The sequence below is a fragment of the Lepidochelys kempii genome, chromosome 21 (genome assembly GCF_965140285.1).
Source record: "Lepidochelys kempii isolate rLepKem1 chromosome 21, rLepKem1.hap1, whole genome shotgun sequence".
Classification (NCBI taxonomy): Eukaryota; Metazoa; Chordata; order Testudines; family Cheloniidae; genus Lepidochelys; species Lepidochelys kempii.
Genome location: NC_136400.1, coordinates 6448158 through 6558947, shown reverse-complemented (window position 1 = coordinate 6558947; position 110790 = coordinate 6448158). Strand labels below are relative to the sequence as shown.

Genomic DNA, 110790 nt, shown 5'->3' with positions numbered 1-110790 from the left:
GCCAGGAGACCTGGGCCAGATTCCAGTCCATGCCACTGAGGGCTGGAAAGGCAATGGAGAGGCTTCTGGGAGAATTCTCCTTCTGCAGAGCTAAGGACGGCCATATTGGGTCAGACCAAAGGTCCAACCAGCCCAGTGTCCTGTCCAGGGCTGGCTTGAGGCACCAGCAAAGCAAGCACGTGCTTGGGGCTGCACAATTCCAGGGGCGGCTTTCCGGACATCCTTTCCCCCCCCCCCCCACTTGGGCGGCATTCCGGCCACCCAAGCAAAAACCTAGAGCCAGTGCTGTCTTCTGACAGTGGCCAATGCCAGGTGCCCCAGAGGGAATGAACAACAGGGAATCATCAAATGATCCATCTCCTGTCGCCCATTCCCAGCTTCTGACAAACAGAGGCTGGGGACACCATCCCTGCCCATCCTGACTAATAGCCATTGATGGACCTATCCTCCATGAACTGATCTAGTCCTTTTTTGAACCTTGTTATAGGCAAAACTCTAACCCACTAGCATACGGGACACCTCTCTTTTGCAGTTCCAGCGTACAGGCATGCTGGCAGCAGGTGGCATGACTGCAGTGCTCTGACTCCACCTATTCCATGGGGATAACCTGCTGGCAGGAGTGAGGAAGTTGCCTTAAGCCTTAGAATCCAGGAGGGGCAAAGCCCATCTCATTCCTGGGCTGCACTTTTCTGTGCTGGGCCACCTTAAAGGTGCAGCATAGAATCTGGCCCCTGGGTTCTATTGCAGACTTGCTACTGACCTGCAGTATGATCTTGGGCAAATTACCTCAATCTTCTGTGCCTCTCTGTAAAGTGAGAAAATCAGGTCCTCTCTCCAAACCTTACCTAAGATGTTAGGTGGCTCCGTTATTTATAATGCCCTTGGAGATTCTCTGGAAGGAAAGGTTTCAGAGGGGTAGCCGTGTTAGTCTGTATCAGCAAAAACAACGAGGAGTCCTTGTGGCACCTTAGAGACTAACATTTATTTGGGCATAAGCTTTCATGAGCTAAAACCCACTTCATCAGATGTATGGAGTGGAAAATTCAGTAAGCAGATATAAATACACAGCACATGAAAAGATGGGAGTTGCCTTACCAAGTGGGGGGTCAGTGCTAACGAGACCAATTCAAACAGGGTGGATGTAGCCTATTCCCAACAGTTGACACAAAGGGGTGAATAAGCTTATGCCCAAATAAATTTGTTAGTCTCTAAGGTGCCACAAGGACTCCCCGTTGTTGTTTCTGGAGGGAAAGTGTGCAGACTGCAAAGTGACATCATATTTATTTAGTGCTCACTGAAGTTTCCTCTGGAATTAAGTTCCGAATTTTTGCTGGACACTTGTGAGTTTAGGAAGCTTTCTCCTGCCTTTCCCTGTGTGCTCCCTGGATTCCCAAGACTCTCATGCCAGCTTGAAGTGATCCTCGTGGGAGATGGATTGTGTATAATTGAGTCTAATGCATCTAAAAGGGAAAAAAGGGCATCAGCTCTAACAAAGGGAGCCGAGGGGTATGCTAGCTGTTTGCACAGAGGGTGGCCAGAGCAGACAGCTGCACTTTAGGGCTTATCTTCTCATTCTCCCTAAACAGGAAAAGTATTTTTCTCTCATTCATTTTTCTCTTAGGAGAAGAAACAAGGGCCCAGGATTTTCAGAGCTGGGGGTCTAAAGCAAGGCTGCTCATGCCATACTTAGGCATCTAGATCAGATGACAGATTTCCAGATTAGTATCTGCCATTTAAGATAATAAAAAGATGTTGGGTGCTCAGCATCTTTGAAAATCAAACTACTGATTTCAGTGCCTAGATATGGACTTCAGAGGCTATTACTTGTATTCCAATGGACACCCGAGAGCAGGGTCTCATTGTGGTGGGTGCTGCATCTGCACACACAATGAGAGACAGTCCCCAGTCCAAGGAGTTTGCAGTCTAAGCAGACAACCCAAAGGGTGCAGGGGAAAGGTGAAGTGACTTGCACCGCAGGTCAGGGGCAGAAGACAACCCATGTCTCCTCATTCCCAGTCCACATCATGTTCATTCTCCAGCATGAGATGAGAGGCAGCTGGCTCCAGAGGATTTTCTCGGTGCTTTTGGAAGAAAGTTGCCAGCAAAGCTGAAGAGGAGCCTTTGGAACAGTTGGGTTTTGTTCTGAGTGTTCTTCAAGACCAACTGTTTCCGTCCTCAGGGAGAGGAGGGGAAAGAAGACTGGAGCTGCCACTGCTGCTGCTGACCGCCCTAACCTAGAGGCAGGGGTGAGCCTGTCTGAGGAAATAATCCTTGTGTCCTGCCTCAGTGGAAGGTGCAGGAGCCAGACAGGGCTCTGATCTAATGAGCTTTCCTCCCCCTCCGCTCCATCCGGAGAAGGTTTCAGCACCGTCCCACCCAGAGAGGGCTCGGAATAGAATTTGTGCACACAATAGTCGTGTGTGCGTGCGCACGCCTTGTGAGGCATTTCACAAGCATGAGAAGAAAGAGATGAACAGGTTATGGAAAGAAGTCCAGGGCAGCCTTTAGCCCGGGAGGAATGCTGGGGAGAGTTCACCTCAGCCCTCTTCAGAGGGCAGGAGACCGAGGGTGAGATTTTTCAAAAGTGCTCAAGTTACTCAGGCCCCCAGGCTAGCCAAGGAACCCTCAGAACAATGTCACTCGCTGCTCTAGGAAACGGAGGGGGTTTTATTGGAAGATCAGTTCCAGCTTTCATGCTTTTTTAGACCCTGCAAGAGTGGTGAACAGGCAGAACTGGGGTGAAGGGGGAGACTCCAAGGAGCTACAGAAATGACACCCGGTGTTTGCTGCCAGTGAGAGGTGTGAGGCCAGGCTTCCCAGGGAGGGACATTAACTGCAGCTGGATTGTTGCCAGGCTACACAACAACTGGGCCTGAAGGTTTGAAAAAAAAAAAAAAAAAAAAGTTATGATTTCCTTTTCTCGTGTGTCCCAGCAAATTATAGTGGCCGCACACCACAGGCTTGTTCCTGTGCCCTGGGTAATGGAGCAGCTTCCTCTCTGGGTTATCTCCTCAGTTCCACGGGGAGAGAGTAGCAACACTTGGCCGATTTTATAGAGCTGCCATCTCTTGTGATTTCACCAGGAGTCCTGTGAGAGTTGGGTCTTTGGGGCCAGTTCCAGGAGGCATGTGATCAGGGGAGACTCTCCGTTTTCATTAAAAAAAAAATAAAAGCCGGTTTCTAGTCCTCTTGGTTGCAGAGCTTGAAAAGGTGACCTGAATGCAGCCTAACTCCTAACCAGAAGGCAAATGAAAAGAACCCAACATTTATTATTGGGAATCTCATGATTTTTGGGGTCCATACACGATTTCTGAAGACTTTCCCCCGCGACAGACTCTAAGGCAGAAGGGACCTTTGTGATAATCTAGTCTGGCCTCCTGTATAACACAGGCCATGGAACTTCCTGTGACAGGGTTCGACTCACTGTTCGACTCACAGCACCTCCTGCTGGCTGTCCTGGGAATTAGCTGAGTTTGCCAGTGCGCCCTCGTCTGGTGGCGTCTCGCCACAGTCACGTCTGCTCCAGGAAGCTTGTCCCAAAGAACACGGTGTCCTCTTCAGGACACAGCCTCCAGCTGTGTCATACTCTGTTCTCCCCTCTTACGGGGGAACCATAGTCCACTGTCCAGCCACCTCCTCAGTGGCAAGTGGGGGTAGGGGGAGACCCGGGCTCACCCACTACTCCAGGTCCCGGCCCAGGGACCCTGGAGATGGCAGCCACGTGCTGTGTCGCCTCCAAACCCACAGTCTACATCCCTGGGACACTTCCCCACAGCCCCCTCTCCATCCTTGTCTCAGGGCCCAAGCATGCCAGCAGTCACCTGGGAGCTCGCTCTCGCTCCCCGATCCTACCCAACATTGTTCTGTCCAAGGTACTAAGTGCCCTCTGCCTGCAAGGCAGGCAGTCCTCCTCTTCTTATATGGGCCTGCCCAGCCCTGATTGGCTGCTCCTCATAGCCCTCTCCAATTGGCTGTCTCCTTCATAGCCTCCCTAGGATCTTCTCCAATTGGCTGCCTGTTGAGCAGCTTGCCTAAGGTACTATTAACCCTTTATGGGCTAGTATGGGGCAGATGCCCCATCTCACTGCTCCAAAATAATTCCTTTTCTTTGTTAAGCCAAATGGATTGAGTTCCTTGAGTGTCTCACTCTAAGGCACATTTTCTAGTCCTTTAATCATTCTGGTGGCTCTTCTCTGAAACTTCTCCAATACATCAATATCCTTCCTGGGCAGCCAAACTGGACACAATATTCCAGCAGCAGTTGCACCGGCATCAAGCAGACGGGTAAAATAACCTCTCTGTTCCTACTCAAGAGTCTCCTGTTCATGTATCCCAGTACAAAGAGTGCTAGCTCTTTTGACCACAGGTCACACTGAGAGCTCATATTCAGCTGATTATCCCCCACGACCCCCAAATCTTTTTCAGTCATGGCTTCCCACAGCCTGGAGGTATGGCCTACATTCTTTGTTCCTTACTAATTTTCTACAGTTCCTGACTTCTGATTTACTATCAAGTTCCCCTTTCTTCCATTTGTTATATATTATTTAGGGTTGGCAATGTTGGAGTTGGGTGGAAGCATTTCTGTGCTGTGTCAGATGATAGAGGGCTCAAGCCACAGCATGGGATTTCTTGCTGTTATTCACTCACGCAGAGCTAAAGATGTGCACAATGCTTTACACACAGATACACTCTCATACACAGTTCTTTCTGCTCCAGTGAGCTTAGAATCCCAGGCCCAGATCCTATTCTGCATGTGATCTTACACCATGCTCACCAGTGTAGTATCTGTGCAATGGGGTGGAGCCCCACTGAAAGTGAGTAAATTTAGTTCAATGGAGCTCAGCTCACATGGGGTCTCACGGCAGGACCAGAGCCTAAATCAACATGGGGCACTTAGAGTGTCCACATAAGAGGCTTCCACCAATGTAGATAATTGGTGCAAACCTTGTGCCTAGGCAAGGCTTAATGGGTGAGAGGATTGTTAATGAGGAGGGGGAGTGTGAAGAGATGGGATCTGAAGTAGGCAAGGAAGACTCCTGATGAAGTGGGTTTAGGCACAGGAGATTACATTGAACAGAGGTGAAGTCACAGGAAGAGCTAGGCAAGGATAACATCAGATAGGGCCTGCCTGACGAGCCTAGAGGGAGCCATGGAGGGAGACCTGCTATGGCAAGAGGCAAGGATGCGTATTGTATTTTGGGCAGAGACTGGGGATTTTTCAAAGGGCTCAGCAGTTAGCCCCACACCTGAGCACAGTGAGTTGGGAAGTGGAGCTTGGTTCCTTGGGAAATGTCAACTATTCATTAAAAAAGCAAAACATTTCAGCTGTTAGGTGGGACGGGAGGAGATTGGCAAAAAGTTGGAATTTTCTGCCAAAATCACACACTTCCTGTGAAAAACTGTGTTTAACTGAAAACCAGATGTTTTGGCACACACAAAAAACAAAAACAAAAACAAAAAACAGTTGTGATAGAAAATTTTGAACCAGGCCCAGGGCTGAGCTCTTTTGAAAATTCTCCACCAGCCTCTCAGAGGGAGCTGTCCGCTTTTGAAAAACCTGGCCCTGCCTGGTTGTGGGCACTGACCACTTGGAAATAGGGCCCTTAGCGGTGACAGCCGAGGCTGGAGTGGCTGATTATCCCTCTGCATTCTCACTGCTTGCAACCCCGGTTTCCTGCTCCTCAAGGTCTTCCCTGAGTCCTTTTGAAACCCCAGGGCTCTGCCAGCCAAGCAAATAAACTCACTCCCATGGTTAAGTTCCTTATAGATACTGGAAAGGTTCCCAGAGTTGGCAGCCCAGCGTCGCTGTGGCTGCAGCAGGGGATGCAAAAAGCTTCCCATTAAACTTGTTTTATTTTTGCTAAGCCATGTTTGAAATTCAGATGTATCTACCCTATTTGCCCAATGTAAGACAAATACTTTAGCATTCACTCAGCTGCTCTTCAGACTGCATTCTTAACCTCTGTTTCCTTCCACCCATAGAGTTATCACATGTCTTGTAGGCAGCATGTTCAGCCTCCTGCCCTCCCTGGCAGGGGTGCAGCTAGAAGTTTGAACAGTGTCTACCGTACCCCAGCTGGTCTGTCCTTTGTCCCTTGCCCTGCCCACTGGCTGCAACAAACCAGGAATCCCTGCCAGAAGGCATGTCATTGCTACAGACGCATGAGCTGTTTTGAAGGAGATAGCCTGCCCGAGCAGCTGTGTAAAATGCAAACCAAACCTTTCAAAGGAAAGCAATGACCTCCCTACTAACTTTTTCTTCCTGTAACTTTGCATCATTGTTGGGTGCCTCTAGTTTCCAGACAAGCCCGAGTCTCCTCTTAGTTACACCAGTGTCAGTGAGAAGTAACCCCACTGAAGGCAACGGATTGACACCAGTGTAAGACAGGTGTACGTTAGAGAGGCCCCACCGTGTATGACTGAGGCAGGGAGCACCAGGCCCCTCCTGGTGTTTTGCAGCCTCTGCAGACCCAGGTGGTGCAGGTTAAACGTCTCTGAGTTTCTGGTTGCTTCTCTGAACCTTAACACAGGCCCTTTGGCAGTTGGCCTGTCACTACTCATTACACACACTCTGACTGATAGCTAACACCTGGCTTCCTGGAGCTCGCCCACTGGTTAACCCTTCGCTCCCCAAGGACAACCAGATTTGAGCTAAGGAGACTGCAGTGAGGACAGGGATTATCTTGGTCACCTTGCCCCACCCTAACCCCCAAGCCAAGGGCATGCCCACTTCCCTCCCTTTCCCCTCTTTAAAATAGGTCACATCACTCCATTACCACTTCCCAGCCCCTGATGAAGACCCCCACACACATGGGGCAGGGAGCCTCACATTCCTCTCCCAGAATACTGGGCCATTCTGGGTGCATGCTTGGCCCAAGAGAGCCTTGGCAGCACTTCCACCAGGCCTCTCCCGTGTGGGAAATGGAGTCCTGCTGTAGCAGGGCCAGGACTGAGCTGTAACCAGACTCACGGTGACATGCCCCGACCCTGCTGGACAGACAGCAAGCGTGTTAGGCCACAGATGCAGAAGCCGAGGCAGAGCCTGTCCATCGGGGACACGGCTGCTTTGCCTGAGCTCCTTCTGATGGCGTTTCTGACCCTGCCCTACAGTCTTCCTTCCTCCTCCCCCTCCATGTTCACGCAGTTTCCATTCCGCTGTGACATGGCTGCGCTGCCCTGGCTACCTAGGACCCGAGTGATGTGCCCCGCTGCAGGGTTCCTAAGCAGCTGGAGGCCAAAGGAAGCGCGCTCCGTCCCACGCTGCTGCATCATGTTGGGATTTCTCTTGAGACCAGCTCCGGGCTGGGGCTGCATTGGTCCCCCCTTCCTCTTCCACGAGGTTATTTTACTTCTGCACTGTCTGGGTGCCAGACAGACAATCAAGCCTCTCTGTCACCCGGTGGAGCAGCCAGAGCTGTTGGGGCAGGATTTCCAGCTCACTGGGGTGCAGTTGGTAGCGCTTTGCTTTGTGATTTAATAGTCCAGTTTGACTGCAGTGTGGTTAGACATAAAAAGAGAGACAGGAAAATAGCACTGTTCTCACCTGTGTATTTGCTCCCTGCAAGTCACAGCTGCTCACTTTTCCTCCACTTAGCCCTGAAGGCAGGGAACTGCTTTCTCTTCTGCCTCATACACCAAGCAAGTTGTCAGCTCCCAGCGCCTGTCTCCAGCCAATCCCTGAAGCATATTTGCTCCACTTGCAGCTGATGTATTCCGTGAGCCATTCAGTCAATATCCTGGGATGGCTTTAATGAAGAGTACTGCCCCAAAAGGGTTTCGGGGTGCTGGATAGGCAGGTGATGGATGCGGAGGTCCTGGTATGAAAGAGGTTGAGGCCTCCTGATTGCCCAATTGCTTCAAAATACTTAGTTCTTGGTGCCTATAGATCTCACAGTAACTATCATTATCCCCTACTTTACACATGGGGAAACTGAGGCACAGAGCGGGGAAGTGGCTTATCCAAGGTCACACAAAGAGTCAGTGGCAGAGGTGGGAATAGAACATGGATCCCTCATTGCCAGCCTTACAGTGAATCTAGTCTACCATAGCTACCTACACAGCTTCAGCCTGGAGCAGCTGCATGACTCACAGCCCTTCACTGCCAGGCGAGAGGCAGATAGGGGCATCTCCCGCAAGTTTACTGATGCCCTTTAAGCACTTACATTAAAGGCTTAGGGCTTGTCAGCATGGGAAGTTATTCTGGAATAGCTATTCCTGATTCACTGCCCGTGTGGAGACTCTTTGCTGGAATAAGAGTGTCTTATTGTAAATTACTTGAATCCACTTCTCAGAGGGGAAGGGCAACACACCATGAGTATTAAAGCACTGTAGTACATTTTCAGAACCTCTTATTATTTGTATGATTGATGCTCCTGCCAACCCCAGTCATCGCCCAGGACTCCATAGGTGCAAGGCGCTGTACAAACACAGAACAAAAAGGCAGTCTCTGTTCCAAAGAGCTTGCAGTCCAAGTATCAGATGAAAGACAACGGGTGGATATAAAATACAGACAGGGAGAGTGCAAGCTAAAGTGCCCAGCCCTTTGCTTCCTTGTCCCTGGAGGTGGCATGTGAGGCATAGTTTGTGACAGAGTCTCACTTTCCAAACTTGTCCTTTTATTTGAAGTTCAGCCTTGTGCACACATTCCCCACCCTCGGAGCCTGGGAGGTGGTTTTTCCTCACCGCCCCAAGAGCCTTCCAGGATGTGCATGTGCCATGTTTTATTTATAGCTGTATTTTAATCAAACACAGTTTGGAAACTGAATTCAAAGTGGCGGGTGTGGGGGGAAGGGAGAGGCGCAAAAGGACAGGACTAGGATATGCTGCTGCAGCAATTAACTTCAGGGAGACTTAATTAAACAAAAGCCAAGATAGATCACGTGGCCAAGATTTTGGTAAGGAAGACTCGGGAACATAGATCAATCCAGCTTAAGAACATACCACTTAGTCTCTTGGTCAACGACCCTGTGACAACCCACGGCAGACTAAAATATTTTTTTACTAAACAGGCTGACAGCCAGCCTGCCTGGTGAAGAAAAAGCAACCCTATCTCCAGCCATCTCAAGTGCCTTGGATTCCCCCGCTCTGCTTCCATGGATAAGAGAAACCGCATCACTCTCTAACTACCCTTTGGCTTAGAGGAGTGTGCACTGGGCTGGGAACGCAAGCATTCTAAGCCAACCTCTTCCACCGACAGCAGCTTATTTTTGTGTGCACTTTAAGACCTTTACCCTTGAACATGGCTTCATACACCTTTACCCTAAAAAGGGAGGCAGGTATCACCCCCCCTACTCTCACCCTCTTTTCACAATAAATCAGATGGCACAGGATCACTCTGGCAGAAGCGGGAAGAGAACCCAGACCTCTAACCTGACAGGACCAAGTTGCAGACCTGCTGCCTTTCAGAACTTATGGCCTAAAGCTACGTACTTGGCAAGGCTGTCTGTGAGCGGCCGTCCACACTGCTCTCCCAGGGGCAGAAACGAATCCAGGAATCCTGATTCTCCCAGAACTCGACTGCTGTTTTGCAAACCCCTCCCCCCGCAGCGGCTTCCCTTCCCAATCCATCCCCTGCAGTATGACAGGGTAGGAAAGCAGGTATCTTGTTGCTGAGGATGCTTGCTGCCCCGTTTCCCTGGAGGAGGAACAGGCGGCCCTGTGGGACTGCAGAGGCTGGGTCGGAGAGACCTCTGGCTGCTTTGCCCGAGTCTGGGCCTCAGGCCTCTCCCACATTACAGTTTGTATTGGACAGCCCTTCCTCCTGAGCAGACAATGTTCTCCCACAGCAGCTGTGCACAGCAGGAGCCGTGACAGGGAATAGCATGGCTACGGAGCTGGATGCCTGCAGAGCCGTGGCGTCATCTGCAGCCCGCAGCTTATTCACTGCTCTTCGCGGTGGCAGTGGAAGGAGACCAAGCACAGCAGTCAGAGCCCCCACAAACAGGGGTTGCAGGGAAGAGAGTGACATTTGCTTTGGATGACAAGCACCCCAAAGGCCTCCCCCCATCCTACAGTGGAACCCACGCTCGCGCCACTCGTCCGAGAAACCAGGCTGGAGCCCTGCTATAGTCACAGCTGAACTGACACCAGAGCAAGGACGTCTGCAACAAGGCTCCCGCGTTGCAGGAGGTTCAAGCGTGGTTTTCGCTTGGTGCTGTTTTAGTTACTTTAACAACGCAAAGCCTTTTCCGGGTTGGATAAAAGGCCTCTCTTTTTCCTTTGTACATGTCAGTCCCATCCCCTGCTAACAACAGCTGCCTAGAAACATGCGTGTGAGAAGGCAGCTTATACCATGTACGCCTGAACATGCAGAGTATCCCTAAACACAGGCATATACAGACTGATGTATGTTCATGAGTATGCAGACATCCATACACCTGCACCTATCTACAGACACACGTACTTGATACATAAATACTGTTATGGTGGGAGTCCCCAGGGGCCACAGTTACACGTGGTCTTAGCACCTGTCTACACAGCGTGGTAATGTGCAACAGTGGGTTGTGAATTCGAATGTGCATCAACTCGCTCGTGTAGACCCTGCTGGTGTGCTCTAGAAACTCCCTAGTGTGCATTAACCGAGTACGGGTGTGCCACCCCAGGAACACATTACTGCACCACACAGAGAAGCCTTTCTACGTTCTGTTTCTTAGCACATGAGCACTGTTCAATCTTTGGAGACATGCTGCGTTGCTGTTAGCTTTGTGACCATTTTGTATGGAAAAGCTGTTGCAAAAAGCAAGGGAGTTTGCTCTCTGCCTTAATCTTTCCAATGGGAAACTGGCCTGCAAGACCCCAACATCCGCTACGATGGCAGCAATACACAGATATCCACACACACACCACATCCATATACACAGACTTGTGCACCCTCGAGACGTGCACAACTCAGTTTGCAAACCTGAACAATGCCCAATCCCGCAATCTGAATGGGAATGATTTACTTTATTGCCTCTATTAAGATCAAAACAGGTAAACACAACCTATGGGCCTGTGGGATAAAGTGCTGTGTTGTGTATAAACAATCTGACATGGAGATTGTCGGAGTGAGGAGTGCAAGGAGAATTTCCATGGGGACTCGCTCCAGCAACCCAGCTGCAGGGGTGGCAGGAGCAGCAAAGACGACAACAACCCAGCCAAAAGTCAATGATTACTAGATGAAGCAGGAAACCTGGAACATTGACTCAACAAGGAAATATTTGCAGAAACCACCTCGGTCATTTTTCTGCAGGAGAAATTTGTAGTCAAACCAGCTGATCTGGAATCTTTTTTCTTTTTTTTAAAATTTCCTCCCCTGTCCCACCTCTACTATTATAAAAGCATTTGATGACCTGATAAAAAGGTATTTGGTTCAGGTAAACACCGTGGACACTGTTTATAGAACACTGTGCAAATATTTCCCGGTGTTTATTCTGAAAGATTTGCTCCATGGAAGCAGGAAGTGGTCGCGGAAGGAAGGTGTCCTGGCTACGTTCATTCACAAAGTGCTGGCTGAAGGCAGCTGTTACAGATGCTAAATCCTTGCCCGATGACATGGATGGCTTTTTGGGGCCCTCAGGCTCACAGCAAAGATGGCGAAAACTATCCCCCTCCCCCACACACAGAGCATGATACAATCCTTAGAGAAGGTTTACTGAACTGATACTACAGGAGTGTCAGACTAAGGATGCTGCTCTGTAAATGAAGGAAAGAGGAATATGGCAAATATAGGGAGAAGGCCAAGAATCACAGGGAAGACAGGTGGATTGGCACAGGATGATCATGTACCTACAATAGATCTTATTTACTTAATTCCATCCTCCTGTCCTCTTTTTTCCCCTCTCTCTTTCTGTCTCTCCCCCCTGTCCTTTCCACCCCTTTTTATTTCCCCAGCCATCCTTCCAGGGAGGGGTGAGTTCTGCACAGTTCTAGGAGCCAGGAACTCTGGTGTTCTAATCCCAGCTGATGCCTGTCTAACAATCCTGATGTGCCCCACAGGGCAGCTATGATGATTATCTATATAATGAAGAAATATTCACCTCTTGCTCAGCTCCATCGACTCACACCCAAGAGATGAATGGACCAATATTTAAAAAAAACTGTTTGATAAATCTTACTAAATATTATTACTGATCTTTCAGTTTCAGCCCCAGTAGACCAGGAAACCTAGCCCAGGGTCACTGATGTTCAGCAAAGCACGTGTGTACCCAGGGAAGAAAGGGGCCAGAGCCTCGGGATGAAGCACACATCATCACTGGAAACCCACAAGCAGCTAGCCGAGACGTCGTTTCCCTGATAGAATGAGCGCTCAGTTGAGGTAACAGGCATTATCAGAATAGGATCAGAGTAGTTTCCACAACAGCACTAGACAAAATATATAGTTCTCAATATTCCCATTTATAAGGAGCAGAAATCTCATCTGGAAATGGACTCAGCTGTCCCAATTTGGATTATTAGAGGGATATCTATCAATTGTCAATGCACAGAGGTCAGTGCTGGAAAAAGGCAATGAGGTCTGCGACTGCAGTTAATGGGGAGTTGTTCCCTATCACAGTCTCTAATGGTTTGTCCAGTATTTTTAACAGGTTGCGAAAGTGAAGCATGGGGAGGGTAAGTAACTAGCCCCGACAAGGGAGGAAAGTCTGCAGCAGGGCAGGGAATAAAACTTAAAGCACCTCTTGCTTCTTTAGCTTTTAATCAAAGAAAATATTTGAGCTCAGGTGAATCCTAAGGCCCCATCAACTACTCAAGTTTACACACAAATTCAGAATTCACAAAAATCAGGTCTGCAACCGAATTACAAGGATAGATTCAGCGAGGGCTGTTAAGCTGTATTAACATAAGAGGTTGATATTGATTTTATGGACATTTAGAATGGTCTACCAGCATGGATTATTAACCCATTACTCATGTCAGGCCAGGCCTCAGAGACATTTGGGGGGAAAAAAGCAAAATGCCGTATAGCGTTCAGAGTGGAGCCAAGATCCTGGACTATGCCTGGCTGGGCCACTTAAATCGCTGTGTAACTTGGGCCAAGTAACTTCAACTTTTGTCATCTGTAAACTGCAGCTGATAAACAAAAAAAACCCCTTAACTTTGCAGGGATGAGAAAAAGTTTAAATGATCTTGTTATAAAACATTTTGAGACCTTTGGCTGAAAGTCAGCAGAAAGTATTACAATCAGTATTAATTCTGTCCCCTTTACTGAGATGGGTAGTTCTCATGACCCTAAATTCTCCCATTCATCAAAAATGTTTGAAAAGGAAAATGTTTGCAGCGTACAAAGTTAACAAAACCCAGTGCCGAGAACTGCATATGGGACAGAGATAGCGTGACAACAGGAAATTCACTGCTGTTGGGAACAGCATCGTATCTATCAAAACATAAATGATGTTATTCAACCTAAAAAGACAAAAGGATTATTAAAATAAAATACCAGCCTCTTTTGTGTGAGACACTTGGACATTAATTTAAGTCAAATTGGGAGTTAAAGCACAATTTATAACTATGGAATGTAAATGAAATGCCAACAAACCTTTCCAAAATTTGTATAGAATTGCATCTTTATTTTATTCCAGGACATCCTTCCTTGTTCATCAAAAATCCTGTGCAGACAGAAGACCAAAGTGAAGTTAGTTGCAATTGCAGGAGTTTAAGCCAAGTGCAGAACTTGACCTAGAATTTACTCACTGGTGAGTTTAAAAAGAGGTATAGTTTATTGATGTCTTTAGGTCTAAGGTTAGCTACTGGCATTCATAGTGGAGACAGGTCCAATGCCTAATCCCCAAGGGGCATAACAGAATTGGAATAGTGACCTGTGTCTATAGAAAGAAAACCAAATCTAGCATTTCCTGATCTACATAAACTCCAGAGTGGGAAACGTTTATTAGCCCACAATGTTATTACCAAGCTAATGAGAAACTCTCAGATCATATCTCAGGTTTTATATATTTAGTGCTCTTATTTAATGCATGAGGTGTACAGGAGACAAACCCTTTTCAGAAGCATATCTCCTCTTTATTCCATAGTCCCATGGGCAGTCTTTCCCCACATTACAGGCGGCTATAGGTATCTCTACTAGCATCTTTCTATGCTTGATGCACCTTGACTGTTTGCCACATGGCCCCCAGGCTTCAGTGAAATAGGATTAAGTGTGGCTTGCCATGTGTCACATGAAAACCATACCGAAGAAATTAGACATCAAGAGATGCTGGTTTGCTCAGACATCTCACTTTCTGCAGCACTCCTGGCTCTCCAATTCAAAGGATAAAAGGCAGTCTCAGCCCAGCTAGAGAAAACAGTAAGAACAGAAAGATGGGGTGTGAAATTATTCTCTCCATTGTGCCCTGTATCAAAAAAGCATATGGCTGTTGCGTGGCCTTTGCTAACAAGCAATCACTACTGTCTTACTAAGGAAGTCTATATTCTTCACTGGGATGGAGGGGGCCTCTAGCTCACTAAATTTTTACAAGCCTGTTACCGTATACTAGGAAAGGTTTGAACTGGGGTGCTCCTGAGGCAGACTCTCATTACAGGATATGCACTTAACACTGGACAATCCTGTTGTCACATTTGGTGCTGATTTCATAGTAACAGCCGTGTTAGTCTGTATTCGCAAAAAGAAAAGGAGGACTTGTGGCACCTTAGAGACTAACCAATTTATTTGAGCATAAGCTTTCGTGAGCTACAGCTCACTTCATCGGATGCATACTGTGGAAACTACAGAAGACATTATATACACAGAGACCATGAAACAATACCTCCTCCCACCCCACTCTCCTGCTGGTAATAGATTATCTAAAGCGATCACTCTCCTTACAATGTGTATGATAATCAAGTTGGGCCATTTCCAGCACAAATCCAGGTTTTCTCACCCTCCGCCCCAAACTCACTCTCCTGCTGGTGCCGAGGATCTGATCGTCCAGAGACAGAGACACTGTAGCCTAGTGTTTGGTGCTATAGCTACGACAACTCCTGAAAGAGAACTTATTTGACTTGAATATTGCTCCCGTTACTTCCCACCACACATGTCCTTCAGTAATGGTACTTAATCCTTCTGTAAATAGTATCCCACCCCCACAGCCACTATTTGTGCTGGAAATGGCCCAACCCGATGATCACTTTAGATAAGCTATTACCAGCAGGACAGTGGGGTGGGAGGAGGTATTGTTTCATATTCTCTGTGTGTATATAAAGTCTGCTGCAGTTTCCACGGTATGCAACCGATGAAGTGAGCTGTAGCTCACGAAAGCTCATGCTCAAATAAATTGGTTAGTCTCTAAGGTGCCCCAAGTACTCCTTTTCTTTTTGCGAATACAGACTAACACGGCTGTTACTCTGAAACCTATCTTTGAACACAGCTTCTCCAAAAACATAACAGCAGGAATGAAGATGCTCAGCCTGTGTTACATCAGAAGATTCAGAGGAGAGGAAGACAGCTAAAAGCCTTAACACACAGGTCCCGAACCCCTATTAGATGTGATGCTTTGTACACAAATAAGGAGTTTGTTGCAGTTATTTACATTGGGCTTAAGTAAAAAAAAAAAAAAAAATGTCCTGTCCTTTCAACTGGATGCAACACTCCTGATTTATCTTCCACACCGCTGTATGTACACATTGCAGGGCTCAAACAATTGAAAAACGAACAAAACACCAAACAAAAAAAAACAAACCCCGATGAGAGCAGAATGCTGCAAGAGATCCCAACAACCCTATGTTAGAAAGGGCATCACCAGAGGGAAATCCTGCACCTAAAGCATTGCTTGAAAATAATCTGGTTCGCCAGCCCCCACTTCACAGATTTATACTTTGCGCCACTGAAGACAGTATTTGCTTGCCAGGCCAAAAAATGCTGTAGCACATGCTACTGGCCTCCCATCCTCTAACTGAAGCAGTTTAATAACGTTTAAGGACTATATTACTACAGCCACAGCTGCACTCAAAAAGGGACCAATTTCAAGAGCTACACTATGCAACAAGTTAAATCAGCAATGAGTTAGTATACCTGCCAGGGGCAGGAAATTGGGGAGCATTTAGAGGGGAAAGAGAGCTGATCAGATTTCAGTTGGAAACTTATTGACCACACTTCAGTATTATCTGTATAGCTGTGTATTTGGCTTCCAATGTGCTTATATATCGTACTGTCCAGTAGAGAGGGTAATTCAGAACACTTAGAGGAACTTAACAGCCAGATCCTGTTTTACCATCATCAATGGGAATTAAAGTTCCATTAACACCGAGACACAACAATGCACAAGCCACAGTAGCGTTTGAAAGCAGATATATACAGGAAATGGCACAAATCAGTCCACACTGCAATTTGGAACATAACTTCCATACCACTGATTTGGTTAGTCTAGTCCAGTCTGACCATAGCTAGTACCAGGTATTTCAGGGGAGGTGTAAGACCCCCATATATAGGTCCCCATTCAGCAAAACACTGAAGGATGTACACAAGTGCTTTGCTGAATAACGATGCATGCACACACTTAGCCGTCCATTGTGGCCCTGATACCATTTTCCAAGATACTTACGGGGGGGGAAGCTGGTCCAAGCCCAGAGAGGGAGCACGTGGCTTCCGTCCTGAATCACGAGGATGGACACTCCTGATCAGAACGGCAAGATGCTGCAAGATTTAACAAACTGACGATCAAAAGTTGATACTTCCCGTTTTCACTTGTTTGAAATAGGCCTTGTAAAAAGTACCAGAGCAACTGCCAGCTCATCGCAAATGGGAACACAAAGTTTATTGCAGTACAATACATTGTGAAACACAACTCACAAGCTATTTGTACTAGGAAGGAGGGAAAAAATTGTGATAAGAGGTTAAGCTACGCCCTCTGCTGCATGAAAGAAATATTTGCACTGCAAGTGTTGCACGATCACCTTGCCTCTTCTTTGCAACTTTTTAGAATTTGACAGTGATTACAGTCCCAAGAATGTCTAGAAAGTGGTAGACTAAGCTTAAAATGCTCAAAACAAGACTGGCCAACTTCTTTTCAGCTTTAACGTTCTATTAGCTGGAGAGGAAATAATTTCTTACAGGACACTGGAGGGAATTTATCTTTAGCCTGTGTGTACTGTCTATACTTAGACATCCTGTAAGGTAGGTGGCAACACACTTAGAACTACTGAACATATTTTGTCACATTCTTACCTTAATTTGAACCATCACATTTTAAGGACACAATGTGCACACACTGCCTAAATTCTGCTGGGTTCTCTCATCTCAACCACAGATGAAGAATTAATGTATTCTAGTATGTAGTGTTACTGGTAGGAAATATCAGGACAGCCAGGAAAGGCTAGCGATTGCTGCAGGAAGCCCAAAGACGTGTAATATGCAAAGTTAAATAGTGTTCTCTCCTCTTCATTGATTTCCGTTAAGTTTTCAACACATTTCGAATCCTTAAAGCATGACCCACCACCTCATCTCAAAGGAACAGCTGTATGGGAGCATGGTGTGTGTGCTCTGTTCACAGGCAGGAAGGGAATTAGATTCTTTCAATCACTGCCCAGACTGGCAGGTAGTGAAACCAGCAAAACTGCTCTGGCCAAAAGGACCAACTAGCCTCTGCAGATGAAAAGTAAGGCAGAAATCTTGCAAAGGAGAGGAATTAAATAGGTTTACAGTGTTTCAGACATCACTACTGGTCACAAAACAAATCAAATGCGTAACAGCTACTATACACTGGAAAACAATTAATAGCTACTGTCTTACAAAAGCAGAAAAATTACACAAGGCATATTTATGGGTTATAAAAGCCCTTTTATAAAGCCATTTTTAAACAAAACCAAAAAGTTTACAAAAGAAAATAAAAGATACAGAAGAATAAGTTGCTTAATATATTCCAAAAAGAGAAAAATAAGAGGGGACACAATTCCAACATGCTGAACGATAAAGGGTTTTTTCTTTCTCTCTCTCTTTTTTTTTTTTTTAATACAAAATACAAGCGAAGGATACACATACTTAAAACAGAGCTCGGGAGCAGGTACGCAGTCCTGGGAACCCCTCAATAAAAGCAAAGCAGGGTTGTGTTACTTTTTTCTTCTTTGCAGGTACATACAGAGACTGGAATATGTAAAATTAAGTAGCACAAAAGACCATCACACAATTCTACCAATGCAGTTGCATCTATAATTCACGAACATGGTCAACGAAGTCATGTTCACTTCAACCCCTTCAAAAAATTTTTAAATAAAGCATTAACGTTACATTCAAACTTAACTCCTAGTGCTATGCTGCAGATCTCATATTGTCAAGGTATTGCAAGAACTGCCAACCCTTATGGGGGTTTTATGCCCTGTGATGACAGAGCCATGTTTAGCAACACTCTCTCAGGTCATGGACCAGTAGAAAGAGACCTGTATTTGCAGTCCCACTCCTTTTTCTGGCCACTAATGGGGGAAGAGGTGCAGAACTTGATGGTGGCTTATTTTAACAAAAGCCCAACAGGGTTGTGAATACTCAAGACAAATATTCATCACATACCACTGAGTGATGCCTTGCTGATGTTAAGGGCCCAATGGCCCACCTGGAGTCTCTTCCTCCTTTGTTTCAGGGTAGTTATTTAGGGTTTGCTGTGACATGTTCATGGTAAAACAAATTATGTAGCTCTTATTTACAATTTTTGTAACAATTGCTTCTGCAGGAAAAAGTAAAATTCACAAATTTCCAGAACACAGGAGGGATAAAGTTATCAGACACTCCCATGCGCACACGCACACACACACACACTTCCAGGGCTTTTACACACACTGGTGTGGCTTAAGTTGACTGAGTATTTCTCCATCCCACCCTACCCTTCCCAATATATAAATATATATGTAACCCTTGCCCCTAACATACAAAGCATATGCACCATGGTGTCTTGCAGTCACACTGAGCATGCTTAGACTGACTGAACCATTCAGTTCCCTGCAGTTGTATGGGGCAGGCAGCTTACAGAGATCTTTCCAATAGTGGTTGATACATAGAGTCAGCACATAGGGAGAACTTGACTAGACTTAGAAAGAGAAACATTTATGTTTTCATAAAGATTTTAATGAAAAAGGACATTCAAATGCCAGTCATCGACTGAGGTGGGAAATCTAAAAGAACGACACGGTAGATTCTGGAAGGTGCTTTCCAAGGACAGTATCAGTGTCATTATTGTTCTGAAGTCTGTAATAGCTGAAGTCTGGGATTAATTTGTGTTCTTTAAAAAAAAACATGTTTACCAGTATGATTTGTTATAAAAATAAACCTTACACAGAGAAATTACATAAAGCAAAACACCGATTTCTACAGCTCAAAAGCTTCTAGCATCTTAGTTTCTCCCCAACCCAGGCTCCTCAGCTGAACTGTCCAGTATACATTTGGACTAATAGCCATTGAAAAGTCAAATATATCTTCAGCTCTCCCCACCCCCACAAACAGTTCTTCGCTTCCTGATGCGGCCACATGGTGTTGCAGAAACTGAGCATGCTTAGAACAATTACCTACCCACCCTTCCATTCACTCCAGGACAGCCGTACAGATGCTCAAGGAAGTACACCATTTCCTCTCCCCCACACATTTCTCTGCTTTGACATGATAGTTTGATCGAAAATTGGAATTATTAAAAGCTTCCCAAACTGCTCCTACATCTAAATCCTGCTCTCACCCCCACTCCACTCCAAACCCGAACCCCATTTAATTTTAACTTGAAAAAAGAAAACTCCTCTGTAAGGGAATTTTGACACTCTTGTGTTGAATTTGTGTCTTATGGATTTAAACAGAAATTCAGTACAGCCATATTTGTTTGATATTAATAGGATTTAGTATGCAATTTCCAAGCATCAGTGAAATCTTGCTTGTAAACCTTTGTTGGCCACACTGAATGGCCTGTTAAAGACATTACTGTTTGTATACAAATGCAAACTCAAATGTTGTTGTGAAGCAGAAAGCTCTGACAGAAGTTAATGGATAAGCTGCCATTTTAGGATGGAAACCAGGACAGATGCTAAATTAGTGCAACTTTGGAAGCAACCCATTCTCTTTAATGGAGGTGCTCCAAAGGTACACCTGGGTAATAGACCAGAATCCATCCCAGGTACTCAACTCTTTACTGATCTGGGGAGATGGGGGTGGGGGGAGGGGAGAGAGCAGAAGCCGCAATCTATTTTGTTCATTGTTTTTAAAGCCTTCTCACAGCAAAGAGCAGAAATAGTTGCCGTCAAGAAGGAACCCAGTCCTATCCTCCCCCTAAAAGGAGGCGCCCTATTACTTTCCTTCATAGAATTAAAAGGCTGGAAAACAAAAATTCTAAAAGGACGTGTTTAAAAAGTTAGTCTACTGCTAATCAGAATGCTCAATCGGTCTTAAAAATACCAAAAACTTTGTCTTCACAATTTTCTTCAACTTGCAGGAAAAAGGAGCTTCTCTATTTTCAAACTGAGAGGGTTACCTGGAGACAAGTGGATCTAGACCGCGAGGATTTAGTGTTTGCATGTACTACCAAAACACTAGCCTACAGAGAAATAGTTACAAAAATCCAAACAAAAGTGTAGCATTTACAGAGTGTTCAGATTGTGACAGATTCAAAATTAAGGATCCTACCATCCTGTCATGTCAACCATTAGTCATGAATACACAAGCAGAACAACAATTTTACGACAATTCAGGGCCATAATTCACCCTTCAGGGCAGATATGAGAGAATCCATAGTCCAAAGACTTGAGTTCATAACAGAGGTCAAGTCTGAAAATTAAATTTCCAGGTTTCAGGTACATATCACAGCCTGGACATTAGTTTAACTTGTTAAAAAGGAAAAAAATGCTTCAATGGAAACTACAAAACGTACACCCTTCAGAACAAACCTGGTCTAGGGGCGAAGTGTATTTAGACAATTAAAAATACATTTAGCGGATTGACCAGATCTACTACTGGAGGCATTCATTCTATTCTTAGGTAAATCTAGTACACTTAAAAAAAAAAAAAACACAAGTGCAAACTAACAACCCAATTGACAAGAAAGGCTTAAGTGTGTATACTTGTAGTTTGTATTGAGAGGGACGATCTATGTGGACCAGAAAGACAGGCATGGAAGAGCACGTTACCAAAAAAGTTAATTTACATGAACAGTTCCTCCACATAGCTGACCATTAGGAAGTTGGCCATTTAATTTTTTTTCTACATCACTAAAGAATTACAGGACTATGATCTGAAAAGTTTCACTTAAGGATTGCAAGAGACTTTTTGCTCTCCTAATATTTGGATGGGAAGTTACACATTCACTTCTTGCTCAAGACAGTCACATCATAGCCCAGCCTGAAGCTGTACCGCAAGTTAAACCCCTAAAAATAGAGATTTACAATGGAAACACTGATAGCATTTATTATAGTGGCAATGTTAGTCTCCTAGTTGAGAGTTAGAGAACTTAAGATGTATACGCCAAGGTAAAGCACAGCCTCCCAATGAAGTTCACAGCCATGAACCAGATAAGACAACGACTTGGATGCTACTAACATTTCATTCTGTGTCTTTAGACTCCATGGGATACTCTGCCAGGTCTCCTCCCAGATCATAGTAGTGCATCTCACCTGAAAGCTTTCAGAAATCCAACAGCCTTAAAAATCCAACAACACAAGACCAGAAATCCAACTCTCTAGCGGTCTTGTTACCTTGAAGAGGCTGGTTTAAGAACATATATAATTGAGTGAAAAGATTAGGACTGTCAAGCTTGCCAGCTATGAGAGATCGTGCAAGATATATAGAAAACATAAAAGGTTAAAAAGATGTCAAGTCCAGTTTTTATATTTCCACCAACAAATACTGCAGTCCCTGTATCAAGGTTTCAAGGAAAAATCCTGTGTACTTTTATTCCTAAAGGTTAAAGGAGATATGGCTGCTTGGATAAAAGCACATTAAAATGCCACTGCACAGACATCAAGTGTCTTGAATTTGGTGGACAGCCTGCTTTTGTTATGCACCACAGTCCTGCTACACTGCCATCAACACTGTTCCCTCCCAGTTTTATCCTATTCCTGCTTCAATTCCTACTCAGACAGTGTTTTGGCTTCGGTAGCAGAATGCTGACTCATTAGGTGCAGATATAGGGGTGGGGGGATCAGCATGAAGAGCACTCCCACACTGCAGGAAGGAGAGAGAAGAAATAGAAGTGATGGTGGGGTAAAGTTATGATCTATACTGGTGGGAGTATGCCATCCGAACACTACACCTGGAGAGGGTTGAGAGGTTATGACTACACAGTCTTTCTGAGGACAGACGGAAAGAGAGGAGAGAAACACTTAAGCATGACTCATGGGATCTGAGACTGTGGCATTACAGGAATCCATTGCTTCACATTTATAAAAAGGCCACCCCCTCATCCCCATAACTAGAGTTTAGTTTGAGATTAAGTTAATTTTTTTGCTTAAAATGACGAAGAAAAAACTCCCATACCACCAGAAGAAAACCAGGCTTTAAAATTTTGTTTTAAAACTCTCTCCCATGCTCTGTCTAACTATATCCAGCCATGAAAAGAGTAACAGGAGTAATGGGTATGAGCAGTTGGTGAGTTGCAGGTTTGAAGCCTAATGAATGCGCTTTTCCAAGAACAGAATGCAATTCTACCCAGCCAGAGACAAAGGGTATCACGTCCTTATTGGATAAGTCCTTTCTAAAGGATGAAACACTAAGGTGGACTATTATAATGTCTCCTGAATATTGCCTATTAAAAATAGTTGCATGAACCCAACAAGCTCAAATAGGGGTAATAAAGTTCCTGTTTAGGATTCATTAACCTCCTTTTTTCTGAGGGAAATGAATTTTTGTCAACTGAAACCACATGATGGAAAATGAATTTATTATGTGTTCCAAGAAGGAACAGTCGTTTTAAACGCCCTTTTCAGCTTTGGGAAATCTATGCTACTTGATGATTTGTAAGTATAATTTTAAAGTATCAGCCTCATATGCTATTGCTTCACAACTGCAACATCCCTTCAAAAATATATATTTTTAGTAAGTGATCCATTTAGTTTTAAATGGCTTTCAGATTTGGTGGGAGACAAGAACGGAATGGCCAACAGAGAACAGTGACTTCAAAAAACATTACTGTATAAGGGTTTTTTCTTAAAAAAAGATACCGTGTTAAACAGTTGAAAGCAAAGACAGCATTCAAAGCCCATGAGTCAAGCCACAGCCAAAACCGTGTTCTACCCCTAAGTATGTTTTCTTTTCCTCGTATTTAAAAAAACAAAAAACAAAAACAAAAACAATCTCCCCAAACTGCCATTTAATCTTCACCAGAGGCTGCTTCATCTTCAGACCCTTCATCCCCTGATTTATCTGGTGGAGGGCTGGCTGATTTTTTTTTCTTCTCTGGGGGACTCTCAGGCTCTTCATCTTCTTCTTTGGGAGATGGGGTCTTCTCTTTTGATGCCTTTGAAGCTGTGGGGCGGCCTGCCTTCCCTTTGCCTTTCACAGGACTGGGTGTCACTAAAGAAAGCAAAGCACCAGTTTCATGAGATCAGCTACAATTACATAAAGAAAATTCACACAGCTTTACACAAACAATCTCTATTTGGAAAATGCATTCTCCAAATCAAACCAGGTTGTTTTTTGTAAGCAGATATTTGCAAAGATGAGTCCTGCATTAATGCTGTTGGAGCAACAAACTGTTAATATGGATAATGATGCCATATCCAAAGTAACGGACGACTTGAGCAATGAGAAATCAGCATAAGCAGGAAAGCAACTGAAAAGAGAAGTCCATAATTCTCATTTACTTCCAAATAAGCTGACAGGAGATAGTCAGGGATAGGCAAATCAGTAGGAGAGGTGTTGAATTTGGCACATACAGTAAAAACTCCACCTTTTCATTTTCAATCAGATGAAACTCCAATTTGTTGGTTGAAGTCATCACCAGAACTCCTTGATGAAAGCCTATCACATATCAAAAGTCATGCAACTATAGTGTTCCAGTTCAGAGTTAGCCTTCATCTTAGGATTGTGAATATCATAAATCTGTTTCATTAACAGAGAGCAAACTTCTGCAGTCTTCTCAAATGTCCCTCGTTTTGAGGGATTTCACTCATTGCAGTCCCAATGTTACCCACATTTTGAAGTCAGGGTGTCCTCGCTTTCACAGCTGAAGTTATTTACATCAGAAAAAAAGATTTGTGAAGCACAAGTTACAGAAAAGTTATCTACACTAAAGAAACAAAATCTGACAATATTTTAGTTTTCTGATATTCATTTTATTTTGGGTCCATCACCTTGAGTTTGTCACATATTTCAGCCCATACTTCAGCTGGCTTTGACAAGCAAAGAGGCACCATCTTTGGAGCAAGTGCATGCCAAACTACTTATCGTTAATGGCATGCTGTAAGCCTGTCTTCTGAAGCTTACCTTGAGTGGAAAGAATTACTTTAGGACAGGCTACTATTTTATTATGGATCCATTTGAACGTTTGTAGGCATTCAGAGGAAAACGAAGTGTTAAGACAGATGCCTGATAGATCTAAAAAGGACACTCTTATGCAAGATTATTTAAGAGTCTGAACTCGAGGGGAAAAAAAAAAGTGTTTCTAAAAAACATTTAAAAACCATTTAATTGCAAGACGTAATGAGCTGCGGGATGGCAGCACTGTGGCATCAAAAGAAAGCAGCTACCTGCAGCACAAAAGCTGAATGACATGGCATCTCGGAAAGAGTGACAAACTCACTTCCACAGAACAATGGAGCTCATGGGCATCCCCCTCCCCCCAAAAAACAAGACCGTTCAAATCCCACTGCTTGTAATCCAAGCTCCCAGCAGCCAACACTACCTTATGAACCAAGCATCTTTCGACCTTTTCTCCACAACCATGAAAGTTACAAAACATGCTTTTATTTTTAAGAAAGCTGCAATTCTGAACCACAATTCTGCAACATGCTCTGTAGCTGTGAAAAACAGAGGGTGCAGTAAAGTCGTAGTAGTAATGCTATAGTTTAGGGTTGCAAAGGCACTTTCATCATAGACTCCTATTTCAACAAATTAAAAAAGCCTGGAAAAGCTTCCTTTAGGCTAAAATTTCTCATGCTCACAGTCAGCTAGAAAAGCGGAATAAAAATGTATTCAGTAATTTGAATATTTGTGCACCTCTGTATAGCTATGCCTACATCCAGAGGTCTGCATATTGAAATAAATGGAGCGGTTATTCAAGGTTGTTAGGCCCAACTGTCAACTACTTTAAGTCACCACAGGACAAGTGGTCTAGAGACAGGACTGGAAGCTAAGAACTCAGGAGTTCTCATCCCAACATTGCCACTGGCTTCATCTTTTTTTTGGTCTCAATTTCCCTATCAGTAAAACCGATTTAATTCTTATCTGCTTCACAAGGCTGTTAGTTAATTTTGAAGTGCTACGCAGTTTAAAAATCCAATTATGCTTTATTATTCTCCAAAAAAGCGATGAGGAAAGTCATCTGACTAGTGTTCATTTAAGTAGATGAACAGTTAGGAAAGAGTGACATTTACACACTCAGACACAGTCTTGCTAACTGATCCTTACAGCTGCAAAAATACTCATTTTTTGAAGCAAGTGGCTTCCCGTCCAGTAAGCTCACCTGTAGCCTTTAGCCTGGGCTTAGGCATTTTCTTTTCTTTCCTCTCTGGCTTGGATTTCTTAGCCACCTTTTTTTTGTTCTTTTTTGAACTGCCATAATCACTATCATCATCATCTTCCATGAGGAAGTCTTCATCACTGCCAGAATCTTCTGCAGGGACAGAGAAAGGAAGTGTGTGTTTGTGAAGAAGCCTTTAAATCTTTTCCAAGTGCAAAGAAAGGAGAGTGGTCTAGCAGTTAGACTGGTGGATGGAAGAGGAGTAAGAGTCAGGATACCATAGTTCTATAAGCTGTCATATACCTGTGCCATCTTGGGCAAGTCATTTGACCACTGTGCCTCAGTTTATCTGTAAATATTTCATAGCAGACGACAAGGTTTGTAAAGATACCTATTTTATGGTGGTGATTAGCGAGCTGTCTGCATCCAAGGCCCAAGAAGTTAATTACATCTGGGTCACACTACTCCAAACAGCTGCTTTAGTATGTTTTTCATTACAATCCCCCTCTACTTACTCTCCTGGAATGGTGCCTCCTCCTCCTCCTGCTCTTCCTCCTCACTGCCCACATTATCCATAAGCATCTCTCGCTGCTTGGAAGCTGCTTTGGAAGCTGCTTGCCGTTGCTGGCGCACATTTTTGTGGTCTTCTTTCTCATCCTCACTGTCCTCTGTAACACAAAAATTCACCATGTTGCAATGAAGACTCTCAACATACCACATATTCCTAGCTTTTATTCCTGGCTAAGAGCAAAATGAAGGCCAAATCATTCCCAATAAAGCAGGAGAATTGAGAGGCTTGCTGGGCAACTACCATAGCTCGTTATTTGAGTGTGGTCAAAATTCTCCCTACATCAAGCATATGTTTTGAAAGGGCTCAACCTCGAGGTCCTGTCCATTAACCATGAACTAAAGAACCCCAGGACACTTTTTCATAACAGACATATTTCCCCAGCATCCTCCACCGACCCATTCTTCATACAGAGCAGAGTGCTGTTCACTGAAAATGTGCTTCTGAGATCCTTTGTAATGAAAGGTGCTCTATAAATGTCAGATATCATTAACATAAATTTAATAGCAAATGCTGTTGTACAGATTACTTCATCTGTACAATCTGACAGTTATGGTTCCCACAGTGAATATAACTGAACACCGACCCAAATTTTTCAAGTCAATGTTGCATTACAGTGGTATATTTTTCACTGTAAAAATATTTCACTCACGATGGTTATAGACTGTGTGTTCATATTTTTGTGATTCTAGAGCAGAATAAACTGGGAAATACTGTAGTAAGTTATTTAAACCCTTCTCATTTCCATCCAGATGACAGACTGAAGCTTGAATAAAAATGCAGAAAAGCAGAAGACTCTCAGTACTAATGCAGGGGAGTGAGGTCAGGGAACAGCTTCACACTAGTCAGCGATCCTTGAGCTTCCTTCCCCTCCTCCCATGCAAGAGCCACTTGCACAAAGCTTAGGGATAAACAAAATGGGGGCACAGGGCAGCAGGAGTTTTCATAATTTTAATCTAAAGGAGGTATGGAGGGAAGGAAGAGTACATAACTTGCAAGAGGGATGGAGCAAAGAGTATATTTAGTTCCTAACTTCTGATTTTGCTTTCTGGATCTTTGGCATTCAGTCACAAAGTTTAGGCCAGCTCAGTACTGATTTCAGGGCAACATACCTGAAACAGCTGCCTAACAGTGGGAAAGATCTTTGTTTTTATGCTCTTTACCTGCAGCCCTTTTCCTGGATTTGGAGGCTCTCTTGTTCTTTTCAGGTTTGGCTTTTTTTGCTTTTTTACTTTTTTGCGAGCTCTCATAGTCACTGTCAGCTTTGCCATCATCTGCTCCTAAGTCATCATCCTCGCTGCCAAAGTCTTCATCTAGGAGAAAATGATGACAAAATGAAGTCTCAAATACTTCTCAATGGAACATGTACATTGGAGACATAAGGGAGTGGCAGGCATAGTGGACTAACATTCTTGGTCTTCCCTGCTCCAAGTATTACACTAGCAAGAGCTTAGATGAGCAAGAGCTCTATAGCTCGAAAGCTTGTCTCTCTCACCAACAGAAGTTGATTCAATAAAAGTATTACCTCATCCACCTTGTCTCAGTAGTACTATATCACAAAGGAAGAAAATCTGGTAGTCTAGTCCACCAGAACTAGAAAGAACAGGAGAAGTGAAGATAGTGTCCAACTTAAGGTGCAATGGCAGAGTGATGTATTATGAACACTACTCCTGTCGGCATAGTTAGTCCTTTACTTTGAATATAATCCTTGTAATATTCTTATTACAAGGACGATATTCCTATAACAAGCCTACTTGGTTATGTTAGCAGCTGGGTAACTACCTGGTGAGTGTGAATCATCTTTCTTGGTCTTCACATCTTTTTCTTCTGAATCCTCGCTGCAAAGAAGAGAAAGAGAAAGTGTCATCAGTATTTTAGAGGATGGACCTGCTGTATTGGGTAAGCCGGTGGTAGTTGGGTGAACTGGTACTTTAAGAGGCTGCCACTTTGTGCTTCAGAATCTAAGTTCTCATTTAAAAAAAAGTTATCTAGTCATTATGATTGTAAAAATAACCACCTTCAAATTGCGAAGCAAGTGTAAACTGACTGACAGCTGAAACAACAGCTCTGAGAAATGAGCTGCACAGTTCAGCTCAATAAATTATTAACTCTGAAATCTAAAGTAATTACTATTATAATTAGCTAGAAGAAACAACATGGAGTGAAAGCATCTTTCTTTTGGATGCTAAAGGATGTAAAGCCAACACAGCAAACCCAGCCTAGGAGTAAACAGTTTTAAATAGGACTGGTGAAAACACAGGTAAAAGCCAGTAATGGTGAAACAAATATGCTCCAGACTACTGAAGGGTTGTGCCAATGGCAACAATGGCTCAGGGACTGTAAAACATAATTAGTTCTAAATCTGAACTTTACCACCACACATTTCTGAAGCATGTTTTGATTACCTGAATAAGCTAGTTTGTTTACAAGTTCAAGTCTTGTGGGACCAACAACTAAGTTTGTATCACAGACACTGAGAAAATATGCCACACACTGAGAAAGAACAGAACTAGCAGCTCTCATACAAATCAACATTTAGGTGCTTTTACATCTGCTTCTCTCATAAATTATATCATCTGAAAGTGGCCGAAAATATCTAGATTCAGGTAATATTTGGGAGTAATTCCTGGACAGCAATCTGGACCTCCAGTATTTCTAAGCTACTGGAGCACAGGTAAGTAGACAACACAGCAGCAGCACAAGTAGACTGCAGCAGTTCTCACAACACTGCACCCAGCAAGCAAAGGCTAAAACAAAAACCAACCAGGAAAGTCGTACAAAAGTGCTTGAAGTGCCAGCACTAAAAATCCCTTTGGATCAGCCAAAAAAAAAAAAAAAAAAAAAAAAAAGATTAAGGCCTAGTCTACATTTAAAATTAGATCAATTGAGCTACGTTGCTCCGGCTGTGAAAATTTTTTTCACCTTGTGCAACTTACATCAACCTAACAGGGACTGTAGGTGCAGCCAGGTTGATAGAAGAATTTTTCCATCAACCCAGCTACTGCTTCTTGGAGAGGTGAATTTGGCAAAACCCCTTCTGTCGATGTAGGAAACTTCTACACTACAGCACTGCGGCTGCACTGCTGTAACACAGGCATGACTTCAGTTTTTACAATAAACCCAAGGCAGTCATCACCAAGAAATAGTTGGCATACTTTTGATTTCCAAGACTAACTAGTCATGGTAGGCCAACTACTTCTTGGTGATGGTTGCCTTGGGTTTACAGCAGAAGTCAAGAGACTTGTTTTGTCCTGTCTGGTAAGATGCAGGTAATTTTTCAACAGGTCTTCCCTTAAGGGGTTGACTTCCTTTACATTTCTGAGCAATCTCAGTAATCAAAGTAAGATATTTTGTTTTGGAAGCACATTGAATGCCAGACAAACTATGAAAATGGAGAACTAACAAGTCTTCACTATTACTAATGCTTCCACTTCTGTAGAAAATATTGCTAAGAATAGTTGAGGGGCTTTTTCATCAGATCCAACAATGACTGTAAAGCACTATAAAACTATGGAGAGACTGAAATACTTCAAACTGGTAGCCCACCTACTCTTGTCCTGTGTCAAGATTTTTGTGACTCATGCAACTCTACTTGCTCCTGTTCTAGTTGCCTAGCTCTGAAAAGTGATTTTAATGCTAAAGCACTAGTGACCTATGCTTTATGCCTGGCTTCAATGCCCGTTTGAATGAGAAAGAGAACCTCAGTGTCCAATCCCCTTTTGCTGGCTTGGTCAGCAACAGTCCTGCCATTTTAGGAAGCTTACACAGACTATGCCTACCCACAATCGTGTGCGTTATGACCTGGCTCCCTCAATACATTCAAATGTTTCAACTCAGCACAGATCCAGTCCTGCATTCCAATAGACCCTAGAGTTCTGCTGAAGACTCCTCTGCTCTACAGTAGATGGGCTGCTCCAATGATCTTTTGACTCTGGTTAGCCCCATCTATTGGTCCAAGAGATCTAGGAGGTCTATGCCTCGAATAAGATTTGCTATTACACAACATGGAGTCTGCACCTTTCCAGGTTCACAGAATGGGTTTGCCACATGTAGCACAGACATAACATGCTCTTCTTGTGGGACCTTTCTGCCCTCCCCCCCCCCTCAGCAAGAAGGCTGTAGGATCTATCAGGCCTTCAGGATTTAGGAGAAAAAGTCCCAGAAATCACATTAATGGGATTCCTTAGAGCAGAGGTTCTCAAACTCTGATCTGTAGACCACCAGTGGTCTGTGAGCTCCATTCAGGTGGTCTGCAGACAAATCCCTCTAAGGTGTGCACTTGGGTAGCCGCACATGAGAGAATGAGTGGAGGTGTGGCTGCGCAGGTGTGGCTCCACTATTTAGGTGCCTGGACCCTGGAGAAGACACATGTAAGGTGAGGTGGTGGCCTTGAGGGGGCAGTGGGGTGAAAAAGGGGGGTGGGTGGGAGGAATTAGGGATGTGCAGGGCTGTGGCAGCCAGAGAAAGAGGTGACTTTCCCCAGTTTGGGGGCTGCCGCGGCGGGGGAGAGATGGCACATCCATCGCATTAGAAAGGTAAGATTACTGCTATTAAAAAAAAAATGAGTTGTGTGCTTCTATTTGTAGAACAAAAAAAACTTGATGATAATTTTTTTTAATAGCACTTTTATCCAAAGTGCTTTACAATAGTTAGCTAATGGTACAGACAACATTTGGAAAGATTATTAAGTGGCCCACCGACACCCTCAGCAATTTTCAAGCGGTCCATGAAAAAAAAAGTTTGAGAACCACTGCCTTAGACAGCAGACTCCACTAATAAATTTCAAATGTCCAGTTAGTCACTTGCAAGTGGAAATTCACATAGAATCTGGAGGCAGATTCTCTACACCTGAAGGGTAGAAGAATGTCGAATAGGGTGAAAAAGTACCACACGTTGCCAGACCTCCTTCAAACTGCTAGGATACTATTTAACTGGAGATGCCTATACACCCTAAGCTTCAAGTAACTGAGCCTTCGATGCAAGGGAAAGGAACCATTCCATGACTAAGATTTCTTTAGTCTTTCTAGAACCCCTTGAAAGCCCATCACCATACCACTAGCATTGAAGACTTCAGTGCAATGAAGAGCACATCACTTATGATTGTTGCAACCTACATGGCAAGTCTGGTTTAGCTAATGTTGGGCTATCAGAAGTAACAGAAACAACTTCTTACCTGTCCTCCTGAGAATTCTTTCCAGGCCGCCTCTTATTTTTAGCCTCCCGGGGAGATGAACGGATTTTCTTGGCTGGAGGGGCTGAATCTCTTCCATAATCTTCATCTGGACAGTACAGCAGAGGAAATAGGTTTGAAAAGTGAACTACGCTATAACTTCCAGCAATCCAAATGCCAATAGAATACTACCTCTTCAAGTATATTTAAAGTTACCAATCCATGTCATTTTTACGGAGGTCAGATCAGCATCCTGTCAAAAACCCCAAGTCTTCAAAACTTCAATTCAGCTTTACAAAAGTGACACCGTATACTCAACCTGTATATCCACAAACTGCATATAATAAGTTAACAAGTTTAAGATGCAGTCATAGAAAATACTGCAGAAAAGGCTTCACGACAAGAGAAAAGTTGATCTGAGTTTTACGGAAAATCAGAACCTTACATTTTTATATTCAGAATTATACACAGATCCATTAAAATTTGCACCTATTTCTTATCTTCTTCAGGTGCTCCAAAAAACCCCCCACTCTTTAGATATTTATGGACCTGTGTTCTTGTGATGACAAGAACAGACAGGTGTAAGGTCTTTCGCAAAATCGTTTAAGTACCAAATTATGCACAACGATTACAGGATACTACCAATAGTACTGCAGTTAAGAACTAGGCAAACTTCAGTCACATTCTCTTTCCACTAAGTGTCAACATAACCTCAATTAGCAGAGCCACAGCATGTCTACTTTCCAAGAAAATAAAACATGATGATATTTTTGGAAGCCATGCGGATAATCTAATTCACACGAATATGCAAATAACTAAAAAAAGATGATTCACAGAAAAGCCTGTGTGGTAGGCTCAACTAATAAATTGGCTGCGGTAAAATACGAGGAAGTAATTTCAGGAAGATTCTGCCAATTACAAATCAAGAAAGGCCTTTAGAAGCTGTCACAATATAAGCATTAGAATAGTTTTACACTACATTTTCAAACCCTTATCAATTCAGGGCCATGGTAAAGAGTGAAAATTTTGTAATTTTTTTCTGAAAAAGAATATAATAGTTTACCAGCATCATCTGATTCCTGAAACTGTGAATAATCGACCACCTTCCTGTTCCTGTTAAAAAAAAAAGAAGAAAAGAAAAGAAAAAGAAAGGGTTAAGTTTAATTAACAACTTATGATCTCATAAAGACAGCCCTTTCAAACTAGCAAAAAACCACCACCACTCATTCTCTGATGCAGAATTCACAGTTTGAAAAGTCATTACCCACCAACACCTCCAACAGGCAACCCTAAAAACAATTCCAGAAACTCAGCTATCTATACCTTAACAGTCAGAAATGAATGCAGGATCAACGCTCTAGCACAGGCGTTCTCAAACCTCTTTGCACTGCAACCCCCTTCTGATAACAAAAATTTCTACATGATGCCAGGAGCGGGGACTGAAGCCTGAGCCCGCCGCCATGGGTGGGAAGGCCAAAGCCAAAGGGCGTCAGCCCCAGGCTGGAGGCCTGTAACCTCAGTCCTGCCATCCAGGACTGAAGCCATGGGGCTCGGACTTCGGCTCCCAGCAAATCCAACAACAGACCTGGTGACTCCATTAAAACAGGATTGTGACCAACTTTGGGGCCCCGACCTGCAGTTTGAGAACCGCTGCTCTAGCAACTTCCTCTGGAGCCATTAGGATTTATAAGGCTGGATGAGTTTTTTTTTTTTTTTAAATGAAAAAAGGTAAAAATTTCCAGTTTTATTAGAGATTGCTATCGGGTATCCATCACTTTCCTTTTTTAAAGTGTTTTTGAACAGTATTCTTTGTGCTGCTTAAGAGCACGATTAACAGAGCCACCCTCACCTGTGCATACATAGTTCCTCAACACTACAATGAAATCGTATCCAGTATTGTGTTGCCGTAGTTTATTCAGCCACAGTTCTTGAGAACCATGTTTAAAACACCGGTAGCACCCTAAGATTAAAGTGAGTTTTCACTACCCCTTTTAAAAAAACACGTTCGCAGGTCAGGAAACATTCAGTTTAGTCATTGTTAGAAATCTAATATTTTCTATCTACCTCCCTATTGAGGCCGCATTTGTTACACTAGTTATGTATCAGGGTTTAGCAACATCCAGAAGTTGCACTATTTTAAATTAAAATAGTTTAAAAAAACCACAAACACCTTTAGTTAGGGTATGTCTATATGTACAGCGCTGTAGTTGTAACGATACAGATGTGCCGCTGCAGCGCATCTGGTGAAGACGCTCATAAAAAAAGCCCACCCCCGCAAGCAGCAGTTCTCCTGCTCATGTAGTGCTGTACACAAGCACCTATGTCGGTGTAACTTATGTCGCTCAGCAGGGTGGAACATTCACACCCTTGAGTGACCAAGTTTTACTGCCACAGGCCTTAGGCATAGCCTGAAACAGGTGGAACTTTGTTTAGACCAGACCTAGGAGTTCCTGCATCCATCTGTATCCCCCCACCGAATCTTTAGCCTCAGACGTGAAACGGTTGCTGTAGAAATAGTATCAAAGATTGACTCCAGGTACACACTGAGCAGGTGAACCGACGCTCACAATGTCATGCACATGCCATTAATACAGGCGCCATCAAGACAGGGAGAATAGCTTGTACAAAAATAAAGTTTCCCATGGGGCATTAGCTGCTCTTTACACAAAATTCAGTGATCTCCAACTGAATTTTTAAACAGGACAGTGAGGGAGAAAACTGTAAATATTTTTGCTTTTTTAAATAAAAGATAAAAGTGACAAAGCCTGTCATTTCAGTGCTTTGGCCATTATATTTGAAGTTTCTTCACAGAATAAGCCTACAATCAAAGGTTTCAGAGTAACAGCCGTGTTAGTCTGTATTTGCAAAAAGAAAAGGAGTACTTGTGGCACCTTAGAGACTAACCAATTTATTGAGCTTATGCTCAAATAAATTGGTTGGTCTCTAAGATGCCACAAGTACTCCTTTTCTTCCTACAACCAAAATATTTGAATACGCCAAGCAGACATATATAGCATTTTCAAGATTAAGAAAATCAGTCCTTGAAAACGAGAAGAAAATGACTTGTGCCCCCTCCCCCACATTTTTAATTTCTTTTAGGATACATAAAGAATGCCTGAAAGGTTTAAAAAAAGCAAAGCAGCTTCCACTTATCCTTTAAGGCTTCATAATGACTAGAGAACAATGAGGCAAAACAAAGTTGACACGTTAAGAGTGAAAGTTGGGTTTTTTGAGTCATGTTTAAAACTTTCGTTTCTCATGGTTAACACCAACTTAATTTCAGTGATAAAATAAAAATTTGGGAGAAAAAAAATATTACACTGGACCTTTGTGAGTTCAACGTATCGCTACCCCTCCCACTGACCAAAGCTGCAGTTGGGAGCAACTTTTTATCGCAACTCTGACAGAGGTGTGCCCCACTCCACACACAGCGTCTCCTGTCGAGACTTCCCTACTCAGTCTTCTGGAGAGCGAGGGAACAAGGACCTCAGTGTGGCTTCCATTAGGGGCTCTCTGGGTATACAATGGGCCCTGCCAGTTGGCTATTTTGAGATTGTAGCCCTGCAAATATGAGCTGCTCCTGTGGTGAACTGATTATCAACAGCCCCAGAAAGGAGAAGACAGTTTTAAGAAGCTATTCATAATATGCTTGAGTCGAGAGGTGAGCACGGATGCTGCATCTTAGTTTCACTTTCTTCCCCATGGCTCTTATCCTTCCTAGAAGTTATGGGACAGAGATCCGGCAACCTCCCCTGAGGAAACACTTAGTTAAGGTTTGCCCTCATACTTAATCCACACCCCCAGCAACGTCAGGCACAACTACACTGTACATTCATGGTATTTCTTGTGTTAAAGCTTTTCTGGGAAAAGCCTTTCTGGTTCCCCTTGTACATTACCACCAAAAAGGACAAAACAAAATGAGGTACAAGGCATGTTTCAAAAAGTCTGAAAAAAGACCATTATGCTTGATTAGAAAAGTTAAGTAGTTATAGCTGTAACAATGAACTATGAGTGCCAATTCTTGGCAGATTTGGTTGGCTAATACCATAGAAATGACTTGGCAGACATGTCAATTCCTCTTCATTTGCCTAGAGAATGTGAGACCTGTACTTAGTAGACCAAAGTCTAAAAAACGCTATAAAAATGGCATTTATTGAGATTTAAGTAGAGATCATATTCAGCATCTGACCCATTTACGCTAGCGACGAGGTATTACTACTTTTCAGTTCTATTAGCCCTGTACAACCAATACAAGTACACAAGTGCTCACTGGATTCTATTCAGGCTCATTAAATAATATTCTTAATGAAGTTCCAATTGCAGTCCAGATTCTGACTTTGCTATCTAATATCAGTGATGGACTTAGATCCTAGGTTAAGCAGCAGCTAGGAAAGTCCTTTAAAAAAATAAAACAAATAAATAAATCTAAAAAAGCATAGGCTTTTCTATGACAATCACCGCAGTATCAGAAATCCAAAAGCTATGAAGAACTTATCCTCACAAATGCATTTATGAGGTGGGGTAGTTATCTCACTTTTACAGATGGCAAAAGTGATGTTCAAGACATTAAGTGACCTGCCCAATATTACACAGACTGGAAGAGTGCTATGATTAGAAAGCAGCTCTGAGACTCAATCCTGCACCGGAACCACAACTCCCTCCTCCCATCCTCCTCCTAAATTTGATGTGGAGCCACTAAAACAAACAGAAACACACAATGCCATTTTACATGCACTTTCCAGAACGGAGCAGCACTTTGAGATTAATACACTGTACTCTTGGCAAGGCTTTTTGCTAGAAGGATACCCCTAAAAGCATACTTTAACTACAGCTGTCAACTCCTTCAAATTCCTTCTAAGCTTCCTTTCTCTGCAAGAACCTCAATTCATAGCCATTAGGAACAGCCTTAGAGAAAGGAGAAGTACCAGAATTCAGTTAAACCAACGCTAAAACATCCCCTAAAAAAAAAAAAAAGAGATTGAAGAGGTGGACAGTCAGACTTTTGCCATGTTGAATCCAATGCAAGTGACAAGAGGGGATTTTAAGTACAGCTGCAATGTATCACACTGCCCACTCACCTATAGTCTGACTGTTGTAAAATATGAATTTGGGAATATAACTATTCGCAGGATTCACTGAGGAGGGTAGAGGCCAGGCCACAAACACTCAACTTCTAATTTCTGCTTCAACAATTCGCCTTCCTTAGGCCCAACTCAGCTTTTTTGCTGTGAAGCAGCACAAGGATTTATATTTTTAAAATACTTAAAGAGAAGCATGAGCACTACATGATGACAAAGGTTAATCTGGTACACATCCCCTTATTTTGTGTGCATGAGTGGAACAGACATTTCCCCCTTAAAACAAAAACAGAGGGTAATTTTGCGGCACACTCAGTCTATCAATTTCACAAGACAATTGTCTTCACATTTCACTGACCTACTGAGCACAGTGTAAGTTGCAGGATAAGCACCTTGCAAAGAAACAAGCAGTCATAGAGGGCTTCACCTAACTTATTCATATTATTAGAATATAATGTAGGATACACATGTAAAATATATCAGGCAAATAATGAAAACATTCTAAGCTTCTCTCCTGCTTCCAAGTACTAAGCCCTACAGGTTGGGCTAGCAAGAAGGTCCCTACTGTGCTCCCTCATTACCTTGTCTACAGCAATATTGATTTTTAGAGGAAGTGTGATAGAAATCTGCAGACAACTGTACAGCAGAGGCTGTTCCTTTTTGCCTTGCAGGAGAGAATGACTACAGAGACATAAGAGGGTAGATACAGAAAAGAACCTTCTGGAAAGGAGTCTTCTCAAAGGAACAGGTGCAAAGAGCGCACACAAACATTCAAGGACTGTTTAACTATAGCTGTTGTCTCTACAAACTCAAGTCAAGCACAAACTGTTCCTCAGTCTAGCATTCTTATTCTGGGCCCAACATTCACTACAGCTACCATCCCCTCCTCATGTTTGCATCATCTAAGGTGAGCATAAATACAACCTCTAACAGCCACTGGCAGAAAAACGGCAAGGGTGTCATGAAGACAGAAGGTGCTAGAACACAGAAGGCATTCCAATACTTCCAAGGCACAGGACAATGTGTTTGTGTATAGTGTTGAATGTTGCCTCACTAGGTAAGTATATGCATATAGATGAATTTCCTGTCCCAGGCCCCACACCACCTAGGGATGGCCCTGGCAGCTGGGGAAGAGCAAATCCTAAAAAGCCAGCAACTTGCAACATTGCCTAGCAAATTTGTTAAATGAGTGCTGGTAGAAACACTCAGTTACCTCTCAGGTGATGCCAGAGAATAAAATATGAGCAAGACTAATTAGGTAGACTGATCAGACTGTTAAGGTAAGTAATTCAAAAAAATATTATTCAGTGTTCAGCTAACATCATTATAAATAACATGAAATATTTATAAAAACATAGGTAAGCTTTTCACCAATTTATGCTACTGCCTTTTTGGATTCCATTCAGCTTGGACTGCTAAACAGAAGAGTGTTCAGTTTCACTTTCCGGTTCTCATCCAGTTGACAGGGCAGCTGTAGACTGGTTTCAACAACAGCACAGGGAAATGTTCCCATATTGCTGTTTTATGTCTAAGAAATATTTCTATATGTATTTGTTTTGCCACACCTGAATATAATGCTATATTTCTGGCCTTAACTAAATAGACAAACTTATAACAAATCTTTATTTTCAATGCTTATGCCTAACAACAGTTATTTGCCTAAGACAACTCACTATTAGTGTGAGGGCTAATCGATGCTAGAATCGCTACAGTGGCACAGCTGTAACAATCCAGCTGCGCTGCTAGTACAGACGCTCTATGCCAGTGGGAAAGAGCTCTCCCATCAGCATAAATCCACTTTGTTGAGAGGCGGTAGCTATGTTGGCGGGAGAAGCACCCCCGTCCACACCAGCACTTGGGTCAGCGTAACTTATGTCGCTCAGGGGGTGGCTTTTTCACATCCCCAAGTGACATCAGTTATACCGACATAAGTGTTAGTGCGTACAATTCTCTTTAAAATGACATAACTGTACTCAAACAAGATTGACAGCCTAGAGGTCTCCAACTACAGAGTGATCATTTAGGACTGGACTTGGTGCAACAAGCCATCTAAAACTGGGCACTGATGGTGGTATTTGAAATTTTAGGGATATGTCTGACTTGCAACTCCATTAAAAAAAAATTTAAATGATTTATGCAGCAACAGTTTAAGCAGCCTGGTGCACATCCTCCATTTAAGCCAACTACTGAGAAGAACATTTTAGGAAACAAAGGAGAAATATTATGAGGATAAAAGTACAGGAAAGATACAACTGCCTTTCAGTCCCATGTGCTATTTGGGTGTTACTTTATGTATGCTGTACCCATTTACCACTACCCTTTGCCTGTCTCTTTAGAGCATGAACACCTCAGCACTGGGATCATGCCTTTTTTTCCTATTAGAAGAGTATCTGGCCCACTGTGGACACGACCACAAATAATCAATCACACTCTGAAGGGCAAGCAAGGAAAGGGAGAATTCTAAGGAAAAGGGGAGCAGGAAAGCTATAATTAAGTTTTCAAGAAGCATTCCACCTTAGTCTGAGCATTTTTCTCTTAGATGGCCCAGGTATAGTATTAGGAGTTACATGGTCACATGTAAACTTTCACATTAACACCTCTAACTAGGAGAATACTTCCCCTATCACTCAGGCAAGAGCACCACCTTAGCAGTAAACATCGAAACCAATGAAAGCCTTAGGCTAATATTTACCATTGAAGGGACATGAATGTTAGACTTAGGTCCAAAATTTAATGTTTGTAAAATTCAAAGTTTAACAGAATTTTGAATCAATACATATGTTCCTATTTTAAAAGATCTTATCTAAAACACACTGGATTTAGATATTTGCCTGCAGCATTTTATTCTACAACATTGTATGTGCGAGTAGAAGTGACCAGAAGTACACTGCATTAATTTTAAAAACAAACACACATACAAGATTTAATAATACAAGGAACTATAGAAGCCATCTAATTTAACAGCACCTAAGAATTTACACATCAGAATAGATAAGATAAATATGAGATGATATAACCATGTGCTGTAAATGGCCTGGATGTTACTTACAAATTGTTTGTCATATTATGTAAAGATCCTAGAACAACATCCTTTATGATTTGATCTTTGCAATGTTCTATTGATATTGGTATTAGCATCACTGTACACCTGCAAGATACATATACACATATTTTTGAAGAAGGGTGCTAGCAAAATCAATACAAGTAAGCAAGCAGTATTTCACTCCAGGGCACCAAAAAACACGAGGTCTGGGGCTAGTATTTTTGGATGCCTGTGAAAAGGAAGAACTTGCAAATTTAACAAAAAACTGGTTTTGTGTTAAAAGTCAATTTTAGCATTGATTTAGGCTTTGAGACTAAAGTCCTCTAACTACCAGCAGAATAAAGTGGCAGCTCAAGCTTCCCCCACTATCCCAATACTGGTTATCCCCATATTCCATTTAGGGTGATACTTTTTAGATGGATACTTATTATTCAGCCAGAAGCAAACTGAGACCATGAATTCATTTCACACAGACCACTGAACATGGTAATATTCCATCATCGCTGACCTTGGATAAGTTCACCTGTATCTCCCATTAACAATACCAGAAGAGCTTTGCATAAAATTTAAAGCTTGTCTCTTGCACCAACAGAAGCTGGTGCACCAAAAGGTATTACCTTACTCCCCTAGTCTCATTAACAGTGCAGTAACAGATCCAATCCTCAGGTAAATCCTACATATTTCAAACCAACAGGTTTAAAATTATGTACAGTTTTCCAATTAACTAACACTGGAGGGGTATGTTGAACACATTTGCAGTTGAAGATTTATCTTCTATTTTTCATAGGCCTGTTAAGACCAGCCAGACTGTGGGTTGCTGGCTCCAATTTTGCAACATCCCAGCAGGTATTCTGTTATTAACATCCCATTGAACTCTTCTGAAGACCAACACCCATTTACACATATTAAGGCAAGTTGCATCTTTTACAACTGTGTATAGTTTCCCCATTTTTTTTGTTTAAAATTGGTTATAATAAAGAATTATGGGTTATTTAATATATAAAAAACATTAGAAACCATACTTTTAAAAACACACATGTTCCTCACCTGTAGTCAGGTTCCAGTACTGGCAATTAAGTCACCAGCAGAATGTATACTATATCACACTGAGCATCAAAGTAGTATCATCACTGTATTCCAGGACAGAGGCATTGCCATTCAAGCTCAGTCCACTAATCCATCTAGTGCAGTATCCTGTCTTGCAAAAGGCCAAGGATGCTTCAGACCCTATTAATGTAGCTGGGCAACTAAGTGTTTCATAAAGCAAAAGGGAAAAACCCTTCTGGACCCTGGGCAATTACTTCCAGACCTGACCTATGAGATATAATCACCCTTATCTTGGCATGCACAACTTACTGGTCAAAATACACAAGAGACCTGAAAGCTAAGATTAGTTTTCAACTATCAGCGTACTCAATGTCCCTTTTATCCTCCCCATCTGGGGACATTCAGCAAAAATCTTTGCAGACCAGACAAACTTGAATCCCACCTTTAAAAGGCACAGAACCTGTACAGTTCAGATTATCTTTGTTATTCTAAATCAGAAGTCAAGATAATGCATATTACAATCCTCTTCCACAAACTAAGCATTTGCCATATTTTAAGATTGGAAAGACACCATCATTAATTTACACTACAATTTCAAATGCTACGCACAATATTAATCAGTGGGCGCGCTATAATCATTACCATGAGAAAACTTCATAGAATTTTACATTTGCCACCGTATCACAATTCAGCATTGTAGTTTATACTCCCCGGAAACTCTGTGCTATCAGAACCCAGGCCCAACCGCATCTAACATGAGTATAAGCATCACCACCTACCTTCTTTTGAACTGGGGAAAAGAAAGCCTGACTAGGGACGAACTTCACTGGTTCCTCATTCCCGAGCCCACAATTTAATGACAGGTCTCTCGGGGACTGGGGAATAGTAGGAAACCCACTCTAAGAGGAACGCTGTTTTACGGCAAAGGAAAAATAAAGGGAGTGTGTCCAAATACCGCTCCCCGCCGATCCCAGGTGGGCGGCTCCTCCTAACTCCTCCCCCAAACGTGAAGCCAGTTGGCGGCACCAGTGTCTAGCGGAAGCGGACTCGGAGCCGCGGTCATTATGGCATAGTGCATGCATGTCCCCCTCGCAAGAAAACCGTAGAGCACGGTCTGCCCTTCCCTGACATTCTCCTCCTCCTCCCCCCTAACCAGATGCAGCAAGGAATACTACATGCCTCTTCCCTGAACGTGTTAAATCAATCACATTGCATCCACGTAATCCGCGTGCTTCCCCTTAAAGTGGGTCATGGCATGCTGCAAATTTTCACCATTCATCCCCCGAGCAATAACATGAGGGACAGCTCCCAGTGAGCGCACTGCATGCCCTGTTCTCCACCCAATAAGCTTGCAGCAACGCACGTTACACGTTACCCTTCCATCAAGCGTGCAACAAGGTATGATGCATGTCCACGCCCCCTCCTCCCCCCCCACCACAAGCATGCTGTCTTCACGCAACTCCCCCCAGCCTGGGCAAAGCACGCTGCAAGCTCCAGAGTCCTCCTCCCCCGTCCTCGTCCACGGTGCAGAAGGGCAGGCAGACGCTCCTCCCCCCTAACCCGCATGTAGCCTCCCCGTGCCCCTCACAGGGTGCAGAAGAGCACCACGCTGCAAGCATGTATCCGCCCCTCCCTCCGCCGAGCAAGCAGCCTCCTCCTACAGGGTGCACAAGGGCACGCTGCAACGATGTGTCCCTCCCTCCCCCCACCCACCCCCCCCTAAAGTGCGCAGCAATGCACGCGACCTCCATGCCTGCCTCCCCTCGGCGTGGCCTGCAGCAGGCCTCCTGCCCGTCCCGTCCCAGAGGCAGCGGGGCCGGGCCTAGTCCCCCCGTCCCGCGCTCCCCGCAGAGGGGGGTGGGGGGCACTGGAGGAACGCGGGGCACGAGACGGGGGTTGGGAGTGGGGCCTCCTCCACCGCCGCGCTCGCCCCCCCGCCCCACAGACTCACCTGACCGGCCTGGACATTTTCTCCAACCCAATCGGGGCCCGAAGCGGGCGATGTCGGCCAAGGCGGGGGGTGGGAAACCCGACGAGCCTCGATTCGGTGACGGACCCGTCCCCTCCCTCCCGGGAGCAAGCGGGATCCCTGGGCCCAGAGCCTCGGGCCGCGCCGCCGGAACCGCCTTTCCCTCCGCCGCGGCAGCCACCGCTCCCGTCCCCGCCGGAAGGTGCTCCCCGTCCCCGCTCCCCTCTCCCAACGCCCTCCGTCTGGGTCCCCGCCACTCGCCGCTTCCCTCCCCCCCCCGCAAAATGGTCGCGTTCGCCCAGCCGAGGATATGCGCTGAACGGAGAGGCGGTACAACCTAGCCCGCTGGCACCTCCTCCTTCTCTCATTGGCCGACTGCGCGGCCCGTCTAACGCCATTGGTCCGTTCGAACCATCACGGCGGTTCGGCTCCACCTCTTCCTCCCCGCGGAGGGGGGGGGAAGAGGAGGACGCCCCACACTCAAGCTGCTATGAGAGGGAACAGCCGACAACAGCCCGCGAGCCCAAGCTGGGATCTCTGCGGCGGTAGATTCGCCACGGGTCGCCCTGCCAGTCGAGCAGCCCTGCGGTGGGGCCCAGCCCCAGTTACAGGCCCCCGGCCCTGTCAGGTGTATTCGGCCCCGGTTTTATTATTGGTACGGGGTCTGCGACGGGCCGGGAGATGGAGCCGGATCAGCAGATTCGGCACGCGGCCTGGCTTGCGTAGATTTTGGAGGGAAAATGTAGTCGGGCTCAGCCGCTCCCCACACACACCGACCCTGATGCTCCCATACCTTAGCCCCTCCCCCCCCATGCCACTGTCCCAGTACCTGAGCATTGCAACAGCCTGGCTACGCCCTGAGCCCCTCTCAGTCCCTATCCATCGTCCATGCCTCCTTGCCTTCCCCAGATCTACCCCAGGCCCATACCTTGCTGATTGCTGCCCCTTCATCTAGGGCCTGCCAGGCTCTTGCCCTCGCTGTTAATAGCAAAATCACCTCGTTCCTACCGCGCACCTTTCATTAGCGCTGTACAAAGGAGTTGTCATGTCAGGCACAAAGCAGGGCTGTGACTTGTCCACGGTAACCCAGCAAGCCCAGTGGCAGAACTGGGAATAAAACCCAGGTCATTTAAGGCCTAGGCTGGTGCTCTAGCCCCATGGCTGCTGTTATACTACCTCATCCCTTTCCTTCTGTCACAGCCCTGTGCGCTAGCCCTGAAACTTCAATCGCTCCCTGTGCTGTCAGCTCTGTTTTGGGCTGTTGTGTGCTACCCTAATGTAAAGATTAGATAGGAGCATGACTGAGTTCCTGCTAACTCACCTGTAACTCATTCTTTGGCTCCCGTTAACTGATCCCTCACACCTCTGCTACAGCCCTGATTTCTTCCCACCTCTCCAACAACAGCACACATGGTGTTAGGCCTTGCCTATCTTACCTACCTGGTGTTGCACCCATTTCCTATTATGTCTCCTCCTGAGCGGAAGGATTATCTAGTAGTTGGGGTAATAGGCTAGGATTCAACAGATGCAGGTTCATTTCCTTGCTATACCAGACTCCTTGTGTGACTTTTGACAAGTCACTTAGTCTCTCCGCATTTAGAATGCCAATAATTGTACATCCCTATTTGAGAAGGGTTGTATGAGAATAAATACTTCAATGGGCGGGAGGCACTTACATGCTACAGTATCAAGCAATCAGCACCTACGCTGACTGGCAGAACCTTTGTTTCTGATGACACCAGAAGTGCAAAAATCCAGCTTACCACTTGCCAGCCAAACAGAATCTATAAAAAACTCCATGCCCCTATTTGAAAATAGAACATTTCATAATTAAATCACTGAAATACAAGCACGCAAACTCATAGGGGTAATTTTTTCATTATCGTTAGAGTCGTGCAACTTTTTAAGTTGACAGCATCCTTTTACATCTTCATCTCCCTCCACCCCCTCAAATGATACACAAAACATGATATGATACACAAAACATCTGCTGGATGGTCTTATGAAATATGGTCAATAGCTATGGTGCAACACTGAGCAAGAGACGTTTATATCAGTACATCACATAGCTGATTTGCATCCATTGTCTCATGTGGAATCAAGGCCTCCGTGTATAAAATTTTCCATGTGGAAAGCTGCAAGTAGATGAATTGTGGCTGGTTTGGATTTCATCGTTGCACCAGTGGTGTGTAATATTTTCCTAAGCTAGCTCAGCTTTAGTAGGCAGTAAGCACAACCTTGACAGCAGGTAGAAATTAGGCAAAATGCAGGAAGCTGGGCTGCAGGTGCTTGGCTCATTTGAATCCAAAACACATGGTGAAATTCAACAGCTGCAAATACTGCTCTGTTCAAAAGAATAGTAATGTGATCTGAAATCATGCACAGGCACTATTGGCCAAGGATAAAATGGCTTTAGGCCTCAAATGTGAACAGGGATGAAAAATGCTGCCTTTACTTCTGACCTGTGGGTACACCTGCCAACTCATCTCCATCTTCTTTTGTTCCCCTAAATACAGCAGTTTCCCAATATAAACAAAGCTGAAGGGACACAAGCTATGATCATCACAGTGTACCCATGCAGTACATAAGAAAACTATAGGTGAAGCTGCAGACTCCTTGGAAACAGCAGAGCTTGAAAGACTCAGACTATGTTTACATAACAAATTACTTCAGTATAACATCACTCACAGGTGTGAATAAGCCATCCTCCTAAGCGCAGGTGTAGACAGTGCTATGTCAGTGGGAGAGCGTCTCCTGCCGACATAGCTACGGGCCTCTCGCAGAGGCAGGAGTGATATTCTATGATTATTAAGCCGATGGGAGAGCTCTCTCGTCAGCTAAGAGCATCTTCACCAGAAGCACTACAGCAGTGCCGCTGTACATGATGTAGCATAGGTAGGCTCAGAGTGGTACACAAAAGTTTAAATCTCTGAATTCGTAAGCGTCAACAAAAGTTAACAAATAGAACCCTTAACACAATCTCATAACAGCAGTGTATTTACGTGAAACGGACCCATTTGTGTTGCTGGCATTGTAGGACAGAAACCTTATTTTTGGGGCAGAGAGGGAACAGTTCAATGTTCATACACACAATTCTCTTTACAGATACAGTTGTTGACAGTGAAATATTTTTGTTTTGGACTTGTGAACTTATCTGACTTAGGACTGTTTAGACAGGAAACCAATAACTACTAAACAAGCAAGAGTAAAAATGTCAGAATGTTTATTACAAATTTGTTTCAAAACTGCCTTGGTTACTGATGGTTACAGAAGAAATCACCAGCTTTTTCCTTTTCATATAAACAAAGTAATACTGTAACTTAAGAAACACTAATCGGAATCTTGTCTATAAAAAAAGTCCATGCAAGACTATGCATAACAGCAAATAGTTTAAACAAAAAACAATAAAAAGAACTCAAGAGTTTTTATATGGTTGACTGGCTCTTTGAACTGTATTCATCACCTGGAAGTTTTACTGCAGTAAAATTTTCTAGTTATTGGTAGATTTGTAGTAATCCAAGTTTCACAATTTAAAAATGTGTAACTAAATCTAACAATCTGAGTCCCATGGGTACAGACCAAAGATCTCTGAAATGAAGCAATAACCAGGGGGAAGGGGGAAAGAGGTCAATTGGCACAGAATCATGCAAAAAGAGTACAAAGTCATAATAAGCACCAATAAGATGAAAATCCACAGTCTCTTTGCTTAAAAACAGTTTCCTACCATGTTTCTCCTAGAACGGCTATACAAACCTGCATAGATGGGGCATAACTTTGTTAATCATTTTTTAGAAACCTTGGTCTCACATTAAAACACCCATCAAACTTTTAAGCTTAAGTCTCCCAACCACAATGGACAAGACAAGACAATCACATGAGCAGAAACAGTCTCACAAAACATTAAGACTGGTTGCCTAACATAGCAAAACCTGAGTTTAGATGGGGACTTTGAACCAGAGTTTGTCTTGCAGAAGAACTAAACAAAGGTTAACAACAAGCTTGCTTTTTTGTTTTAAGTGCCTTGTGTGTCAGAGACACAGCTCTGAAAACACAAATTTGCACAGTCAGATTGAGAGCTGTTTAAAAACTCAGCCAAACAGGAAAACAAACAAAGACCATTCTTTGCTGCACTGGGTTGATTTTTGACACTCATTTTTTCTATTGCGCCTATTGAGCAGTTAACAAGCAGTGAATTATATGTGAAAACAAAAAAAGCCCCCCCAAATCTGTGCACATACCAGCATTCCATGGCTCTTGGGCAGATCTTTATGTCTTGCATATGAGAAACCTTTAAGGATTTCAAGCTTTTTGCTTATTTTTGAGAGGCAGTGACCTATGCAAAATTAAGAGACCCAGGCACTGTAGAGCTGCCGCTGAATATCAGGTTAAAGCGCATCACCACGTGTGATTAAATCTATTCCTCCAGGCAATATTGCCTACTGGGTAGGGCACTGGACTTAACTCAGGAGAGCTGGGTTCAATTCCTGACTCTGCTACTAGCTTACTGTGCCATCATAGGCAAGTCACTTCCTTCCCTGTGCGTCAGTTTCCCCATCTGTGAAATGGGAATATTAATAGTGATCTCCCTAGTAAAGCACTTTGAGATCTATGGATGCAGAGTGCTAGGTATTATCATCAACATCATGAGGAACGCTGTCAAGATCAACCCTTTTAAAAACAAGACCTTTTACTTTTCCTATTTAATCTTTAGGCTTCTAAAAATAGAAATAGGATTTTTAAAATCCAATTTATTTATATTTTAGGCTTTTTACTTTTTGTATTATACTTTGTTTAGACAATAAAATTAGACTGGTCAGTTCTACTTCATTGCTGGTTAGTTCCTCTTTCCAGTTCTCTCATACCTTCTGCACAGTTTGGGTTTACTGTGAATCCTGACTGCACAGTGATGGAATATTTAAATGCACTTAACACAACAAAATCCTTGGATTTTGCTTGTGTCCTATTCTCCTATGGATTTTATCCTTTAACAAAATGTTGGGCCTAAATTCCTTATTACTCATCATTTATATAGAACATTTTAAGTCCAAAGTACATTACAAGCATTCATTAGTCTTCAGCTCTTTGTGGTATCAGGGTAATTAGTCCCATTTTTTTATATATATATATATATAAAACGAAGGGTGAAGTGGTTTACTAAAGGCCACAGAAGAGATCACTCCCATAGCAAGCAATGGATCCCATATGTTCCTGGCTCACTGTCCTCTGTTCAGATCATTCTCTTATTTGACAGTAGCCCTTTAATATCCTTCCTCCAAACAGCCTCCTTATTGAATCCGCCACAGAAAAATGCCACCCCTGTTTCAGAGGATTCATTTTGCCCTTATTTTAAGTTAGGATTAAAAACTGAACCACCTCAATTCATGTAACCACTGCTTTACTGGGCCGAGATCCATATTAACTCCTTTATTGGAAACTGTCAAATATGTGCTTTTATGAAACCATCTGAATGTTTTGCCCCAAAGTCAGTCAGCAGCCATGATCACATGTAGAATATGCAGGGAGAACAACAGGCATCAAAAGGGCAAATAGGAGTTTTCTCCATTATTTCCTTCTGACCAGTTAAGTCCCTTTCTTTGCTTTTCCTTGGATCGCCAAAAGCAGCAGCTGGGCTTTCAGTGAACCGTACCATGACTACCACCAAAGGCTTTACTCACCACGGCAGAATGGTTACAAGGAAGTAATTCATCAGCATTTGTGAAGCTACTGGAGATGGCAGAATGGAAGGTGCTATAAAAGCAAAGAGTACTGTTGTTCTACAACACAAGGGGGCTTACAACCTTTTTCTCATTCACCACCGGATGTCCTAATAAAGTGGCATCAGAAGAGTTATATGTATGGGGTAGAGGGACAAAAAGGGATAACTGGCAAAAGGCAATGAGGCAATTCTTGAGACAGAGCAGAAGGCCGGGACAAACTAAGCACTGCAGTCAATGTACACACATGAAAGCTGTGCTACAGAATCTCTCAAATTCACACCAATCCATTTTGCAGATCAGGCAACACCCCAGTAGGTATTTTGGCGACCCGAGAGCGTCCTCTTTCAACCAAAGCATGATTGCCACAGCTGACAGAGTCCTGGGCATTTCCACAACAGATAAATTAGTCATACACAGATCCAGAGTATGAAATAATGAGGAGTTACTGTAACGCCATGTCAGGAATCAGGAGACACAAAGCAAACGATAGGAGCAGCAGAGAGCTTTAGGTGGCTACCGTGCTGGAATAAAGAGGAATTCTCCCACAGTCATTGACTGCAACGCTTTACTGAGAGCCAGTGTGTGCTGAACAGGAGACAATTCTTCACCACTTAATAAAGCCAGTACCAGTGAAAAAGACATTCCCTTTTGCTCTGATGCAGACGGAGAAGTGAGCATAGCTAACAGCATCCCCAGCCAGGTTGGGAAGCATCTTTTATGTTAATATAATCTCCGTGGCCAGAAACAGAGAGGTCTCCATCACCCATGGATGACGACATCATCTTTTCAATAAGGACTCTAGGAAACAACATACATGATGTAACAAGCAGCAAGAGACTACACCCCTACAGTCTGGTCCATAACTAGATATAGCCACCATTCCTATGGGCCAGAGCCGGCTGCTGTGGACTTAAAGGGACAATACTAGGTAATACAAATTACAGCTCTCAATCCAATTTCCTGTGGACAAGTGTCCCCAGCACAAACCACCATCAGGGACACTAGCTGGTTCATATGCTGGCAGCATCAGTAGAGAGGCCAGTGACTGAACAAATCATGGAGACTGAAGTACCCTCCCCACCTCTGGAGGTGAGCCCCCCCTGTTCCGGATCAAGGCACAGCTGCAGGCTTTGATGGGGAAGTCTGCATTTTCCTGCCATAGCCATTATGAGAGCAGAGAGCTTTGGTGTCCAGGAATGAGAATCCAACACCTTTTCATAAGCCCTAGGAAAAGTAAAAGGGCCAAGTTCTCTGCTGGGATAACTCCACTGAAGGATAACTGTGTTTCAAACAGATCTCCAGTCTCTTACACCCCGCTCCCATTCTCCCAATAGAGACGGCAGATGAAAAATATCTACTGTATTTTGTTAAACCCTGTATTTCCCAATGCCTGTCACAGCACGATAACTTCTGACCTTTCCAGCAGCAGTTTCCCTTTAGACTAACTTACACATTATTACTGCTATATGATAAATGCCAACAGTGTGCTCAGTTCCTTAGGAGGTTAACCCTTTAGAGCAGTGATTCTCAGACCTCAGTGGTTCAGGAGCCAAATTAGCAATCGACATTACCCCAAAGAGCAACAGTTGTGTGAATTCATGGTTTCATTTACTGTTTTTATATAATTCTCAGAGCAAAATGACTAACCAAGTATTAGGTTATCAACTACAATTGGTTAACAACATAGTAAAAACATCCTGATTGGATAATAACTTTGATGAGTTAATTATTAAATTACATGGTGTTTTAATAACATGTGCTGCAAGGAGCCGCAGGAGACACATTAAAGAGCCACTTGCGGCTTCTGAGCCTCAATCTGAGTATCCCTGCTTTAGAGGCACTCCGAGAAGCCATCATACCTACCGCATAGACTCATTAATATTCTTATTTTCCTTGACAGATGTTTCAGTCCAGCCAGAAAAACCGTTCTCTTTGCTGAACCGATCAATCTCTTCCCTGGTCACTGCCCACGGGGAAAGGTCGCACTGTGTAAAAAAAAAAAAAAAAGAGTTGGTCACTTTAAAAGGAGTTGTTTTATTTATTTATTTTAAGCAAAAGATAGCATGGAGTGCCAACCCTTCCCATCCTTGAGAGCATGATCAGATAGGGGTTCCTAGTGGGATAATGTAACAGCCCATATGTTTATCTGGTTTGAGAGTAATCTGGCACAAGCATGCATGTGCTGGAGATCTGTCCAGAGTGAGACAGCAAGCAGTGGGGAAGAGAAATGTTCTCACTCATCCAGGCTAGGAAATGCTCTGTCTACATCAAGAAAATTCACATCAACCTAACTACACTCATGCAGTTACACGGATGCTAAAGTAGAGAAGTGGATGCATCCGATGAAGCGAGCTGTAGCTCACGAAAGCTCATGCTCAAATAAATGGGTCAGTCTCTAGGGTGCCCCACGTCCTCCTGTGCGTTTTGCGGAGACGGACCAACCCGGCTGCTGCTCTGAAACCTGTCATAGAGAAGTAAGGTGCAGTGCATCTCCATTAGGGGTTCGCACTGGAACAGTTACACTCATTTAGTTGCACTGGTGCGGATTTCCTTAGTGCAGACAGAGCCTGCACTCTTTAAACTCTGCTACCAGGAGGAGGTGTTCTCCCCAATGAGAAGGAGAATGACTGTATAACACGCTGTCCCCTTTATCATGCCTTTGATAATCAGCTCTTAGCTCACCTTGAATTTTAGACCTTATCACTCAAACTAGACAAGCCTCACCAATCTGGACCTTGAAGGGGCCACAGAGCTGATATCAGCACAAAGAAGGGACACCCCTGTAGCCACAGAAGATTGGGGTTTTTTAAATACAAGAGAAATAAATCATTAAACAAAAAAGCAGCAGCAAGCGATTTGAACAATGAAACTTGACACTGAGCAGCAATACACAGATGGCATCTCTCTCAGCAAGGGAAGTCTCAGGTCACCCATATAGGTGACCTCATTAGAATACTAACCCTTTCCCTGCCCTGCCATACGTATTCATCCTAACCTGGTGCAAATTAAAGATCTGTGTGGACAGAAAAGCTTTGCAACCCTCTGAAAGCCACCACACTCTGGCTCTGATTACGCAGCAGAAGGAGCAGATTCCAGACACGGAGCCCTCATGGGAGAACTCTCCGCTGCCGGTTCTGAAAGTGATACCTGGCAATCTAAACTGGTGCTGCCCGTGGGGCAAGACACAGTAGCCATCCGACAGCACACAGCAAACCACACTCCAACGGAGGACGAGGAAGCAACTCAGAATATTAGGCATCGGCCAAAGCTCTGTCTATATAAGGCTCGCTCTGACATTGACTAACCAACCTCAAAGAGTTGTATTAAGTCCGACTGATTCTGTTTCAACACAGAACTTGGCCAATGAGACCCTTTTTAAGCTCAGTTTATAAATCACATTGTAGCCTAAGCAGCCAGTGAGGCTAGAGCCCAGTCTAAACATGGTATGGCTCCATCCACAATGGACAGCCCACCCATCTTTAAGTGTTAGCCTGAACTGGTTTCAGAGTGCTTTTCAAGATGGTTTTGCAAACAGTCCAAGCCCCCAGCATGGGTATGATCTGAAAATCTGCTCACAAAAGGACATAACAATCCATCTCTTCTGACGGATCTTCAATGAACCATTTTGCTGACTCACCAATTCCACAAGGAGAATCATGGAAACCAGGTGTGGAAGGTGCTCAGATACTGTGGTGATGGATGGCAGTATAAACCCCAAGGGGGGGGGGGGAATCCCATTCAATCTATCCTTCCTGTCAATGCAGGACTGTCTCCTCGAACACATTCTCCAATGTTTAGCCCAGGCTAGAAGAAATAACTCAAAGTTGTAAACAAAGTGGAAGTGACAAATGCTAACAGGGGAACCAGTCACAAATCAGACCAGAGGGAGGAAATCTAGCTATGCAGAGGTTGATCCTGCACAACACATTGGGAAGAAAAAGTTCCTGCAGGACTAACCAATCTGTTTGGATGATTTCCACCTCACAAGCTTATCTAACACCTACTTAAACACAAGTGGTTTGGGAGGAATTTGAAGAAACTCCCAGCTGTGCCCCACTTGCTCTTCACTCTTCCCTGTACCCAGATTGTTCTTGGGATCAATTATCTCAGAGGGGAAGGGGGATAAAAAAAAGCCACTTTCAATCTAGAGGTAAGTGCAAGCCAAGGGGTGATTGTAGTGCAAGCAGGTATACCCATACTAGCTTTAATTTAGCTTGCACTGATAACAATAATAGTGGAGATGCAGTGGATGGGCGTTAGCATGGGCAACCAGCCAGAGTACAAGGCAGCTGGGAACCCTGGCTAGCCCATGCCGCTGCATCTTCACTGCTACTGTTACCTGTGCTAGATAGGTTAAATGCCCATGTTATAATCACACCTTCCTGGGCAGTACAGACATACCGTAGAAGCCAATACTGTCCGAATGTCTGCCCAGCCAAGGAATGACCAGGTCTCCTGAACTGATCCACCTTCCTCAAAACTTTACAAGCTAAGTAAAAATGGTGCCAGGTAAGGAGCAGCACTGCCCTGGCTCAGCATTTTAATCACAAGATCCTTGCCAGATAAAGGTGAACGACCAAGGAAGGGATTAGCGAGACCACAAGATATGTAACAGCTCTGGTGAAGTCTAGTGGAGAAGGCCATCTTCCTCACTTCAATTTAAACCCCCTTTCCTCAAACACGCATACACCCGAGGTCCATCTAGACTTGCTCACCTTATTAGCCAGCAGCAAGCAGGGCACCGGGCTTCCATCTGGCAGTGTGAGCTTGCTGTCCAAATCCTGCTTCCACCTCCGGCTGTTGCCAAACGAGCTGAAGTTAGTGACATCAAACATTATAACGCAGGCCGATGCCTCTCTGTAGTACAGCCGGGTCATGGATGTGAAGCGTTCCTGCCCTGCATGGGCGGAGAGGGAGAGAAGAGGGGAAAGATTTTTTTTAAAGATCGCCTTTTTGGATTGGTCCATGCTGAGGATTTGCCCCAGTTGCAGCCAGCTAGGGCCAGCCACCTCACACTGTGCCTCCAAGTACCCCTCTGAAGAAGGAAGTATCACTATCCCCATTTTAGAGATGAGGAAACTGAGGTACGGAGACCAGTGTCTTGCCCACGCAGTTCAGCAGCATAGCTGATATTAGAGCTTAGAAGTTCCTCCCCCACCACCAATGTGCTCAAGTCACACGTCTCCCAAGCCTCTGTTTTCCAACCACTTTCCTCTCATGGTCATTTTCGTGGCCATTTAAGCTCACCTCATTTCCCACCTGCAGCTTTACCTCATCCATGGTGAAGCCTGGCTAACAGCAGCAATACTTGGTCTAAACACAGCTGTTCAGAGGGTTCTAGTCACAGGGATTTTTTCTGAAGCATGTGCAAGCACAACAGTGCTATAGGCTACGTGCTGTATACATCTTGTAATGTTATGAGCACTGTTCTCAGAAAATAACCTATCCATGTGAGTTAAAGGAACTGCTAGGACCCTGCTAACTACGCAGCTGGTGCGGTACAGGTTTAACCACCGGGTGAACAAGCACTTAGGGCCTCACTGTGCTACCAAAACGACTGTAGGTATGTCTACAGTACCACTTACATCGATAGAATTTGTGATGCTCAAGGGTGTGAATAAGCAGTTCCCCCGAGCAACATAACTTACACCGACTTAAGTGTCGGCGTGGACCGTGCTACGTCAGCAGGAGAGCTTCTCCTCCTGACCATAGCTCCTGCCGCTCGTTAGGGGTGGATTAATTAAGTTGACGAGAGAGCTCTCCCATCAGCTTAGAGCGGCTCTGCTAGAGAGTTGACAGCAGCACAGCTGCATTGGTATAAGCCGTCTAGGTAGCCACAATCTGTGTTGAAGCAGTGCCCCACCTTGTAGACAGGACCAAACTATGAACCACTCCTGTTACATGCTTCACTAACACAACTGAAATGGGACTTGGTCAAATCGACACAGGCAAACCATTATATACCACGGGGTGGATGATGATTGTGTTGCCACAACACAGCACTGAAGATTTGGTAGCACTTACAGGCTCTTATGCTGGCAAGGGGTTAGCAACAATACACTCTCTACCTACCTCTCAACTGCTACCTTCCCTGTGTGCTTTTTAGACTGTAAGCACAGCAGGGCAGGGACTGGCAGTATCTGAGCGTCTTGTACAGCCCTGAGCACATTGCTGGGGGTTAAACAACAATGCAGTAGCCATTAGTCCCACAAACCATAAATGGCTTCTTGGGTTTTTAGCTGACATCTGCATGCTGATGCGATTGGCACAACTTCTCCTTTTTTAATGATTAGATTGATGCCTGTGATGTGCACACACACAGAAATACTGAAACAGGATAAAGCCACAGCTAGGAGTTTCACTCAGTCACCCAGTCCCACAGTTCCATGCTCCAACCCTGTACCCTGCCTGCACCCCCCCCGAGACAGCGTTCTGTCTCCTTTCTTTTTTGATGCTAAACTTGGATAGTGCTGGAAGCTGAGTTCTTCTGGTTCTCTACAGTGGCAGATGCAGTTGCGATGAAAGTTTTCTCCATCCCACTGTCTCTCAAACAATGCGCCTCACCCCAACCCAGACCAACCACCTCCAGGGCCTGTAGGAGAATCCTGTTTCCATGAGCACTTGATTGCTGGCCTCCCCATCTCTAATATGGACACTTATTCTCTAGGAAACCACTACTCTTTTCACACAGGCCACCAAACAGCCATCAGATGGTAACTTTCAGGGCCCATATTTTCTCTCATAGCAGTAGGAGTTACTCCTGATTTAGCCCTGAGGGAGCGGAGAATCAGCACTCTACTCATGGCAACCAGCCCATGCTGTATTCAGACAGGGGACTAGAGAGATAAAACGCTCCATCCTGATACACATCACCTTCCCTCTCTCCCCATTCAGTCTGTGTTCCTTTAAAACAGTGGAAAGAGTGCTGTGGAATTTATCAATCCATGCTGATGTGTTCTCTCTAGACTAGCCACATGATTCAACATTTAATCACCGTTGGAAAAAACAAAAAACAAAACCTACACCACAAAACAGAATCTTTGTTTTTGCCAGCCCAAAATAAAGTTATTGGGTTTTTTAAGGGTCTTTTGCTGAAGAAGAAAAAAAAAGTCAAACAAGTTGGACACTTGGAAACTCTGTCTCGACTGACTCCAGCGGCTTGTCTGAGCTCACCTGCAATGTCCCATAGCTGAAGTCGCACAGTCTCGGACTCCGACCACTGCACCACCTTCAGAGCAAAATCCACTGCAAGGCCCCAAAGAGAGAGGAAATCTGATTAGGGATTATGTAAAACCATTGTGCGTTTCCCCCACCCACTTGTATCAGTGGTTACAGGCATCTTGCTTTACAACTGATGGATGCTTTACTAGCAATGGCAATTGGTAGTGGACCGTAACATGAATGCCACACTTGACTTTTCTCCTTCTACACCCTGCTTTCATTTATTCTTTCCCTGGGCACAGCCAACCCCATGTCCGTCCTGCTCCCTCTGCTGTCGGTGTATCACGCTGGCTATAGCTTTGTCTACATCAGCATTTTGTGGGAAGTTCTTGCCATTGCAGCTCCACCAGCACTGGCTGCAGCAGCACTAGCATAGAAAAAGCACTCGGATTTTCACTGCCATGTTGTTCACAGCCACTTTGAGCAGGGTTATTAAGCTTATTACAACACAACACCACACCCGGGCCTTCAGTACTATAGCACTCCCACTTGCTAGCACTGCTGGGGCTGATCTGGTGCAAGATATGCCCCAGACTGTGGCACAGAATGCAGCCATGCTGTCCTTTAGGAAAGAGGCAAACAAGGTGGGATTAGCTCGCTGTTGGACTAACTCTGCTCCTGCCAAAGCCAGCACTGACTTCAACAGGATCATTATTCGGGCCACCACTAACATTTGTGAAAATCCCACCCAAAGCTTTTGATTTGCAGAATGGGACTCAAAACCCCACTTGCACGTCTCATGCTCAACTAGCAATGCTGGGCAAGCACCATGGCTTAAGACTGTAAGCTCTTTTGGGGCAGAGAGAGCCTTTTTGTTCTGTTTGTACAGCGCCTAGCACAACGGGGTCCTGGGCCACGGCTGGGGTACTTTGGCGCTGCAGTAGAGTAAATAATAAATAATATCAATATCAAAGGAAAATTAAATTCGCAGGGAGAGTTCTGAAGAATAAGCCCTCTCCAGCACCTGATCTTGAGAAATAACAATGTAAACTAAAAAAAAAAAAAAAAAAAGATACAGGTAATCTTATTACACAGAGAGCTTTACAGGAGATCTCCCCTCCCCCAATCATCTGGATTTACTTTTCATTTCAGTCATGTGTATTTGGATTGCACACTTTGTGCCCTTGATACACAGTTTCAATGGCAGGCAGAACTAATCAGTTCATTTTGATTAGGGGCCAATATACACAATGAGGATAGTTTGAAATGAAAGGTCAGCCTTGCTAATCTTGCCTTTTTAAAAAATTATTGATCCTAGATCAAAACTGAAGAAAATGGCAAACAGCTATGTTTAATACTCTTTTAATAAAGCAAAATGTATCAATGCATTAAAAATAAGCACGGCCATCTGTCAGAAGCTCTTGCTGGTTCTTCATAAATGCCCAAGAATGTACAAAATTAGCCAATTTTTTGTTTTGTTTTTACTTGTCTCCATTTTGTGCTGCCTGAAACAATTCAGAGGTGTTTTTTGTTACTTGGGGCACAGTTTTTCCTTTCACACACAACCTCCCCACTCCAAACCAAACCAATCCCAACAAGTGCCCAGTGAGCATAAATACACACACCTGACCTACATTTCTCAGGACTGACACAAATCGGATAGGCTGCAATCCAAAGGAAGGCTGTCCAGTTGAGCTAATATCTAGTTCAGCGGTTCTGAAACTTTCTGAAGCTAGGGATTCATTTTCTAACGACTGAGGACACAGAGAGAAAATGCATCCCCCCGCTGTTGCAAATGATCAAAGCTGTATGTAAGTGCCCGTTTTACAAGACCAAATCCAGGCACTTTGTACATCATGGCCTTAGTGGGGTGCAGGCCCCCAGTTTAACCACCTCTGACCGAGTTCTTCATCTTGAATTCTCCAGCAGAGAGATTAAAGTAAGCGTGTGCTTTGAAAAAGAGGAAAAGCACCAACACTGGCCTCCATTATTCTGTCCCACTCGGACACCGTTTGGATGGAGCCTTAGTGCCTCCTTCACTTGGCCTGTTATTCAGCCCTGCTATGTTAGCGTTCAGAGGTGTGCTGGACGATGTTTTCAAACACAGGATTGCTTCCACACGCTATTAAGGTCCTGTATGCAAAAAAGTCAACTGTGTTGCGAGTCTCTGTTATGATGCGCTTGTCCCCAAGACAATTAACACACAGTTCCATTTTAGTGTAAGTCTATACTTAAATGTTTAGTAGTGATTTAACAATGTTACATAACACAGCCTTAAATTCTAGCATAAACAGGACTCAGACATTTGCATCATGGAACAAATATTTGGGTTGCATCTACATCACACTTCACAACTGAGTTAATTAACACATGGTACCATCACTAAAAATTCAAGGACCCACTTAGCCTTTGAAGTGTCAAACACTCTTAACTGTGTTCTTCAATCGTGCTAACCTTGTGCTCACCCAAAATCTCTCCTCTGAGGAATTCAGGATGAAAGTCTATTGCGATCCTGTTTACATGGGAGCTATCTGTGTATCCCAGGTTGCTAAAATGTGTTCAAAGTATGGATACCATTCTTGACACCAGTCTTCCAACCTGGCCATAACTAGCATGGTTTCATTGCACACAGAAATTTAGTTTCTGCTAGAGTGGCTTCAACTATGTTATAAACTAGGAAAACAAGGCCAAGGCCAAGCATTAACCATGTCACGGAACTAAGGCCATGTCTACACTACCCGCCACATTGGCGGGTAGTGATCAATCTATCAGGGATCGATTTATCGTGTCTAGTGTAGTACAATACATCGATCCCCAATCGCTCTGCCGTCGACTCCAGAACTCCACCAGGGCGAGAGGCGGAAGCGGAGTCGACGGGGGAGTGGTCGCCATCAATCCCGTGCCGCGAGGACGCGAAGTAAGTGATTCTAAGTCGATCTAAGATACGTCGACTTCAGCTAAGCTATTCTCGTAGCTGAAGTCGACGTATCTTAGATCGATTCCCGCCCTCCACCCCCAGTGTAGACCAGGCCTAAGGTGTCATCACTGGGTCCTCCAGCACAGCTGATTCTACAGTGGAGATAGGACCTCAAAACTGTTGCCTAGCAGTGTTAAGAAGTTGTAACATACATTCGCTAGCAGGTTTGTTTGTAGCAGCCATGCTGCTAGGACGGCCATTTAAACAATATTCCTTTCCACCATGGGCAACAAGCCCACAGTGATTAAAGGCGCCTTGGAAAACGTATTCCAAAGCAGTTCCCATACCCAACCACCAACCGTAGCCAGTGCTCCCAGAATAGAGAGGGCCTTAAAGAGAAGCTGGCTTCAGGTTCATTGGGCAGTTTGTAATGATTAGAGGCCTCAGAGTTAGACCTCATCGGGATGTGTTTGTGCTCAAGTGGCTAGAGTCAGGCTGCCCAGATCCTTTTCTGTAAGATCAGAAAAATTACTAGCCCATCTGTCAACAGGGGCCTAATTAAATAACAGGTGTAAAGCAACAGGAGGTCCTCAGTTGTATGATGCTGAAGGAAATGCAAAATATTATACTTGCAGGCTGAAAAGTGCTCCTTTTGTTGAGTTACTTCAGGTTTTTACTGCTGGAGGGTATAGGAGAAACAATGTTCACATCTCTGTCTATGAGCAAAGGACCCTCAATAAATAAGAATAATACAGTATATTTCTACAACACTTTTCATCTTAAAATGACCCCAGAGCACTTTACAAACACGAGATAAATTATGGCCTACATTTTCAAGAGTGACTATTGATTCTGGGAGCCCAGTATAAAAGGACCTAATTTTCAGGAAGTCCCAGGCATCCACCCTCTAAAAATCTGGTCTCTTTGCACCCAAAATCTCTTTTGAAAATTTAGACCACGAAGTAGATACAGTGATCTCTTCAACCAGCACTGAAACGCTGGCACTTCTGGGGTGGAACATGGAACACAACAGCTATTTAATGGCACAACAACAACACTATGCCACAGTGGTCCACTCATATAGTAAGTGCTAAGATACAACCATCCTAATTTCCCCCTTTGTGACAACAGTAATACCTTCCACACTTCAATCCTTCATTAGACCAGTCCATTACAAACTCTTGGCCTTCTCATGAAGGAGACAGCTCGCCCTGTTGACAAAAATCCTTGCTGACAAACATGCAATGGTAAAAGATGTCGGAGGTATTCTCCTTTCTGATAGCTGTCGCCCACTACTATCTTTCCGGGAATCAAATCCTGCAGCTCTTACTCAGGTCAAACTCTCCCTGATATCAACAGGAGTTTTGCCAGCATATATACTGCAGAATTTGCCCCAGTAAGACACTACTGATGGGAAGATAATGGAAGCCCTAGCAAGGAAAGAAAAGTCTCACAAAGGATTTCTAACTACAAACCAGCATGTTGTAATAAGCTTAATAATACTTCACAGTGGCACAGTGCTTCCAACCTTCAAAGCAGTGCACAAACATTATAATTTAGCAAATGACAACGCAATCCACAGAAAAATATACCAAGAGGAGAGGGAAATACACATCCCCAGCTGGGAAAATATTCCACATTTAGAGACACTGAACATATAGTTTAGAACAGAGTGGAGCAGTATTTGAAAGTTTTGCTGATTTCCCCCTTACAAATAGATCGCTGCATGCAGCTACCTTTTGATGATCACTCACCTCCCACGGTGGATTTGTAGTGCTTGTTGAAGCTGTCGTTGGCATATCGCTGCACCAGCGACGTCTTCCCAACTGTAGCATCTCCAATGATCAGAACTTTAAACATATGGTCATTGTGCCCCATTTTTATACCAACTAAACACAACCACACTCTCTTTATTATTCAAGCATCTTTAGTCTAATCTGAGCACATGTAACTCAAGGGGGTGAGGGAGCCAAAACCACTTTCTCTTGTGGAAAACTCTCACAGAAGTGGACACACATGTGCTAGCCAAAGTTTGTAAATACTTATTTCCCCTCTCACAGACATGATCTGCTCTGCACAACACACGCAGACAGAGTGGTCTAGTTTCTGTATAACTTTCTGCTCTTCCCTAGAGATACAGTGTTTTATACAGAATGCCCTTCACTTAGAGAGAAGGGCATACCATTACCTAGCTACAGTGCATAACTTTCTGCTTCCTCCTGCAGACATGGCCTTCTCTGTACCGCTCAGAGAGACAGAATTAGCTTCTTAATAACTTCTGCTCCCTCTTGCAGACGTACACCCCTCTGGTTGGCTTGCAGTGAAAGCAAGTTAAAAAATAACTAGTCCCAAAGAAGAATTATCCACAGGATGAAGAAGAAGAACATAAAATAAATCAACAGCCAAACCCAGAACGTTTCCTAGCCTTTCAATCTTCATGCAGTTGCACTGGAGGGACAGCTGAGTCCTGCCACACTCATCACACAGGCTGGGGGGAAAGTCTTCCTACACTCCGCAATGGTTGCTTCCTCTGCTTACTACTAGGACTGATGGAGGTAAAGACCTAACCCTGCTTCCGCCTAGCGGGACAGAGCAGAAGCTGCTCCCCTTTCAGCAGCCACCAGCCCCTTTGCCAGCTGCTGTCATGTGAGACGGTCAGGTGGCTGCACGAGCTCCGCCCCACCAGAAAACTGCATTACCCATCAGGCACCGCGGAGAAAAGTGAGACAGAGAGGGGAGCCTGCGGGCGCAGGGGCTGGTGGGAAGTGTAGTCTGTAGGGAGGAGAAGCGGGACCACTGTCTATTCTTAAAGGGACACGCAGCAGGAGAGTGAGTTTGTGTGTGTATGGGGGTGGGGGGGTGAGAAAACCTGGATTTGTGCTGGACATGGCCCACCTTGATTATCATGCACATTGTAAAGAGAGTGCTGACTTTGGATGGGCTATTACCAGCAGGAGAGTGAGTTTGGGGGGGGGGGCAGAGGGTGAGAAAACCTGGATTTGTGCTGGAAATGGCCCGTGATTATCATACACATTGTAAGGAGAGTGATCACTTTAGATAAGTTTCAGAGTAGCAGCCGTGTTAGTCTGTATTCGCAAAAAGAAAAGGAGGACTTGTGGCACCTTAGAGACTAACCAATTTATTAGAGCATAAGCTTTCAAGCTATTACCAGCAGGAGAGTGGGGTGGGAGGAGGTATTGTTTCATGGTCTCTGTGTATATAATGTCTTCTGCAGTTTCCACAGTATGCATCCGATGAAGTGAGCTGTAGCTCACGAAAGCTCATGCTCAAATAAATTGGTTGGTCTCTAAGGTGCCACAAGTCCTCCTTTTCTTTTTGCGAATACAGACTAACACGGCTGTTACTCTGAATGCTGTGATTTTTGTAAAGCTACTTCTCCCTCTCTCTCTCTACTGTTGGATCAATGCCTTTTTTTTTTTTTTTTTTAAGTAAAAGAGCTGCCCCTACACAGGATTACATTAAGGACATTTAACCAGCACTATGCGTGGTGCAGAATACACTTTGCAGGCAGAGAGCCAGGACTCCTGGGTTCTAGTTCCATCTCTGAAAGGCAGTGTAGGCTATAGGTAGAGCAATGGGGGGTCCAAGACTCATGAGATCTAATCTCACCTCTGTTGCTCCCTTGCTGTAGCCTAGGGGATAGTGCATGGGACGGACTCAGGACTCCTGCATTCTTTTTCCTGACTTGCCACTGGCCTGCTGAGTGCTCTTGGACAAGCCACTTCCCTGCCCTGTGCCTCAGTTTCACCATCTGTAAAAAGGGGATAATGACACTGACCATCTTTGTGCTTTGAGAGCTACTGATGAAAAGGTCTATGTAATAGGCATCGATTGTTGTTTAATGACTTTTTCATTCAAGAAGTCCTTTGTGTGACTTCCCTTTCCTCGCCGAAATTCATTTATTCCACAAAGGCATGATCATGTACCTCCACCCCACCCAATGAATTTTTTTATTTCAGTTATTGACATTTTTAAAACTTTGTTTTTTCAACTTTTTTATCATTGAAATTTCAAATATAAAAAAGGATGAACTTATCACACACCCCTCCTCCCCAAAAAAGTCACAAATAATTCAGCCTGCTTCTCTTCCACTTTGGTACCTGGTCAAAATTTTCTGAATTTTGAGGAAAAACTGTTTGGTTCAAATTTTGACCAAAAAAGGTAGATTACCCAATTTCTTTCCCATATTTTCTAGTCATTTCTATTAATTAATGGGCTCCTATAAAATGATATCTTCAGCGCACGTATCACATGTCTGAATTGTATTTGCCATATCCAGTTTACAGTAAATACGGTGAGCTCTTCAAAGACATAGTAGCCTCTACAGGTGTATGCCCCTGAGTACACAGATAGCGCTCAATAAGCACATTGCTTACTGACTTCAAAGAGATGAAGTGAGGTTTAATTAAGAGCTACAAAAGGTATGGAAATTGTTAGAAGATACGATGTAAGCACATATTGTAATGAACTGCTGCCATTGCCCTTATGCTGGGTAGCATGCAGTCATAGGCCCTATAGTGCTAAGAGATAATGGAGATTCTCCTTCATCTCAGAGGGTAAGGGCTTCTGCATTTAAAGCAGGAGGAACTGCATTGGACCCCAGCTACAAAGTCTCAAATTGGCAAAGACCAGGAATTTCAGCATTCATTAGGATTAAGTATAAACTGCAATTGTATACTGTTTGTGGCAGGGACTGTTTTTCATTGTATGTTTCTATTGCACAGTGAAGTCCTTCCCTGGTTGAGACCTGTACAGACTATTACACTCTAAATGTTAAATAATGATTTAACACAAAGGGTGGAGTGAAGAAATAATCATGAAAAAATTTTTCATAGAATATGGGTCAGGGATAAAGGAATTTTGATCTGTTAAAATTTTGATGTGAAGAAGAAAGAACCGAGCAAGTTTGTAGGTTTTACTCCCATGTCTCAGACCTGGCTCCATCAAGCTTCCAATCAGGTATCAGACCACCTGTTCTAATGTTAAATTCCCTAGGAACAACACGGAGGACAGTGAGACCAACTGGCACGAGCAAGACGCAAGCAGCTCCCAGTAACGCCAGCTCTTGTGATATCTGGCTCCAGGTTCTGGAGTCTTGTGATCATAGAATCTCACTTTAAAAAAAATGAAATCTGAAGTTGTACCGCTGCAGTTGTATAGAAAAATTAAAAAATACCCTAATGGCTGAAAAACTAGAAGGCAAATAAAAATAACATTAGAAAAAAAAATCAGGATTTTTAGGAGTCTGGCTCAAGGGCACGATTTCACCCAAGATTTTTGAACACTCAAAGCTGGCGAAGGGAACCAAAAGCAAGGTTCTGTCTGAAAAAACAGCCATTAAGAAATCTTCCCACAGATTCCAGTGAATAAATAGACAGTGGCAAGAAATCGCTTAGGCTTTTATTCATATTGGGCTGTTTGTTAGAGGAAGCAGAGTGATGGGTACTTCCAATTAAAGGGGACTTTGCAAAGCAAAGTTACTTCTCACCTGCGAATGCCTGCCGCAAAATGTAAAATTTCTCTCACTCACTTACACAGGGGAGAATCAGAACCCAGCATGACAAGCTATGCAGCAGGACACAGATTCAGATGAGAGACTGTGGGAGTAAATGAGATCGCACTGGTGTTCACTTGTCCTTAATGCAGCGAGACAGCTTGGGTTGGTTTCAGACAACACAAGGTGACCCTTGCTCAGACGAGCAGTAAAAAAGCACATACATGCAGGATAATAAATGGTCCATGGTCTTAAAAAAAGGAAAAAGGCTGCAGCTGCAGGGAACGTGGTGCTGGTTGCGGGCTCCAGTACCAGCGGGTCTGGGAGGTTGCTTAGCATTCACTGTGCATGGGCCTGAGAGTCTTCAGCTGGCATATCCCTTGACAAACAGATGATGGGAGAAGAGGAGATACATGTTAATAGAGATGCCCTGCCATCAGAGATTGTGATTACAAAAACAGCAAAGGGTTCTGACGCACATCAAGTGGCTAAAAAAAACCTGGCATTCTCCGCCTAGAACTCCCGCTGAATTTACAGGGAGCCATCTGAACACAGAGCTATGGCTGGGAGGGTAGAGCTGGTGGACTACAATCTATCTTTTTCATGGGACACGTGTTGCTTGCTATGCATACAAATGTTTACATATATTCCATTGATCGTTACAACACTGAGTTGCTGGAGAGCTTTAGCGAGAGCCAAGATGAGCCCAGAGAAAGATCTTTAATCAAGAGGCTGCTGGACTTGACATACATTAAAGCACAATGTACTAGACAAGATATTATTAATTCAGACCATGTATCGTGTTCCAAATCAATTATTAAGCCAGATGTGCCGCATGAATAAGACTCATGCAAACCCCTTAGCATAAACAAGGACCAGAGACAGGTTTCAGAGTGATACAAGAGAGCAACCTTCGACCAACCGGGTGAACTCCTGCCTTTTGAAATCCACTGAGAACAGACATCAGCTTCCTGGCTGTCCACTCAGTGACCCTGCCACAGGGATAGCGAAGTGGCTAAGCTGTCAACGCTTCCTCGTTCAAGTTTATAATCCATGAACCAAAAGGTTATCCTTAAAGCTGATTGGCAAGCTGTCTTGCACATATACTCCCTCCCCCGCCCTCAATGGAGTATGCCCCCGTCTCCCTCCCACAAGCATTTGTTTTTTCAACAACCCCTCCGGAATTTTAAAAAGTGGGATTTTGTGTGTGTGTGAGAAAGTTCCCATTTTGTTGAAAAGCCATTTCTATTTAAAACATGAAAATGTTTCGACCAGTTATGTGCGTCTCCGGTGGAAGCAGGGACAGCTGCATGCTTCTCCCTTCTGAAACAGAGGTAGGGATCCAGACTGTTGCCGGTATGGGACCTTGCTCCAGCAGGGCCAGGCAGCTCCCTTCCTCAAGGATATCAGGAGCTTGTAGGATCTAGTCCTGTGGGGAATTTTCAGCCGGCCTTCTGTCTGCATTACGTAACTATCAGAGAGCATCTTGGCATGATCTGTAAGAGTAGGGGCTTGTCCTGGCATTCCAAGAGGTCCTGCGTGTGCTGGTTTGGTGTCTTCCTTCAGCCCTGTGGTAGCTGAATGTGAAGTAATGGTGTAAATTCTTTGGGATCCTTGAGGATGGACTCTGCTATAGAAACTGCAACAGAATTTCCCCAGACCTCCATCTGCTAGCCTGCAGATCCAAGTGGTCTATCTGCAGCCTCGCCTTTCCTCTCCTGCCGAACCAGTGCTGTAGGGAAGCCTTGCATCACTAAGCTTTTACATGGTTAGGCCACAGCATGCTTGAAGTATTTAATTTTAACTTCCCAATACCCTTGTCAAAGTAAGGGAGCATAACCCAGTTTGCGATTCAGTCTCTTTCTTTGGAGAGTTTCATAGGATGAAGAGTGTTAAGATTGGACCATCCAGTTCAGTTCCCTACCAACACAAAGATGTCCCCTGCATTTTCTACGATGGAGTCTGGTTTTAAGTGCCTCAGACAATGGGGTTCCCACCACTTCACTTGGGAGAGTACACCACTCTAAAAAGTCTCCCGCGCAGGGGAAATCTTCCTCGATATTCATCTTACATTTCCCTTTTCCCAACTTTCAGGGATTTTGTCTGTACCCAATCCAGCATGCAAAGCTTATATAGCTATGCAGGGCGCTTTCTCGGTGATTGAGCTGCTTTTCCACAACTGCACTAATTTGCCTCACAACTAATTCATACGAAAGGGGATCTATTCTAGTTTTATGCTGCAGGAGAGCATATACTAGTGTTATTCAATGGCCAATTCCTTATCAGACAAGACTGTACAGGTCAGCGTCAAACCTGTAACCTTGGGCTAGCAATAGCCTCTGAACTAGATTTCTCTCTCACTCCCTGTTTACAGAAGAGTGTAAATATCTCCACTGAAGATGTATCAGGGTAGAATTGGTAGGGGTGTGAACAAATTCAGGCCCCTTAGCTGAAAGCACACAGCATCCTAGTTCAGGAGGAGGGTTTTCAACTAATAGACAAGGTGAGCAGTGTTCAGAAATGGTGGCTTGAAGGAAAAAAAAAGAGGGTCACAATCCACATAAATAAATGCCATCTTTATTTTACCAAATATAATTTAAAAATCAGTTAAGTTGACATTTGTCAATTCAGTTATATCAACTATAAATATTTAAGACAGTCTTTTTTAATTTCATACAAAGAGGAACCCAACATTCTCTTCATTTGCAGCCAGGTCTAAAGTATACACGCATTCAAGTTCAACTGGTGAAAAATAAAAAAAAGAAGTTGTCCTTCAAAGCGTTTTAAAATTTAAATGTAAATTAAGTTCTTACCCTCCCCGCCCATCCTCCCTTCCCTCTGCCTGGTAAAACTTTAGGTACCTCACCCAAGTAGAGCTATCGCTCTTAAAACAATCGCCTCTACCTCCCTCAGTTTTTCAGCTGAGGCCATGGAGAGTTTCTCTCTTTCATTGGCACAAGTCTTTAGATACGGAACTGATGAGGCACGTAAAATAGTAAGAGGGGGGTCTACTAAAAGCTTAAGTGTTAGGGAAGGGAAATCTCCAATGTATCCCTCAATACTGGGCATGGAAGCAAGTGACCCGTTTTTTGTGTCGGTTAACGTTGAGGTGCAGGAGAAGGTCTCCAAGAAATTGGGACTTCAGTGCAGCAAAATTTCGACAGAAGCCCTGGACAAATTAGATTTGTGAGACGTCGCTGGGGTGAAGAGATGTGAATTTCAGAGCTACGATCACAAGTGACATTTGAAGAGAGCAGTTCCGAGGCCTTTTAACATAGGAATGAAAGCCCTCTGAAAACACACTCCTTACTAGCGCAGAGTCTGCGAGACCACACTCTACTAAGAACTGCAATTCTGTGATTTAAGGCAATCTTTACGTAAGCCAGGTCTCCCAAATACTCTGTACAGTTAAGGCCATAAAAAAAGAGGCGTCCCTCAAACAGTGTGAAATAGGAAACTGTTTTTCTACAAGTACCTTTAGACAGTGGTCCCTCAGCTCTTATCTTTCTGGCATGCAAGACACTAAATGTGGTTTGGTTTCAACATCTATATAGGTTCCTGTATTTTTTGGTATTGTTTCCCCATCAGTCCATGATGGAACTCCCCTTTTAGTTTCAAACCTGTCAACATGCCTGGCCTTAAACCAGGTCTCTAGCTCTGAACTGCATGGAAAGTGCCAAGCCGATTCCAGACTGGAATTTTGCAGCATGGGACTATTGATGGTCATGACAGATACACTTGGCTGGGCTGTTGCTGCCTTGCTCAGCCCACGGTAAGGGCAAGGTGGTGTGGTCTTCCAAGCAAATCACTCCCTCCCAAGGCAGTCAAGACAGCCATACTTACGTGGCTGTGGTAGAGTGCAGCTAGCCGATATACTGGGGTTGCTCAGAGCAGCAACAATCACCCCCTGAAACCGAGCCTCACTTAGGGTGAAGAAGGTCAAAATTCTACACAACACATTGAGGATCACTTCCCACTTGTTGAACGTAACACCTAGCTCTCTGGGAAGAGCCAAAAGGAGAAAAACAGCATTGTTTTAAGGAGCTTGTGGGAGAGACACAGAAGTTGACCCAGTATCAGAAAATAAGTGCCACTACAAGGGTGCAGGGTGTGTGTTCTGGAACGAGGAATGCATTTCAGACTTAAAAAGGGGGGGGGGGGGAGAGAAACTGAAGTCCTACATACAATTAAAAATCCAGCAACTTTAGGGTTATGTTGTAAAGCCTCAAATAAACCAGGTGAGCATGCCTTATAAGCATCTGGGGGTGGGAATGGAGGTTTAAAAGGGATCTTTCCGGCACACTCAGGCTAGTTCCCTAACCAGAATCTTGTTTGATTTAGAACCCAGGCATAAAGTAGGGCTTTGGGGGAGGATCTGGGGATGCCCCAAATCCTAGTTTATAGGGTGTTCCCTCCTGGGAGATGCCTATTCAGTTTATAATTAAAACAAACCTGAATTGTATCCTGAACATTGAATGCTTATGAACCAAAAGAGTGACACTTTACCTCTTGTGACGGGTGTGGGCTTCCTTTATGATCCGACTACTCAATCAACATTTCCAATATAACCTTGGTTCAGATGCTGTGGCTAGGAAATTGCACTTGGTGATTGTCTCTTACACTTTTTTTTTGTCCTTCCTAAAACTAGATTTCTCTGTACAAACTTGGCTTGAAATATAAACCACGTAAAATTCCCATTGAAAATAATGAGAATCCAGTATCAAAGCTGAAGTCCCAAGAGAGACAGAAGAAAGGGAAGGAGGAAAGAAGGGGATGATGGGGACAGCTAGTCTCCCACGTCTGTGTCCCGGTCACCGATGAGCCAGAGAATGTGGAAACTGAGAGCCAAGAGACCTGTCCCAAGTAGGTCACCCAGTGCCGTTAAGTAAGGGATGGAAAAGTTGTCAGGATCCAGGCCCCTACCCCACATCCAATGCACCATCCAGTCGGCAATGTAGAGTAGAATGAGAACCTGGAAAACAGACAAGAGGAAAGAGCCAGGTTAGCTACTAACGCAGACTTTCACGCCCCTTTCTTCCCCAGAACAAAGCTTTCCACCTGGGTTCTTCAAGTTCCTGTATACTCAGGCATTTGCAATTCAGCCTGATTGAAGAGCGAGCCCCTATTAATCCCATTCAAGCCTACGGAATAGCTCAGAACACTAAAAAGAGATGGGGCTGGTTGTTAAGAGGAACATCCTCAAACAAGGGAAAACTGAAGATTTGACGGTGGGCACATTTCAGATTGTAGGCATGTGGGAGAGGGGCATGCCTGCAGGCGAGCATTTAGGGGGCACAAGATGTGAGTTGGGTTTCTAATTGCCCAATGTGCCTTTGAAAACCTCCCTACTGCTCTATGCCCAATGCATCACCATCAGTTTATTTTAGGTGTATGAGAGAGTTCACTGCATGTGGGCTGAAAGCCTCCAAAATGAGGAGGCTCTGACCCAGATCCAAGTTTTGCAGCTCAGGTCACAAATCTAACCAAAATAAGAGAAAGGAGCTAGCGGACCCAGAGCCAGGGAAGTAAAGGCAGGATCCAATCCACGGTTCACACTGGGGTGACTCAGAGGTGAGCAGAAAGCCCAGCGAAAGGGGAGCAGAGTTGGAGCAGCAGAGTCCTGGGTTCCTGGAGGCAGGACAGCAGTCTCAGAGCAGTGACATGAATCCCCAGATGGTCAGGTTCTCACCTTTGCTCTAGGATAACACTGAGGGTATCCCAAGTCAGTAGTTCACACTGAGTCCTAAGCAAAGCCAGGAGAAATGCTCACAAATGCATCTAGCAGCAGATCAGGTACAGACATTTAAAGCCATCAACTTGTTACCGGAGTGAGGGCTGGAAGGATCAGGCCAAGGCCCCCTCCTTCACTACAATCCATTTAATTACCCATGAGCCCCCACTCTGCTTGCAAGCCTGTAGCTTCCCACAACGCAGCTAGCTCTCTGCAGGGGGAAGAGCACCAGGGACTTTAGAAAGTGGTGGCTAAAGGAAGCTTCCCTTCACATGTCCAGCACAGAGCAGGGGCTCGCGACTTAGAGTAGCAGCCTTGTCCAGTGCGCGCTGTTTTTCTTTCTTGTGGATGCTCTGACTCATTTCCTGGAGCTCAGCTTGGTTGTTGATTTTAGGGGGATGCTAAAACCAGGAACAACTTCCACCAGCACCAGGAGGTGGCTGTGTTCAGTAGGATAACTCTTTGGCCACAGTCTCCCCTCTGTCTGCCTGTGTAGTAGGGGAGGGATCTATTGACTGCCTGAGTTTCCTGAAATGCCAAAAATCACCCCTTACATCCCTGAGTGCACGCTCCTCACCTCAAGCACTGAGGGTTATTTTACACAGAATCGGTGAGGAGCATGGGAGCCTAGCCAGATGTCTCCTGTGTGAGAAAGGCCCAGCAAAGGGAGGAAGAGCCCCATGAGTCATGGGAGATGCTGCACATTTCACACCCTGTTTTCGCTGCCAAGCCGCTTAGACACTGTTCCGGCCCCACTTGGCACTCACGGCTCTTTACAGCCAAGGAAGTGAGTTTCCTGCTCCTGAGGATTTTAAAAGCCAAGCGTAGGCTGCAAAGCTATGGAAAGTGGAATAAGTACCCTGAGCACAGAAGGGAGTCTAATGCACTCATCTTCACAGGGTCACCGAAGCAGACAGAAGCACCCCGGTTTATCATGTGCTGCTCTGTTCTATGGGAATTTTAATTCGACTCCTGTGACAGCCATTTGTGAGACAGTGGGTCCCCTGCAGGGAAGGTGCTGTAGTGAGGAATGTAACAACTGACGAGGACTGAGCGGGGGACCCTGAACCAGCCAGCCCCACCTGACTGTTCCAGCTACAAAGGCTCTTAGGCTGCCCGCAGCACTGTAGTATCCAAAGGCCACCCAGTCGCGCATTAAGTGAGGTGACGGACATCTGTCACACGCGGCTCACTCTTGCCTCCTCTCGAGGGAGAGCTGCGTGGCCAGTGGAGTGGTTGGAACAGTAAGGAGCACGCTGCGCATCCCAAACTGCTCTGTTCTCTGTGGGGCATTTGGGATGCACGAAGAGCGCTAGATTGGGGCCAGGAGATGCCCATTTCATGCTCTCTCTCTAGTCAAGGGAAGGGGTATGTTGTGTAAGCTCCCTGGAGTAGGGACAGTCTTTGTGCTGCGGCTATATACAGCACCTAGCACAATGGGGTCCTGGATCATGACTGAGGCTATCAGGCATTATACTAAGTGCCAATAATAAAGGGATATTTTGCATTTGTCCCAGGTGCAAGAATCCTGTCATCTGTACTTGTAGCTCTGCACCTTGCAGATTCCCCTTACTTAGGAGAAAGTGCCTCACTCCATCCCACTTGTGAGGTTTGTCTACACTGAGGAGCGGCTGCCAATGGGTCCCACTGACCTGGTGCTGAAACCGTTTTCTCTGCGACTCTAAATGAGACAAAACCCATTTTCAGGAGCATGGGAGGGTGACCCATCACAGCCATGGGCCAGTTTTCTACTGCAGGTGGTGAATTAGTGTCCATTATTCTAGCATGGGGATCACAATCCACACAACGATTCACGCAGAGGGGGGTCAGGCAAAGCCAGCTCTTACCTGCAGAAGTGCAGCGGTCATGTAGAAGACTATGAAGATCAGGGTGAGCGTGGTATGCCCTCCCTGCATGGAGCTTATGGTGTAGAGGAAAACTAAGTGCCCAGGAACTACTAGGAGAAAGAGCACGCGGGCTGAGCGGGAATTCACATCTGGAAGGAAATTGAGAGGATGGAGCTCAGGATTTAAACAGATAATAAAACTCTGCAGCCAGCTCCCTGGGTGCCAGCATGGATGTGTCCACTAATCAGCAGACTACGTTCTAGTTGATCACATGCCACAGCATACTGGATCCACACCTCTATGTGCTAAGTGTAAGGAGAGTAACAGAAACGCCCCAGAGCGCCAAACACTGGCTTAGAGACCCACCCGTCCTGGGATCAGCTAGAGATAACACACTTCTGCTCCTAGCACAGACAGGGTCAAAAGGGACAAGCGAACGAAGAGGCTCTACACAGATCCCTGTGGCTATAGAAGTGGTACCTTTCGGCAGGTGCTCAGTACACTGCTTTCCATAATTCACTGGGAGGCTGAATTTACTAAGGGGAATTTATAAGAGCAACTAAAGCAAGGTGCTTGGTGCTCCCAAGGGCTGCACCTGCCCCCTTTTGGGGCTCATTTTTCCAACTCTCTGTCCAGCACAGCCTCACCGGACATCTCCCAACACACACACTGCAACAGATAATGTGACATCCGAGACCATAAAGCACCCTACTCAGCGCCACAAGGCCACTCTTCTGGGGGCTGCCCTGCCCTCAGAGGCCAGGCTGATCCGCTCCCAGGCTACGGGCTGCCCCAGGCATGGTAGAGAATAAAATCTCAGCACATGCACTGCATGAAATGCAAATCAGGCTTCCTGCTGCAATGTTCCCCCCACCATGTCCATCCTCACTTGAAACATCCGGGTCTGCAGCTAAATAATGGAAACATTACAGAGCCTCTATTAACAAGAACCTTTTCTGCAGCTTCAGTTCTGCCGGCCAGTCCAAGCCGAGCCACTGGCTGGCAGCCTCGAGGCAAGCGGGGAAGAAACCATTCCAATGCTGGGGACGCAGAGACACACCTGCCAATAAGGCAGCCTTGTTTTCCCAGCCCAACGGGGACATTCCACCTCACCAAAACAGCACTAACACGGTCTCTGTAAGCAAGAGTGCAGGCCGGGCCAGCGCCTGGTCTGTCTGCCTCCCAACAGATCTCAGCTCCCATTTCCCTTCCTTGCTGCTTAGTGACCCCTCCCGCAGTGAAGGCTGAGCCAGCTAATCGTCAAGCCATTTCATGACGCTGGTGAAGTGAACTGGAAATCCCCTAGCTCGGAAAGCCCCAGGGCACGGTGCTGGGTAAAAGGAACAGATACCTGAGCTGAAGAACGTGTTGCAGGGGGTGGGGCATTTGCGCGGGGCCATCTCTGAGCTCTCGCCCGGCATTCCGCTCATGTGGAGGTAAGTGGAGATGCGACTAGCCTGGACAGCCACCAGGTTGCCACCGACACCTGCAGGCCAGAAGGGGAGCAGTGAGAGCGAGTACCTAACCCACCCGCTGCAGAACTCGGGTGCACTTGAGACTTCTGGGGCCAAGTGCCACTCTATCGACCTTTGAACTTGAACCCTTTTCATGCCTACAGAACATTCAGACCAGCAGGTGAACGAGTCCTCTCTTGCTCCTCACAGGCAGAATTCTTTTGCTGCGTTGTCAGAAAGCAGCTGCAGCTGGCTCAGTTACAGACCAAGCTGTCAGCACCCCGACAGTATTTCTGGCCCACACTCCACTTTTGCCGGATGCAAAAAGCCAGAGAGAAAGGACCTCCCTTTGTGACCCCTGCTGCAACTGCATTATTGTAGAGCCTTAAGTGCTGTGCAAGGGGCACAAAAACAATGGGCCAGTCACTGCAGTAAGTTTAAAACTGCTAAGAATTTTGTTTGAAACACAGCGCATAACCTGCGGAACTCATTGCCACAAGAGCAAGAGATCATAGCATTTTTTAAAAAGTGTGCAACATACACATAATGAGCAGACCCCACAGTTCTATTAGCAAAGGAGCCTAAGACACTAGATGTTTCAGACCCAAGCTCAAGGAACAGGGAGGGGCAGACTGGATAAAATATTCAAAGACACTTACGTCCATAGGTGCATCTTCACTGAAGTATCAACTCAAGGGTAGATCACTTGAGATGCTTCCCTCATCTTAATCTATCACCAGGAGAAGCAACCACCCTACAGAGCAGTTGAGTTGCTCTAACACCCTATCTCAAGCCCAGGAGCCCAAACCCCATTGGCAGCAACATGTGCAGGCTCCTAAGTCACTTTTGAAAATGGGCCTTGGGCACTTTTGAAGATTCTACCCACTGTCTGGCAGGGACTGCCGAGAAGCTCACTGGCAGAGCAGAAGGGAACTCACCATTAATCACTGGCGTAAAGACGGCCATCCCCGCAAAGTTTGGATCCGACACAGTTTTGTCCAATATTAACCCTCCAACACTGCAAAGGAAGATATTGAAGGAGTTGATGCCCAAGAGAAAACCACTACTCAAAAGATCCAGAGACTCCCAAGTGATTACAAGGGTCAAACTTATTTCGGCATGAGAAGCAGTGCCCACTGTTTGTGAGGCTGATTACTGCAACTGTACACACTTCACAGCCATCTCTACCCATTTACACCATAGCAGCAGATGCACATGGACACTGGGGCCTCTTAAAGCTGGTGCATAATATCAGAGCATCGAGGGAAAAGAGTTACTCATGTGTCAGATTAAAAGACAGTTTTGGCTGGAGCCGCAGAGTCAGGCAGGGGTGCTTTCTCATGATGCAAGTTGCATTTTGGCACACGTCACACCAGCTGGTATGTAAGTTTCAGTCAGATAAAATTCCCCAACAGGAACAGAGACGGTAAATCCTTGTGTATGTGGTGTAGAAAGAGCCTTTGTCACGAACGCGTCTGGGGCAGTCACTTTCCAAAGATGGCTCTTGTGGTGAAGGCACTAGACTGGGACTCAGGAGGTCTGGGTTTATTTTCTGGCTGTGCCACAGACTCTCTATGTGATTCTGGGCAAGTCACTGTCTCTCAGTTCCCCACCTGTAGAACAGGGATAACAATACTTCCTCCCCCCCACTCTTTGAGACAGGGACTGTCTCACTATGGGTTTGTAGAATGCCCAGCCTGGGGGGGCCCTGACCCCAGGTGGGACCCTTAGATGCTAAGATGACAGCAAACAGACAGGTACTTGGGGACCCTGTTTTAGGAGATACTTGTTTGGTGCACATTAAAATCAGTTTGACATACAGCAGGTGAAATCGTGCTCTCGGTTCCACCCTCTGACAGTTGCATAGGTTTAGGAGCAGAATTAGCTCACTTCTGCTGGAGGGACGTGCCATTGTTGGTCTGTTACTGGAGAGGGGCCTGGGCTGTAGATCTGAACTCTAACATTTGAAGGGGTTCAGTTCCACCACCTCCATTTCTTCTGCCCAGCATGCACCACTTGGGCGAGCGCCTGAAGGGAAGCCAGGGTGTCCCTTTCTGGTGGGGCTGGAGCAAAACAGTCATTTCATGCCTTCCTACCTGCTAATAGCCATAGCAATGATGACTGGCTCCCACCCAGAGTACAGCACCTCCCGGGTTACTGGATTCCTCTTGGCAATGATGATCCAGAGTGGTAGCAGGGCTATGAAGAAGGCACACACCAAAGGATTCACGTATGCTTTGTCCTCTGAAAAGAGAGGCAACAGGTCAACAAGTCCTCCCACCAGGATGTCATGGGGTCATGGGGTCCAGCAGTGTTGGACAGCAGACCTTGTCCCATTTCCCCTCTGACCTCAGGCCCTGGGAGTCTGCGAGAGCCAGATATGGCCACCCTGCCTTCAGGAGGTACGCTCTTGTCCAGGCTGCCTTCTCTGGATCAGCTCTGACCGCTGCTGATGACGTGCCCTCTAGGAAAAGCCCCGTTTCCAGCCTCTCACCCTGTCCAGCCTTCACTGCTGGGCAAAACCTAGCAGCCACACCTGCCCTCTCCTTGGAATGCAGTTGAAGACATGCCCCAACCAAGGAGACAGCCACAGCTCTGCTACTAGGGACCCTCCCAAGCCTTAAGCCAATGACACTCTAGCTTCTGGCACTTGCCAAAAAGCACCCCTTGCTTATCTGACTGGGAGGGTGCACCCAGAGCACACCCGCAAGCCTCTCCGCACCTGTGTGGTCTATGAAGATCCTTTACATTTCTCTCCCCTCCCGCCAGTCATCTCTGAATGTGCCTTAGAGAGGCAGCCTCAAGGTCAGGCATTAAGTAGATCTCCCTAACAACTAGAATGGAGGGCAAGACGCAAAGGAAATGCTGCAGAGCAGGTAGGCATCTCTCACATCTCACCCAGCTCTATGTAGAGGCCCCAGCTGATCCCCGAAAGCAGCGCCAAGGTGATGAGGTCCCCCAGGCTGGCGGCAATGGGCGTGGCCACGTTATCCGGGTTGATCCCTATCTTTCTGGATCCAATGATGACGCCGATCATGATCATTCCTAGGCCGAGAGGAAGAAACGGCATGAGCCGAAGGGCACCGCTGCTCAGGCGGAGCGAGCGCGGCCGAGGGTTCAGGCTTACCCAGCACGAGTGATGCTATGAAGGCGGTGGCCACACTACTGGCACAGAGCAGGATGGCATGGCCAATGCTGAAGTGCCCGTCTGGGATCCAGCCAAATATCACGGCAGCAATGGAAGCCAGGAAACCCACCACTGTAGCTTGAACCTAGCAAACGCACACACTAGGGGTTAAACCAGACACGGGTTGGGAAGAGAGAGAGAAACCACAGTCCCAGTCCCACCTGGATTAGTTGGGAGGAGGAAGAGACTGCAATTTACCAGTGCGGGGGAAAGGGGGGAGAGAAAAGGGACTTTTAGGGAGGACTGATTAGGGCACAAGAAGTCACCATTTGCTTTTCCACCAGACATTCAGCATCAGTATTTAAACTCTCCTTCCAGTGTCACTGCTGGGCACACACACACACCCCCACCCCTGCACACACACACACACACACCCCTCCATTTCCCCCAGTTTACCTGAATCAGAGCCATGTTCCCCATTATCATCCTCCAGAGCTCCTTGGGTGTGTCCATGTGCCCGATATTAGCCTGTAGGAAGAGACCATGGTATCGGTTACACTGAACCCCTCTCAGATGGCTAGTGCTCAGGGAACTTGATCACAGTGGCGGTACATTTGTCGTGGAGCAGGGGAGAACAATTCGAGACACAAGCCCTCTGGGATGGTGGCTCGGGAAGGAAAAAAAATGAGCATTCCATTGCCTTTCGTGAAGGCTCCCCATTCTGCAACATTCCTAACAGCCCCATGTGTCACCCGCGTGACAGGAACAGAGCAGCAGAATGTGGACACTAGCAAGGTGGCCAGTCACCTCCCATCTCCAGCTGAGGGGGGAATGAGCTGCAGAGTCAAGATGGCTTCCTCTATTGCTTTTGGGGTTCCCAAGGTCCTCAACTCTTGCAGACAAAAGAGAATCCAGCACCCAACATCTGACAGATCAGTGAAGGAGGAGCTGTCTTGGTCTACTGCCCTGAGCATAAGACCGGGTGGCAGGAATGCTCAAGTTCTAAGCCCAGAGCCACACTCCAGTCCCCCTTAATTGCCTCCATTCTCCTAGCTGCAGAAGCAGGGTTAACATGTATGCCACAAGGGAAGAGCAAAGATTCAGCGTTTGCCAAGTGCTCTGGAGACCAGGGTCTACAAAGGCTTTGCTAGCGAATCTGGGATGGCGGCAGGACCTTCTCCCTTCCCCTTTAACACACGCTGGAACGGGGAATGAGGCATTGCTGATGCTTTCCCAATGGAGCTCCTAATACCACGTCTCACGACCAATTCTGGCTCACACCCATCTGGGTCACACTGCTCCTGCAGCTGGCCAAAGGGCTCAGTACCCCAGCTCTGCTATCACATTGGACCCTAAGCTCTGATAAAGAAGGCCAGGGTGATGGCAATGAGAGTTTTTCCTTTTAAACAACGTTAGGTAAACAAAGCTAATGCCCTGTGGAAGCCTGGTGAGTGGTGGGAAGCAGCCACAGCACATGGGGTTCTTTTGGCACCAGCATGGCTGTTTAAGCACTAATCAGCTTAAACAGAACGGACTGAAAGTTGCTTTAATCTGGCAGCAGACAAGTTTGCTATTTTGCAACATTGGAGCGGAGTTACTGCAGAAGGCCCTGCCATCCTGTCCCTTGCAGGTCTCTATGCGATGTAGAGACATTAGGTATCACAGCACCCCCAGTGACTATGAAGATCAGGGTGAGCATGGTGTGCCCGCCCCGCACGGTGCTGATGGTGTAGAGACATGTCTGTCTCTCATAACAGAAACAGATGCACAGAGAGGGGAAGCGACAAGCCAAAGGACAGAGTGACCGAGTGTCAGAAATAGAACCCAGTGTCCTGACTGCCAGGCCCCGTTTCAAGCCATGAGCCTATGCAGATCCGGCAGTACAGTGTGGAAAGGATTCCCTAAAGCACAAGCAAGGCCATTAACAGGTAGAAGGGATGTGGTGGCAGTTTCCTCCCCTCCAGTTTCTGTGCCAGAGAGAAATCATGGTCAAGCAGCTCAAATCAGCATGCTTTCCCAACTGCCCAGTCCCTGCCACTTCTTGTACATTTCCAGAGCACCTTCCAAGCCAGCAACTGCAGAGGCTCTGACAAAGTACTTCATCCACTGAAGTGCAGCCATTTCTGGGGTGGAGCACGGCAACTCTAAACTGTTCAGGACAGGAAGGGAAGAAAAACAATGTGGCCAACCACGTCAAACAGAACAGCTGCCCTCATTGGAATGTGGCCGTGACTCCAGGGTAACACCCCTCCTCTTGCGGCATTCGACCTACAGTGTCAAAGAAGTCTTGTGTCTCATTTGAATTCTATCCCCAGGCCTCAAGGTTACAGGGCACAAGGCAGATGGGTAGAAGGATACAGGACCATTCTCTTCAGGAAGGAAGAGCATCCATGCCTGAAAAGAAGTCTTCAGACGCAAAGAGAGCCTGGGTTTAAGGGGCATTCTCAGGAATTTCTGCAGTCTGGCAAGTTCAGCGGGGTTAGAGGGGGAGAAAGAGACAACTCCAGGGACATTCAGCACATACCCCACAGGTATTCTAGCTCAGTATGAAGCTGGATCTTAAATTCCTACCATCAGGTCTGGATTACCATAACCTGGCTGTAGTCAGTAGCAACAAGATTTTAATCCCCTAACAGGAAAGTTTTGCTTCCTAATGGTGAAGGAACTGGCTGGGGAGCCTTAATGCAGCGTTAATGAGGAACGTGCAGCCTGTGGAAGCCATTCCAGGCTGCTGTCCTGCAGAGCCAACACAGTGATCATGTTGTCCCAAGCGATTCCTTTGAGAAGGGCTCTCCGCTGCCACTCTACAGGTGGTCTCTTATGCCTAGGAAGGAGCAGAGCAAGAGGGGAATAAAAAGCAAGCCAGACGGGTCATCAGATCCCATCACATGTGGACCCCGAGGAGGCCAGAAGGGAGTTTAGTAGTTTAAAAGGCAGCGTGTCATCCCCCCAGCACCATACACCAAGCTAGAACAGATCCCTTTATGGCCCAGAAGCCAAGCTAATTTCTCCACACTAGTCAGATCAAGGTCATGGCATGTCAGCAGGCGGCACAAGGAGACCCAGCTGGCACGGGCAGGGCTGCTCTCAGGCACAGAGCATCAGCGGGAGGCAGATAGGCCAGGTCATTGCTCTCTCTGTGCCCTGGTTCTCTTGTGGCCCTGCTGTGGACACAGAGGGAGATAGAAAAGTTTGGCATTCCCGTGACTTTCTGCACAGCATGGGCAGTCTCGGTTCCCCGCCAAGACCCCAGCCCTGGGCCAGCACCACTGCTGGGAAGGAGGGGGATGGAGGAAGCGGTGCCACTCTGCCTTTGCCCCAGAAGAGCTAAGCTCTGATCCCAGCGATGCGGGGGGGGGAGGGGGCGCAAGCTTAGTGCTTGGCTGGACAGAGCCAAGCCATCCCGCCGAGGAAACTGCTTGCTCCTCCACCCCAGCCCAGCCCCCCAAAAGACCTCACAGCCCTTACGTGCTCCAAACAATAAGGATGAAACAAAGGGATTTGTTTCCCGAAGTGGAAGAGCAAACAAAGTCTGGCCTGCACTGACATTAGCTTCACCACTCAGCCTTTGCCTCTGGCAGAATTGCAGCTGGCTTCTGCTCCCACCTGGCACAATGAGGAGGGGAAAGCTTGTTCCCACCATCAGCTGGAGACAAGGAGGCTTGTCAGCCTCAGCAGCAGGCGCAGCCTGCCAGCTGGTAGTTGGCAATGTCATTTCCCGGCCAGATCTCTGCTTGCTTCTCAGGAGCAAGGGAACTAGGGCCAAGAGCTGCAGAGGCTGGATTGACGGAGGAAGAGGAGTTGTTCTAGTCAGAGGTAACCAGCTGGGGGGTTGTAGCGGTAGGATGCCCTCTGTGCTTCACCGTACATGCAGAGCTGAACCAAGAGCTAATCCAGATAGAGCCACTTCCTCGCTCCCCACCCTGATGTTGGCCAGGGAGCCCCGATTCTGATGCAGGGGCTAGAGACTAAGCAACCCACCTCTCTGCAAACTAGACGCCTCCAAAACACTGAGCCAGCGTGACATGGCAACCCAAGCCTCACTGTGCACCGGAGCAGGGCCCCGCAGGACACATGCTGGGCAGCAGGCAGAGGAGAGGGAGCAGCTCTCAGAACCACAGCTGGCATTATTCCCCTGGCTCAGGGCTCAGAGGTAGTAAAGAGGCATGGCCGAGATAGAGACACACGCAACTCTCCCCAAGCTTTCTGCCAGCTGTGCTCACTGCTCCCCTCCAATCTGACCGTGTCCAGGAAGTCCTGCCCGTGCATTGTCCCAAAATCCTCCCTGGCTAGCAGTCTGAGTCAGCAATTTCTGAGCACAGGTTCCTGCGCCTCTGTCCCCTGAAGACCAGGTCCGGGCTGAATGTGTTAATTCAGGGGGTGGAGAGAATTAAGAGTTGAGCTGCAGGCAGCTGGTACTTTTGTGCTTTAAGAATCACAGCTGCGGACCCGTTGTGGGGTCTGCTGTGAGGCATGGAAACATTCAGCAGTCACCTGTTGTCACACCCTGGAGGAATGCGCTTTACGGAAAGGGAGGAGAATTTCCAATCCCGAACAGGAAAGGATTGCAGGCCTCCTGCGTGGCTCGGCTACAGGGACAGACCGCTATAGTAGTGCCCGAGCACTGACCAGAAGCAGTTCGGTTTTAACTGCGTTGGCTTGGTATTCAGGCACCTAGCCTAGTCCGGTCTGAGCTGTCTGGTGCGCCTGCCCCCATCTCAGTTGGGAAGCTCACTATTTTATGGATCTGGCCATTGCACTCACACAGAGGCCATGCCCGATCTTGCCGTTCTATTGACTCCTAGAGGTTTTCAGCTAGGATGCCAATGCTCTCTGGAGGATTCTACTGGACAGGCCCCTGCAGCACGATTTCTCTCAAAGCGCTGCAGCCTCTGCCACACACAGGCTTTCCCCAGCCTGCTTTTGGGCCATTTCTGTATTCAGTTTCCTGAAGCACAAATCAGATCCCCTTCAACTAGATCAGAACTCTCCCAGCAAAATACACCCACCCCTTTTCTGGATCCAGCGCAGAGCAGCACTCAGGGCAGGGGAGAGCCGTGCACCAGGTGTTAGGACTTTAAACAGTCTTCCTGCTCGACTCATATTCAAAACCCCTTCCTGAATTGCCAGGCTCTTGACAAAGTGGCCACGGTGACAGAGGGCAATTTCCCGCAATATGCTGGACATGCCCTATCAAATTAAGTTGAATACCTTCAGGGTCCACCATATTAAACCTGCAATTGTTGATGTATCATTTTAGGACTGCATGTAACTTTTCCAGGAGACTGACTAATGTAAACCCTGGGGAAATGTAAGGAACTTAAAAAAAAACATTTGTGACAATGTGTGTGAAATAGGCTTCATAGGAGGTATTAGAGAGGCCATTAGAGAGCTGGGGTGATCCCTGGGAAGCTTATTACCATGCGTGTAGGTTCTTTTATTGTTTTTAATAGGTTCTCTTTGTAATGTTTTTACCCTAAAAATAAATAAGTGCATGGAAAGAGCTGGGTAGTAGCCTAACTGTGTCAGTTACTCTGTTATTAGTCTCTGTGCTGGGATCTGCTTACAACCCTTCAGCCTGAAGATACCCCAGTCAGAAGGGAGAGACGTGTGTCTCCATCCACACATGGCAACAGCCTGTGTGTGCCCTTGCTGGACCATTGAGGGGAAATACAGGTGTAGTTGCCATGAACTGTGACAGGCACCTCTTTTGCCGACTGCTTATCTGACTTGATCCTGAAGTCCCCCTGCTTATGGGAGATGCTTAAAAGCAGGTTCTTCTCTTCCACCCACTCACCCCAAAAAGGGGTGGTTCTCTCTCATGACTCAGTACGCTGCTAATCGAACCAGGGCAGGTGCAATAGCTGTGTGAGCGGGCGTCCTGGACACAGGACACCCATGAAGATAGTTCAGGGACAGAGAGAGAGGGGGAAGAGAAGGGACGGGGCGGGGGCAGACAGGAAACGTCTCGACTGCTCTGACTGGATGGAATCACGAAGAGGAAGGGTAACATTTATCCGGATTTCAGGAACACTCGCTACTGTGTAATACTGAAAACTCACTGAGAAGCACAGCGAGTCCTGACCTCGGAGGGCAAACCAAATGAATGGACTGGCAGTGGCATTGGCCAGGGGAGAGCTGGTGCAGCCTGGGATAGAGAGGGGAAACTGGTGGAGCCTTTCAGACTGGCAAGCCCACAATGATACAGTTCAGAGCAACTGCAAAATGAAGTGTCTATATCTAGGCAAATCCATCAGTGATTTAAGCCACCACAAAGTCAGTGGAAGGCGCAAAGGAGTCCACGGGCAGGGGCTACATGGCAGGCCTTCCCCACAACAACTCTCTTTTACCCCTCCTCTCCATAGACAAACACAAGCAGACATGGAACATCCCTCCCCATCCCGTCCTAGATACTCACAGCTGTAGAAAGACGAGATGCCAGTGTCATCTCTAGGTTCCCCTTCAGTCCCAGCAATGCAGGAACCAGGATAAACACTTCAGTCACATATTTGAAAACGTCCCAGTGCTGCAAGACAAAAAGTGTTTATGTATTCATTCATATTTGCTCTCTCTCGCTCTCTCCCCCGCCTCTCCCCCCCCGCCTTTTTGTTCTGTTTGGACAGCACCTAACGCAAATGGGTTCCTGCTCCATAACTGGAGTTACCAGACACTACAATACAATACCAGCCAGACTGTAGAGGAGCTTAATTTCTAGCTCTCCTTCCTTCAGAAGTACATCTGTGGCAAGTGAAACACGGAACTGGTCATAACTGTAATTCCCCAACCCCAAATACTTTGGCTCTACCCCCAGCCATGGCTCCATTCCTTCCCTGTTTCGAGACCACGGGACAGCCAAGCTCTTTACAAAGTGCATCCAAATGTTGGAAGGCCGCTGTTTTCCTAGAGCAATGACTGGAGTCATCCTCCACCTCCTACTGGAGCATGAAAGGCAGGGGCAGGATCCAAACACTGTGCCTCTTTTTGTCAATGGTAGGAGCCTGTTTTATTGTTGATCAAGCGTCTATCTACTGACACCAACAGGCCCTGCTCTTATGAACGGATGCAGACATGTTACACAGTTATCACCTACCTGTGCTACATGTTCATTTGGAAGTGAATTTCATTATTTTCACAGTTGGACATTTTGACTCCGTGTGGCCCGTGAATACACAAAACTAGAACAAACCTTCCCTGGGACGTTGCAGCGTTATTCTGATGTTTCATTTGCTTGACAGTAGCCTCTGCAGGCCCAGCAGAGATCACAGCCCCATTGTGCGAGGGGCTGCATATATATACACCTCGTAAGAGAGGGTCCCTGCCCTGGAAAGCTCACGGTCTAAACAGACAAGACACTTTACAAACATGGAAACCGAGGCACAGACAGATCCAGTGTTGGACAGTCACTTGAAGTGTTTGGCAGAGCCAGGAATTGAACCCAGGTCTCGGTCCCAGTCCAGTGCCCGACCCACAAGACCATCCCCTCCGCGTATGGGGTGCAAACACAGACGTCATGCTGCCAAAATTTCCACTGCCTTCCTCCTCCGCCAACCCCAGAAAAAGACAGCATCACATGCTCTTGGCTTCTGCCGGAGCAGGACAGACTGATTTATCCCGCTAAGGGAGGGAGTCCGCCCTTGCTCGCTCTGGAACCTGCACTGCTAGGAGACATGCTGCTGCCTACTCCGCCCCCACAGCCAAGTCGGTTTCCTTGTGCTCAAGACAGAGCTAAACACTGGACTGTTCAGGAAAGAGATGAAGAGTAATTGCAGGGTAAAGAGACCAACAGCAGAGCAGCTGGCTTCCTAAGGCAGGATGGGAAACAAACCACCCAGACCACAGCTGAAAAACAGAAGGCCTGGAAAAACCACAAGGGGTCGATGCTTTACTTTCATAAGCGCTGAGCAAAAGGCTTTTTTACCCCCTCTATTGCTCAGTTCCTGCCTGCCCGCAAGGGGAGCTAAGCACCATCGGAATAGATCTGCATGGCAATGGTGGTGTCTCAGTCTCTTTGAGAAAGGCCCATCTGCCTTCCCAACAATACGTACCTTATGCAGCTTCCCTTAGGCAACACTACAGAGAACACCATGAGTTGCCTCTCTCCTGACAGGATGGTGGGGACACAGACAGGACGCTTTTCCCTTCCCATGGTGGCACACGCTGGTATCTCAAAAGACGGGGGCACGGGTCAAAACCGAGTCTGAATGGAAGGCCGTTTCATTGTGTCCTGGCACTCCCCCATCAAGCTGTACCTACCTGTTGTCTCAAGTCTAATACCTGGACTGTAAGTTCTTTGGGGGCAAGAAGTGTTTTTGTGTTCTGTTTGTACAGAACCTAGCACAGGGGGGTCCTGGTCCATAGCTAGGGCTTCCGGGTGCTATGGTAACACAAATTAGTAACAGCAAAGGCTGGGCAAGACTCAGACAGGTGCAACGGCACCAGGATGACCGTGCTCTCTAGAAAGGCTGCCACCAGATGTTCCCACAATTAACGTATTTGCAACTACGGCTCCTGCTGCTCTCATGATATCCACTAAGGCCTTGACTACGACGGGCTGTTTAGATCTCCCACAGCTGCACTGCCGTTGGTGCAGCTCTAGATTGGCAGAGATCCCAACAGCTGGCCAGATGTGTGCTCTCGTCTATTACAAGGAGCCCTGCACACTTAAAACTTACTGCAAATAGACAGCTCTTTACCTGCATTAGTAACCCCTTCCCGCGGGGAAGGATTTCAATCACCTTGTTTATTTTTCCAATTTTTGTGTCCTCTACCTTCAGTGCTGGGACAACAGGAGTCAGGGAGGACAGGTTCTCCACCAGGTTCTCAGCACTGCAGTGACTGGAGTCAGTGGGGCTGCTCAGGGAAGATGACATGCTCTTGTTCAATCACAAGTTGGACCAGGAGGAGGACTCATTGGGCAAAGTTCCATGGTCTGTGTTACTCAGGTCAGACTAGATCATCTGAAGGGTCCCTTCTGGGCTTAAAAAATAAGTCTATGGATACACCGAGACATCTGGGCACTTCACACTCTGACAAAAGGATCTTTAGAGAGGCAACAAGGTCAAGTAGTCACGCTTGGCCTCCCACATCAAGCACTTTGGAAAATGAGCTCAGCTATTTATTATTTCATCTGGGGCTCAGTGTGGCCAAGGGGACTGTTGCTCTGGGAGAGCTCCAGGGCTTTTAAAAATCTCCCCCATCGACCAAGTCCAAGCCAGGACATGTGGAAACAGTAGGCAGAGCAAGTATTAGCCTGGGAGCTAGAGAACAAGAGAGGGCCACAGGGTCAGTCTGTATCCAGCAGCCCCTTCGTATTAATTATACAAGAGCCCTGCCTTTGCCACAAGTGACACGACAGCGGGAGGTCCAGGCGGCAGCAAAAGGAACCTCCAGCCCTCCCCCTCTCTTGACCACATATATCGCCATTGTACATTGACCTTTAAAAGTCTGCACAGTATGCTAGTGCCAAGAGAGCGGCTGTAACTTGTAACCAGAACCTGCTACAGCACGTTCCCTCAGCAGGGCAGACACTGTGCCAAGCCAGGAATGTTCCTAGAAGGGGCGGGGGGGGGGAGCCACTTCCAAGGAGGGAAAACAAGACTTTTCACCTGCATCAGCAGCTTGCTTGCTGCAGAGGGCAGGACCCATGGGCTCCTGCCAACTTTCTTCTTATAAGATGTTACATAAGCCCAACATACAGGCATATTTATATCAGCCCCAATGCCTCCTATGGGGCACAAAGCTCACAGCAGTGGAGCGTGCCCAATGAACAGGCCTTTAGGGGATAAATCAACTCCCCCGCCCCCACTTAAGTGCTATTGTGCACAGAACTTCAGCAGAGACCCATGCCATTGACAGAGTCATTCAAATTCCCTCGCCCCTGTCAACAGCATGAGGAGAAAGTGTTTCTAAGGCTGAAGAGGGGAATCAGACAGTCAACAGAAAGACCTAACAAATCCTGGCAGTCTCAGCTGTCTGCTGACACATCTACTGACTTGAAATTTGGGCAGTACTTGATCTGTGCCAGGGCTTGGCAGTTCATAGCCCCGGCACCGCTGGGCTTCCTGCATCAATTCTGAATGCAAAATAATTGCTTGAGCCCTGGCACCTCTTTCATTACAAATTAAACACTGAACTTGGAGTAAAACTTTCAGAAGCACAAGAAGCTAAATCCCTTTTCAAACATGACTTAGGCACTTCAGAACCCAACTTTAAATGAAAGTCAGCGAGACTTATGTTCTTAAATCCCATTAACTTTCATTGAAAATAAAGTCTCATTTTGAAAAGCACCTTTGGAAGTAAGGTGCTTTGAAAGTTTTACCAAGTCAAGCTTTTAAATTCTTGGTAGTAACAAGGGCTAAAAATACATGAGAGTGAGACGTGGACTCTTTCCACTTCACATGCTACACTGTCAGTTAAGCTCCACAGCAGAGAGTATTATGGGTGATCAGTCATAGAAGACACAAAGGATAAATTGCTTCATGGTCAGACCACAGGATGTATTTGCAGCCCTAGCAGTTAGGAAAGTAGGAGTGCCTGGAGACTGAATTTCCACCCCTTGAAAATAAATATGGAACCACATCAAACTTTTTTAAATTTTCAAGTCACACAAACTTCCAACGGTAGCCGCACTTTAAGGTCACGGACTATACTTGTAAAGTTCAAGAGCTAGCACATGCCATCAACAGTCACCCACCTGCCAAGTGGAGCTTTTGCAACAGTCTTGCTGAACAAGAGATGACCCAGGCCTGTGCAAAAGTGCTGTTACTTCAAGGACAACAGCTGCATCTAAAACTCCGTCGTGTGTTTTGGGTAACCATATTTGGGTGTTTCAGAGCAGCACAGTTCTAAGCAGGAGCAGGGTCTCCTCATTCAGAGGAGACTCCAGCAGCATGATGTTTAGTGATCCCTTGAAAGGAAGGGGTGAAGCACCCTGGGGAGGACACAAGGCCAGAGAGCACCTTAGTAAAGACACTTGGCATATTCTGCCTTCCGTCCCCATGCCACCCCTGGAGTGTTAGGTCCAGGGACTGGGCCCCACCCTCTACAAACCAAACCCAGAAGTCAGGCCCTGGTTGCCAGTAAATACTTGGTGCCACCTGCAACCTGGAAAAACACAATTGTTCCAACACCACTTCGCTTTGAGTCATTTGACCCCAAAATTCAGGGTATGTGTGCGCAAAATGCAGGTGACAAGGAGATTTCATGTCATGTACGGTTCTCCTCGTGAATTACAGGCATGTGCAGGGACCATGGCCCCATTCCATATCTGACATAACTTTCTATGGGCTGGACAATGATCAAAGAGAGTAAACATGAGATGCCCATCCTAGCTCCTTCCCTCTCTCCTTCACACACCCTCTTCAGCTCAATCCCCACTGGCAGAGTCAAGCTGTGCTTAGATCATGTTATAAGCCACATGGGCAGATCGTGATCCACCAGCTCCCAAACTCGATGCTCCACCAAAGAGCGGGTTAGTTCTTATGTATTTCTCCTATTATACAACATACTGGCCATGCCACATCTAGGGCCACCAGCTACATACCCTCCCTCATGCCAATTACGGTAGTACCTCAACCTCTGGAACAACGGGCTTCGGAGATGCTCTCACCGGACTACAGCCAGTCATGCTGTGTACATCAAAAGCAACGTAACAGACGTCCACCCCCAGAAAGACACGACCCTCCCCATTCAGCCCACCCCCAAGGGGGAGCAGACAAGCCTTGCAGCACGCCCAGATGGCATGGTCAACAAGCCAGGGCTCTGCGGATGGAAGGGGGCTGTCCCAGTGGCTTCCTGTTGTAGGAGTGCCACAGGCTTTGCCCACTGGTCAGAACCCTGCTCTCCAGGAGCACAAAGGGGTAGAGGCCTCTCTGATCCCAGAGAGGGCTCCCCTTGCTGAATGGCAAATTCTCAGCACGCTCTCTTGTTAGCAGCAGGAACAGCTCAACGGGGCAAGACAGGGCTAGCCCGCAGCGCTAGCTTTCACTGGGCAGAGACCAATACACCCAGCAGGGAAGAAGCTTTCCTCCCCAACGGCCCCCTCCAGAACTGCCCTGTGCAATGGGTGAGCAATCCCTCTGCACCGCGGGCAGTTTGGTCAAGACAACAAAGGCACTGCCCTTTACCAAGAGGGCCACCCCCAGATCTTGCAGGAGCGCACGTCAAAAAGACAGACCGCCTGGGTTTTTGTCCCATGGCCTTTCGATCAATCATTTAATACCAAGGCTAAAGGCACCTACTGAGAAGGTGGCAGCACACCCTGCATAGTTATGTGTTGAGAAGCCAGGTGACTGAGGAATGATGAAGTTTGACTTCAGAAATAAAAGAGGGCTACCAATCCAGTAAGCTGCCGTGTTACCGCTTCCCCCCTGCACTGTGTTACTCCCACCTCCACCCCCACTGTCTTTAGGGCAGATCTTTGTTTAGAGGAACCTTCAGGTTGATTTAGGTCTTCAAAAAGAGCAGGGACTCAAAACCGGTGACTAAGGGGTGGGGCTATTTTAAAAATAAATGTCCCAGTAAAGCCATAGGAATTGCCACACCAGATGAGACCGAGGGTCCGTCCAGTGGGCAGTACTAGCTGCTTCGAAGGGAGGCCCACAAATGGCTTTAAGGGACAGGTCTGCAGTGAACTGGAGGGAGAGCGGGAAGGAGAAATATCGTTCTAACCCCAGGTAGGTGAGGCTCACAAAACCAAGATTTCTCTTTTGATTTAAACATTCCCCAGCAGCTCAGACATGGTAGAGCTAGTACACTAAACCCAAGACTGAAACTACCGGGTGTTGTCTCCATGCTGTGCCATAGCAATAAGTGACTGCGGTTAAAGTATTTTCACGTTGAATGATTTAGAGCAGCGTTTCCCAAACTTGGGACACCGCTTGTTCAGGGAAAGCCCCTGGCGGGCCAGGCCGGTTTGTTTACCTGCCGCATCCGCAGGTTCGGCCGATTGCGGCTCCCACTGGCCGTGGTTCGCTCTGCCCGGCCAACGGGGGCTGCGGGAAGCGGTGCGGGCCGAGGGACATACTGGCCGATGTTTCCCGCAGCCACCATTGGCCGGGCACAGCGAACCGTGGCCAGTGACAGCCGCGATCGGCCGAACCTGCAGATGCGGCAGGTAAACAAACTGGTCCTGCCTGCCAGGGGCTTTCCCTGAACAAGCAGCGTTGCACACCACAGCTCAGGACATCTGTGTGGGGATTTTCAAAGCCGGATTTTTATTTTGACAGCAGCTCTTCATTAGGATTGCTGTATTTTGCTCAGATAAATAACCTCACATACACACAACAAACTGGTGCCTTATTCCCTGCATCAGTTTTTACTTCCCTTCAACTGATGCACGTTTTTGCTGTGTGACATTACAGCAAAACACAGATCAAAGAAGTCCCTTTTCTATCTTGTTCTGGAAGCTGGTTCACAACCACAGCCCTTCAGGACAGCTGGGAAATGGTTAAGCTGCTGATCAGCTGCCAAGGACACAAGTGCTAGGAACACCAGGGTCAGAGTGTGTGACTTTGGCACCAGATCTGTGGTCAGCTAGGTCACCTTCCCCACACACAAAACGCAGCATCCAGAGTTGCCGAGTTTTAGAACTAGGGTCCCCCCAGTCACATTCCCAGAAAGCTGTTTCCAACTCAGCCCTTGAGCATTTTTCAGGGAAAGATTGATTTTATATTTCAACTCTGCTCAGATCAGTTTGGGCTCCAACCAGCCCTTGGGGCAACCTCAGGACTAAGCCAGTCTCCTTGGACAATGAGGGGGCTCTCTGCCTGCCCACAGCCCCCGAAGTCGTCCCAGTTTTAATGCGGATCAGGTAGCCGACCACCCCACCATCCCTTCTGAAGGGCCACCTCATGGAAAATGTCCCACCGTTAACTAAAGCATGCCCGGCCTCTTCTACAGGAGCCATGAGTCAGTGATGTGGGGGCTAAACAGCACGCCTGGAGCTGCACAGCTAACTCCAAGTAGAGCGGCAGACAAGTGACCAAGGGCAGAACGGGGCCTTCAGCATGACCCCTTGTCTAACTTGTTGTGTGTGGACCATGACTGGAGAAATCATACTTCCACCAGGCTGCGCACACAGACCTAAGTGCTAAGGCAAAGAATAATCCCCCACAAACTGCAACGAGTGACTCAAGTCTCTGACGTCCAACTCTGATGAGAGATCCAGCAACATGGTGCAGCCGCTAACGAGAGCCCTAAGTAACCACGTGCCAAACCATGGGAGCTCTTGAAAAAGCACATTCAAGCACAGCAGAGAGTGAACTCCACAACAGCTGCACACGTAGTCACTGCTACACTGACCCTAGCCCCCAGCCTTCCAATACACATTAGGGCTCTCGAATAGCATTGCTCTTTGGTTCTAACAATTCCAGATTCAGAACAGAATGAGAGGTGGCTGTGTCTAGACCTACCATCCCCAGAAATGGAAGCAGATGCCTAAATTCCAACCCTCCCCAAGTGATGAGTTTACCTTAAAGCACTGGAGAAAGAAGTTTGCCATTGGTACTTCTCTAGCGCCCATCACCACGGTAACCAACTGTCAAGGTTCCTTCCCCACTCTGAACTCTAGGGTACAGATGTGGGGACCCGCATGAAAGACCCCCTAAGCTTATTCTTACCAGCTTAGGTTAAAAACTTCCCCAAGGTACAAACTTTGCTTTGTCCTTGAACCCTATGCTGCCACCACCAAGCGTGTTAAACAAAGAACAGGGAAAGAGCCCACTTGGAGACATCTTCCTGGGGAAGGCTTGATAAAAATCCTCACCAATTTGTATAGGTGAGCACAGACCCAAACCCTTGGATCTTAAGAACAATGAAAAATCAATCAGGTTCTTAAAAGAAGAATTTTAATTCAAGAAAAGGTAAAAGAACCACCTCTGTAAAATCAGGATGGTAAATACCTTAGAAGGTAATCAGATTCAAAAAATAGAGAATCCCTCGTGGCAGAGCCTTAAGTTACAAAAAGACACAAAAACAGGAATATACATTCCATTCAGCACAGCGTATTTTACCAGCCATTAAACAAAAGGAAATCTAACGCATTTCTAGCTAGATTACTTACTAATTTAACAGAGTTTCTGAGACGGTGTTCCTGATCTGTACCTGGCAAAAGCATCACACAGACAGAAAAACCCTTTGTTTCCCCCCGCCCCTTCCAGATTTGAAAGTATCTTGTCTCTTCATTGATCATTTGGTCAGGTGCCAGTGAGGTTATTTTAGCTTCTTAACCCTTTACAAGGGAAAGGGTTTTGCCTCTGGCCAGAGGGATTTTTTAGCACTGTATACAGAAAGGCGGTTATCCTTCCCTTTATTTTTAGGACACCAACCATCTCACAGTCCCATGCATTTATCCCTTCCTGTGAGGCAGGGCAGTGCTTTTACTTCCTTTGTAAAGATAGGAAAATGAGGCACAGAGAGGCTAAGTGACTTGCCCAAACCCTCACAGGAAGTCTGTGGCAGAGGTGGGAATTGAGCCTGCGTCTCCCAAGTCCCAGGCTAACACCCTAACCACTGAACCTTCTCTTTGTACACAGAGAAGCATGCCCTGGGTAAGGGAAAGCTTCTCACATCCTCCTTTGCCAGCGAGCTCTTGTCTTGACTAGGGACAGACCCCTGTTAGGCAACTTGGGCCAATTCATTCGCTAGCCCACATGCCCAGCCCAACTAGCACTGCGGAGTACTCTGCCCAGGAACTGGACAGCAATGCCTCATTTCACACAGGCCGCCACCACCACACGCCATGGTCCCAGCTTTTGAGTCATCATTGTCTTGGGACAGAATCAAGCCAGGTAATGGGATTCGGAGCCCAAGCCATGCAGTGTCCCCAAACTAAGAGCGGGTTTTAGCCTTACCTGTACTATGTCCAGCACCATGCCAGCAGCTACCATCCCAAACCCGGCCAGCAGGAAAGGGAAGAGGACCTGCAACCCGATGGAGAAGGAGGTCTCCTTGAGAGGGGAGGCAGGCTCAGGGCCCTGATCTGTACTTGCGTCATCGCTCTCGTTGCTCTGGCTGCCGTTCTCCAACAGGGCGTCCTCTTCTCGCACCCCTTTGGCGTTTGCATGGGACTCCAGCACCACCACCTCCACTCCTTCTCCGTCGGGCTCCAAGAACTCGGAGGGCTCCACGAGCTGCTGCCGGTCCGGACTGGTCAGGCAGTCTACGGGCACAGCCAGGATTGGCAGCACCACCCCATTGGTCTGGTGAGCCTCCTTCTGCTCCAGCTTGGAGGACATGCTGAAGGGCGGATGTCCCCCCCAACCCTCAACTTGGCAGGGCTACAGCAGGCAGCTGTCCCAGAAAAGACCTTCTGCCCAGGGCTCAAGCCAATGCCCCTTCTTGCATCTAGATGCCACCTCCTTTGTTCTTGTGTGCCTGCCCTCGACTGCAGAGGCTGATCCCCTAGCAGAGATCCCCATCAAGCACAATCCAGAAACGGGAGACACCAACCGCCAAACCGGCGGAGAAGAAGGAGATTCCAGATACAATCCTTTGGCTCTAGTTCTCCTGTTCCCAGAAGAAGGGGCTGTAGAAGCACACGCAGTCTCCCAGATTCTCTTCTTTGGTTCTTCACACTTTAGTACCTCTTCTTCCAACACTCCACATCCCCCACTCAGCCCTGGCTCCAGCAGCTGGACTTGTATTCAGTTGCTTTTAAGGGGAAGCAGGGAAAACATAAAAACATGAAACAAAGTCTTTCAAACCAGGGTGTTATAAAGCAGGATTTTATAAAAAAAAAGTTCGGGTGGGTGGGGGGAAATTTGGGTTCTATCCTTTTAAAAGAATAAAGGAAATTCCCCTGATTTCAGCTCCTTGCGTCATTCCAGGTTAATTACTTAACCAGGCAAGGAACTGGGAGGATCAGAGTTTAAAAATAAAGGACCGCTTGAATGAGTTCTCTTCTTTGGAGCTACAGATCTGCTTTCTTCTTCCCGGGGACCTTGCTTTCAGGGGGAGACAGTGCAGAGAAGTCTTGGTTGGTGTCTGGCAGCTGACAGCACTGGCCTTTTCATGCCTTACAGCCTCTTTTCCCTGCTCTCTGCAGAACAGCTGGGTCACCAGTCAGCTCCAACTACAGCAGTGAGCCTCGGCTGTCCTCCCGTGTAAGGGAATCTCTCACCTAACACCACGTGGCAAAGATGACTCTTAACTAAAGGAACAGGAAGTTCCCAGATAGGGTTACTTGGTGAGCCTAGCTTGCGCTGGCAGGGATGCTGGCATTGAGAGACGGCCTGGCTCACACCCACGCTCCAGGGACTGCTGCGCGCTTTCACCTTAAAACAGGAGAGAAACAAGCGATACAAATATTTGATCTAACCTTTCTGCAGTCAGCACAATGGCACATTCATTCAGCAATGCTTCCCTCCCATGCACTGGCCTTCAATGGCTTTACTATTCTGCTCTCCAGAACTATGCTGCTGAGCTAGTTAACCCTCCCTCACAACTCCTGGCACACACAGCAATGGGACAGTGTCAAATGGGGGGGAGGGAGGGGAGAAGAAGAGAGGAGAAATGGGGAGGAGGCACAACTCACACAGCTTATGTGTGGTGGATGGTCTGCCCTGTTCTGTTCCCCCCACCCAGCCCAGACATCTTCCATCACCTCCTCCCAACCTGTAAAGTCCTGCTTGGGATGCTCATGCACCAAAGTCACGAGACAGGGTGAACAGATGTGCTCAGTCCAGAGGACAAATACCATTGTTCAGCCATTGAGAGCCACTGTTGCAACGCCAGGCAGCGGACGCGCACACATCCCCAGATGGCCGGTTGCAGGCTCCAGACAGGCCTGACAGCAGAGTGGAACATTTCCCCAGCCGACATGCGGGTCAGCAGTCTCCGAGTTCAAGAGCCGAATTTCCCTGATCATTTGCAATAAACATAAGAGCAAGCCATAGAGCAGGCGTGGGCAAAATACAGCCCGCAGGCCAGACCCGGCCCATCTAACATGGCTGTCCAGCCTCCTCTGCCCCTCGCGATCTCAGAGTCCGAGCCGCTAGAAGTCCCACGGTGTAGCGAGCACTCAGGCAGGCTGCCTGCCTGCTGTGGCCCCACATCTCTCCCGGAAGCAGCCGGCTACTGCTGACACAACTCTGCGCACCCCAGGAGCGTGTGTGTGGGCGGAGGAAGAGGCAGCTCCACATGCTGCCCCTGCCCCCAGCACCATCCTCACACCAGAAACCAGCCAATGGGAGCTATAGGGGGTGGTGTTTGGGGGTGCGGGCAGCACACAGAGACCCCGCTGCCCTCCTTCCCCACAAAGGGGCACGCAGAGACGTGCCAGCAGCAGCTGGCTGCAGCTGCTTCTGGGAGCGGCGTGGGGCCATGGCATGCAAGCAGCCTGCCTGAGCCCTGCTGCGCTGCCAGCTGGGAGCTGCCTGTGGTGAGCGCCTCCTGTGGTAAGCGCCTACACCTCGCACCCCTTCCCGCACCAGGTCAGAACCACCCCCTGTACCCAAACTCCCTCCCAGAGCCCTCACCCTCTCCTGCACCCCAACCCCCCGCCACAGCCCTCCTGCACCCAAACTCCCTCCCAGACCCCACACCCCCTCCATTAATATAGTAGAAATGTGGGGCCCTGACGACTTACAAAAATTCGTGGAGTGGCTCCCCTGTGAAAATTATTGCCCATCCCTGCCATAGCAGGATACCATGGTTAATGGGCACAGTCCTGAGCAGGCCGGGGTGTGCGTACTGCTGCCCTCTGCTGGACAGAATCACAAGTGCTTCATGGACAAGATAGGCCTTGGATTGCTGGAGAGCTGGAAGGTCAGGGTTCTCTCCCCGCTATTGAGGGACAGCTAAGTAACTTCGCTGTTGTACAAAAACCCCTAGCGAGTACCAAGTTCTACTCAGCGCTGGCTGGGAGCTCAAATACAAACCGAACACCCGCCCTCCTCCCAAGACACAATCCATTAGGTATCATACGCGGAAGGGGGAGCATGTAATGAGCGAAGGCATTTTACCACACTGAACCATCACTAAGTTTGGAAGGTGAATCCCAGCTTTGCTGAACGGATCTTGCAACGACAGTGCTATGACAAGCCACTCTGCTTGTAAGGCATACCCTGAACACAGGGTACAGTGCTGAGTGCAAAGCTCGTGGGACCCTAAGCCCCCAAGAGGAAAAACCCCACATGAAACTACAAAGTTTCAACCTGCTACCTTGACAAGTCTTCCTTCCCTTCTGCTGCAGGAATCTTTACTGGGGGTGGAGGAAAGCTCATTGTGGTACATTCTAAAAACCACCCCCCCAGGAATAGTGTCAATACACTAAGCAGCGGACACTGCTGCTTCGTTAACCACTGCCATTTAGTGCTTCCTTTTCACACTCCCTCGGACAGACTGATTCAGGCAACAGATGATTTATTATCATTACTAGCCATGTCACTGTACACAGGTCGGCCAGCCTCTGATTCAGGAATCTGAGTAATCCAGCCAGCTCCAGTCCAAATACATGTTTGAGTCACACCTCAAAAAACTCAACTTCTCCCCACTCACCACCCTGGCTGTTTGGATTGACGACATCTATTACCCACAACCTCCAGTCTAAGAGTGGAACAGGAACCTTCACACACACACACTGTTCACCTTCACTGGGCATCAAGTTTTCCATGAATTAATCTCCTGCCTCTCTCTAGGTAATACCTAGCGCACCCCACCGATAACACCCCCAATGGCATCGGCAAAACCCTCCTGCTCAGAAAAAATGCCTTTTGAGTCAAGTACCATCTAATATCCACCCCAGCTATATCCCATTCAGATACAGAATTTTAAAAGGGACTTGCCCACCCCCAGTCCATCACCCCCACAGCCTACCCCCCCGACCCAATCACCCACAAGGCCCCTACGGGGAAAGGGTGTATCCAGGGGATTTAGAGGGAAAGCTGGAGACTGACCCATAAGCCTCCTTCCCTAAGGAAAAACAAATGTATTCCCATGTCACGTTCACCTCTCCGAGGCACGCTATCCTTACCGTACATGCCTTGGCAACCGTGGGAAGGAGAACGCACCCCAGCACCACCCATGCGGAGTCCCACCGCGGGGGGGTCCTATTATTGGGGCACCCCCAGGGGTGCCGGGGCAATCTGTACAGGGGGGACGCTGAGAGCCACTGAATGAAACCAAACCCTGTATCTCACGGAAACCACTTCAAGCCGGGGGGGGGGCTGCTGCAGCACCCCCCAGGTCCAGCACCTGTGGGCGCCCCCGGCGCTCGCAACAGCCTGACGAGGAGCCTGACATACCCGCAAGGAGGCTGCATCGAGGGGCGGCTCCTTCACACACCACCCCCGCCAGCGAACTGCGTAAACCCCGCGGAGGCGGCAGGTCCCCCCACCCAAATAAGAGTCCCCAGTGCCAGCAGGAGCGGGGGCGGAAGGGGGGGGGTGACAGGGACGGACCCTGGAACAGGGCAGGGCACATCCCCCCGCGGGTGACCCGCCAGCAAGTTGCACCCCGCGCCCCCGGATTGCGCCAGGCTCCCGGCCGGCTGCAGGGACCCCCGCGCCGAGCACTGACCTGACCTGCCCTGGGAGCGGGAGCTGCTGCTGCTGCCGGGACCCGTCCGACCCCGGCCTCCGTCCCTGCCCCTGCCCCTGCCCCGGCGCGCCCGCCGCTACATCGCCACTGGCCCAGCCTGCGCTCCCGCGGAGCCGCCGCGGCCGGAGCAGGGAGCTTGACATCACCAGCCGCCAATGGGGGCTCGGCGCCTGCGGCTCTGCCGCCTCGTCACTGGACGCCGCCTGCTGACGCAACAGGCAGCCCGCCCCCGGGCCGGCGGAGGGCTCGATGGGCAGCAGCGCTAGCCAATCAAAATGGGGAAAGAGGCCGGGGAGGCGGAGCGAGGGGGGCCTGCCCCGTCGCAGGGAGGCGGGGCTTCATGGCGGAAGGAGCCAATCACGGGCTGCCTGCAAAGCTCGCTGGGCCTGGCTGGTGGCTGCGGGTGCGCACGTGTCTGGCTGTCGCTTCCCCGAGTAGTGTGGTCTGGTCTCCGGGGGTGGGGGCTAGGAGCCCGGACGCCTGGGTTCTTTTCCCAGCCCCAGCGAGGGGATTTGGGAGCCCGGATGCCTGGGTGCTTTTCCCAGTTTGAGCGGGTTGGGCAGATTTGGGAGCCCGGACTCCTGGGTTCTCTTCCCAGCCCCAGCGGGTGGGGGGATTTGGGAGCCCGGACGCCTGGGTTCTCTTCCCAGCCCCAGCGGGTGGGGGGATTTGGGAGCCCGGACGCCTGGGTTCTGTTCCGAGCCCCAATGTGGGGGATTTGGGAGCCCGGACTCGTGGGTTATAGTCCCAGTGCTGGGACAGGTATGAGATCTAGTGGTAAAAGCAGGGGGCCTGGGAGGCCTGTCTCCTGGTTGTATTCCCAGTTTAGAGAGTGAGGTGAAGTCTGGGGGTTAGTGCTGGAAGCTGGGACTCCTGGGTTCTAGTCTGGTTCTGCCACTGATAGAAAAATTCTTGGCAGCATCCCTTTAGATTTCTAGACCCGAGGGACTGAGGTGACGTTTTGAAGGTAATTGAGAATTTTATTGCAGGATTAAGAGTAGCAGCCTGTTAGTCTGTATTTGCAAAAAGGAAAGGAGTACTTGTGGCACCTTAGAGACTAACACATTTATTTGAGTATAAGCTTTCGTAAGCTACAGCTCTCTTCTTCAGATGCATTCAGTGGAAAATACAGTGGGGAGATTTATGTACATAGAGAACATGAAACAAGGATCCAAATCCTGTTTACGGCAAACTCCCTCCTCCCCCTGACAAAAATACACCAAATGCAGTAATTCCTGCTGCTGAGAACTCATTACTCGCTGCTCTGTAGGATTCAATTTCTCTGAATGAAACCAGCTTCTCTGATTCAGACAGGGTTTTGGTTTTTTTTAAACTCACCAGTGGAACTTTTGACCAGCTGTTATTTTTCCTTCCTGCCTTTCCTTTCCTCCCAGGAAATGGTCAACGGCAAGTTACTACCTAGAACTGATTACGTGATCCCAGGCTTGGTGCCTTAGAGACAGGTCCTGAACCAATGGCTTCTGCAGCACGCTAGTGCAAGGGCGAGGGAGAGGAAAGGACGGGGGCAGGGGTGCAACACAGGAACTGCTTCTGGTCTGCTTCCCCACCACACACAGTGTGAGTCAAATATTATTGAAGCTAGTGACCTCATCTCTTAAAATAAAGAAAACAAGGCCGTCAAGGTTGTGGAGCAAGGAGAGGCGTTCTGATGGAGACCTCTAAAGAGTTATGTTTTGTGTTATTTAACCCCTCTGTGCTCAGAGAATTACAAGGAGTTGTTTTTCTTTTAGTATTTGGGATGGTTGTTTTGGAAGGGCACAGTGAATCGGACACACTTGAAAGCGAGATTGGCATTAATTAAGCACCATGCTGTCCGGTGTCAGGTAAGCTTTTCCCATAGCGCTCCACTGATGAAGGTCGATCTTGATACAGGTTTCAGAGTAACAGCCGTGTTAGTCTGTATTCGCAAAAAGAAAAGGAGGACTTGTGGCACCTTAGAGACTAATAAATTGGTTAGTCTCTAAGGTGCCACAAGTACTCCTGATCTTGATACAGGTACCTATGCACTGCTTCACCCATGCACGTCGGTCCGAGCACTTAATTCACATTGCTACTGAAGCCTCGCTCGCAACTCTGCCAGTGTACCTCAATTCCAATTTTTAACACCTACTGTTATTCCAGCGGGGGTTCCTGCACACAGCTCTGCTGATGCACCCATGGTCTGAACAGAGAACAATGGATTCTGATCAGGTCAGAAAACATACAACGGATGCCTTGCCTATATATATATATATTTTTTAGTCTAACCTGTGGTAAGTTGGCAGTTACTGTGGGTCCTAGATAGCCACCTAATCTACCTATCTACTTTTTTTATAGTGCTCATCCTCATAATATCTGGAATCTGATATGAAGGCTGAGGAGACTTTGGAAGGTCAGATCTTTAGTTGGTATAAATCGGCATAGCTCCGTTGATCACAATGGAGTGATCACAGTAGAACTACACCGATTTACACCAGATGAGGATCTCACCCATTAGCTCTTTGCTGATCTCCAAACTTGCTGTCCCCGGTCAACTCCTGTTTTCTTGATTGCTCTGCCAGACTCATGTGAAGTGGTGATCTGTCCTCTCTTTTTTTTTTTTTTTTTTTTTAAAAGAGCAATGGCATTGAATAAAAACCTGGATCCCAATATCCATGAGCTGTGGGGAGGTTCAGCCCTGGATTCAGATCTGGTTGTGCAGTTTGGGCCCACCCCACCATTTTAGGAAAGTGCCACTCCCGCACTGCATGAAAAATGAAGTCTGCGGTTTAAACTTTGCACATGTGTTTGCCCCAGCTTTACAAAGATCCACATAGGATTTATATTTGCTTTGTTAATCTGGAAAGAGTAGTGGAAGAGTGAGTGTACACTGTCATTTTGAAAATCAGCTGCATGACTCATGGAAACAGTGTAATCTATCAACATGGCAGTTAATGTAAATGTTAATATAAATCTATATTGGCTGAGAATGCACCCGCCTTGCTTTGCTCTGTGCCCGAGATTTGGGAAGCATGTCGCTGCCAAGAGGTGTGTGTGGCTTGGGGAGCTAGCAGTACATGTACAGCGTATACATTTCTTTTCCATGCAGAGCTTGAATGACCAAATGAGGAGCGGGGAAGGAACTCAGCAGCTGATCCTGGAGGTGGCAAAGACAGCTGGTGGCATTTACAATCCTGCTCTCATTGACAGTGAGGAGGAAAATACAGCATTGCTGGTGCCACTGAAGGGGGAATTTGCCCCATGTCTTAGACACAGGACAGAATCAAAACCCTACATCCAAATATCCCTGAACACTGGGAATGCCATACATTGGAGCCAAACTTCACAGGTGAGCCCCATGTGTCCACTGAAGTCAAAGGGAATTTTGCCTTTAAATACACTGGAATCAGAGTTCTCTCTATGTACTTATCTGAGCACCATTACCCTAATAATCTCTCCACACACATCAGAGGTAGGGAAGTATTATTCCCATTTTTGTTGATGTGGGAACAGAAACACAGAGGAACTAAGGCCCAGGCCCTCCCAAGTATTTAGACGCTTAATTTCCATTGAGATCAATGGAAGTCAGGAGCTTCAGCACCTTTGAGGATCTGGGTCGAAGCGACACAGGAGGTCTGTGGCGGAACAGGAACTTGAACCTAGGTTTCCTGTGTAGAGTGACCGGCTACTTCCTCTTCCTCCCTTGTCTTGTCTTGTCAGCCAGCCACATCAAACCTCCAGCTCTAAACTCTGGATGGGAGGGGATGCAGGTCCACTTTCCAGCCCCCTCTCTGTGTAAGACAAAGCTGAGTTCTATTTTATGCTCCCTCCCTTAGGGAACTGATTCAGAATTGTTTCCTTCGCAGTCATGTTACAAAATGAATCAGTGTTTAATGGAACAATAAACAGAAAATGAAAATATCAAACCGTCTGGATTTATTTCAGCTAAAATGACACTATGCCAGATTTTCTAACCTTCTATAGCAAAGCACTGAGGCCCTTGGCAAAGACTTCACTCCTTGGGGCCTGCAAGTGCTAGAGCCAAATCCTCAGCAGGTGTAAATCACCAGAGCCCTGGCTCAGTAGTAATCCTTCAATAACCAGTTCCCATTGACTTCAACGGGGGCCGTGGGTGCTCACTCACCACCCTGCCATTGCACTCAAAATCACAATGCATAGAAGTGCAAGATCAGGCCAATTAGTTAATCCTCACAACCCCTCCACCCCGCTGTGAGGGAGGGGAGTATGAATCCCATTGTACAACTGGGGAAAGTGAGGCACAGACAGGCCAAGTCGTCCCCAAAGCCACATCATAAATTCATCCTAGAATTGGGAATAGAACCCAGGAGTCCTGACTCCTGCTTTGATGCCTTGATCATCTTGCCACAAGATCATCTTATTTCTTTTGTTCAAGAGAACCTGACTTTTAGGACTCTCTTTGTTTACCCCTTATCTAGGCATTACAGGTTTTGAAAATCCATGTGCTCTGAATGCTTGCCCTCCCCACCGAACACAAAAACAACACACACAGAAGTGTGACCTTGTTTATTAACAGCCAGGCCAGCTGCATGCTCAGGAAGTGGAAGCATGAAGGAAAAAACCACTGAGATGAGAAAACAGAAATAGATAAAGTCCAAAACGGCTGCACTGACGTGCAGAGATCACACAGGCAGGAGGATGAAAGGGCAGGAAATGGGTTTTCAATTGCAGGGCAGCAGGTACAAAAGGCAGCAAAATGCTTTGGAAAGGAAACAATTTACAATCTGGCCACACTGGATCTCAGAAGATTAAGCCCGTGCATTTTACACCAGCCACATAATTTTTATCAGTACTAAACTGTTGACACTGGAGAACTGCATTGTGCAGGAGCTTAGTAATGGCCTATGGATTCATTAGCTACTAATTGGATCAAAATGGAGGGTCCATTATGCTGGATGCTTTACGAACAAACAGAAAGAAAGTCCCTGCTGTGAAGATCTAAAAGACTAAATAAACAAGATGGACAAAGGCTAGGTAGCAGAAAGGAAGTGTAATTATCCCCATTTCACAGATGGGGAACTGAGGCTCAGATGCTCAAAGGTACCTAATTCCCAGGTCTCTGAGGTGTGCAATTCCCAGGTCTTTGAAGATTTGGGACAGAAAGATTTAGTGAGTTGACCAGGGTCACACAGGAAACCTGTAGCAGAGAGATGGTTTAAACCTGCATCTCTTGTGTCTTAGTTCAGGGCCGTAGTCACAAGACCCTCCTACAGTTCCAAGTCACCAGACTGAATACAGCCTGGGCTGACAGTGACTGAGAATTCTGGTCAATCGAGAACTGGGTGTGGAAGGAGGGTGCTAGAGCTCAGTCTAAATCTTTGTGGGCCAGGTGTCTATATCACGAACAAACCCCACTGTGGTTAGCACAAACTGGCAGTCTCAGCAGGGCTGAATGGGCCATGGAGCCTGAATTACCCCTAGATGGGTCACTCCAGGACAGGGTCAATTCACATGGGCAGGAAGCATAGTATGATGTGTGCCCTATTCTTCAGAAAAACACTGGACCTGGGGGCTGGGTTCACCAGCTCTCAACGCAAAGGGGAGCACCAAGCAACTTTTCTTTACAGAGGGGTAGGTTGGGATGTGACTGCCCAGCGCTGGTGTATCCAGCTTTGACGCATGTGCTGCGCAGGGCGTGACGAATACAGTTAAGCATCTCCCACGCAATTGTCCAGTGCTTTCCCCTGCACTGAAGCATCTGGGCAGAGCACAGCGGGACGGGCCCTCACTTCCTGTGTTCCGTGAAGCCAGGGGTTCCTGTGTCAACAGCTGCTGACTTGGCGACCAAGTGGCCACCTGTCGCGTAGAAATTGAGGACATGCTTAACATTTTTTCACCTCATTCTGGATACAGCCTGAGAGCTTGTTTAGATTCATAAAATGGGCTGGAAACAGAATGTTATCACAGGAGAACTCACAGGCCTGATCGGGGATGACTGGGTGGGGGAGCTGATATTAATGAGCCTGGAAATAACAGCAGTGCTGTTCAATCCCTCTTATCCCACCCACTGGATGGGGCTGCTGCCTCCCCACAAAGGCCCCAAGGAGCAGTGCTGGATTAACCTTTTGTGATGCCCTGGGTCAGCACTAAGGATGTAGATAATGAGAGCCCCCAGAACGGTAATAATAAGGATGAAGAACCCACGAGCTTTGGAAAGGATATAAACTCTCCTGCTTCAGAGTAAAAGCCCACAAATGGGGGTCAGGATGAAACTTCCCCTGAGTGCAGGTTATCCCATAGCTATCTCCTGGGCTTTGCGCATCTTCCTCTGAAGCAGCTGGTGCTGACCACTGTCAGAGACAGGAGGCTGGATTGCATAGTGTGATCTGGTATAGAAATTTCTTTGTGCTTGTTCTGCTCTCCTTCTTTGGTCTGCTCCACATAAGAGCAAGGTATGCAAATAACCTGTCCCACCCTTTGCATCATGAGCCAAATGGGTAGCTAGCATCCAGTTAGCCACACGGTTACCACTTAGTCATGCTCTCGCTTGTGGAGCAGCCAAGGACCGGTCTGCACTACAAGCTGGAGCTGGCTTGTTAGATGCCAGGGTGGCATGTGACCAGATTATCACCAGGTTCCTTGACATGCTTCTATGTATAATGCAAATCTGGGACACTGTCTCCAAGAGATGTTTGTGAGCATCCCCTGGGCTGTAAGAAAGCACAACGGAGTTGGAGAAAAAGCACGATGGAAACTGTATGAAAAGCTGCCAGTGTCGTATTTGGTGGCTTGGATGTTGACTCTCACGTTCCATCGCCCCAGGCAATCCATCACTGCTGAAGAGTGCTTATTCTTTCTACTCCTCCCTGCTTTAACCGCCCCTGAATGCGGTCATTTTCCTTCCTGCTGAGAACTTGACATAGCTTCCTCTGGAGCCCGTCATCACCGCTCTTAAATCAGTCATAGGGGTCTCTATTAAATAACGCAGGGCACTCCCTTCCCCACCACGCTGAGCTCATTATCTCTGCAGCCCCTGCTGTCCCGGGGAAGCCATGAGACTGGAAACTGAACCCAAGTCTCCCACACAGCAGCGTGGTGCAGGCGGGGCATATGCCTGGCTGTGTAATTGAAAAAATTTCCCTGGGAGAGTATTTCTGATGGCCATTAGCAGGATTTCTGCTCCATAGGAAGCCCTGTTCTTAACACCCTGCTAGCTCTCGGCATCTCACTGACCGCACTGCAGAAGAAAGCCTAGCGGACACGACAGCATGGTTACTTTGGGAGATTATATGTAGAGCGTGAGTAGCAGGGACAATGGATCAGTTAGTGGCTATAAACATTTCAGATTTCTAGCTCAGCTATATCCCTGAATGGCAGAACTGGCATAGCAGGAAGGAGTACAGATCAGGACTGAAGTGCATTGGCAAGAATTCACATGGGGAGCTGTGATGGGGTGTTTACCCCACACACAGTGAGAAAGGTTAATATGGATCTAAGAAGTCAATTAAGCTGCCTGTTTGCACATGGAGGATAGGCCAGGTTGAACCTGTACCAGATGACTGGCACATAGCTAATGTGATGCTGATTTTTTAAAAGGGCACCATATGCAATCCTGACAACTACTGGCCGATAAGCCTAACTTCAATACCAGGCACGTTGGTTGGAGCTATAGTAAAGAACAGAATTATCAGACACAGAGATGAACATGATTTATTGGGGAAGAGTCAACACGGCTTTTGTAAAGGGAAATCAGGCCTCACCAATTTGTTAAATTTCTTTGCGGGGGCATCAACAGGCATGTGGACACGGATGATCCAGTGAATATAGTGTACCTGGACTTTGAGGAAGCCTTTGATGAGGCTCTTAAGCAAATAAGGAGTCATGGGATAAGAGGGTGTGATGGGGGTGTACCCTCACACAGGCCCTGAAGGGGTTAATGTGAGCCCGAGAGGACAATTAGGGTACCTCCATGGATCTGGAGAGCCAGGCCTAAGTGAACAAGAATCCCAGCTGGGCAGGAATAGGCAGGATTATAAATCTAGGAAGTTTGCAGGAGAAAGGGGCTGCCTGGAGAGATTTTGCAGTCCATTTCTGGGAGCAGAGAGGAGGGGAGGAGAAAACCCAAGAGGGAAAATAAGTCCCAAGGTTCTAACCCTAGAAGAAAGCCTCAGAGGTGTCTTACGAAAAGGAAGCCTGAGGGGGCTAGGTAGGAGGAAGCTGAGGCAAATAGCAGTAAGCGGTAGGACTGTGCAGACTGTGGCTGCTTGTTATAGGGTCCCTGTGCCGCAGCTCACTGTAGAAAGTGGGCCTGGGTTCTCTATCAGCTGCTGGGAATCGCAGGAGCATTGGAGATGCCAACTGGACACTGGTCTGGAGAGACCATGTTACCCCATGTAGTGATCCCTCCGCTCTCGGAGGGAGGCCACTTTGTATGGCTGCGTCTGGTAACAAACAGCCTACTGGCAGTCAGTGGCTCTGGCAGGCAGAGCAGGAAGCCGTCCCTAGGCCAAGCTTCTGGGCCAGGGCAGGTGGCAATCGCAGTCATGGGCTCTGGCCCTCAGGGCAGGGAGCAAACTTTTGCCTAAGCCTCCTGGCTAAGGCAGCCAGCAAACACAGTCTGGGCCCACAGTCTCCCAGCTGGGGCAAGCCACAAATAAAGCACAGGCCTCTGGCCTAGGGGTGAATAGGCCACTACCCCAGGGGTGGTGTTGGCAACAGGGGGACCCAGGCCGCCCCGATTCCACCGGTCTCAGCCCAGAGCCCTGACAGTGGCAGACGGTTCTGGCAGACGGTTCTGCCACTGGGTCAGCAGGGATCCCACCAGAATACGCGGTGTCATGCTCTGGCAGCAAAACCGGACTAGAGTCTGGTTTCCCTGGGCTACTTCCTACCACAGTCTGGGTGTGGGGCTCTGTATTCCCAGGGTCCGCCGTCGTCTCAGCGTACGCGGCTGACGGCAGTCTGGGCAATTCCTCGCACGGGTCGGTGGTCTCTGGGGGCCAGGCCCTGCACCGCACAGTGTCAGCTCCGGAGCCCTGCAGCAGGCTGGAGACACAGGCCTCGTCCTGTGGTAACAGCCCAAGTGAGCTGCAGGGCCAGCCCTTTATACTTCCTACCACGCCCCTCTGCTTCCGGCACGGGGCTGATTCGGAGACGCCAACTGGACAGCTGGTCTGGAGAGATAATGTTACCCTGTGTAGTGGTCCCTTGGCTCAGGCTTGGAGGGAGGTCACTCTGCCTCACTACACCCCAGAAGGGGAGGACTATCTTTGACCTGGCCGGAGTGCTGAGTCATGAAGAGGGAGCACCCCAAGCCGTGAAGAAAGAGAAAGGGGTCACAGCTTGAGTAACTGGCTGAAGACCTGGTGAAAGCTGATCCCCAGAGCACAACAAGGAGGTGCCACCTATGGTGAGTGAACCCTTTCACAGAGGGAAGGCCCTCGCGTGGGTCAATAGCTGGCTAGGAAAAAAGGGTAGGAATAAATGTTAAGTTTTCACAGTGGAGAGAGGTAAATAGCAGGGTTCCCCAAAGATCTGTACTGGGACCTGTGTTGTTTAATATACTGATAAATGATAAGGAAAAGGGGGTAAACTGTGAGGTGGCAAAGTTTGCAGCTGGTACAAAATGATTCAAGGTAGTTAAATCCAACTCTGATGGCAAAGAGCTACAGAGGGATCTCACCAAACTGGGTGACTGGGCAACAAAATGGCAGATGAAATTCAGTGTTGATAAATGCAAAGTAATGCACATTGGAAAACATAATCCCAACTATACATAAAAAATGATGGGGTCTAAGTTAGCTGTTACCACTCAAGAAAGAGATCTTGGAGTAGTGGATAGTTCTCTGAAAATATTTCTATGACGCTGTGGCCCTGGAAGGGGCAGGACTCTGCAAAGTGGACTGGCCAGAGGACCAGGATTCTCCTACAGTTGGAGTAGGCCAAAAGACAGCTGGGGAAACTGAGGCAAAAGTTGCTGCAGCACCACAGCCATCCAGGAGGGGGCACGTTGGGCTGGCAACTTTTCCACAGGCCCCATGCTCTAGAACAGGAGTGTCAAAGACCAGAACTGAAGGGCACTAGCAGAGCTGTGTGTGTGGAACCCTTCTCTAGAATGGCAGGGATGCTGCATGTCAGAATTGAGGATACCTGGCAGAGCTGTGAGGCGAACCCAGCTCTAAGATAGCCAGGGATGCTGCATGCTGGGATTGAGGGGCCTTGGCTAAGCTGAGAGGGGAAGTTCCCACACTATCTGCATGAAAAAATGGTTTCACAAGCTCTACAATCTTAAAAGAAAAAAGAAAAGGCAAGAGAAGGCAAAAGAGGAGCGAAGAATGCAAGATGGCTGGAGGAAATGCTTTTGTAAATACTCTGTTCCTGCTGCTCCTCTCACTCAACGCTTGACAGTCATGAACAATCATCGAGGGCTCAAAATAAACCCGGCCCCTTTAAACAGAAGCCGGTAACAGAGCTTTCTTTAGAAAATGCAGATGTGGAATTTGGCCTTTCCTTTGCGGTGCTGCAGTCAGCCCTGTATGCTCTGGTATGATCCAGGCCCTGCTTGGCTGCTGCCTACCTGATGGCTGGTGGGGTTAGTCAACCATAGGCATGTTCATGTTCACTTTCGTAACTATTGTCAGAGGATTGTGAGCTTCATGCACAGGGGTGGGGGATAGGGAGGAAGGACAGAGCAAAGCTGAATACAATAGGGAGAGGAAAACTTCTCCACATACATAAGAGGATCATAGTAGTTCTTGATGTAGTGAAACTGAGTCCAAGCTACGAAGTTCAGATCCAGAGCAGAAGTTTCCCAAAGTTCATGTGTACTTGGATCAGGAGTTCTGGCTTAGGCCCATTTCTCTACTGGATGATAGTCTGTTGCTCTGCAGAAACAGAACATAGTACTTCAGTGGAGCATGTAAGAGAATGAAGCCATATGATCTGGCTAGGTTTCTATACTTCGTTCCGTGTCATAAAAAAAATTACTTACCCATGTCAGGCTACATTTGATCTTTACAAAGAAGGCCAATGCATCATCCTCACACGGCAGTTTATGCATTACCTTCGATCTTAAATACCATTTAAATGGGAGGCATTTTAGGAGACATAACGAGCCTATGGGAAAGACTGTATGGGACGGAGTGATTGATAAGTATGGGATTGGGATGGAGTGATTGATAAGTATGGGATGGGATGGAGTGATTCCGTAGGGAGAGATGTATAGCTATCAGGGTGATGTGTAACCCTGTAAAAACCTAGACAGGTTAGCGAGACATGACAGCCAACAGTGGCACTAGGGGAAAGGAGAATAGGTGCAGGGGAGCCCTGACTGATGGGGGAAACCCCTCGCTCACCATAAAAAGCAGCTCAGTTAGGAAGTGGGGCAGCTGGAGCAATGGGTTAATACTGCAGGCTTGTACAACTACAGACCTCAGGTTAAAGCCTACTGAAAGCACCTGAGTGTGGAGGTTTCAAGTTGTGTCTCTGAACCTTTATCCAGGACAGACACCGCACAATCCCAGCTGTGGCTCTGGGCTGGAGAAGCAGGGCCAAAATGAGGCTCAGACCTGAGGTGCACTGGCAGAACGGTGTGGCAGACGTTCACCCAGCGCCTGCCACAACCAACCCTGCCTGCCCGTACTATTTGCCCTTCACTTCTTCTCACAGTGAAATGTGCTTAACTGAATCTCATTTAAAGACATAACGCTGCGTCAAGGCAGAGGGAAGCGAGGTTTGTGTGGTAGCCAGACACTACAAAATGTAAAGGACATTTTGCCTGGCTTGCTTCCAGCAGGGCCCTTTTGCTCAGATTTCTACTGGCAACAGGGGGCAAACCCCTCTTTTCAGACCATAGTATTTGCTTGTACAACAGTGTAATCTGAGTTAGGGTTATGCAAACCTGTAGCTCTCACTTTGTTTATGCCATGCCAAGGCAAGGGGCTGAACTTTCAGAGCAGAGGTCATTGCTAGGGCCTGTCAGAGGCCCACTTTTGGGGGTGGGGCAAGAGGGAGGGAATGGGGTGTGCTACACTTGTATTAATTTTGTTGTTACAATGGGTTCAGGATTAATGACATTATAGTATATGGACAGGAGTTACATGGAGGACAGACGACTTGAATGAGTTCCTACCCAACCTTATATATTGCAGTATGTCATGCCACAGACACAAGTAATTTGGGGCACTTAAAAATGAGTGAACGTAACTAAACACAACAAATACTTGAAAGTAATCTACACACCTCATTATGCCAGCTTTACTTCATTGTATCATCTTATAGTAGAGGGCATTTACTCCTGATGTGTGCTAGCAGGAAAGGGGAATTGGAGCTAGTGTTTTCACATTGTTAGACCATGGGACTGCTTTATTTTCACTTCACCATGGAACCTTGGGTGAGTCATTTAGGCCCTGATCCTGCAAAGCACTTGAGTCCCTGCTCAAAGTACAGGAGAAATTCTACTGGCATCAGCAGGGATAGGGTTAGTCCACTGCCTAAGTGCATTGCTGAACGGGAGTCTTAGTCTCTGTATCTAAATTGTCCCATCTGTACCCTGGGAAATAACTCCCCTTACCTAACTTTGAAAGGGGCGTTATGAGACTAAACTAGCTCTTTGTAACTCATCCGGAGATACTTAGCTGAAAGATGGCCCCCGTGCCAGGCAATATATTATTCTTATCTCCGTATACATGTGTAAAGCCCTTAGCATCAATAACTGTTTATTATATTCATATTTATATCCTAAAGAATCATCTATAAACTCTAGTACTTATACGCCTACATTTAATCATAGAATATCAGAGTTGGAAGGGACCTCAGGAGATCATCTAGTCCAACCACCTGCTCAAAGCAGGACCAATCCCCAATTTTTTTTTTTGCCCCAGATCCCTAAATGGCCCCCTCAAGGTTTGAACTCATGGTTGCACAGCTTCTAAACCATCATTAAAGAGAGACAGAAGGATCAAGGGGTAGAGCAGGACCTGTCAAGTTGCACTCCAGATACAAGATCAGTTTGAAGGATTTTTTGTCAATGCATAACCCACCTAATTCTTAAAGGTAAGAGTTATCTGAGGCAGGCCTCTGCACATCTCTCCGTTGCTGTTTCCCTGTCAAGTGGGATGACACTTACCTATCTCACTGCAGATGGGTGTTTGTGAGAATCAGAGGACTTGATCTAAAGCCCATTGATGTCAGTGCAAATCTCTCCATTGACTTCACCAGACATTGGATTGAGCAAACTAACTACTATTTATTGAAGGGATATGACCGGGACAAGACTGCATTTGTCAAGGCTGCAGAGAATGATTTGGATTTGTGCTGGTGGCAGGAGATCAGGATGGAGCGGGGAAGAGGAACTGGCAGAAACTAATGAAGGCTCTGATCCCACGATGGTTCTAAGCCCAGAGGCTGAGGTCTGCCCACCCACAGCTCACTGCAGGATTGTAGCCTATTTAGTGCTAACAAAACAAAGATGAAACATGCTCTATTAAGCACTCTTAGTAGAAGTCTGGCTGGGAGCTGCTCTTTAATTTACATTAAGCTGATTAACATTCCACATAGCACATCATTGTCTTACTTTGTTTCATGGCTCCTGCAAACAGGGCCAAATCCCAGGGAGAGCTAAAGGTACTCTACCACTTCAGAAACGGTGAGGGGTCCACAGAAAGCAGCACATGCAGGGGAGAAACAAAAGGCTACCCCTGCCGCTAAAGACTTAATTAAACCTCAACATTTTCTCCATTCCTTTCTAAACAAATCAATGGGGACATTTTGGGTCTGGTCCCTTACAGGGACACCTGTTGCCTTTGGCTTAAGGCAGAATGCTGTGAAAGTGGTGATTATGGTTTCTACACATCTTAATCCTCCCCTTTGAAACATGACAGCTCCTGCACAGTTAAATGGTGTGCAAGTTGGCATGTCTGAATCCGTAAGTGACGTGGTCCACCTCCATCTCTGAGGCCTTGCCTACATGCGATTGCAGACATTTTTGCAACTGCATTGGTGCAAACCCCTAGTGTAAATAAGCAAAACTGCAATAAGCCACAGTGCATTGGTGCAGCTCACCCTCTGCTTGAAACCACATCAACCTGAACCAGTGCAAATGGCAGCTTTGCCCAGAATTTAGTGTGTTAACCACTAGGTTCCCCCACAAAAAGGTACTTCCAACAGCACCTAAACTATAAGATCACCATTTGGATTAGACGTGCATGTGGGTCTTCAATGCGCCAGTCTCTACTGCTGAAGGGTGTGTGTGGATGGGAATCACTGATGTAACAGATACAACACTTCTACTGCTGAGGGCTCCTGGCTGGTTCAATTACTAATGGTTCAAGTCTCAATTTTAGGTTCAGCCTGATATTTCAAAGGACAAGGGGGTTTCAGGGAAAAAGCTATGTCATGGCAGCTTTC

The 110790-nt window shown here is 46.6% G+C and overlaps 3 protein-coding genes across 12 annotated transcripts; all 3 read right to left on the bottom strand.

Moving 5' to 3' along the window:
- Positions 1–17725: 17725 nt before the first annotated feature.
- Positions 17726–42650, bottom strand: NUCKS1 (nuclear casein kinase and cyclin dependent kinase substrate 1). 2 transcript variants are annotated; one of them, XM_073320259.2, is made up of 8 exons: positions 42402–42648; positions 32346–32395; positions 31286–31391; positions 27895–27950; positions 27276–27425; positions 26060–26212; positions 25548–25697; positions 17726–23437 (listed from the first exon to the last, which is right to left on the bottom strand). In XM_073320259.2, exons 1-8 carry the CDS (start codon positions 42416–42418, stop codon positions 23235–23237), a joined length of 885 nt encoding a protein of 294 aa, XP_073176360.1. In that variant the 5' UTR covers positions 42419–42648; the 3' UTR covers positions 17726–23234. The 2 variants fall into 2 exon arrangements, with proteins under 2 accessions (XP_073176360.1, XP_073176361.1); XM_073320260.2 differs by lacking the exon at positions 25548–25697 and having other exon boundaries at positions 42402–42650.
- Positions 42651–45620: 2970 nt separating this feature from the next.
- Positions 45621–60857, bottom strand: RAB29 (RAB29, member RAS oncogene family). The gene is made up of 5 exons (XM_073319869.2): positions 59969–60857; positions 55310–55381; positions 52852–53033; positions 50000–50121; positions 45621–48934 (listed from the first exon to the last, which is right to left on the bottom strand). Exons 1-5 carry the CDS (start codon positions 60090–60092, stop codon positions 48817–48819), a joined length of 618 nt encoding a protein of 205 aa, XP_073175970.1. The 5' UTR covers positions 60093–60857; the 3' UTR covers positions 45621–48816.
- Positions 60858–66290: 5433 nt separating this feature from the next.
- SLC41A1 (solute carrier family 41 member 1) lies at positions 66291–96609 on the bottom strand. Of its 9 annotated transcripts, none has more exons than XR_012155815.2 (12): positions 93584–94307; positions 91740–93161; positions 82307–82414; positions 76345–76416; positions 75889–76033; positions 75660–75806; positions 74858–75005; positions 73700–73779; positions 72659–72793; positions 71308–71456; positions 68236–68701; positions 66291–66471 (listed from the first exon to the last, which is right to left on the bottom strand). XR_012155815.2 is itself a non-coding variant. In XM_073319872.2 (12 exons), exons 3-12 carry the CDS (start codon positions 92121–92123, stop codon positions 68516–68518), a joined length of 1554 nt encoding a protein of 517 aa, XP_073175973.1. In that variant the 5' UTR covers positions 92124–93161; positions 93584–93746; positions 96406–96494; the 3' UTR covers positions 66291–68515. The 9 variants fall into 9 exon arrangements, 8 of the variants coding, with proteins under 8 accessions (XP_073175973.1, XP_073175975.1, XP_073175974.1 ...); XM_073319872.2 differs by adding an exon at positions 96406–96494 and having other exon boundaries at positions 66291–68701; positions 93584–93746; XM_073319874.2 differs by lacking the exon at positions 93584–94307 and adding an exon at positions 96411–96497 and having other exon boundaries at positions 66291–68701.
- Between the last annotated feature and the right edge of the window lie 14181 nt (positions 96610–110790).

Bases quoted from the DNA above. Each gene is read 5' to 3' on its own strand.
- NUCKS1 (XM_073320259.2), bottom strand. The intron at 25,698-26,059 runs GTAAGTAGAGGG...CTGTCCCTGCAG, and splicing joins GGAGGCACCATTCCAGGAGA to AAGATTCTGGCAGTGATGAA. The intron at 23,438-25,547 runs GTGAGCTTACTG...TGCTTTCTTTAG, and splicing joins GCCCAGGCTAAAGGCTACAG to TGACACCCAGTCCTGTGAAA.
- RAB29 (XM_073319869.2), bottom strand. From the start codon at position 60,092: ATGGGGCACAATGACCATATGTTTAAAGTTCTGATCATTGGAGATGCT. The intron at 55,382-59,968 runs GTGAGTGATCAT...GGGGCCTTGCAG, and splicing joins CTACAAATCCACCGTGGGAG to TGGATTTTGCTCTGAAGGTG. The intron at 53,034-55,309 runs GTGAGCTCAGAC...CCGCCCATGCAG, and splicing joins TCAGCTATGGGACATTGCAG to GGCAGGAACGCTTCACATCC.
- SLC41A1 (XM_073319874.2), bottom strand. From the start codon at position 92,123: ATGTCCTCCAAGCTGGAGCAGAAGGAGGCTCACCAGACCAATGGGGTG. The intron at 72,794-73,699 runs GTGAGTTCCCTT...TCTGGCCTGCAG, and splicing joins CTTTACGCCAGTGATTAATG to GTGTCGGTGGCAACCTGGTG. The intron at 68,702-71,307 runs GTAAGAGCTGGC...TCTGTTTTCCAG, and splicing joins TGACCGCTGCACTTCTGCAG to GTTCTCATTCTACTCTACAT.